The 113,398-nt window shown below is 47.7% G+C and overlaps 2 protein-coding genes across 2 annotated transcripts; both read left to right on the top strand.

The window, feature by feature from the left end:
* Window positions 1-4,556: 4,556 nt before the first annotated feature.
* LOC147670605 (proteasome subunit beta type-9-like) lies at window positions 4,557-65,804 on the top strand. The gene is made up of 6 exons (XM_086948136.1): window positions 4,557-4,802; window positions 13,413-13,480; window positions 18,169-18,300; window positions 29,462-29,591; window positions 34,143-34,284; window positions 65,117-65,804. Exons 1-6 carry the CDS (start codon window positions 4,650-4,652, stop codon window positions 65,242-65,244), a joined length of 753 nt encoding a protein of 250 aa, XP_086804262.1. The 5' UTR covers window positions 4,557-4,649; the 3' UTR covers window positions 65,245-65,804.
* On the top strand, window positions 34,516-43,084 carry LOC147670606 (uncharacterized). The gene is made up of 5 exons (XM_086948134.1): window positions 34,516-34,556; window positions 34,810-34,940; window positions 39,521-39,622; window positions 40,727-40,858; window positions 42,189-43,084. The coding sequence occupies exons 1-5, from the start codon at window positions 34,516-34,518 to the stop codon at window positions 42,623-42,625; spliced, it is 843 nt and encodes a 280-aa protein (XP_086804260.1). The 3' UTR covers window positions 42,626-43,084.
* Window positions 65,805-113,398: the final 47,594 nt, after the last annotated feature.

The raw sequence follows: 113,398 nt of genomic DNA, 5'->3' as shown, positions 1-113,398 counted from the left end.
GGGATTCACCTCACCCCCCACCTGTGAGGGATTCACCTCACCCCCCACCTGTGAGGGATTCACCTCACCCTCCCCCTGTGAGGGATTCACCCTCCACCTGTGAGGGATTCACCCTCCAGCTGTGAGGGCACCTAGGAGCGCCATGCAGCACCCTCCACCTGTGAGGGAGGGATTCATCTTCTCTCTGTGAGGGCTGTGCTGTGTCCTTTCCCTGTGAGGGAACTGACCTTCCCCATGTGAAGGATGTGGTTCGCCATCTCCCTGCAAGGGATGTATCCTTCACCTATAAGGTGTGTGCTGCGCCCTCTCCCCGTGAGGAATGTATCCTTCACCTATAAGGTGTGTGCTGCGCCCTCTCCCGGTGAGGGATGTATCCTTCACCTATAAGGGGTGTGCTGCGCCCTCTCCCAGTGAGGTATGTATCTTTCACCTATAAGCTGTGTGCTGCGCCCTCTCCCAGTGAGAGATGTATCCTTCACCTATAAGGTGTGTGCTGCGCCCTCTCCCTGTGAGGAATGTATCCTTCACCTATAAAGTGTGTGCTGCGCCCTCTCCCCGTGAGGAATGTACCCTTCACCTATAAGGTGTGTGCTGCCCCTCTCCCGGTGAGGGATGTATCCTTCACCTATAAGGTGTGTGCTGCGCCCTCTCCCATTGAGGGATGTATCCTTTACCTATAAGCTGTGTGCTGCGCCCTCTCCCGGTGAGGGATGTATCCTTCACCTATAAGGTGTGTGCTGCGCCCTCTCCTGGTGAGGGATGTATCCTTCACCTATAAGGTGTGTGCTGCGCCCTCTCCCGGTGAGGAATGTATCCTTCACCTATAAGGTGTATGCTGCGCCCTCTCCCGGTGAGGATTGTATCCTTCACCTATAAGGTGTGTGCTGCGCCCTCTCCCTGTGAGGAATGTATCCTTCACCTATTAGCTGTGCACCCTCTCCCAGTGAGGGATGTATCCTTCACCTATAAGGTGTGTGCTACAACCTGTCACTGTGAGGTATTCTATTGGAGTTGGGAGGATAGGTTTTCACACACCAGGCTGGAGTGAAAAAATGTCTAGCTGACGTATTAAATAATTTTCAATTCTATTAAGGACACAGAGGCAAGGATCGTGCTCCCCTATTCTTTACTGCAAAAACACAGCAGCCAATGAAACCGTAACAACATTTCATTAAACAACCAAAAACTACATTTCCCATGAGCTGTTCCATGACATCACCCCCCTTTCACCAATCATATTTCAATACAGAGTATATAATAGGCTGACTCAATTTCCATTCCTCTTTTTTTGTGCGAGTCCAACATCGGTGAACTAGAACATCCAACCAAACTGCCTGGAAAAACTTGGTATCTCCTTTATCCGAAGATCCCTCCTGCATTAACAGACGTGGCCAATCTCTCCAACCACCGACCGATTCCAGACCATTAGACTGTCAACCAGCTCTGCTAGCGGTTTTTCAGGATTCAATCCTGTTTGCCATCAGAGCCTATGGAGAAAAGAAAACATCACGTGATAACCCCCCAAAATACTCCATACATGCAGGGGTCGGCTGTAGCTCATACTTGACATATCAATGAAATCACAATTAAAATCATTGAAGTACACAATAAGACACATAAGGGTGGGATAATCCTCGCCTCCATGTCCTTAATAGCATTGAAAATTATTTGATGAGACGGCTAAAAATCTTTTTACTCCTGCCTGACTTGTGTGAACTGAAAACCCAATCCTCCCAACATGGAGGGAAGAGGTGGATGTGTGTGCAGAACCAGTGAAAAAGTTGAGGCTAGTTGGAAAGATAAAAGGTGAAAGGTAGTGCATGGATGGTAGCGGTAACTATAGGAGAGGCAGAATCAACAGGAGAACTTAAATTGCAGTACACGGGAATGGTGAGAGGTGGATGTAAGAGAGATGGCCACTGAGAGAAGGTAGGAGGCCGGGGGGAGAGGCAGAGGAGAAGTATCTGTTGAAGGGACAGAACCAGTGAGAGATTTGAGGCTGAGGAGATATGAGAGGTAAAGTATGCAGCAACGAAGAGAAAGATAAATTTTAAAAGAGCAGAATCAGTGAGGAAGATCAGGGGTAGGAATGGATTGAAATGTAGAGCTTGGAGGGAGAAGTGGTTGTAAAAGGAGCAGAAACAGTGAGAAGATAGGAGGCTGGGGTTGAAAGAGGAGAGGTGGATGTAAAAGGGACAGACAAGCAAAATGTGTTACAAGGAGGAGGGAGAGGTGAGAGGTAAAGGGTAGCACTTGAATGGGAGCTGGTAAGAGAAACAGAACCAGCAGCAGAATTTAAGTGCAGGGAAGAGAGGTGGAATTGTGAGAGGTGGGTGCAAAAGAAGCAGAATCAATGAGAACTGTAAGAGTTGGGCAGGGAGATGAAGTGAAGTGTAGAGCATAGAGTAGGACGGAATCAACACGAAAATATCTGGTGTTTCAGGAGGGTGAAAGATAGGAGGTGGAGGTAATTTGGAGTAAAAACAAGAAGGAAGTTATGACTCAGGAGGGAGAGATGAAAGGTAAAGGGCAGTGTTAGACCTGGCACCATTGGCGTGGGTCTCCCTTCCATTTTTGTTCCTGTTGCCTCATGTGTTTTGCTGGTGTTAGCTGCTCAGAGCACTGTGCCACTGCCAATCAGTGCCACAGTGCAAGTGCTCCATATGAAAAGTGTATATGTGATTGGTTTCCATGATTGGATTATTTGGTTTACTGTCAGACCCCAGTAAAGTGCATCAGGAGTGCCAGGGCTTGTAAATACAAATGCTGCTGGTGGGCTTGCAGCACTGGTTGTGCCAACCACAGAAGCAGCCTTGTGTAAAGTGTCTAAGGTCTGCCATTGCAGAACCTGCGTGCAGTCTGGTACTGTCATGCTGACTGCGCAAGTGCACCCACTTGCCAGCCTCTAAACCTTCCCTTTACTACATGTGAGTCACCCCTAAGTTAGGCCCAAGGGCAGGGTGCATTGTAAGCATAAGGTAGGACAAGCCCTGTTGTGTGTGGCATGTTCTAATAGTGAATTACAGCCAATTTTGTTTTTCACTATTACAAGGCTACCTAACAACCATTGACAAAACCAATAGTCCTGGCTTGTTGTAGGTACGATGTTACTTGTTGTATCACATATCTGGATGCAATGACAGAAACAGCAAAATACAAGTCGGGGGGGGCACACAATGCAAAGCACAGTTTTTTAGCCTATGTGTTTTAAGCCACACCCCTAAATACATTGGCTACACCCCTTTGAGAGACCCCCAGTTTTTTCATCCCACTTAAAGCCCTGCTTAAAGGCTTAGTGAGAGATGAGTAGATCAGAGAGGAAGAGGTCAATGTAAGAGGCGCAGGACCAGCAAGTAAGGGGCGAGGCTGGGTGGAAAGAACAGAAGTAAAGAGGAGAACAAGAAGCGGAAAGATGAATGTAACACTGACAGAGCCAGATAGAACAGGTAAAGGCTGCAATTCTACCAAACGTCCTGGGGAAAAGGTGGCGTGGAAGCCCAAATACCTTGTAAAGTGATTTAGAAAGCCTAGTAGGTGGAGGCCAATGCACCTGCCCCAGTGTAGCAGTGCATTGTACTAACTGTTCTAGAAACTAGAACTATACATGCCACACTACTAGTGACACTGTCCTAAATCATGCTCTATTCTGGAAACACTTAGTGAACATCAAAATAATTAGATCAGTTTTGGAGAGCTGTAGGCCTAGCTTTACCACCTAGTTTGATTAATTTAAAGTGTTTGCACGTAATTGTGATTTTCAATATATCTACTTATTTTAGTAAGATTGTTATTTATAGCTATGTTACTGATATCCAGATTGTGTAAGTGGCTGCTTGCAAAGTGGCTTCGGTAATCCAAGAGAAATATGATCAATGGATGTCACTCTCTGCTTGGTTACATCGCATGCAAAGTGATAGGGGCCTCCAATGTTCCTGTCCTGCCCAGGGCCCCACAAACCCTAGAACCGCCCTGGGAGGACAAACATTCTGAGGCCGGTGTCTGCACATGCAGGGGGCTGCAGCGCTGGGCACAAGGTGACACCTCTGCATCGTTGTGTATGGATGACACGACACAGTCAGGGGAGTGCACAACTTTATTGTTTCGAGCCATTATGCAGCATAACACTTGCACTCTCCAACATTCAACTCCAGGGTTCCGCCCACCTGCGCGTGCACCAATGGCATGGAAGCTCAGTGCGCGTCACCGGTCGTTAGGCAGACCCTACTCGCCCACCTTGGCTTCCTTCTTCTGGGGTTGCGCTTATACACCAATCGAGTCCAAATTCTGTCGGCGTCACCAGTTGCTAGGGTGAGGTGTTTCTCAGAAGGTTTGCAAGGAGCCTGAAAGGGCCGTGAAAGCGAACCAATGGCGTGAGAGGACGCACCTTACGTCATAAGTTGCCAGGCAGGCGTGCTCCTGTACCGCACTGTCTGGAGCTTTTCGTGCGGTGAAGTCAGCCAATGGCGTGTGAGTGCGTCTGACGCGTCACCAGTCTCTAGGCGGACGAACGGGCTGGCGGTGCGGTTCCGAAAAGGGGATTCCCAGCCCTTCCATGCACAGAGGGTGGAAGGAGATGAGAGCAGCAGATGGAATAAACAATCCTCCGGCGCCCTCTGCCGGCCGCCGCGAGTACTGCACCATGAGCTGTAATGCATTCCATTCAGAAGGTTTCACTTTCACTTTCGCAGTCGAGCTCACTTGGAAGTGCAAGGGACCCGGCGGGACAGACACAGGGAGAGGAGAGCGCGGACATGGAGGGCTCAGCCGACCCCTGGAGCACGGCCTGCGAGATCAAGACTGGGGTAAGAGGGAGGGGAGGGGGGGGGGAGGGGAGGGGGGGGGGGGGATGGGCGGCGGCACCTCTGCCAGTCCGAGGCATCAGCTGCACCGCGAGCCCCCATGACTTGCAAGTATTTAAAATTAAAAAAAATCTATAGATCTGTCAAGTGCTGTAAAGAGCCCTCTACCTTTAAAATGCGGATCCAACTTCAGCTTTTCATGACAATGCATTGTTCTGCATGAACGGATGCCAGCAGGAAACTGATATTTTTAACCACGTCAGATACATGTTACACATTAAATGCATTGCTGCATCTGCAACTTACTTTCTGTTTCATCTTGTCCTGCTTTAATTTCCATCCTTATAATGTTATCAATGAGTTATAATTCCACCCTCCAGCCAGTACTTCATTGTAAAAAGTGCGGGGGTCCCTTGTCGGAGGCCACCGCACACCGCAGTTTGCACAACACATTGTCATGGTACTTACACAACTACTAAGCCTCACACTGCTACAAGTGTGACAATTCAAGCTGTTGGAGGCCGCCAAAGCTTTAACCCCTCACGGCTCGCGGGTGAGCTGTGCTTGTGACGGAACGGTTCCGTCACAAACCCGTCCGCCCATTAAAACCTCAGCCCAGGCGCAGAATTTGCGCCGCGCAGGCACGGCGAGCGGGCCGTGACGGAACCGTTCCGTCACAAGCACAGCTCACCCGAGGCTTGTGACGGAACGGTTCCGTCACAAGCATGCAAGGGGTTAAGAATGGAGAATGGATTTGATGACAGGTATTTTTTTTTTGTTGCAGTTTTATATAGCACAAACTTGACTCGAAGGTATTGGAGCGCTTTACATGAGCACCAGTTACATTACAGATGGACACATTCATTTTTGTAGGCATGGGGGGATTAAGTGATTTACCCAGAATCACGGGATGAAGACCGACGCTGAGGCTCAAACCTCTTTCCCCAGCTCCAATGTTGGCAGCTTTGGCCGTTATGTTGTTAATGTATTTTGAATTACCAAACAACTATTTTTCTGCTCATCTTTAAATTGCACAAACAGCTCCACCATGTGGCAGCTGTCATAAGTGCCGGTTAAAGCAGTTAAGTGCCAGTTCTGACCACCAGCTCAAATTAAGCACTGCCTAAAGCTGAAGGCTACTGTTTCAGAATGCCATAAATTAGCTTATATTTTATTATTATGTGACTTGCTGGTGCGTCAAATTTTTTTGCAGGACTCGGGGTCAAAAACTTCAAGTATGGCACTTCAATCTACGAAGGAGCACATAGGTTAAGTCTGTGTTTCTAAGTTAAACAAGCATTTGGTAGAGTCAATAAGTCCGGCCTTATGCATACCTATTTTACTTCAAGTTATTACTAGATGTTACTCTTGAGTCAGATGCAAAGCCTAAAGTCTTTAATAAGGTTCCACTCCTTCAACCAATCAATCAGTCAGAGTTTTGTAAAGCGCACTACTCACCTGTGAGGGTCTCAAGGCGCTGGGGGTGGGTGTGAGCAGCTGCGTTGGGGTCATACGAAGAGCCAGGTCTTGAGGTCCTTCTTGAATTGGTGCAGTGTCGGGCTCCATCGGAGGTGAAGGGGGAGTCCGTTCCAGGCCTTGGCTGTGAGGTAGGAGAAGGATCTCCGTGGGACGGTGGCTTCAAGACTTTACTAGACAGAAGCAACTGCTTAACAAATCTTTCACGAAGCTACAATACCTGAAGTTGCTACTAGAGACCCTCCTAAGTCAGATCCAACTGCTTGAAATCTTCACGAAGCTGTTGTACCTTAAGTCATTACCACATATCCCTATACATTTTGCTACTATTTTTTACTTCATGCAGGCAAGATGGACTTGAACAACCTCAAGTTGTTCATAGTTGCCCCTCTCAAGTCAGATGCAAAAGCCTGAAAACTCTTTCACAAATCTGTGGTTACTAGACGCCCCTCTCGAGTCTGCTCCAACTGCTTGAAATTTACAAGTTGCAGTATCTCAGGTCGTTACTTGATGTCCCTATCAAATCAAATGCAATTGTTTTAAATGGCCTTCACTAAGCTGCATCATCATATGGTATGTTATTAGTGTTGTAATAGCACGCTTATCACACATGAGGGTATCCAGGCGCTTTGTGGCTGGTATGCAAGGCCATCCATGGAGAGCTTACTGTAAGAACCAGCTATGTAGCTTCTTGCAGAAGTCAATAAGAGAGGAGGCAGAGGCTCTGATGTCTTGTGGGAACTCTTTCCAGGTTTTATGAGCCAGATATAAATAGGCACCACCTCCTCCTCTCAACTCCTCCTCTGCTTTTGTGTACGTGGGCGATGTGCGCTAGTGAGAGTCCGACACAGTGTAAATGTTTATGAAAGATTGGTGGAAATTAATGTGGCTATTCAGGTAGGCTGGGCCTGTGTTGTGGAGTGCTTTGTAGGTGTGGGTGAGGAGGTTGAAGTGTGCACGCTTGTGTATCAGGGAGCAGTGAACTTCCCTAAGGTGTGGTGTGATGTGAGCTCGACGCAGGAGGCCACCAAAGTCATCTGCGGCGTCCCCCAAGGATCCTCGCTGAGCCCCACCCTCTTCAACGTCTACATGAGCCCCCTCGCAGCCATCGCACGCCAGCACAACCTCAACATCATCTCCTATGCTGACGACACCCAGCTGATCCTCTCCCTGACCAACGACCGCCGCCAGAGCCACCCTTCACGAAGGGATGAAAGACGTAGCCGAGTGGATGACGACCAGCCGCCTGAAACTGAACTCAGACAAGACGGAAGTCCTCATCCTGGGCGCCTCGCCCTCCGCCTGGGACGACTCCTGGTGGACCCCCGCCCTGGGCACCGCACCCAAACCGACAGACCACGCACGCAACCTGGGCTTCAGCCTGGACTCCTCCCTCTCCATGACCAGACAAGTCAACGCCGTCTCCTTGTCGTGCTTCAACATCCTGCGCATGCTACGGAAGATCTTCCGGTGGATCCCCACCGAGACCAGGACGACGGTCACCCAGGCCCTCGTCACCAGCCGACTGGACTACGGCAACGGCCTCTACGCCGGAACCACCGCCAAGCTCCAGAAGAGACTCCAGCGGATCCAGAACACCTCAGCCAGACTCATCCTCGACATCCCACGACACAGCCACATCTCCGGACATCTGAGAGACCTGCATTGGCTCCCTGTCAACAAAAGAATCACCTTCCGTCTCCTCACCCACGCACACAAAGCCCTACACGATCAAGGCCCGAGCTACCTCAACAACCGCATCAACTTCTACGCTCCCAAACGCCATCTCCGATCAGCCAGTCACGCCCTTGCCGCCGTCCCCCGCATCCGAAGAACGACAACAGGAGGAAGGTCCTTCTCCTACCTGGCCGCCAAGACCTGGAACTCCCTCCCGACCGACCTGCGCCTGACCCAAGACCACCTCTCTTTCAGGAAGAAGCTCAAGACCTGGCTGTTCGAGCAGTAGCAGCACCCCCCCCCCCAAGCGCCTTGAGACACTCCGGGTAAGTAGTGCGCTCTATAAATGTCTTTGATTGATTGATTGAGATTGAGAGCTAGTCTGGCTGCTGCACTTTGAATGGTCTGCAGTCTTCTTGTGAGCTGGTTGGTTATCCCTGCACACTTGGTGTTCCTGTAGTCTAGTCTGTTAGTGAAGAGGGTTGGGGGATCATTTTCCTGGTGTTGTACAGTAGGCACTTGAAGATTTTTTTCAGTATCCTTAGGGTGTTGAAGCAGGACGAGGCTTCTGTGTTGACTTGGGCGGCCATGTCAAGTTTGTGGGCTCATGATTTTGCGGTTTCTTGCTTGTGGGCTAAGCGTTGTGGTTGGACGGAGGTCTGTGGGCACCCAGGTGGAATCCCATGGTGAGGCGTCTTTCCCAAAGACTACCACTTCGGTCTTTACAAGTGTTTTTTCTGAGAGGGACGGTATCCTTTGCGTGTCGTCTGTGTATGTGGCATGTTTATCTTGTGAGTCCGTTTGATATTAACCAGTGGAGTCACATGGATGTTGAAGTGTTTTGGGCTGAGCGAGGAGCCCTGCGGGACCACAGATGATTCCCCGTGGTTCAGAAGAATATGGGGCATGTTGACAGTTTATGTTCTACCGGTGAGGAAGGAGCAGACCCATTTGAGGGGAGTCCCTGGATATCTGCGCATGAAGTCATAGTTTCAGAATGGGATTGAAGGCGGTGTTGAAGACTGCTGATAGGTTTAGAAGGATGAGGACTGCAGTTGCCCTCCCATCGAGGATCGTCCGGATGTCGTCCTTTGCTTCTGTGAGGGCCGTTTCAGGCTGTGGTTAGGTCTAAATCCTGATCATTTGGCATCCAGAAGCTTCTGATTGGCAATGTGGTTGGGGGGGCGTTTGTTAATGGCTTTTTCCAAGACCTTGGCTGGCTCATAGAGGAGGGATATTGGTCTGTGGTTGGCAAGTTTGGTCGGGTCTGCCAAGGTTTTTTTTAAGAGGGCATTGATGGCTGCATGTTTCCAGGAAGATGGCTGTACTGATGGAGGTGGAAAGGATTGGAGTTAAGGCATCGCTCCTTTGTCGAAGGTGTGTGTGATGGTGGCAGGATGTACATGGGCATAAGTGCTGTTTCCCAGGTGCAAAATTCTTAGGTGCGCAAAATTTTAAAAGACATTTTTTGTGCCAGCAAGTCTTTTGCTGAAAATGTGTTTTCTTTACAAATTTTGCCCACCGTCGTGAGTTAGGGGGCGCAATACTCGCCTTGCGCTGGCAATCCACGCTACGCCGCTGAGTGTAGGATCTTCATGGTTGCGATGCTTTTCTCTGTGCTGATGGTGTCCCAAGTGGTGATTGTGTTGTCTTTGTTCGGCACCAGGAGACTTCTGGTGGGAGTAAGGGGCTCCAGTGGTAGGCAACATTGCTGTACAGGGTTGTGATCTTGCTGCAAAATAAATTTGACAGGTTGTTACACAGATCTTGGTTTGGATTGATGTTGCTGCTGGCAGCTGTGGGTGTGGTGAAATCCTTGTTGATTGTGAAGATTTCTTTGTTGCTGTTGGAGCTTGCATTCACTCGTTTGACTAGGGCCTTCCTCTTAGTCTCTTGGATGAGCTTGTGGTACCTTCTCTGGGCGGCTTTGAAAGCATCTTTCTATACTTTCCTTGGCTGGTTCTCCATTTCCGTTCAAGTTGTTTGCAGTGTCACTTGGTCATTCTGAAGTCTTCCATGTACCAGTTCTCTTATGTTCACGTTTTTACTGTGTTGCTTCATTTCTTGGGGGTCAGAGTGTCGACGCAGTTGGTGATACACTTGAAGTTTTTGAAGGTCAGGTGCTTGTGGATTTAAATATACTGCAAAATCGAACAGTGAGGATAGAGGGCAGACAGATCGTTTATACTCTCTTATGCAGTAGTTAAGCTTCACAGTTCCTTATTGTTTAGGGGATCAGATGACACTCTTAATAGCCAGTACTCTATGTCATTATATTGCTGATGCAATATTTGAGTTGGTAGGTCAGTGATCGTAATGTCCCAGTATTGACAGGACTCCAATGTCCATAATGCCTTGCAACTGTAAATAGACATCATTGCAACCTTACTTTTAGCGCACACAGTCATTGAATGCCTTGTTTTAGTAGTTGTGTTGAATCACCAGGACCCTCTTATGGATTGCTGAGAGACCCCTGCCCCTCAAGATTCCACCTTCCATAAGTCCGGCTCTGTGGTGGGAGTCCATCCAGGTGTCGGCTTTGAATTCCTGGCAGTGATGCTCTACCTCCAGTCCTTTGGCTGTTTGAGGAGCTGCAGCCTCCAAGCAGCTTCCAACGAGGCGCCTCTTCAGTGCCCAGAGGCGGTGGTCCATTGTCACCTTCACTGAACCAGTCCCGCCTCTTCTGTCTTACCTCTCGTCAGTCACATCTGAGGATGCTGCCTGCACCGAACCTTCTCAGACCTCAGGCACCGCAGCATCCATCTTCAGCCACACAACCAGAATGGCCTTATTTAGGAGTGTTAGTGTCCAGTGAGACTGGAGCTTTCTGATCCACATTATTTACCAACCAGTGTGGCCCCATTACCTATCTGAGTTCAAGAGGTCATTAGATTCCAGTTGTGACAGTAATTTGCTACTGGTAACCTCAGCACTGTGCTATCAGACCCCAAAATGGATTACCAGGCACTCCCCTTCAACTCTTGACTCTTGGGCCCATCAGAGGAGGCCATGAAGCTTGGAGACTCAAAACGCTGTGTACTATAGACCTGCCTAATAACAAAATAACTGAATGTCCATACACTGTTTTACTTCTATAAACACACTAGCAGCCCGTCCCGACGTTGTCCGGGTATGAATTGCTGCCGGCCAGTACTATATTGTTTTGTAGGATTTCGTTTTGATAGCATTTCTTATCTGTGACAGGCCTGTGAAATGCTCCGATTCACAGTGCACTGCTGATGCACTTAAGAGTGCGCGTTCAGTAGTGTGTGAACTCGAGTTTCCCTACTTTATTTTTCCTTGCAAGATTATATAGCGCGAACTCGACAACATGGCATGAGCACAATTTACATTACAGAAGAACACATTCATTTGTGGTAGGCATGGGGAGACAAAGCGATTTGCCAGGAATCACAGGATGTTGAGCTGATGCCGAGATTCGAACGTAGCTCCCCAGCTCTAAAGTTCGCAATTCTAGAACTTGTGGCGGGAGGTGTGTCTAAAAGTGTATGTCGGTGCTGGACATCAATGAGAGAGACCTGTGCATTTTTCAAATTGGTGGTGAAAAAATATGAGTATGTTGCCGGAGATGTGGGCCGCCGTGCCACCAATGTACTTACCGGGGGAGGGTAAACTCATTATTTTGCAACTTTCTTTCCGCATACCATCACTCCGCATACTTTCATTACGAAAGTACCATGACTCCGCAATGCCATTATAACGCATGGCATTACATTTTATATGCTTTTACCACTCATACATTTACAACAAAATTCGTTGTAAATGCATGAATGGTAAACGCTTGTATTTTTTTAAATGTTTGAATAAGGTAAGTATGGGTATAGGGGTATATGTTTTGGGGTACTGAGGTATATGTTTTGGGGTATCTGGGTATTTTAAGGGTTCAGATACAGTTTTTGGTTATGGGTAAAAGGGGTAGTTTTAGGGTTCAGGGCTAGGTATGGGTTTTGGGGTACAGGGTTATTTTAAGGGTTTAGGGATAGGCTTGGGTTTTGGGGTACAGGGGTATTTTAGGGTTCAGGGGTAGGTTTGGGGTTTGGGGTACAGGGGTATTTTTAGGGTTCAGGGCTAGGTTTGGGTTTTGGGGTACAGGGGTATTTTCAGGGTTCAGGGATAGGTTTGGGTTTTGAGGTACAGGGGTATTTATAGGGTTCAGGGCTAGGATTGGGTTTTGGGGTACAGGGGTATTTTTATGGTTCAGGGCTAGGCTTGGGTTTTAGGGAACAGGGGTATTTTAAGGGTTTAGGGATAGTTTTGGGTTTTGGGGTACAGGGGTATTTTAGGGTTCAGGGGTAGGTTTGGGGTTTGGGGTACAGGGGTATTTTTAGGGTTCAGGGCTAGGTTTGGGGTTTGGGGTACAGGGGTATTTTTAGGGTTCAGGGCTAGCTTTGGGTTTTGGAGTACAGGGGTATTTTCAGGGTTCAGGGATAGGTTTGGGTTTTGAGGTACAGGGGTATTTATAGGGTTCAGGGCTAGGATTGGGTTTTGGGGTACAGGGGTATTTTTAGGGTTTAGGGATAGTTTTGGGTTTTGGGGTACAGGGTATATTTATAGGGTTAAGATGGGTTAGTGTTTAAGGGTGTTGGGGTATTTTAAGGAGTAAGGGTGGGTTATGATTATGGGGTGCAGGGGTATTTAAAGGGAGCAGGGTGGACACCCGGAGCTGGAATGTACAGAACCTGGGAAGAAAAAACAATGAAATATCGGGCACAACGCTCGCTCTTTTTTCTCCCTAATCCGGCGCCCCGCACACGCCCCCAGCACATGCCCATAGCACACGATATGAGACATGGCATGAAGGGCGGAACGTACCACACGCCCCCAGCGTTTGTCACGCTCCCAGCACACGTCCACAGCACAACGCAGACACGCCCACAAGGGACTACTTTGCTGGCACGGTTCTTTTACCTTTTCAATGTATATGGTGGGCGTCTGCATAGTCTCAAAGGTTTGGGCTCTCTCTTTATTATATTAGTATGGATAGATAAACTAAGTAGCAGGCAGAATATAAGGACACACGAAGAAAGTGAGAGCCATCGCTTCTCTCTAGCCAGACGTCCGCCTCCAAGCGCAGGCGCTGTATTAAGGTTTGAAGCAATGGACTGTCCCTCAATGATGAAGTCTGTGGTCAATGTTAAACTATGAAGATGTTTGTGCCTCGTCCCAGCGTTCACGAGCATAGAACCAAGGTTGGCTTTGCTAACATGAGAGTGGGCTACCAGGTTGTTGAACATTTTCTTCGATGACGTGGTTTCTATCGCGTCCTCTCAAGCACCGCTCCAAATGGTGTGGCAACGCACAATCTCATGGCCTCTCCCTCAATACAGTTCTTTCTCAGGTAGGATTACTGCACTCCAGAGGTGATCTGTGTCCCTTTGTTTGCTGAGATTGTTGCTGCTTCTCTGAGTTGCAATGTTTATTTCTTCCCTCTCTCTGCAGACGACCATCCTCGCCGTGGAGTTTGCCGGGGGCGTTGTGGTGGCCTCAGATTCACGGGTGTCTGGGGGGTAAGTCACATTTACAACTCATATAGAAATCATAGATTTCAGCAATAGCTGCTTAGAATGTAAAGCCTGGTGTGAAATGTTATAAAACAAACCTTCAGAAGCTGTTTGGAAGAAATCTTCTACTACTATAAGTCACAGAAAGCCACCAGTAAAGGCTGGCAACAGAAGTCACGTCAAAACCAGGACGGGGTGCGACATTTTAATATACCATAATTCAACCCTATTTGACACAGACCTCTAGGGAAATCGCCGGTGATTCTAATTAGATGGTGACGTATCAAGCACCATTCCCAAAAGCCTTTTTAGGAATATCAGTGGATGAAGTGTCACTCTGACAGACACCTGCTCACCAGCCTCCTGAAGCCGCTCTCTGAGCTGTGACAGACACCCTCCTCTCCAGCCCTCTGAAGCCGCTCTCTGAGCTGTGACAGACACCCTCCTCTCAGGCCCTCTGAAGCCACTCTCTGAGCTGTGACAGGCACCCTCCTCTCAGCCCCCTGAAGCCGCTCTCTGAGCTGTGACAGACACCCTTCTCTCCAGCCCCCTGAAGCCACTCACTGAGCTGTGACAGGTACCCTCCTCTCCAGCCCCCTGAAGCCGCTCTCTGAGCTGTGACAGACACCCTTCTCTCCAGCCCCCTGAAGCCACTCACTGAGCTGTGACAGGCACCCTCCTCTCCAGCCCTCTGAAGCCACTCACTGAGCTGTGACAGACACCCTTCTCTCCAGCCCCCTGAAGCCACTCTCTGAACTGTGACAGACACCCTCCTATCCAGCTCTCTGAAGCCGCTCTCTGAGCTGTGACAGACACCCTTCTCTCCAGCCCCCTGAAGCCACTCTCTGAACTGTGACAGACACCCTCCTATCCAGCTCTCTGAAGCCACTCTCTGAGCTGTGACAGACACCTCCTCTCCAGCCTCCTGAAGCCACTCACTGAGCTGTGACAGACACCCTCCTCTCCAGCCCCCTGAAGCCACTCACTGAGCTGTGACAGACACCCTCCTCTTCAGCCCTCTGAAGCCACTCTCTGAGCTGTGACAGACACCCTCCTCTCCAGCCCTTGAAGCCACTCTCTGAGCTGTGACAGACACCCTCCTCTCCAGCCCTTGAAGCCACTCTCTGAGCTGTGACAGACACCCTCATCTCCAGCTCTCTGAAGCCACTTTCTGAGCTGCGACAGACACCCTCCTCTCCAGCCTTCTGAAGCCGCTCTCTGAGCTGCGACAGACACCCTCCTCTCCAGCCCTCTGAAGCCACTCTCTGAGCTGTGATAGACACCCTCCTCTCCAGCCCTCTGAAGCCACTATCTGAGCTGCGACAGCCACCCTCCTCTCCAGCCTTCTGAAGCCGCTCTCTGAGCTGCGACAGACACCCTCCTCTCCAGCCCTCTGAAGCCCCTCTGAGCTGTGACAGACACCCTCCTCTCCAGCCCTCCGAAGCCGCTCTCTGAGCTGTGACAGACACCCTCATCTCCAGCTCTCTGAAGCCACTCTCTGAGCTGTGACAGACACCCTCCTCTCTAGCCCTCCGAAGCCGCTCTCTGAGCTGTGACAGACACCCTCATCTCCAGCTCTCTGAAGCCGCTCTCTGAGCTGTGACAGACACCCTCCTCTCCAGCTCTCTGAAGCCACTCTCTGAGCTGTGACAGACACCCTCCTCTCCAGACCTCTGAAGCCACTCTCTGAGCTGTGATAGACACCCACCTCTCCAGCCCTCTGAAGCCTCTCTCAGAGCTGTGATAGACACCCTCCTCTCAGGCCCTCTGAAGCCACTCTCTGAGCTGCGATAGACACCCTCCTCTTCAGCCCTCTGAAGCCACTATCTGAGCTGCGATAGACACCCTCCTCTCCAGCCCTCTGAAGCCACTCTCTGAGCTGTGATAGACACCCTCCTCTCCAGCCCTCTGAAGCCACTCTCTGAGCTGTGATAGACACCCACCTCTCCAGCCCTCTGAAGCCACTCTCAGAGCTGTGATAGACACCCTCCTCTCAGGCCCTCTGAAGCCACTCTCTGAGCTGCGATAGACACCCTCCTCTTCAGCCCTCTGAAGCCACTCTCTGAGCTGCGATAGACACCCTCCTCTCCAGCCCTCTGAAGCCACTCTCTGAGCTGCGATAGACACCCTCCTCTCTAGCCCTCCGAAGCCACTCTCTGAGCTGTGACATACACCCTCCTCTTTGGCCCTCTGAAGCCACTCTCTGAGCTGTGATAGACACCCTCCTCTCCAGCCCTCTGAAGCCCCTCTGAGCTGTGATAGACACCCTCCTCTCCAGCCCTCTGAAGCCCCTCTGAGCTGTGACAGACACCCTCCTCTCAGGCCCTCTGAAGCCACTCTCTGAGCTGCGACATACACCCTCCTCTCTAGCGCTCTGAAGCCACTCTCTGTGCTGTGACAGACACCCTCCTCTCCAGCCCTCTGAATCCACTCTCTGAGCTGTGATAGACACCCTCCTCTCAGCCCCCTGAAGCCGCTCTCTGAGCTGTGACAGACACCCTCCTCTCCAGCCCTCTGAGGCCACTCTCTGAGCTGTGACAGGCACCCTCCTCTCCAGCCCTTGAAGCCACTCTCTGAACTGTGACAGACACCCTCCTCTCCATCTCTCTGAAGCCGCTCTCTGAGCTGTGACAGACACCCTCATCTCCAGCTCTCTGAAGCCACTCTCTGAGCTGTGACATACACCCTCATCTCCAGCTCTCTGAAGCCACTCTCTGAGCTGTGACAGACACCCTCTTCTCCAGCTCTCTGAAGCCACTCTCTGAGCTGTGACAGACACCCTCCTCTCCGTCTCTCTGAAGCCACTCTCTAAGCTGTGACAGTCACCCTCCTCTCCAGCCCTCTGAAGCCACTCTCTGAGCTGTGACAGACACCATCATCTCCAGCTCTCTGAAGCCACTCTCTGAGCTGCGACAGACACCCTCCTCTCCAGCCCTCTGAAGCCACTCTGAGCTGTGACAGACACCCACATCTCCAGCTCTCTGAAGCCACTCTCTGAGCTGTGACAGACACCCTCCTCTCCATCTCTCTGAAGCCACTCTCTAAGCTGTGACAGTCACCCTCCTCTCCAGCCCTCTGAAGCCACTCTCTGAGCTGTGACAGACACCTTCATCTCCAGCTCTCTGAAGCCACTCTCTGAGCTGCGACAGTCACCCTCCTCTCCAGCCCTCTGAATCCACTCTGAGCTGTGACAGACACCCTCATCTCCAGCTCTCTGAAGCCACTCTCTAAACTGTGACAGTCACCCTCCTCTCCAGCCCTCTGAAGCCACTCTCTGAGCTGTGATAGACACCCTCCTCTCCAGCCCCCTGAAGCCACTCTCTGAGCTGTGACAGACACCCTCCTCTCCATCTCTCTGAAGCCACTCTCTGAGCTGTGACAGGCACCTTCCTCTCCAGCCCTTGAAGCCCCTCTGGCAAGCGACAGACACCCTCCTCTCCAGCCCCCTGAAGCCACTCTCTGAGCTGTGACAGACACCCTCATCTCCAGCTCTCTGAAGCCACTCTCTAAGCTGTGACAGTCACCCTCCTCTCCAGCCCTCTGAAGCCACTCTCTGAGCTGTGATAAACACCCTCCTCTCCAGCCCCCTGAAGCCACTCTCTGAGCTGTGACAGGCACCCTCCTCTCCAGCCCCCTGAAGCCCCTCTGAGCTGCGACAGACACCCTCATCTCCAGCTCTCTGAAACCACTCTCTGAGCTGTGACAGACACCCTCATCTCCAGCTCTCTGAAGCCACTCTCTGAGCTGTGACAGACACCCTCATCTCCAGCTCTCTGAAGCCACTCTCTGAACTGTGATAGACACCCTCCTCTCCAGCCCTCTGAAGCCACTGTCTGAGCTGTGACAGGCACCCTCCTCTCCAGCCCTCTGAAGCCGCTCTCTGAGCTGTGACAGGCACCGTCCTCTCCGGCCCTCTGAAGCCACTGTCTGAGCTGTATGAGGCCGCGTGGGTCACCAGCAGGCGAGCAGCTGGGCCCTAACAAACTATAAATACTGCTCAGTTTCAAAAACTTTGAGCAATCATGCAGTCTTTTCTTGACTCACAAAGAGTTTTGAGGAATGCGTTTTCAAATATGCTAATAATATATGTATTTTAAATATGCTAATAATATATGTAAGTATTGTATAAACTGGCGGCAGTGTTGCGGCAGTGTTCTGCCGCTAAACTGGCGATAATTTTAACGCCGTTCTTGATAATATGCCCCTAAGTTGCTATCTTTTGTCCAGGATATACTCTAATGCTGGGTGTAGTAGTAAGCAATAACCGCTGTCTAGAGGTCATTCCTTACTGCCCGTGTATCTTGGATATATGATGCACCCCGTGGCTATGCACAGTTTGTTCCTTTGGGTGATGCAGGACCCTGAGAGCTGGGAAGGGATGGGGGTACCACAGAGGTCAGATCTCAGTTTCTTTTTTTGGGGATGGGTACCCGAAGTCAGATATCACTGTATTTTGGGGTGATACACCAGCCAGAGAGCTGGAGCAGGGATGCCACAGAGGTTGGATCTTCATTTGTATCTTGGGGTGAAATGCCACGTAGGTCAGATCTGAGTTATACTTTGGAGTGAGTGGTACCCTATGAGCCAGAGTTCAGGCCCTTTTGTAGTCACAATGCTGTTAGGTGTTGGAGTGAGGTTCATGCCGACCTTTAAGTGTTAACTAATTAATTCTGTCCCTCTCCCCACCTTTTCAGCGACTCAGTGGTGAACCGAGTGTTTGACAAGCTGGCCCCCCTTCATGAGCGTATTTATTGTGCCCTCTCGGGATCTGCGGCCGATGCACAGGCCGTGGCGGACATGGTGAACTACAGCCTGGAGCTGCACAGGTGAGAGGTTAGGGGGAATTGGGGGTGCAGGAATGCTGATGAGTATCTTCTCTGTCCAATTCCCTTGTCTTTTCCTAGACTTGTCTCCCTAACTAGGCTTCCCGCCCGGTCGCTTCCACTCTGTGTACCCCTACTATTCACATTATAAATGAGTGAGTGTTAGAGAGTTGGTAGTACTTACCTCAAATCGAAGCACCTTTAGGCAGCGTGTGTAATGCTTGGTTTTTCATTTGGGTACTGAGGGGGGAGGTAGAGCCTTACAGAGGGTAGATAATATCATCTGACTCTGGTGATGGGCACATCATTCAGAACTAGTGCTGCAAAGTAATACCGGGCCCAACAATATCTTAACAAACCAAAACATATATCCAAAGCCTGCACATCACCTTCACCCCTCTCCTACATGCAAGAACAGAACGCTCCTAAGACGATACAAAACACAACCACAGAGCTGGACTTCAAAGCCTCAAAGCAACAAAGCACAGAGACCCAATTGAAAAAAAACACGATGTCTCTGAGCGAAGTGGCTAGAACCTCTTAGTACCACCCCTTCCTCTAGGATACAGGCAATCACATGTCTAAGGAGAAATCACACACAAACAAGATCGACTAAGCCACCTGCACACCTCATTAATATTCCATGACCTCCTCACCTCAAGATCCAAAGGCCTGCAGTGAAACCAAGTGCATGCTCCTCAACTGCAGATCTGCAACCCAGCAAGCAACGGAACTAGCAGAAGTCATCCTGAACCACGCATGGATGTAGCATTCACCACAGAAACATGGCTCAATGAATACTTTTACCGGATAATGGACACACCAGTCCAACCGGGACTCTCACTCATCAAGAAAGACAGGAAGGAGCGCCATGGTGAAGGCATTGCCATTATGCGTTCGAGGCATGTGGGCTGCTGAATTCATATCTGTGCATTGATCGCCGCCTAGTGTTGGGTCCGGATGATTGCACATTGTTGTCCTGGAAGAGTCTTCGAAGTATCACAAGATAGGTGGCTCCTCCCCTGGACTACAGTGCGCATGGGCATCGACTACATCCCCAGATTGTTTTTTTCCGCCATTGGGTTCGGATGTCTTTGGTTCCCTCTTGTCGGAATCGATAAGTATTAACTTAACTTTGCTTAAGACCAAAAGGTCTTTAGGACTTGCGTCGGTATTGTCTTGCGTTCGGCTTCGCAACTTTCCTCGGCTCCAAGCCAAGCTTGTACTTCTGCGTGCTTTCGGTGCGGAAGGGCCTAGTCGACGCTCCAGACTCTTCGACCATCCATCATGGAACGAAGTCCATTCAAACGATGTCCAGTGTGTGCCTCGAAGTACCCACATATCGACGTCCACCCGGTGTGCAACAAGTGCCTGTCGCCGGACCACGACGAGGCCAAGTGTATGGCCTGTTCCAGGTTCCGGTCCAAGAAAACACTCAAGCTCCGTCGAGCTGCGCGCCTGGAGGCCCAGCAATCTGCACCGCCACCTACGGACATTTTCGATGCTGGGGAAGTCGAGGATGAAGATATCCAGGACATCTCGGAATCTAACCCCGCGTCGGAGGTCGAGGACGACTACCACGCAGAGACCGAAGATTTCGGTGAAGTCGTCGAGGAGGTAGGGGACGACGACGGGGCCCTTGCCACCGTGGAGGATTGCTCGGACGAGGAGCTTCCTCAGACTGACTCCGGGGCCGTACAAATAAATAAGGCCCAGGTCGAGGGATCGCCTTCGGGCCTTACCCAAAACCTTGTTGTGAGTTCCTCGGCCCCGCCTACTGGCCCGGCCACGGACATTGGTACCAATTCACTCCCGGTAACACAGAAACCGAAAGTGAAATCTACCGTCTCGACGCCAGAGATATCGAAACCGAAAGTGCGCATCGCATTGGTCGGCTCGAAGACTTCGGAGGCCTCGGCGCCGAAGAAATCGAAGATGGCCGTCGAGCCGAAGAGCCACGTCAAAATGGCCGACCCGAAGGCTACTACATCGAAGCCGAAGGTTAAGGGGTCGGACGCAGCCGCATCGGCGCCGAAGACTGTCGACGCCACCAAGGGTCGACTCGATCACAAAACAACGGTCGACGACCCCAAGAAGTCTCTTACCGACACGAAGAAGCGGCCAGACGACCCGAAGTCCCTCTCTGCCCCGCTTCCACACGACAAGGCCAAGGGAGCTGCGCTGAGTGCGTCGACTCCGAAGGGAACCTCGTCGGTCTCCACTCCAAAACCAACCGCTAAGGACTCTGTCGAACCGGCGCGTCCATCCGCCGCGTTGACAAAGAAGGTTACGGAGTCCCTACAGCGCATTAGGGACGGCGCCGCAGCTGTCGAGCCGAAGGACCCTACGCCAGCCAAGCCTCTGGAGAAACCGGCGAAGGCGCCCACGCCGATCCTTTTCACCTTGCCGCCTAAGACAGCGCCGAAGGCTTTCGCTGCTAAACCGGGGGCCGGCGTGCCCGAAAAGGTGTCTTCGACGCCAAAACCGTTGTTGGTGGTCCTCGGGCCACGGCCTCGACAACTGGCAGAGGAGGAGCGTCAGGAGCATTTCATCGATGCCGATACGGGCAGGCTTTCCCTCCTGAAGAGGAAAATCACCCCTGAGCCCCAATTGGAGTCATACAAAATCCCACTCAAACGAAAGATGGACTCTGCTGGTACTCCAGCCTTGGTGGAGCCCATTTCACCACAGGCTCACGAACTCTCGCCCACTCATTCCAATGTCGAAGCTGGTGAGGGAGACGACGAAGATGAGTACAGCTATCCCATCTACACAGACCCAGAGGATGTGGCAGAGCCCTGGTCTGCTGGTGGCGATCCTGGGGACCCGCATTCTGGACAGGACCCTCAGCTTTTCTCAGCAAAAACTTCCCCCTCTGAGGACTCTGCGGCTTTCAATGCCCTCATTGAGCGGGCAGCGGCCAATCACAACGTCGAGCTGCATGCTGACCCTGTGGACGTCGACTTCCTATTTGACACCTTTTCTGTCTCTGAAAAGACTGTAAAAACTCTGCCAATGCTGAAGGGTGTTTTGAAGCACGCTGCTGAGGTCTTCAAAGAACCCACTAGGGCGAGGGTCATCAACCCGAGGATTGACAAAAAGTACAAGGCAGCGCCCACAGATCCAACTTATATTAAGGGACAGTTGCCTCTGGACTCCCTGGTTGTCTCCAATGCCCGGAAGAGGGCCAACTCCCAGACTACGGGTGATGCTCCTCCCCCAGACAAAGAATCAAAAGTCTTTGAGGCTTCGGGGAAGAGGGTGGCAGCGCAGGCATCCAACATATGGCGCATCTCTAACACGCAGGCGCTCCTGGCACGTTATGACAGGGCACACTATGATACCCTAGGGACCCTTTTGCAACATTTACCCGATCAGTATAAGGAAGGGGCTGAAATGTTAATACAGGAGGGGAAGCTAATCTCCAACGCTTCCATAAAGTGCGCTCTGGACGTGGCTGACACCGCCGCACGCGCAATTAACACTAGCGTTATGCTTCGTAGACATGCATGGCTGAGGATATCTGGGTTCAAGCTGGACATTCAAAGCACCATCTTGAACCAAACAGTCAACCCAGATCACCTGTTTGGCCCTGAGGTTGATACCACCCTTGAGAAGATGAAAAAGGTCACCGACACTGCAAAATCTATGGGTGCCTTGCAGTCCCAGCAGTTTCGGAGTGGGTCCTTTCGTCGCTCCAATACTAGAGGCACCTCAAGGGGTCAACTTTCGCAGTCAGCGCAGTTCTACAAAAGCAACACCCAGACTACTTAACCAACAAGGGTCGAGGTGGATACCGCGGCAACAGCGCCAAGGGCAGAGGACGTGGCAACAACAGCTCCATGTCCTCTACCGCCAACAAACAGTGACGCATTGTCACTGCCCCCCGACCACACAACACCGGTCGGGGGGAGACTCCAGCAGTTCCTACCCGTGTGGAAGTCCATCACCACGGACAGGTGGGTCAGAAAACTTATCCAATTTGGTTATTGTCTGGAGCTCACATCCACTCCACCCAACATACCCCCAAGGCACCGTCCTATGTCCGGCGAGCACTTGCACTTATTGCAGCAGGAAGTCACAGTCATGCTGCAAAAAGGGGCAATAGAGCTCGTACCCTTATAGGAAAGAGGCACGGGAGTTTACTCCCTGTACTTTCTGATTCCAAAGAAGGACGGATCCCTCAGGCCCATCCTGGATCTCGGGCCCCTCAACTTTTACATCCTGTCAGAGCATTTCCACATGCTCGCACTGCAGCAAGTTCTCCCACTGCTTCAACAGGGGGACTTCCTGGCAACTCTGGACCTGAAGGATGCGTACTTCCACATTCCGCTACATCCTTCACACAGAAAATACCTCAGGTTCACCATCCAAAACCAGCACTACCAGTTCAAGGTTTTGCCTTTCGGGGTCACCACGGCACCCAGGGTTTTCACAAAGTGCCTGGCGACGGTGGCGGCGCATCTGAGACGTCAAAACATCCACGTCTACCCCTATCTGGACGACTGGCTCATTCAGGCAAAGTCGGCCCAGCAGTGCGCCGACCACGTGTCCCACACCATTCACCTCCTGCACGATCTGGGATTCTCACTGAATTACCCAAAATCCCATCTCCAGCCCGCCCACATACGGCAGTATCTGGGTGCGACCATAGACACTCTGGCGACCACAGCACAGCCGAATTCAGTGAGAGTCGGCAGCATTCAATCGCTGATCCAAAGATTCAGACCTCAACACTCGCTTCCAGCGAGAGTGTTCTTGCAGTTGATAGGCATGATGGCCTCCTGCATCTCCATTGTCCCGCACGCGAGACTACATATGCGTCCGCTTCAGGAGTGCTTGGCACGTCAATGGATTCAGGCTCACAACCAGTTGAAAGACCTAGTGTTGGTGAGCGGTCGGGCATACAACTCTCTGCATTGGTGGAATCCACGAAACCTTTGCAAGGGCCGACCGTTTCAGGAGCCTGTGCCACAGATTATCCTGACAACGGACGCTTCTCTCCAGGGATGGGGAGCGCATGTACTCCAATACACTGTGCAGGGACTATGGACGCAGCAACAGGGGAAGATGCACATCAATGTTCTAAAACTGATGGCGATCTTCATGGCACTGAAGGCTTTCAAAGTGCATCTATGGTCGTGTTGATTCGGACGGACAACATGACAGCGATGTACTACATTCAGAAGCAGGGAGGCACACACTCTCCGCAGCTGCCTCATCTGGCTCAGAGCATGTGGAAGTGGGCCATTCAGAGGAACATCTTCCTCATGGCAGAGCATCTCCCGGGCAAGGATAATCAGATGGCGGACCTGCTCAGCAGGCACAGCCACCAGATGCACGAGTGGGAGATACATCCATCAGTACACCTGCCGTACTTCCAAAGGTGGGGTCATCCAGAGATAGACCTGTTCGCCACAAAGGAGAACCCAAAATGCCAAAGCTTCGCCGCCAGGTTCCCACACCCACAGTCGCAGGGCAATGCGATATGGATGAACTGGTCAGGCATATTTGCGTACGCTTTTCCCCCAGCACCTCTGATACCGCTGGTGGCACGCAAGCTCAGGCAACACTCGATGACTCTCATCCTAGTTGCTCCAACGTGGGCTCGTCAACCATGGTACACCACGTTTCTAGAACTGTCCGTGGTACCGCATCAAAGGCTACATCTCACACCCAGCCTTCTGACGCAGAGCCATGGCGACATTCAGCACCCAGATCCGCAACAGCTCAACCTGGCGATCTGGCTCCTGAAATCCTAGAGTTTGGCTACCTAAACTTACCTCCCGATTGCATGGACATCATTCGGGAGGCGAGGAAGCCCACTACTAGAGCCTGCTACGCGGCAAAATGGAAGCGGTTTGTCATTTATTGTGCGAACCACAACATTAACCCGCTGGACGCTTCTATTCAGAACATCATCTGTTACCTTTTCCATCTGTACAAGTGTAATCTGGCCTATACTTCCATTCGCATTCATCTGTCTGCAATGGCCGCGTATCTCCAAAATAGACAGCACCTTTCACTTTTCAAGGTGCCTGCCATCAAAGCTTTTTGGAAGGCCTCAAACGAGTCATTCCACCACGTACTCCACCAGCCCCTGAGTGGAACCTCAATGTGGTTCTTACCAGCCAGATGGGTCCTCCCTTTGAACCACTGCATTCCTGCGAGATTCAGTTCTTGACATGGAAAGTGGCTTTCCTCGTAGCAATTACATCGCTACGGAGGGTTAGTGAATTACAAGCCCTCACAATCCAAGAGCCATTTTTCCAAATTCATTCCAACAGGGTAGTGCTCTGCACTAATCCTAAATTTCTGCCCAAGGTTATGTCTCAGTTCCACATCAACCAAACTATCGAATTACCTGTTTTCTTTCAAAATCCAGAATCATTGGCGGAGCGGATGCTCCATACCCTTGACGTTAAACGGGCCCTAATGTATTACATTGATAGGACCAAGGATTTTAGGAAAACTAAGCAACTCTTTGTCGCCTTTGCACCACACCACAAAGGTAACCCTATTTCCAAGGCTGGTATTGCTAGATGGATCGTTAAATGTATCCAGATATGCTATATCAAAGCTAAGCGTGCTCTTACCATTCCACCAAGAGCCCACTCCACCAGAAAGTTGGGGGCCTCTATGGCATTCCTTGGTAACATTCCTTTGGAAGACATATGTAGAGCAGCCACATGGTCTACCACACACACATTTACTAAGCATTACTGTGCTGATGTGCACTCCAAACAGCAGGCAGCTGTAGGGCAGGCTGTTCTCAAGACACTTTTTCAAACTGCTGCAGCTGGCACGGGCGGCCGCCGCTAATGGAGGGACTGCTATTTATTCTATGCACAGATATGAATTCAGCAGCCCACATGCCTCGAACCGAATATGCTACTTACCAGTATGCATCTGTTCTTGGCATGTAGGGCTGCTGACATTCATATCGCCCGCCCTCCTCCTCGGCGCCTGTAGCAGCTGCAGTATTCACATATACTCATAGCATGGTCATCATTCACTGAGTTTCACTCCATCTTGGCCGCAATGGCTAAAAACAATCTGGGGATGGAGTCGATGCCCATGCGCACTGTAGTCCAGGGGAGGAGCCACCTATCTCGTGATACTTCGAAGACTCTTCCAGGACAACAATGTGCAATCATCCGGACCCAACACTAGGCGGCGATCTATGCACAGATATGAATGTCAGCAGCCCTACATGCCAAGAACAGATGCATACTGGTAAGTAGCATATTCGACAATCAACGTGGAAGAAAAAGACTCCCTACCCTACAACACATTTCAATATCTCAACACCACCATAAGGATGAAAGACAATACAACTATAAACTCTCACCTACTACTCCACCCACCAGGTAACATACTCTCTTGTGATGAACACCTACCAGATTTGATAACACACTGCTCACTCTCGGACACCAAAACATCTTCCTTGGGGACTTCAACCTTCACTGCAATGACGAAAGCAATTCTCAAATCCAATCCCTAAATGACATCCTAATCAATAAGAACCTCTCCAAACATTGCAGAGGTCAAACCCCACAAAAAAGACTCAACCCTGGATGGCATCATAACCCAGGAAGAAATGCTATCAACAGCATCTTCCCCGTAGATTGGTCAAAACACCACCGCATCGTGTTCCACATCAATAGAGCGCCACACCTCCAAAGGCGCTTGTAAAAAACCCTTCAATAAACAAGAAACATAAGACAAATTCCCATAGCAGACCTCAAAAAAAGAATGAGGTCACTGCTTCCCTTCCCATCAGATAACCTATCAACAACCCTTGTCACCAACCCTTACAACTCAATGATGTCCTCCATACTGGACCAACAGCCCCTCTGACACTGAAAAGGATGAGAAACACACCCTCAAGATCCTGGTTCAACACAGCCCTCAACACTGAAAGACGACAGCGAAGAGCCGCAGACCGACTCTGGCGAACTAACCCATCCACAGCCCACCTTGATCAGCTCAGGCGGGATCGCAGAAACTACGAAAAACATGGCATGAAAGAAAGAACACCTTCTTCCACAACTCTCTAGACCAGGCCAAAGACCGTCCTTAACAGCTTTTCACTATGATCAGACAACAAACCTCCAAACCACAACCAAAGAACCCTCAGATCTCCAAAGAACAGTGTGACAGCTTTGCCGATTTCTTCAATGACAAAATCAGAAAAATGGAGCTCTTCCTTGTAGATCACAACCAGAAACCAGAGCTCCCTCTTGAAGATCGCAGCCAGCCATCCAACAAAAACCCTCCTCCAGAAAGTCAGATATCAACACCCCCTCTCCCTCCATGACCACCCTACCAATGATCACTCAACAGGAAATCAAAAATGAAATCAAAGCCCCCAAAAGCTGGAAGGTGTTCAACCCAATCTCAGAGAAGGACATTTCTGCAGTGTTGGCCAAATCCAAACCCTTGTCCCAAATTGCGGACGCCATCCTTGGCAAAAAACTCATCCACGCTCTATCCCCGTCTGGTCCAAGATCATAAACAACTCCCTGAGAGTGATGCCAAACTGTCTCAAACACGGTCAAGCCACGCCATTCCTCAAAAAACTGGGAGCTGACTCGAACAACCTCAACAACTTCTGACCAGTCTCTAACCTCTGCTTCCTAGCCAAAACCCTAGAATGATATGTTCTCTCACAACTATACCAACACATTGACAACCACAATCTCCTGGACCCTCATCCGTCGGGCTTCAGATAGGGCTGCAGCACAGAAACATCTATTCTCAACATAGTGGATGACCTTCAAACATCTTTGGACACAGATCGATGCGGCCTTCTCATACTCCTAGATCTACCGGCGGCCTTTGACACCGTCGACCACAAGCCTCTCTTGGTTACCCTCCAAAAAAGGATCAGAGCGGAAGGGGTGGTCCTTCACTGATTTACATCTTTTCTTCAAAATACGACACATAAAAATAGGAATCAGACCTCAGACACAATTCCATTCACTCGGGTGTCCCCCTTGGCTCTGTCCTCTCGCCTACACCGTTCCAGATCTCCATGGAGCCCCTCACTCTCATTCTCAACCAAGCAAACATCCCCTTTCACCTATTCACAGATGACACCCAGCTCTATTTGGAAATCTACTCACTAGACGACGTACACAGACTAGACACCACCCTCAAAGAAGTACAACATTGGCTATCCGGCAACCACCTAAAACTTTCAAGATAAGACAGAAATTCTACTCATATCAAAGTCAAAGCAGTCCCCCAAATACGGCAATGGCTACACTCCATAGACTCTATTAACTACAAACTTACCCGAGCCAACTCCGTCAGATCTCTAGGAATCACATTAGACCCCAAACTGAACATGAAAAACCATATAAAGCACAGTGCAAAGAGCGCCATTTACAACCTGAAACTTCTAAACAAAACAATCCCTACCTACTGCCCATTGACCTGAAAAATACCACACAAGCAATAGTGCTGTCAAGACTAGACTATGGTAATGCCACCCTCACAGGCACTGCAAAATCCCACCTTGCACAACTTAGAACCACTCTCAGAGCAGCGGCCAGAATGGTCACAGGAACAAAAAAAATAATCATATCTCTCCCACAGTGAGAGAACTGAATTGGCTCCCGATTGAAGCTAGCTGCATATTCAGCACTACCTGTCTCACGCACGAAGCCCTCCACACCGGTAAACCAGCTTACCTCCCCTCAAAACATAAAATGGCAGGCCTGTCAAGAAATCAAAGACGTTCTAAAACCCTACTCCTTATCCCACCCAAACTCTACAAACAAAACCCCTGGCCTGCTCCTTCTAGAGCAATGCCCCTAAACTCCATCCCAGTTCATATCAGGACAAACCATTCCTTCTTGTGCTTCATGAGACAGTTAAAGGTTCTCCTCCTCAACAGAAACCTTAACTAGCAGGATGGCAACCGACTGCCAAGACATGACCTCAGCCGCTAAGTCTGCCCGTATGCCTCCCCTGCAACCCCTCCTCCCCCTCCCTCAAACTTTGTCTAATTTAGATTTTACCCCTAATGTGTGATCTTACTCGTTATTTGTATTAAACCTGCTCTGATGTAAAGCGCTCTGATACCCTCAGGTCTTGCCTGTGCTATACAAAACTACCTACATTTAATAATACATTAAATAAATAAATAAATAATATGTTGTTTGACCGGTTATCTTTTGGCATGTTTCTCCTGTCTTTTTGCTTTCTTGCCTCCTGTTTTTATGGTATGTCGGACTTCATTTTGCTGGCTCTGCGCACTTTCTAACTGTTGTTCGGTGTTAAAGTGCAAGTGCTCCTGCTGTAAATTGTGTTTATGGATCTTGTGTTTCCATGATTGTCTATTTGATTTACGAGTACATCCCTTCTACAGTGCATTGTGTGTGCCCAGGACCTGTAGATCAAATGCTGCTAGTGGGCTTCAGCACTGAGTGTGCCCCCCAAACAAGCAGTCTTTTCAAGTTGTCTCAGACCTTCTACTGCAGTTTCTGTGTGCAAGTTTTCCTGCCATGTCGACAGGGCAATGCACCCACTTGCCAGGCCATGACATTCCCTTTTCTTGCATATAAGGCACCCCTCAGGTATGCCCAAGGTACCCTCATGGGCAGGGTTAGGTGTATATGAAAGGTTGGACATGCACTGGTGTGTGTGACATGTCCTGATAGTGGAATACTGCCAGTTTTGTTTTTCATGGTTGAAAGGCAATCTGTCTCCATAGGCTAACTTGGGAATTGCTTTGTAACAGCTCACAAATATAACTCTCCATTGAGACACAACAGAGGCATGAAGTTTAGGCTCTCTGAACTCAAAATGTAATAACACAACTTTTATTAAAGATGTTTTTTAAATTGTGTTTGAAAATGCCACTTTTAGAACATGGGATTTTTCTTACTTAACCATCCTGCCTGTTTGTGTATTTACCTTCTGGTTTTGGAGTGCCAGGAGGTAAGGATGTGCATTCGCTCAAGACAGTCACAAGGGGGGTAAGGTGTGTTCTGCCTTTCCTGGGTGACTCACAGTTGGGCTGAATAGGCCTGGTCTGTATTTAGAGTGGTGGGAGGCGATTTCAAAGGCACCTAAATAGGCTGTGTCTGCTCTGCACAAAGCTGTCTCCACCTCCTCCTGTTTTCGGTTGACAGACGCCTTTTCTCTCTCCTAGCCTGGACATGGATGAAGCCCCCTTGGTGGTGGCCGCCGCCAGTCTTGTGAGGGGCGTCTGCTACAAGTACAAGGAGGAGCTGCTGGCACACCTGATAGTGGCGGGCTGGGACCGGCGGCTTGGGGGGCAGGTGAGTGACGCCTAGTGCACGCCTGTGCTGTTGGTTGGGGCAATGGCTATCAGTTTCTCAGTTTCTAGATCTTTCACTGCATCTATCTATCCGTCTGTCTGTCTGTCTGTTTGTCTGTCTCTCTGTCTGTCTGTCTGTCTATCTATCTATCTATCTACATATCCGTCCGTCTCTCTATCTATCTATCTGTCTGTCTGTCTGTCTGTCTGTCTGTCTGTCTGCCTGTTTATCTATCTATCTATCTATCTATCTATCTATCTATCTATCTATCTATCTATCTATCTATCTATCTATCTATCTATCTATCTATCTATCTATCTATCATCTGTCTGTCTCTCACTTTTTCTTCCTAACTGCAGCTGTTATTTCGATGCACAGGGCCTCTATATAAGTCTATTTTCAGACCTGTAGCGTGATTTAGCTGCAAAACGTCACCTTCCGACACCCTTTTGAGGCTGAATGTTTTATTAAAGTCCAACAAATAAAATCAGGACTCTGTGAGCAGCAGTGACTTTGTGTATAAAGGTAATGCATAAACCATGATGCCAAGACTATAAAACAGGGAATGAATGTGAAAAGCCAGGTCATGGGGGATCGGTTCATGTTTAATGAACGGAGGAATATTTTTTGAACTTTATAGCACTAAGGTTTAGCCTCTAGTTTTGTTATTTGGCGCCTGCATAAACTCTGCTGTTATTCGTTTAGAGACATGTTTTGGGGAGGAAGCTGTACTGTGTCATAGCAAGTCTTTTTTTGTCTGAAATCCACAGCAGTAAAAAGAAAGAAAAAGAAATTCGTAATATCATTGCAAACAATAACATAATCTAACTGTTGTTTAAATTACAAGCACCTTAATAATTCACAGGCAGGTCAAGAGTGTGGCAAAAATGAGTCCTGCATTTAAACAGTTACTAAGACACTAAAATGAGGTGGGGCTCCCAGCTCTCCCTGGGTTTGCAAGAAAATCATATTGGTCAGCTCTGGTTCCTTGTGACCCTCCCACTGCTCCCCCCCTGCCGCCCGCCCCCACCGTCACTTCTGTCTAAGCCAAAACACAAAGGACCTTTCCTGTCTTTGGCTCTTGGTGGGCGTTCGTCCGATTAAGCCCCATTTTATCCATAAAACCACCCCACCTCCTAAATTATGTGCATTTTCTGCATCCCTACTTCCCTGCATCCCTCCTTCCCTGCTTCCCTCTTTCCCTGCTTCCTTGCTTCCCTCCTTCCCTGCTTCCCTCATTCCCTGCTTCCCCCCTTCCCTGCTTCCCTCCTTCCCCGCTTCCCTGATTCGCTCCATCCATGCTACCTTCCTTCCCTCCTTCTAATGACAGGGGCGCACCTATAACTCCCAGGAAGTGAGGTGCGGCTGCATTTAGTACCAGGACTGGCTGAAGTTGTCACACATGACACAGAGACACCTGGGACAGTATATAGAATTATAGATGGGTAGCTGTCAACAATTATTTTCCACTTTGGCCTTCCACTGACATCACAGACAACCAGAGTAAAGCTTGACTTCTCCAGATGTTACTTGAGGCCAGAAGTTCCAGCCTCCCTGTGTTGTTTTCTTTCGCAAGGAGTACCTATGGTTTGGTGTTTGCTTTGGTGTCCTCAGGTTCCCATCTGCTCTCACTGTGGAGGTTTCAAAGAGGCGTTTACCAATGGGACAAGGCTTTGAAGCAAAACCCCTGTTATGATGTCCACTGGTTGGTTCTGGGTAGTGCAATTTAGAAAGAGTCAAGTCAAGTCAAGTCAAGTCAGAGAATTTATATAGCGCACTACCTACCCAGAGGGTCTCAAGGCGCTTAGTAAGGGGAGGAGGATTACTTGTCAAATATCCACGTTTTAAGTTGCTTTCTGAATGCTAGGTGGTTCTGGGTGAGGCGAAGGTAAGCGGGGAGTGAGTTCCATGTTTTAGCAGCCAGGTATGAGAAGGATCTGCCTCCCGTGGTGGTCTTGTTGATGCGAGGTACAGTGGCGAGGGCTTGGCTGTAAGAACGTAGTTGGCGGGTGGGGGTGTAGAAGGACAGTCGTGAGTTGAGGCATTCTGGTCCGATGTCGTAGAGTGATTTGTGTGCGTGGGTTAGCAGTCGGAAAGTGATTCTCTTATTGACGGGTAGCCAGTGGAGGTCTTTCAGGTGACCAGAGATGTGTTCGTTGCGCGGGATGTCTAATATGATCCTGGCTGAGGCGTTTTGGATTCGTTGGAGTTTCTTCTGGAGTTTAGCGGTAGTACCTGCGTAGAGGGTGTTTCCGAAGTCCAGTCGGCTCGTGACTAGAGCATGGGTGACTGTTTTCCTTGTTTCGGTGGGGATCCAGCGAAATGTCTTCCTGAGCATGCGAAGAATGTTGAAGCAGGATGAGGATACGGCACTGACTTGTCTGTTCATTGAGAGTGAAGAATGCTGGATGACGCCTAGGTTCCGTGCGTGGTCTGTCGGGATGGGTGCTTTTCCAAGGGCTTCCGGCCACCAAGAGTCGTTCCATGCAGAGGGGGATGTACCTAAGATGAGGACTTCTGTTTTGTCTGAGTTCAGTTTCAGACGGCTTTGTTTCATCCATTCGGCAACTTCTTTCATTCCTTCGTGTAGGTTAGTTTTGGCGGTGCTGGGGTCATTGGTGAGAGAAAGGATTAGTTGAGTGTCATCCGCGTAAGAGATGATGTTGAGGTTGTGTTGGCGGGCGATGGCCGCGAGGGGGCTCATGTATACGTTGAAGAGGGTGGGGCTGAGTGAGGATCCTTGTGGTACGCCACAGATGACTTCAGTGGCCTCGGACTTGAATGGTGGGAGGCGGACTCTCTGGGTTCTTCCGGTGAGGAACGAGGTGATCCATTCAAGTGCTTTTCCTTGTATTCCGATGTTATTGAGGCGTTGTAACAGGGTGCTGTGGCAGACTGTGTCGAATGCTGCAGAGAGGTCGAGGAGGAGGAGGGCGACTGTGTCTCCATTGTCCAGTAGAGTTCGAATGTCGTCTGTTGCTGCGATGAGGGCGGTCTCAGTGCTGTGTTTTGCTCGGAAGCCAGATTGTGAGGGGTCGAGGGATTTGTTGGCTTCGAGGAAAGCGGCGAGCTGGTTGTTGACGGCTTTCTCGATGACTTTGGCCGGGAATGGAAGGAGCGAAATGGGGCGGTAATTTTTGAGTTCGGTGGGGTCCGCTGTGGGTTTTTTCAGAAGGGCGGTGAGTTCAGCGTGTTTCCAGTCTTCCGGGAAGGTGGCAGAGTTGAAGGAGCAGTTGATGACGTCTCGGAGGTGCGGTGCTATGACGGAGTCTGCTTTGTTGAAGATGTGATGAGGACATGGGTCTGTGGGGGATCCTGAGTGGATGGAATTCATCAGGCGGATTGTGTCCTCAGTGGAGATTGGGTTCCAGTCGTTAAGGGTGTTCACGGGGGGAGAATGTTCAGCAAATGGTTGGGTGGGTTGGTCTTCGGGTTGGTTGTCGAAGCTGTTGTGGATGTCTGCAATCTTGTTGTGGAAGAATGAGGCTAGGGAGTCGCAGAGGGCTTGAGAGGGGGTGATGTCGTTGGAGTTGGCCGAGGGGTTGGAAAATTCCTTGACGATGTTGAAAAGTTCCTTGCTGTTGTGGGCGTTGTTGTCAAGTCGATCCTTGAATGCTGTTTTCTTGGCCTTTCGGATTAGTTGGTGGTGAGTGCGGGTGGCGTTTTTAAAGGCGTCCTTGGTGCTAGTGGTTGGGTCTTTTTTCCAGGCCTTTTCAAGGGATCGGCAGAGTTTCTTGGACTTCTTAAGATCATCGTTGAACCATGAGGCCTTCTTGCTGCCAGGTTTGCTTTGACGTTTTCTCAGTGGTGCTAAGGTGTCGGCGGTGTTGGATAACCATAGGGTGAGGTTGGCGGCGGCTTGGTTTGGGTTAGAAGAGTGGGCTAGGGTGTTTAGAAGGAGCGATGCGGAGATCTGGTCGGTGGTGATTTTGTTCCAGTTTCTTTGCAGAGTTGGTTGGAGGTGGTTGGTGGGTTTTGGCTTGTTGTAGGTGAAGTGAACGTAGCTGTGGTCAGTCCAGAGGAGATCCGTAGTGTGGCTGAAGGAGACATGATTGCTGGAGGTGAAGATGGGGTCGAGTGTGTGACCTGCGATGTGGGTGGGGGTTGTGACTAGTTGTTTAAGTCCGAGATTGGCGAGGTTGTACAAGAGGGTGGTGGTGTTGCGGTCGTTGATCTTTTCAAGGTGAAAGTTGAGGTCTCCCAGAAGGATGTAGTCTTTGGAGGGGAGCGCGTGTGGAGTGATGAAGTCCGTGATGTCTTCACTGAATGAAAAGAGAAATGTTTAATATTGTTTGATGTATCCTGCCTTGTTATAAAATGTGATTTTATCTGCAGGAGTTAGGGAACCCCCGTCAGTGCCCTTGTGCAGTGTGATGGAAATAATGTCCTGTAAAGAGCAGATACAATTATGGTCTCAATGCCCGCCCTTGGAGGTAAAGGAGGCACCTGCAGAATGTTTGCGGGCAGTTGACCTAGTGCGTAGATCGGCTCTGTGGTGCATTTCCTTGGCGGGCTTCACCAGCTCTGACATGTCTCTGTTTCCTTGCCCAGGTGTACGGGACGCTGGGGGGGATGCTCGTCCGCCAGCCCTTCTCCATTGGTGGATCCGGGAGCTCGTACATTTATGGCTACGTAGACTCCGCCTTCAAACCGGGGATGTCCAGAGAGGACTGTGTTCAGTTTGCAACTAACGGTAAGGTTTATGCATTGCTGAAGCTTAATAAATGTAATCTCCGGAGCAGAGAACCCCGTTCAGAGGGCCATGGAGCAAGCAGGGGTTACTGAGCCCAATTGTGGTGGTTGAGGCCTTTTACCCTGATGTCCCGGGGCCGACCTACTACCAGGCCAAGTATCCCTTTATCACCAGATTCTCAGTTGTAGTGCGGGTCGATCAGTCCAAGGCTTCTCAGTGGAAGGCCGTCACATGGCAGTGAACCCAGACTTGCCACTGAAAATGCAGCAGTAGTAAAGATTACTGATTGTCCAGTCAAATATTTGCTTTTAAGTAAAAAAGGAGTATTTATATACGACCACAACTTAACATTCGACATTCACAAACAATACACACAATCCCATGACGTCAGGGCTCGAGTGTCTTATAGTTGGGTCCCTGAGTCCCACTCCCATCCAGCCATGGTTATTCCTCATTCACTATAAGTGACATTCAGGTTAGCCCTACTGGTATCCTTTTTTTTTTTTTTTTTGGTGTTCAAACCAGCTTTATTGAGAAAGATGCAGTAGGATACACAGCTTGGTTCGCCTACAACCCGGAGGCCGGCAGCAATAGAGGATTCATCCATACACAGCCTGGTAGCCGGCATCCCGGGGGCCCGGCGGCATATTACAAAGGTATGTAGCGTCACAGTGGTGGTCGGTGAAGCAGTCCAAGTAAGGATGAGCAGCAGTCGAACAGGTTTTTTTTGAGCGAGAGAAGAGTCTCACTGCTGTTTTGTAGTACGTAAAACAAGAAACAAAGAACATCCCAACGAGGTTACAACAAAGAGGTAGTGCATGACTGTGTGGTGATAATGTATGGCAATGGTGTAGCGTGTTGGCCCTAACAGGTGGCGTCATGTGGGGAGGTGACTATCTCTGGCTCAATCTCTAGTACAATTGCAGTTCGTGGGGGTGTCAGTGCCAGAATCTGCGGTGTATGAGGGATACTACTCCCGACAAGGGGGGGACCCTTCGTCTATATAGCAGGGAGGGAGCATAGGCACAAAAAAAGGGTGTGAGGGGGTAGCGCTGCTCAGGCAGGGGGCATTTGCTCTTCGAGGAAACAGCAGAGGCAGGGAGGCCCGTCAAGTGGAGGAGGGCAGCACGCTCCCTCCAAGGTCACGGATCAAAATGTAGAAAACATGTCATTGTGGTTGGGAGGTGGCAGGCTCGTCGCCTGACTGCGTATCGTCATTTGAGCGTTTAAGCAAGTAGTGTACCAGTGGATCCCAAATGTTCCTAGGTCTACATGAGAGAGGTAACAGTTCAGAAAAGGTAGTGTGTTGGTCTTGGCAATATGTCAAGTCAGTTAGCCAATCTTTGAACTTGGGCGCTCTGCCCCTACTCCAACGGCAAGCAACCCGTCGCTTGGCCAAGAGTAATGCTATGTCGGCGAATTTTCTGCAGCCCTTAGGTAAGTGCTTGGTATATCCAAGGATGGCAACCAGAGGGTCCGCAGGAATCTCTTCATCCAGCATTTCTGCAACGGCCTCGATGACCTGTCGCCAGTAGTCAGCGATCTGGGGGCAGGACCATGCCAAGTGGAGGAAGTCAGCATGTTCGGCTCGACAGCGTTCACAGCGGTCATTATCGGCCAGCCCGAATCTGTATTTTCGGACCGGGGTGTAGTAGATCCGCTGCAGAAATTTATAATGTATAATTTTCAATCTGCAGCTAGCAGAGATGTAGGAAGTCAATGTGCAGCAGTGCTTCCACTGGTCGTCCGAAATATCAGTACCGAGTTCCGCTGACCATTGCGATCGAGCAGCAGAGATTGGTAAGGGGGCAGCTCCACGATACTGTCGGTAGAGCCCAGAGACCAAATGTGTCCCATCCTTTGACTCCAAAAGGTAGTGTAGCGGGGGCAGGATGGCAGGCTCTTCAGGGTAGTCGGGAAGGATATCCCGCATCCCGGCGCGCAGTCGAAGATAGTAAAAGAGTTCAAGGGGCGTGTATGCATGTGTTTTAAAAAATAGATCAGCCGATTTGAAAAGCCTGTCGTGAAACAGATCCCCCCAGCAGGTGATATGGAGCTTGTCACAGAGTTGTCGGAACCCCTGTTCCGATAATAAGGCAAGCTGCGGGTGATAGGTGAGAGGCAGCCTGGGGGAGTATGGCAGTGTGCAGAGCAGCCGCCGTGCGATGCGCCGCCATGCGTCCAGTGTGCAGGAGACCGAGGTATTCGAAGTGGTGATGGAAGCCTCGGGACAGTGTATCAGGCCGTTCAACGGGAGCGGGTGTACTATCCAGTCCTCCACCGCTATGTGTGGCATAAAGGGAGTAGGAGCCATCCAGTGGTAGGCAAAATGCGCCTATGCGCACAGATAGTATGTCTCAAAATCAGGGATGTCGAACCCGCCTTGGTCATAGTAAGCATGGGCGAATTTTGCGAATCTCGCGTTCGCGAATTTGCGGATTTGCGAACTCGCAATCCGCAAAATCCGCGAATTCTTGCGAATTTGCGGATTTTTTTTTTTTTGTGTTCGCAAGGATTTCTGCCAGTTCGCGAGGGTTTCGTACCAGTTCGCAATTGCGAACTTACATTTCGTCGCGCAACGGTCGCGAATTATGTTGTTTCTACGTCTGGTTCATCATCACAGGTTCCCAGCACCCTCTGTTTCACCACTGCAACCCTCTGTTACATCAATGCCACCCTCTGGTTCATCATTACTGTAGATTATGGGGGGGAAAAGCAAGCACACCAGCCCTGCTTCAACTGAGATGAATTAATTTGGGGTTAGTTTATTAATGTGTCACTGTCTGGCACCTGCTTCCTTATCTGTAATTTTGCTTTCTGTTGCAGTGCATTTTTTTGTCCCCAGGACCTTCTTTGTGGCCTACTTGTAGCTATTGTATGAGCCTGCTGTGAGGGTCAGAGCAGGGTCATACAATTGTTGCAACTAGCAACTGAATTCTGGAGGGGCCCCAGTCAGGAAGCACTACCGGGAATTGTTACTAATGATGAGTTTGAACTCTTGCCCCTGCCGAGTGCTTTCACTTTTGAAAAACTCGTTTTTCTGCAATTTCGCGGGGTTCGCGGGGTGCGAACACTCGCAAGATCGGATTCGGAAGCCGCAAATTCGTGCGAATATGCTATTTGTTTTTTTTGCGGCGTGTTAGTTGGCAAGGTTTTGTGCGTTTTTGCGAGCCGCTCGTAGCGCAAGACGCGAAGTTACCCTCGCGGTCGTTCAAGGGCGCAGCCATCTTGTTTGCCTGACGTATTTCCGTTTCCGGGCGCGAAGTGTAATCTCGCAAAGTTTGCGGCTTGCCAGTACAGTCTCGCGCGTGTTCGCAAGGAAAATCTCGCGCGAACTTACCTGCGCGGTCGTGAACGGGCGCGGCCATCTTGTTTCTCATTCATTGCTATGGTTCTGGGCATGGTCTTTGTATCCTCTGTCAATCTCTGCCATCCTTTGCTTGTTTGAAGTTTTTTTTAATCTATTTTACTTATTATCTATCCCTCTATTTTTCTAGCCCTATATTTTTGTGTTTACTGCTACTTTTGGTTAATTTTAAACTACTTTTGTAAACTCTTTTCTTTTCTTCTCTTCCCTATTCTATTTTCTTTATTCCTTTCCGCCCAGACCATGGTGAAGGGAGCCGGGAAGCATCCCGAGAAGGGGAAGGGTCCCGCACCCCGTGTCCGGCTCCCGTGCGGGCGTTTGAGGGGGGAGCTAGTGATGCCACGGGAGATCTTTACCCCGGAGGAGGTGGCCCAACTCATTTTTTATGTTCAGCGCCGCCTCCCCAGGACCATCATGGGAGGCGGCAAGATCAGTGCCGGGTACGGGGCCCGGGAGCGCCGGAAGCGGTGGGAGAAGGTGTGCCAGGCCATTTACCACCACTCTCGGGTCTGGCGCACCTACAACCAGGCCACCCACCGCTGGACGGATGTCCTGACCCGTGAGCGAGATCTGCTCGACCTCCTTGGCCTTGAGATCCCCGGGCTTGGTGAGTAGTAGTAGCTATGTCTTTACTACTATGTTTTCTCCTGCTGTGTTATTATATTGCAAATTTTTGTTTTTTACCAAGAGCAATAATGCTGCTCATTACATTGTAGGTACATTTTATTTCAAAATCTTCTGTGCATTTCAGGTACACTGCTCTCCTTCTCAGTAGTGTTGCTACTATGCTTATTTGTTTTAGATTTTGTGTTCATTTCATTGGCCTGTGAAATTATGTATGAGTGTAGTTGAAAGAACTGCGCAATGCTACACACTAAGGTTCAGATTTTTAATTACCGGCGCATCCCTGCAAAGTTGCAGGGATGCGCCAGTAATTGTGCGTCACGCCACCATCACCCATGGTGCGCCGTATTTACAATGCGGCGCGCCATGGGCCAGAAACGTCACCAAAGCGTTACGCATCTGTGCCGTAAAGGTGGCGCATTGCTGGAGTTGCGTCGCAACGATGGTGCAGCTCCATCAATTCTCTGGGGTGCCCTATCTCCCCAATGCTGCGTCAAGCCGTACGTCTGCTTCAAGCAGGCGCAGGGTTTGAGTCACGCATCATTGTCCTCAAAGTGACTGATTGAAATCTTGTAGATTTCCCTCAGCCACTTTTAGGATGCGTTCCTGCTCAGGAACGCCCTCCCTTGCGCCGGAACACCCCTATTGGCGCAGGGCTTTACAACGTGATGCATCTCCCAGATGCGTCACGTTGTTAATATACGCCGCACCATTGCGCCTCTTTTGTGCTGTCGCTGCGTCACAAAAGTCACGCAACAATGGAGCAAAAGAGCCGCAAGGGCCTTATAAATCAGCCCCTACAGACTCAAGTCCAGTCCTTCCTTTGTACACATGGCGATAAGAAGAAATAGTGGTGGTGGATTAATAGTTTGAGTATTTTAATGACTGGTGAATGTAGTAGGAAACTTTAGTGTTGTCGCTGATCTTCAATCACGATGGACTTTGGCTGTCACTTTGCGTGCTGCGGACTGCTGCCTGCCAATCCTAGGCAAACCTTTTTAGTACTTTGTTTAGTGAGTTACATAGGGTAGTTTCCAATTCGACGGTCCGCAAATCAAGCAATACTAAAGTAATGACGTAGTCGACCACATGAGATTGGTCAATAATATATCCCGTGGAGTCGTTCCCTATTTGCTATTTCGCAAAAATATTTTGTTACTTTGTTAGTTCTTTTTTAAATGTTTGATTTGGTTGAGAAATATCATCCATGTTTTCTGTTTTTCTTTCTTTCATGTTGTACATCAGCTTCCCCCAGGGGCAAGAGGAGGACACAGGAGGAGGAGGAGGAGGGTGCTGTTGTCGATGCAGGCCAGGACCGGGCAGTCGAGGGCTCCTTTGCTGGCCCCAGTAAGTTTTAATTTTAATATAGAGTACTTATTTTTTCCTAGCGTTCCTCATTCGATTTTTTCTAAATCGTCTTTGATCTTCTTGTAGACAGGATCTAAATTCTTATCCTGCCTCGACTATGACTCCGTGTGGTATTACTAGATTATTCTTATTAGTCTGTCTGTGTAGCTAACTAAGATTGCACATTTGGCATTTCCATTGGACTCCCATTCTAGTCAGCAATAGCTCTATGCACTGAGTGTAGTCCTCTGGGATTGTCCATAATGTCTTTTCAAGTATTCTAAATGTTTATGCTTTGACCATTGCCAACAATAAAAAGGTGAATGACCACCACCAAGAAATAATAAGATACTACTTTACTTTTGGTTTGGATAGGAGGACAATCCATTCGACTACTGTTGCAGGGACAAATCTGCACAAACAGAACTATGGACACTAAATAATGCATCGCTTAGCTTATCAATTATAATAGGTGCTGTAACTGTTAGACTTTCCACATACCTCAGTGATAACAGACTTTGTAGTTGAACCCCCAATCTCCTTACTGACTAGATAGTGTGGCAGAGTCATTTAGCTCCCAAAGTCACCGATGGCAGAGGCACGGACTCATGCTTGCAAAAATTCGAAAACCTTTAGCTCATCCACTCTAGTCTGGAAGACCAAAAACCACAGAGTCTATTTAAGTTTAAAAGCTTTATTAAAAGTAAACACATTTATTAAATTCAAGTTTGTCATAAAAGTGAACGTGTAACTGAAAATGGAAAAGTGCTTAGTGCTGACGATTAATTGGACACATTTCTTGTGGTCGAGCCGAGCTCTCACCTGGTTTGAACTTGATCCTGCTCGTGTTCTTAGAAGTCAAGGTTCTGTCTGTTAGGAGAAAAAGTGGTGCGTGTTAAAAAGTAAAAAGCAAACATTCATCAGTTGTGCCAAAAAGTGCAGCAAGACAACAGCCTTCCCTGGAAAAAGGGACATTTTTACTCTAGAGTACACAGTCAAAAATTATTAAATTGTACACTTTTTTCACATTTCTTTCTTCCTCCTAGACCAAATATTATATAGTAGTGAGTGGTGTATTCTAACATTATTAAATGTACTTTGTAGGTGGAACATCTGGAGACGGGGCCAGCGCGGAGGTGGTGGCATTGGACGAGGAGGACAACTCTGGGGAGGAGGCGGTGCAAGTGCCGGAAAAGGACATGCCTGTGAGGGTTCAAACGGTGGTGGCGGGCAGAGGTAAGCTATACATTCCTTAGTCATTGAGATTGAAGACTGCAGAGTGTGCTTTCTGCACGGGTGTATTATAAAAAAAGCAGGTAGTAGCCTCCTCTAAATGTACTTCGACTTAGCTGTGAAGTTTTTGGCGAGAAGAATCCCAATCAGATCTGAGGTGAACTTGATGGATGGGATGAACGAAAAGCGAAAGAAGGGTGTAAGTAAGTGTGGAAGCACGAGAAATGTAATGATGACTGGCAAAGAAGAATGATATGTGTTTGCTTGGTCCCCGAGGTGGCTGGGAAGGTAAGAAAATGGTATGGTGCATGGCTGGGTGAATGATGAAGCAAGGATGGGTGGAAGGAGAACAGCCTGGGTGGGTGAGACAGAAACTGTATGTGTGCAATATACTTTGAATGGATGGATGCCTGGATCATTCATGGTACTATCTGACTCTTAGATAGCATATGTGAATCTAGAGAGAGTAGACGGTCACTGGATGAACTAAGTGTTACTTTGAAGAGCATGTAACACCGCACCCGCACGTCCGTTCCAGTGTAGGAAAGGCAAGGAAAAGAAGTTGTAACGTTGTCCAAAGACTACCATGAATAGTAGCAGTAGTTTGTATTGCAACTGCAAGCACAGCATATATCCAGTTATTACGGTGGACACTCCCTACCTCCCTTAATAACTTTAGTTTAGTAGTAGTACGTCATTCATGTGTGGGGGTATCACTGTTCACTCAATAATAAGCAAAGCACCTAAAGTCATCCCATATGTCATCAAATACATCCCATGTGAAGTGATAGATAATCAGATAATTTAGCTTCTTCATTTTCCTTTTCTAATACTCATTTGCACTGTAGGGTGAAAGCTAAATTAATTAAGCAGTAGCCCTTTTAACAGAGTATTCTCAGTGCCACCCGTAATAGAAAAGTAAGAGCTTCACCACCTGCATGTACTGGACCGGTACAGTAACGCAAGTCTGTCTCACTCACCATGGTGTGCGTCTGTTTTTCTCGGGTGCAAGTTCACTGCGCTGGCATTATGCCGGCTTGCATAAGATAACGTACCAATTTTCCTAAACAAGAGAGAAGAAGAAGAATAAGAGTGGTGTACTGTCATAGTCGACTGTAATAGAAGTCCATAGTGCTCGTAGAATTTGTTCCTTAAACTCCCACTAATGTTAGAGCAAGGATGAAGAAGTCGGAGGTTACATAGATACTGTCCTCAATAGTTATGCACTGTGCTTTCAATTTGCTACTTGCACTGTGACAACTTTCTGCTCAATCATTTTGTGTTAATCTTAAGGAGCATTGGTTACAGACTATGTCTTTCTTTTTTCATGTAGTTGCTCCTTCCAAATCCAAGACACCATCAAGGAGGAAGGAGCTGGCTCGAATGGCCCGGCAACGGAGGCTGGATGCCACTGTTGCTGAATATCGGCGGCTGGTGGCCCTGGAGGAGGAGGAGACACAGTCTGGAACAACAACAACGTCCACTGGGACAGCTGCATCCTCCTCCGTGCGGGCTGCCAGCCAGCGCAGTGCTCCAGCGGTACGGAGCCGGGCTACCAAAGCCAAACACCACCGCCCAGCAGCAAAGAAAGCAGCTGCCCCTCACAGGATTTGCAAGGCACACCGGCGCCGCTTATCCCTCAGACTGTCCTACCTGGAGCAGGAGGTCCATAATTATAAGAACGTGGTGGAGGGCCTCCGCTTCGAACTTGCCACCCTCCGCAAGGAGCATGATGCCCTGGCTGCTAATTCCAACAGCACCCTGCCATAGTGTCCCTTGCCCCTTTTTTAGAGACTTTTGGGGGGTGGGAATTGGGAGTTGTGATTTTTGGGGACTTTTGAAGGACAATCGTTGGGGTTAGGGAGGGTCTTGCGGGAGATTCTTTTGTTAGGGCTATAAAAATATACTTTTTGAAACTTTATCTGACCATACCTGTTTTTTACTGCTTTTGAGTCTGGTGGGTGGGGGTTTAACATAACAGTAAGTTTGTTTTCCTGAATAGTCCTAGGACTTTAGTAGTACTACCGTCAATCAAATCTCTCGTCTCTCCTAATACTCCATTATACTACCTCCAACCAAACGCCTATCTTACCTGTAATTTCTGTTTGCAAGTAGGGCTAGGCCCAGGGCTGGCTCCACGGGAAACAGCAAATAAGGTTGGCAATCCTGGGCGGATAAAATTTCCTCATAGCGGTGGTACTAGTGGTGTGACACAGTGGCAGTTGCTTGCCTATGAAAAAAAAGAAAATGAAATCTGGTTTGTCCTCCTGAGCAATACAAAGGTACAATACAGAATATAGCAGGTGACAGAAGTACACTAGAACAGTGCCACGTTGTAGCCTAACAAATGTTAAAGTATAACTAATTCGGTTGAAGTTCTTTGACATTAGCCATGGGTCTTTGTCAAGCAGAGTAAGAATATATCCTCGGATTTCTTCACCAGCCTGTTGCTATCACCTTATCCTCCCCAGCAAGTGTGTGGATTTATTGCTGTAATTTAGTCACACATCAATCAAAACCACACAGCCCGGGGGAAGAGGGTTAGGGTTTGAAAAATGGATGGGTACGGGGGTTTTTGGGAAAGGTTTTGGGAGACAAGAAAAAGTAGCACAGCATGGACGAACAATTGTGAACATAAACAAATCTTTGGGTACAAACCTATCCATCAATCTTTGAAAGTGCATACACTACTGCATGCATGTCAGTTAAAAGTAAGTAGTACTTTCGACAACTGTGGAAGAAAGAATGCGACAGTACAGGGCGTGGGTGGAAATATTGATAACTATATTCAACATAAGGTCTCTGTAGCCAGATACCCGAGAGCCTTGCTGGTCACTATAAATCCATTTACAACAACACTCAATGGGGTTGGTCTGGAAGGTGTCAGGTTTACTCCCCGTGATCCAGTCGATGCAAATATGGTTCCACCTCCAAATGTCACCAACACCCAGAAGTGTAAACACAGGGTGTTCGAGGCATTAGGCGGGGGAGAAAAATAACAAACTAAAATAAAAAATGTGGGATGGGTAAAGGTAGGGTCAGCAGGGAAAGGATACCTGTAACAGAAGACAAGACAGGCATCAGTGAAGTGCTGTCCTAACATACAAGGGTACTCTCATATAGTCTCACTAAATAGTCTGCAAGTCTCCCGCCTACTCATGGGAAATGTAGTTTCATAGTACGGTAGGCGCTTAGGGGCTGCGTAACCTGACAGAAGGTATAGTAGATAGAAAAGGAGAAATTGCTTTTTTTCTAGGTGTCCCCTCACTCACCAGGGTTGCCCCTTGGTGACATGCTTCATCATTGGGGCCATCCCAGTCCTCTACGGGCTGGGGCGTGCTGCGACTTGCGAATTACATAGGAGCACTTACAAATGACTATGTGTGGTGCAGATGTGATAGTGGAGTGAACTAAGTGATGTGTTAAGGGATCAATGTAGAAGCCGAGAGAGAGGCAAGAAATGCAGTCACAGTCAGAGAAAAAGGCAAGGGATACTGTATCTATGTGGTTGTAGTGGTCCTGCTGGAAGTGGTAAGTAAGTTGCCCGCAGAAAAAAAATCCTCCTATTAGCGGCACTCCTCCATTGCAGCCGACGCTTCGTCCATCGATGTTGGTCACCAGAAGACACCCTGTCCACTGCCTGCCTGATGCTGAATTGTGGCTCGCTACTGTGAAGCCTGACTCCATCCTTTTTTCCCCATTGCAGAGACTGAAACCCGGCCTGTAATTATTCAACGAAAAACAGGAAGTGATATAATATTACAACACCACTGATAAATAAATATAAGGTATGTAGGCTGTGGAGTGCAAAAAGTCACAATTTGTTTTTCCTAGTAGACAGTACAATGTTTTTGAAAGTGCGTACTCTGAGTCACCTTTTGAAGGATAAATAAGTATGGGCAAATTAATGTAGCGGATCTTGCCCCTCAAGCTAGGTGTACTGTAAACTGTGTTTTAGAACAAAATTAGATCTTCCTAGCAGTGCTCCCACCCAGACCCTTACTAAAGCCAGTCGCAAAAATGTAGAAGACCCCCAATCAAATCTCAAAAAACGAGGCCTAGCAGAAAACTGGTGACAAAACTTACTTTGAAAGTAAAAGTAGGCCGAAGTACCCTAATTACCCATTACCCACCGTGGATTGCATTCAAACCACTTGCAAGCAACCAAGCAAAAGTAGCCATAGCCAGCATCGCTCCAAGACTCGAAATCCCCCCCACTCAAACACATGCAATAGAAATACTGCTAACCCTAACGAACCCTAAGTTAAGAATAGTGGCAAAGGCTTTCTTTAACTATGCCAAATCCCCCCTTTCCCACCATGGATTTTCTTCAAATGACTTGCAACCAAAATTACACATTCTCACGAGTGCTCTAAGACCCCAGAACTCAGTTTGAAAAATCTAGAACACCCCGAAACACATGCAATCCTGCTGCTAGGGCTAACCCTAACGAACCCTAAGTTACAAAAAGTGCCAAAACTAAAGGCTTTTCCGCGCGGATTTTGTCCCAACCACTTCTACCCGGTATTAGACCTTCCCAGGAATGCCCCAAGACCCGGCAACCCACCCGCCAAGAAGCGTAACACCCCCAAACAGGCCAAAAGCAAAATCTCATATTTGCAATATTTCTGGGCCTTCGGTCCAAACGCGCTGCGTAGCTAGGCCATAAGTCGGGGTTGGCACGACGGATTTCCTGAAAAGCAAATGCAATCATGATTAGAGTGTCCCAGCAGTGCTCCCAGACCACGAAACTCACCCGCAAACACCAGGAAGCCCCCCAAACAGGCCCCCGAAAACGCTACATAGAGCAAAATGTCAGAAATAGCCAAAAAAAAAATCGGCCTGGATTTTGTCCCAACCACTTCTACCCGGTATTAGACCTTCCCAGGAATGCCCCAAGACCCGTCAACCCACCCGCCAAGAAGCATAACACCCCCAAACAGGCCAAAAGCAAAATCTCATACTTGCAATATTTCTGGGCCTTCGGTCCAAACGCGCTGCGTAGCTAGGCCATAAGTCGGGGTTGGCACGACGGATTTCCTGAAAAGCAAATGCAATCAAGATTAGAGTGTCCCAGCAGTGCTCCCAGACCACGAAACTCACCCGCAAACACCAGGAAGCCCCCCTAAGAGCACCTCAAAGGCAAGCAAGTCATCAAAAACACAAAAAAAATTCCGCCTGGGATTTGGTCCAAAACACTTTTATCCGGTATTAGAGCTTCCCAGCAATGGCCCCAGAGCCGTCAACCCAGGAGAAGACGAGTAGAAGACCCCCAAACAGCCAAAGAGCAAAAGTACAAAAATGGGGACTTAGTCAATTTTTCACAAATTTCCCAAATCACTCCGCGCGCGCTCTGCAGCTAGGCCCTAAGTCCCCTCTGCCACCATGGATTTGCTTCAAACCTCTTGCAAAGTAAAGTATATATAGCCAGCAGTGCTCCCAGACCACGAAACTCACCCACAAATACCAGGAAGCCCCCCAAACAGGCCCCCGAAAACGCTACATAGAGCAAAATGTCAGAAATAGCCAAAAAAAAAAATCGGCCTGGATTTTGTCCCAACCACTTCTACCCGGTATTAGACCTTCCCAGGAATGCCCCAAGACCCGTCAACCCACCCGCCAAGAAGCATAACACCCCCAAACAGGCCAAAAGCAAAATCTCATACTTGCAACATTTCTGGGCCTTCGGTCCAAACGCGCTGCGTAGCTAGGCCATAAGTCGGGGTTGGCACGACGGATTTCCTGAAAAGCAAATGCAATCAAGATTAGAGTGTCCCAGCAGTGCTCCCAGACCACGAAACTCACCCGCAAACACCAGGAAGCCCCCCTAAGAGCACCTCAAAGGCAAGCAAGTCATCAAAAACACAAAAAAAATTCCGCCTGGGATTTGGTCCAAAACACTTTTATCCGGTATTAGAGCTTCCCAGCAATGGCCCCAGAGCCGTCAACCCAGGAGAAGACGAGTAGAAGACCCCCAAACAGCCAAAGAGCAAAAGTACAAAAATGGGGACTTAGTCAATTTTTCACAAATTTCCCAAATCACTCCGCGCGCGCTCTGCAGCTAGGCCCTAAGTCCCCTCTGCCACCATGGATTTGCTTCAAACCTCTTGCAAAGTAAAGTATATATAGCCAGCAGTGCTCCCAGACCACGAAACTCACCCACAAACACCAGGAAGCCCCCCAAACAGGCCCCCGAAAACGCTACATAGAGCAAAATGTCAGAAATAGCCAAAAAAAAAATCGGCCTGGATTTTGTCCCAACCACTTCTACCCGGTATTAGACCTTCCCAGGAATGCCCCAAGACCCGTCAACCCACCCGCCAAGAAGCATAACACCCCCAAACAGGCCAAAAGCAAAATCTCATACTTGCAACATTTCTGGGCCTTCGGTCCAAACGCGCTGCGTAGCTAGGCCATAAGTCGGGGTTGGCACGACGGATTTCCTGAAAAGCAAATGCAATCAAGATTAGAGTGTCCCAGCAGTGCTCCCAGACCACGAAACTCACCCACAAACACCAGGAAGCCCCCCAAACAGGCCCCCGAAAACGCTACATAGAGCAAAATGTCAGAAATAGCCAAAAAAAAAATCGGCCTGGATTTTGTCCCAACCACTTCTACCCGGTATTAGACCTTCCCAGGAATGCCCCAAGACCCGTCAACCCACCCGCCAAGAAGCATAACACCCCCAAACAGGCCAAAAGCAAAATCTCATACTTGCAACATTTCTGGGCCTTCGGTCCAAACGCGCTGCGTAGCTAGGCCATAAGTCGGGGTTGGCACGACGGATTTCCTGAAAAGCAAATGCAATCAAGATTAGAGTGTCCCAGCAGTGCTCCCAGACCACGAAACTCACCCACAAACACCAGGAAGCCCCCCAAACAGGCCCCCGAAAACGCTACATAGAGCAAAATGTCAGAAATAGCCCAAAAAAAAATCGGCCTGGATTCTGTCCCAACCACTTCTACCCGGTATTAGACCTTCCCAGGAATGCCCCAAGACCCGCCAACCCACCCGCCAAGAAGCATAACACCCCCAAACAGGCCAAAAGCAAAATCTCATACTTGCAATATTTCTGGGCCTTCGGTCCAAACGCGCTGCGTAGCTAGGCCATAAGTCGGGGTTGGCACGACGGATTTCCTGAAAAGCAAATGCAATCAAGATTAGAGTGTCCCAGCAATGCTCTCAGACCACGAAACGCACCCACAAACAGACGGAACCCCCCCTAAGAGCACCTCAAAGGCAAGCAAGTCATCAAAAACACAAAAAATTTTTTCCGCCTCGGATTTGGCACAAACCACTTTTAGTGCTTCCCAGCAATGGCCCCAGACCCGTCAACTCACCTGCAAAGAGGTAGAACAACACCCCCACAAGTGCTGAGTCTTTCTTCATTGGGCGTAAACCAGCCCTCTGCTTTGATGGAAATAGGAGTCTGGAGGAGGAGGATAGAGGAGCATGTTCTTCTGAACTTGTGAACCTGAGGAATGCAGACTGCGGCACCTTCAAATAAATTAGCAAACAAGTGAAGACAGTTCTGCTGATGGGCTTGTTTTTGTGATTATCTGATTAAAGTTTGAATTATATTAACTGTGCACAACAAAGAAAGACAGACACACAGGAATAAAAGTGAATAAGGATGAAAAAGAAAGTTATTGATTCGTTGTCTCATTTTCAGGGCTCGAAGTCGGTATCACGGTCCAGGAATAAGAATAAGGCTTCGTCATCATACTCTGCGAATTCAGCCTGGGTGAGGTCAGTGCCACCTGACAGAGTAGAAATTCCCTCATCTATGGTGCTGGCCACCTCCTCTTCATCCGGCACGCTCTCTCGTACTCTTATATCTGGTGGTATGAGGTGCTGATTCATCTTGATCATTGTTAACCTCTCCACATTTTTGGGCGAGAGGCGGCTCCGTTTGGGAGTTACAATCCCACCAGCCGCACTGAAAACCCGTTCAGAAGACACACTTGCGAGTGGGCAAGACAAGTAGTTTAAAGCCAGGTTGGTGAGCTGTGGCCACAATTCTTTTTTCCCATGCCAATACGCCAATGGGTCAGAATTAACATAGACCTCTGTGGAGTCATTCAGATAGTCCTTCACCATCGACTCAAGGTCCTCCTCCAAGGTTCCTCCACTTTGCGTAGCTCTTGCTGTGCCTCTGACCTTTTGAGAACCAAACCCACGCAGAGCTAGCCAATCCTCTTCAGCCTCCAATGTTTCTGTTGTCTTTCGTGCAGATGATCCGGTTGCCGGTGTCTTTAACGGCTGAGAGGTCACTTGTGCCACAGCCACAGGTGCAGAAGTGGATTGTTTTGACTGGGGATGGCCTGCTGATGTACTGCCATTTCCTTCAATTTCCAGCCGTTCTGTTTCAAACTTCTTGGCTGACAAGGCTAGCCAACGTTTGTACTTTGTAACATCTTCATCACCAAAAGGAAAGAATGCTCTGCCTGCCAGCGCCTTTTTGTAGCGTGGATCCAGAATAGTAGCACAAATGTAATGCTGTTCTGAGTGGATCTTTTTAAGACGTTCATCACCTTGTAGGAGCTCTAATAATTGCTCAGCCAGAAGCAAAGAGTCTTTCTTTTTGTCATCTTTTCCAAACACAGAACACACCTCCTTCAGTTGGTCCTCCAGCATGTACAACAATGGGATAGCTTTTCCCAAATTAGAGTCCTCCTTGCTGACTGCACGCGTGAAGACCTCAAAAGGACGAAGCATGCGTGTTAGGCTTTCAACTATGTTCCATTGCGGCCCACCCATCCTCAGCTCCTCTATACCCTCTTTCAAGAAATATTGATCGAGTTGCGTATACTGCTCATACAGACGCTCAAGCATGTAGAAGGTTGAGTTCCAACGTGTTACCACCTCCTGGATGAGTGCTTTCACTGGCATTTGACATTGATATAGCATGCTCCTCAGCTGCTTGCGGGCCTTAAAAGAATGCCTGAAATGCTTGCAAATTTTTCGGCAGTTCTCCAATACACTGTACGCTGCACTGCGTTTATTACCCAAGAATTTTTGGACAACCAGGTTTATACAGTGCGCCAAACACGGCACTCTGAAATAGTAACCGTCCCTCATGGCCTTAACTATATTGGAGCCATTGTCCGTGGAAACATAACCAACCTTGCGTTTTAGTGGGGACAGACAGTTAAGGACCTTTGTGTTAAAGACATCCAAAATGTTTTCTGCTGTGTGACGTTTCTCCAAACCAAACATGGCTAGTGTTGCATGTTTCTGAGCACCTTTAAAAACAATGTTAGTGTCAACACCTGAGTTTAGCTTTGCTTTAGCCCCTGAAAAAGAGACCCAGTGTGCAGTGATGCACATGTAATCAGCGCCTGCGCCACTGGTCCACATGTCTGTTGTCAGATGTATAGTGTGAACAGCACTCTTCTGCAAAGCTGCCCCAATCACCTTCAGAACATCTTCATGTAGTGCTGGAACCGCAACTCGGGCAAAATAGAACCGGCTAGGAACCTTCCATTTAGGGCAGAGCGCTGTCACTAATTCTAGAAAACCAACCCCTTCTACAAAAGAAAAAGGGAGAAGGTCCAGAGCTAGCATTTTAGCCAGCTTAGTGTTATACAGACGGGTCATTGGGTGGTTGCGTTCATATTGCGCTTCTGTAAACAACATCTTTTTAATGTTGCCCTGGACCAATGATTTACGGGATGATGATGATCTCTTCGACCCAGTTACGCTCGCTGATGAACTTTTCCGCATTGATGTCTCACTCTCTCCCACACTCTTAGTGTGGCTCCCATGGGGTGTGCTGCTGACATGGGAACTGGGTGTAAGTGAAGTGTTTGAATCGTCTTCTTCTACCTCCTCGTCATCAGCAGATGACAAATCAACGTTTTCATTACGTGCAATTCCGGCTTTCTTGACCGCCTCTAGGTGCGGAAACCATTCGACAGCGTGCCTTCTCTCAAGATGACCTCTCTGGCCTCCGGTACCATAGTTAGAACCAAGCTTACCACGACTAAATCGAAGCTTACAAAGGCTACAAATGGCTACGTTTTCCTTTTTTGGGCAAACACTAAAGAAGTCCCAAACTGGAGACTTGAAATGTCTTCGGGGGCCGGAGGAGGCGGCGATACTGGTGGTGGTGGTCCTGCTGCTAATGACAGATGAAGTGGAGGATGTGGATTGCCGAACTTCAGTACGTTTTGCACTTTCACCACCACGAATTGAGGTCGAGGACGAGGTGGGTACCTTCTTGCGAAGAAATATGGAAGCGGTAGGTTTTGGTGTACTACTTAACTCCAAATCTAATGATTCCATTTCCATTGCCTCCTCGCCGACATCATCATCACGCTCAGCAGCTTCTCGGGATAGGGTCAAAATGTCTCTTTGCTGCATGCCCGGTGGGGCTGCAGTGACCTTTGTGATGACTGGCTCGTCGTCATCGTGAGAGGCTTCATCACCAGCAGTATCTGTCACTTCTTGTTGAGCCTCATCACACTCCATAGGTTTGAGTTTTTGGACGACCTTCCTTTTACGCTTAGGTTCCGGTGTCAGATCATGGTGTGCCTCACTGTCAGACCGCAGTTGTGGTTCCCAAGCTGGATCTGTATCATCAGAAGGAGGTGGGCTTGAAGAAGATGTAGACACCCCCCTTGATCTTTTCCTTGCTAGGGATGTGGAAGACAATGAATGATCATCAGGAGGAGTGGCTTCCAATGATACCTCGGCTTCATTGTCGATTTCCTGATGTGCCCCTACTTCGGGAGGAACAACTATTGTGGGCACTTGTGAACCTCCATGCACCTTTGCTTGCGCATCTCCTTTTGCTGCCTCTCCTTCCACATGTACTTGGGCGTGTACTTGCACATGGTGTTGTTGTTGCGGCTGTGTTGATTCAGGGACATTGCTGCTACTTTCTTGCGATGAGCCAACATCACTGGTCGATGGTGATTGGAGAAGTACACTGACTGCCTCTGAAACACTCAAGGGCTTTGACTTAAGTTGGCGTGGTGGTGGAGGCACTGAACCCAATGGAGCAGGGGTGCTGCTCCCAGCTTGGTCCCCAGCAGAACCTGCTGCAGCAGGCGTACTTTTTTTTTTTGCTCCCAAAAAACGTGGCGGGTGGCACACCAGCCTCCTTGGTACCTTGCTTCTTCTGCTCCTTACTAGCAACTTTCTTGCTAGAGGAGCTACGGAGAACTTTCTTTGGGGGCGGGGCCATCTTCTTCAGAGCAGGTCAGAGAGCAGGCCGCAGTTGCACGAATTGTAGAGTTGTCTGAGGCCAGACGTGACGTCGCGTGACGTTATGCTGCACACACACACCGCTGCAGGACTTCTTCCTGGCACTGGTGGTTCTCTTGAGTCTTGTGCACCTAAAAAAAATGGAAGACAGAGGAACATCAGTTCAGTTATAGAGCACAAAAAAAAAATCGAAAAACACTGCAAAATCAGCACAATCCCAATCCATCCATGCTCTCCATAATGTTTAAATTCAAGACAACCCACAGAAAGACTAGGCCCATGCAAGACTCACTAGTACCCCTGGGCATAAATAAAGGTTGAAAAGTAGGCAAAATGGTTGGAGGCCTAACAACAAAGCCTGCATTCAAAATGGCCACTTGCCTGCCAGCACATGGCCAGTGCCTGTAGCTGCACTCAAAATGGCCACCAGCCACATGGCATGTCCCTCCCCATGAACACCCCCAAAAATCGAAAAACACTGCAAAATCAGCACAATCCCATTCCATCCATGGCCTCCATGATGTTTAAATTCAAGACAGCCCACAGAAAGACTAGGCCCATGCTAGACTCAAATACCCCTGGTGAAAAGGCCACAAGTACAGGCCCAAAAATCGAAAAACACTGCAAAATCAGCACAATCCCATTCCATCCATGGCCTCCATGATGTTTAAATTCAAGACAGCCCACAGAAAGACTAGGCCCATGCTAGACTCAAATACCCCTGGTGAAAAGGCCACAAGTACAGGCCCAAAAATCGAAAAACACTGCAAAATCAGCACAATCCCATTCAATCCATGGCCTCCATGATGTTTAAATTCAAGACAACCCACAGAAATACTAGGCCCATGCAAGACTCACTACCCCTGGGCATAAATAAAGGTTGAAAAGTAGGCAAAATGGTTGGAGGCCTAACAACAAAGCCTGCATTCAAAATGGCCACTTGCCTGCCAGCACATGGCCAGTGCCTGTAGCTGCACTCAAAATGGCCACCAGCCACATGGCATGTCCCTCCCCATGAACACACCCAAAAATCGAAAAACACTGCAAAATCAGCACAATCCCATTCCATCCATGGCCTCCATGATGTTTAAATTCAAGACAGCCCACAGAAAGACTAGGCCCATGCTAGACTCAAATACCCCTGGTGAAAAGGCCACAAGTACAGGCCCAAAAATCGAAAAACACTGCAAAATCAGCACAATCCCATTCCATCCATGGCCTCCATGATGTTTAAATTCAAGACAGCCCACAGAAAGACTAGGCCCATGCTAGACTCAAATACCCCTGGTGAAAAGGCCACAAGTACAGGCCCAAAAATCGAAAAACACTGCAAAATCAGCACAATCCCATTCAATCCATGGCCTCCATGATGTTTAAATTCAAGACAACCCACAGAAATACTAGGCCCATGCAAGACTCACTACCCCTGGGCATAAATAAAGGTTGAAAAGTAGGCAAAATGGTTGGAGGCCTAACAACAAAGCCTGCATTCAAAATGGCCACTTGCCTGCCAGCACATGGCCAGTGCCTGTACCTGCACTCAAAATGGCCACCAGCCACATGGCATGTCCCTCCCCATGAACACCCCCAAAAATCGAAAAACACTGCAAAATCAGCACAATCCCATTCCATCCATGGCCTCCATGATGTTTAAATTCAAGACAGCCCACAGAAAGACTAGGCCCATGCTAGACTCAAATACCCCTGGTGAAAAGGCCACAAGTACAGGCCCAAAAATCGAAAAACACTGCAAAATCAGCACAATCCCATTCCATCCATGGCCTCCATGATGTTTAAATTCAAGACAGCCCACAGAAAGACTAGGCCCATGCACCACTCACTACCCCTGGTCAAGGCCCCAACAACAGGTCAAAAATCGAAAAACACAAAATTTTACAACAAAAAAAAAATCGAAAAACACAGAAAAATCAGCACAATCCCAATTCATCTATGGCCTCCATGATGTTTAAGTTCAAGACAACCCACAGAAAGAATCAGTCCACCCACCACTGGGCAAAAGGCCCCAAAACAGCCCAAAAATCGAAAATCCCAAAATTTTAGTTGCAGCAACTGTAATGCCCCAAACAAACTTACTTGTAAAATTTCTAATCCAACAGTGATCCAAAGAAAGTCAAAAAGGCCTCAAATCCAAAGATCCAGCAGCATCCACAAAAAGTAATCCTTCCAGGTCCACATCCAAATGAAAAGTGACCAGGAGATGGACAAAGCACTGGGAGGAGCCTGCTGAACAGGAACAGGAAGTTGAAGACTATGGGGCACTTCCTTCCTCCCACCCCCCTGCCCCCCTCCCCAAAATGGACTCCTCGCTAAAAAAGTGCAGGCAAATGTCAAACTAAGGAGTTATTCACATAAAAATCATCATTTCTAGAAGGTTTATGCTGCTTGCTGGTGGATTTCTTGCGCAGAATTGCAAATTTATATTTTCGCTCGCCGCATCTCAAATCTCGCAATTGCGAAGTACCGCGAGACGTGATCTCGCCGTACTCGCGTTGACAAGCTATCGCTGGCAAGCCGCGATGACGTAATCGCGCTCGCCAATTCCCGCGGGATCACACAGCAAGATCCAAAATGGCGCAGCACTCGCAAACTATCGAAAAAAACAACTCGGCAAACGATGATAAACGCCGCGCGCCGCAAAAATTGTATCACCAACGCCGCGCGCCGCCAAAAAAATCCGCTGCGTGCGAATTTGCGGATTTTGCGGGAAATCCGCAAATCTCGCGGATTGCGGATTTCCCGAAAATCCGCAAAATCCGCGAGCGGAACGGATTTTCCGCCCACGCTTAGGTCATAGGGAAGGGTCAGTGTGGTCCATTTTAAACGGGGAGATTTGCCGCCCCAAAAAAGTCTGCGCAGCTCCGTGCGGAGTGTCTTGAAAAAGAAAGCACCAGCGTAGTAGGGAATATTAAGGAAAAGGTACAGGAAACGGGGCAATATCACCATTTTTATGAGGGAGGCCCTGCCAGCCATGGAGAGAGGCAACGTGACCCATCTATCAACGGAGGCAGTCAACTTGGTCATGGCTACTCCATAATTGGAGCGGAGTGTCTCGTCCTTATCTCGAGCAATCCGGATACCCAGGTATCGAAGATCATCTCGACACCATTCCAATGGGTAATCTAGTGGGAAGTCACTTACCGCATCCGTAAGGGGAAAAAATTGCGATTTAGACCAGTTAATGTGAACACCTGACATTCCTCCAAAAAGGACGAACTCACGCAGCAGGGGATTCAGGTGCAGTTCCGGGAATTTTACGTACAGTGTGATGTCATCCGCATAGAGGGACACATCGATTTGCCGCTGCAGGCATTGTACTGCTCCCGCACGGTGTAATTGGCGCAGGCGGCATGCTAGTGGCTCGACCGCAATAGCGAATAATAGAGGTGATAGCGAGCATCCCTGGCGGGTACCCCTCGTAAGGTTGATGGGTGGTGACAGTTTACCATTTATCAGTACTCTTGCCGTGGGATCCGTGTAGAGGAGGCGTACCCAGGCCAAGAACAGTTTAGGGAAGCCCATGCTGGCTAGGACCGAGAAAAGGTAGGGCCATTCGACTGAGTCGAACGCCTTGGTAGCGTCCAGGAATACCGCCGCCACCGGGACATCAGGATGAACCGTGCGAAGCAGGGAGAAAAGGGTGCGGAGATTGTGGGATGTAGACCTACCCGCCACGAAGCCAGATTGGTCGGGTAGGACAATTCTGGTCATGAGCAGCGAGAGTCGCGTGGCTAGTATCTTGGCAAGGATCTTTACATCGCAGTTCAGAAGGGAGAGTGGGCGGTAAGAGTCACAAGAGGTGCGTTCCTTACCTGGCTTCAGGAGAGAGGTGATAACCACCTCACGCATGGAGCGGGGCAGTATCCCATCAGCTAATGATTCGGTGAAGACTTCGCTAAGCACGGGCGCCATGATATCTATATAAGTTTTGTAGAACTCGGCTGGGATGCCATCGAGTCCCGGGGCCTTCCCGTTTTTGAGGGACATAATGGCCTCGCGAACTTCGTCAAGTTCGAAAGGCGCCGCAAGGAACTCCCTATCGCCATCGCTAAGCCAGCAGAGCGCCACTTCGTTCAAATAGTCAGTGTATGAAGCGTCCGTCTCCGCCTTGGATGTGTATAGTGCCGAGTAGTGGGTCGTGAAGGTAGTGAGTATCGTATCCGATTCTCTAGTGATAGCACCAGTCTCGTCAGTGAGCTCCAATATGATGTTATGTTCTCGTGGTGTACGCGTGAGTGTTGCCAGCACTTTCCCAGGCCTATCCCCTTCGCAGTATCTTCTAGCCACCCAGTGTTTGCCTCGGTATTTCGCCTCTCTGGCAGCTTCCTCCTCATATTTGGATAGTGTGTCTCTGAAGGCTACCTGTAGGTGTGGGTCATTACTCGCCGCCATTTGGATTTCTAGCGTCCGCAGCTCCCCCTCTAGTGTGGTGATGGTGCGCAGAATATCTTGTAGGACCCCATGGCTTTTGGAAATGCAGAACCCCCTTATAGTGACCTTGAAAGCTTCCCATATGTGTTCCACTGATTCTACTGAGCCTTTGTTCCTAGGGAAGAACTCTCTGATCTCGTCGCCTAGCTCTGTACGAAAGAGCTCGTCAAGGAGCATATCGGGGCCTAGCCTCCACTGTGGTCGCGGACTATCCCACCCGGGAGTCCGGAACTGCAGTCTAACGGGGCTGTGATCTGAAAAGGTTCTGGGCAAGTGGTCAACTCCCATTAACTCCTTAGTGATGTCTCGGGTTACCAAGAAGTAATCCAGGCGCGCCCATGTCCCGGTGTGAGGCGTAAAGTGTGTGCCCTCCCGTCCGAGGGGATGTAGTTGTCTCCAGGCATCGAACAAACCACCCTCCTCCATCACTCCCTCCAAAACCTCTCTGGCCCGGGGTTTGTAGGAGCCAACACCATCCGCCCTGTCAAGGGGGGGCGCCAGCGCCAGATTAAAGTCCCCACCCCAAATGACATGTCGTGCTCCAACGGAAACAATTCTACCCCACAGTGTGGAAAAAAAAACAGGTGAGTCAATATTCGGTGCATACATTGATACAAATAGATAGGTGTCATGTCCCACCCTGCCCCACAGCAATACATACCGCCCCTCCCTGTCAACCTCCTCTCCGAGGCGGTGGAACGGCACGCCACGGGCAACAAGAATCGCTACACCCCTAGCATATGATGAATAGGAGGAGAATGCGCGGGTGCCTGCCCACTTCAGTCCAAATGGGGTGTCACTACGTATGGGCATGTGTGTCTCTTGCAGCAAGGCAACTTGTATATGATGTCTATTTAAATATGCAATAACATTCCTGCATTTCCTAGCATCGTTCAGCCCCCGAATATTCCATGAAAGGCACGTCAGCCGCGCAGCCGTGTTAACAGCAGCCATAGATACAGCGATAGTAAAACGAAGGTGCCCAAGAGGGCCAAATCATGACTCCACATTCGCCTCCGAAGGGCCAGTTCACACACCAGGCTAGTAAACATATATACAGTCTATGCAATGGAAACCTCTTGAAATCAACCCTCCCCCCACCCACCCCAGCATCCCAAACATGCCAGCAGCCATGAGTCCCCCTAAAACGAAACCCTCCCTTATCCCTCCCCCCCAACCTCAGAGAGGCAAACATCCAAACAAACATTAAGTCAGTGGGGAACACCCGACAGGGGTACATTTGAGAGTGCGCGCTGCCACTATCCGGCCAGTAGCTCCAATCTGTACCGCCCTTGGTGGAGTCTAGGGCCGAGAGAGTGGTCCTTGGTATACGTTACCACTGGGGTGCAATGTCCAGAAAGGTCGTCACTCGGGTATTTCTCCAGATCGCAAATGATGAGTCGACGCCAGCCAGTGAGTAGGTACGATGCAGTCTGAGTTCCAAGCATGTGGGGGGCATTAGTCTCCGTGGCGCTCCGGAGGTAGGTCATCGTTCTCTAGGTCATCTGCAGGTGCATGGTCGTCCCTGCGCGCCCTTCGGATCGACTTAAGGAAATCCTCGGCCTTCTGTGGGTTGGTAAAAAAGCGTTGTTTGCCCTGGTGGGTAACTCTAAGCTTCGCAGGGTACAATAGGGCATAGTCTATTTGAGCCTCTCGTAGTTTTTTCTTCACTGGGAGGAATTTGCGCCGCTCGTCCTGAACCATCGGCGTGAAGTCAGGATAGATGGAGAATGTGATGCCCTCAAACCTAAGTGATCTCTGCGTCCGGGCAGCCTGGAGGGCCGTGTCCCGATCACGATAATTCAGGAGGCGAGCAATAATAGGTCTCGGTGGCAGGCCAGGTTGGGGCATAGGCGCCAGGGAGCGATGGGCCCTCTCCACGATGAACTGGGACGAAAAAGCCTCCTCTCCGATTGAGCCCTTGAGCAATTTCTCCACATAGAGTTCCATCCGGCCCGTGGCAGTGGACTCCGGCACGTTCGTAATGCGAATGTTGTTTCGGCGGCTTCGTGCTTCCAAGTCCTCCTTCTTTGCCGCAATAATGCGGAGCAGGTTATCCATTCTCGCCAGCTGTATGGCATGGGACGCGGTGGCGTCGGTATTGTCGTAGATTCTTTGTTCCGCCGTTGTGAGGCGTTCTTCATGGCGATCCACTTTATGGACCAGGGCGTCCAGCCGGGCTGTGACACCGTCCACCTTCTCCACCACGGTGGCGAATCCCTGTCGCATCTCCTGTAGCAGGTTGGTGATGTCCGCAGCAGGAGCGATAGGCGGGGCAGGCTGTGGAGGCGGCACGCTGGGTCCCGGGTTCATCTGTGCCGATGTAGTGCCCTTGCGAGAGTTGTCGAAGCTTAGCTTAGGCTGGCGAGTATCAGGTCGTCCCATGGTGGTGACCAGTGGTAAGGGAGAGTTCAAAAACAGAGTAAGGAAGGTTGGAAGAGCAACGCGGGTGAGAAACAGCCAGCCACAGGGCAGAAGGGCCTCAAGCTCAGGAGCGCTGCAATGCCTCACAATATGGCCGGCGCCACCAGTAGCGCTACGTGATTACCAACTGCTTAATGGTAGTGGCCTTCTATCCAGTCTAGGGCGCCCAGGCCGCAGCATCGGGCATCTTCCATGCAGTACCCAGGGAATGTGAAAAAATCAAGTCCCCGGCCGCTTCAACAGGCCGCAGGGTCAAATCCAGGGAAGCAGGTCCCTCCAGACACTACCGGGTGGGACGTGACTCACCAGACGGCGTTTGCAAGCATGGCAGCCAATCTCCCCGAGGGTAGCCTCCAGTGCACCCAGTGCCCAGTGTCGTGCAGTGCGCTGCAGGCGAGCAGAGCGGGAAGCGGCAGGGGGATCATGCAAAATGGGGCAGTCCCGTTCCCCTGCCGATGCACCCGGTGGATAGCGCCACGCAAGCCCGGGCCTGCCACGCTAGTAATGTCAGGTACGGCGATCTGGCAGGGCTGTGGTAGCAGGCGTTTCGTCAGGCGCAGCCCTCCCTCCGTGTCAGCGGTGCGCCGGGTGGGGAGAGACCTTTGGCGAGTTTGCAGCCGTCTCCTACCTGCACCGTCCCCGCCGTCCGCCGTCTCAGTAGGTTTAGGGAGGCGAGGTCTCAGTGCGGCCCGGGCACCTCGTGGCAGTCCCCTGGGTCGCGTAGGCGCAGCAGCCGATCGCCCGCCTCCTGTAGGTCCAGAGCAGGCGCCGGGCAGATTTCAGGAGCCCGTATCTCCGGCTCCGATGGTCGCAGCCACCTCAAACTGGGGTCGAGTGCAGGGAGCACCCCCCGGATGCGGGATCCGGTCTCCTGGGGGCAATGCAGCACCCCGTGGCAAGGGATTAAGGCAGGATTAATGTCCAAGGAGCGGGAGCTGCAGGTCTAGGCAGCCATTCCGCAAGCGCGCCCTCTAGCGCCCCCCAGCCCTACTAGTATCCTTGATTAAAGCCAAAAGTTTTCTGGGCCCGTCTGGTCTGAGCATCAGCCAGAACTGTGACACAATACTGAAGAGGAGCTGCAGAACTGACTTGTATGGAGGCTGAAGGAGGCCAATCCACCTAGCGCATCTCTCCCTTATCTTCTCCGATGCATCCAAGCACAAATCGTGCACTCATTTAGTCATCCCATCCTAGATACTTCCAAACACCTGTGTGCGGATCTTAGAGTTTCCTCTTTTAACCTCCTTATAAGACACTCCTTTATATTGAGTGCTGCCCAGACTACCCACACTCAAGATCGTTCCTGGGCATACCTTCAAGAAATTGAGACCTAGCAGGCAGACAGCTGCTGCCTCCAGCAACCATCTGTCCCCGGCAAGCTGATTGCTCGGAACAGTATTTCTAGTGTAATGTTCTTGCTGCTCACTAAATACATAAACACAAGAAAAAATAACAGAGCTCTGTAATCTGTCCCTTGTCACCACCACATTGGTGTACTTGACCAACATATGTGCCTGCTCACGCACACCCTTCATGCTCGCCACCCCCTCTGTTGCTATCTCTTGCCCTTTCTCTTCCTCTAGCTCTCTGTTTTTAGGTATTACCTGAGAGAGTGGATGTGTTGTCACTTGCAAGACATTTTGTTTACTTACATGGGGCTTAGAGCCCGCACGTTGCTTACCATTGGTTGGCTTCATCATCACTCTCATTTCCTTGTTTCTCTTTGGTCTGTGCATGCGAGGTTCACTTCCTATTTGTGTTTTACTCACTCCTCTGGAGCATGGCCCAAGTACTTCTTCCTTGCCTAGTGTTCTTCCACTGCGCTTTCGGGGCTACATTTTTCTTTTTGTTGCAGCACTCCATAAGAGTGTAAATGTTTCCAGGCTGCCTTTCCCCCACGTCGCCTCCTGTATTGAATCTATCTGCCCTTTCCTGCATTGTTGCTCTTACCCATCATTGTTGCTGGAATCTCCCACGTTGCTGATTATCCCATCATTGTATTCCCTATCCCATTGGCCCCCTATCCCCTTCCATGTTGTCTTGCTTGCCTTGTCCCTCTCGCACTCTCCATCTTTGTGTTGCTTCCCTCTCCCTCATTGTGTGACTTGCCCCGCCCCTCCTGCCCCCTTCTATGTTGTGTTGCCTGCCCCCTCCCTCGATGTATTGCTTGCCCCATCCTTCCGACGTTGTTTTGTGTGGCTTGCCCCACACCTCCTGCCCCCCCCCCCCCCACCCAAAATGCTCTGCTAGGCTGCTGTACAACACGGTGTAGGAAACTGGCTCTGTGTATACTATACCAAAGTAAGGTATAGTGTGCACAGAGTCCAGTGGATCCCCAGAGGCTTAAGTAGATAATACTAAAAGCTCTGTGCCTCATTTATGGAAAACTTTGGATCACTGCATGAAAACAGCAATACAACACTTTTCAGTGCGCCCTCCTTGCAACACCATGGATGCACCGTATTTTCTGTACACTCCATGTTGCAAGGATTTACAGATGTTATTATTCCTGATGCATCTGTAGGCGCAAAAGTGGTGCATTGCTGGAGTGTGTCTGAAAACAAACGCAACTCCACCAACGTGTCCTTTCACATGGGGCAAGCCCCATGAAAAGGGCCTGCGTCAGTCTTACGCCTGCTGTGAGGCAGGCGTCAGGATTTGAGGCAGTGGCGTCCTCGAAGTGTCACAGTGAAATCGCATGGATTTCACTGCAACACTTCTAAGAGCCTTTTGTGGGGAACACCCACCCTGCATACATTTTACCTGACGCAGGTATAATGTAGTGCAGGGTTTTACAAAGTGACCCATATGCCTAGATGTGTCACTTTGTAAATATGGCGCAGAGTGGTGCATATTTTACGCCGCCAGTGTGTCACAAAACGCAGTGTGACGCCCTGGCAGCGCATGGGGCTCATAAATAAGGCCCTCTGTTTGTGGTAGTGTGGCGGAGCAGTCAGGCTTATCAGGCTGTGGTGTTAAGCATTTATTGTACACACACAGGCAAGAAATGATAGCACAGACTCAAAGACCGAACTCAGACCAATTGTTTGTATAAAAGGTTATACTTTGTTGTTTTATTTCTAGAACCAAGTGTAACTCAGATGCAGGGAAGTAACAGTTTCAAAAAGCAGTAATACTTATCAAATGCTGCGAGACCGTAAACAATGCTTTACCTTTAATGAAAGTACTTTTGTATTGAATTGGAAACAATAGACTGTGCAATAGTACAAGTTAGACTTCGGTATGTAAGAGGATAAGAAGTGCAATGCAAGCCTATGGAAGGAAAACAAGGGTATGTGTTAGCAGGTAAGTACTTAACTTACAGTTCCAGTCTCCAGGGGTTTAGATCAACACTGGGCAAGGTTCACTTTCAGGTATGTACTGCACCACCAGCGACAGTGGGACGGCCGGGTGCAGGGGTCCCTGGGCTTAATCTAAATCAATGGAGGCTGGAGGCACCTCGGAGAGGTACAGTTTGCAGGTAAGTACCCGCAGTTTCAGAGCACAAGCCCCAGTGTTTAAGATCAGCATAGGTGGCACAAGGCAGCACCGAAGCTACACCACCAGCGGCACAGGGGCAGCTGGATGCAGGGTGCAAATCATTGTTGGGCGCCCAATGCGTTTCAATGGGGAATCTTGGTCACAGAAAGAGGCTGCAGGCGCAAACCAGGAGGCTGGTTGAAGGTGACCACCGGCTCAGCAGGTAAGTTGGAGAGATAGGGGAGCTTGAGGCAGTGTTGGTTGGGCTTCCAAGGCCAGAGGGCTGAAGATGCAGGGGTGACTTTTTGTGTTGGGTTTCTTTGTTGGGGTCAGGGGGACCCTTCGAGTTAAGGGTGCAGGCGACTTTGTGGGGTCCAGGAGAGCTCAGCCACTGATGGAGATGAGGTCAGGATCACTGGGGAGGTGTCACTGGACAGGTAAGCCACTCAGACTCAGGCCGTGGGTGTAGAGTGCAGAGCGGGTAGGGGTCCCGGATCCAGAGTCCTTGAAGATGGAGGTTTTTCTGGACAGGGCCGCTGTCCTCAGGAGATCTTGGTCTTTATTGAAGAGCGGCACTCTTCCTGGGGTTCTTGGAAGTTCCTGGCCACGGGACAGGCGTCGTATTCTTTGCAGCTCAGGCAGTTGGATACAGGCCAGTAGGGCTGGGGCCAAAGCAGTAGTAGTCTTCTTGCTGGGCTGCACAGCGTCTTCTTCGTCCATCTTCTTAGGTTGCAGGAATCTGAGGATCAATATTTAGGGTTGATCATAAATACTGAATTTAGGGGCGTTACAGGTACTGGCAGCAGGCAGCCAATGGGCTACTTGCCTTTAGGGTGGGTACACCCTTCGAATGTCCCCTAACCTGATTGGGTAGGATCCTTCCATCCAAGATGAAGGATTTTCTAAGGAGGGGTTCCCCTCGGTCCAGGGCTCCTTACAGGTGGTCCTGTCAGAGAGGGGACACACCTCTCCTGATGACTAATTTCCCACCTACCTTGCTGCCAAAAGTGGGGCTTGGTCATGGGGACGGGCAGCTCATCTGGCTGGAGAGGCCCTGGTCAGCATATTGAAGGGCTGGAAGCGTTTGAGGCTCACCACTCTAATTGCTGTTCCTGCTAGGGGGTAGGTGATAGCATCTCCACCAAGGCAGACCCACAAGAGCACAAGGGCTCTCACCTCAGGGGTCAGAAAAATATCTGTGTGTGGCAGGCTGGTGCAGACCAGTTAGCTAGACACAAGGGAGTTGGCCGTATTTCAAGGGGCATCTCTAAGATGTCCTCTGAGTGCATTTTTCAATACATTCAACACTGGCATCAGTGTGGGTTTATTGAGGTGAGAAGTTTGCTACCAAACGTCCCAGCTTTCAGTAAAGCCATCATGGAGCTGTGGAGTTCGTAATGACAAACTCCCAGACCATGTACTCAATATGGCTTCAATGCTCTTATAATGTCTGTGAATGACACAGACCCTGTAGGGGCATATTGCTTGCACAGCTGTGCCCTCACCTGTGGTATAGTGCACCCTGCCTTAGTACTGTGAGGCCTGCTAAAGGGGTGACTTACCTATGCCACAGGCAGTGGTTGTGGGTAGGCACACAGGGATGTGTGCCATGTCAACTGTTTGATTTTATCTGCACTAAAACACGGAGCCCTCGATGGCAGTGTTTGTGTGATAAGGTGAGGGGTCTCTGAGAGTGTCACAATCCATGCTTCAGCCCTCAGGGGCCCTCTCAGGTCACAAGGCCCTTGGTACCAATGGCCCCTTTTACAAGGGACTTATTTGTGGGCCAGTGGTGTGCCAATTGTGAATATAAAGTTACAGTTTGGAGAAATAACACAGGGCTTGGGAACCTGATTTGCAGGGACTCAGGACACACTCAAGCAAAGTGCACCAGATATCAGGCAAAAAGTGGGGGTAACCATGCAAAACGTGGCACTTTCCTAAACATGGCTAAAAGGCATTGAAAAGCCAATAGCTCTTGCATAGGCCTATTAGCTTAGTTAATGCTTGTTATCTGTCCCATCTCCTACTTACCTCCAGCCTTCTTATTGCTCTCATTCTCTTCTATCTTGCTCAATCTCTGTTGCTTTGTCTTGCAAACTTATATCTTTTTTTTCTTTATTTGTCTCTATCACATTCTCTGTTGTGTTTTGTCTCTTTTTGCCTCTATCTCACTTCCCTTCCATGGTAGATGAATTATTTTCCACATATGTAAAGCGCGAACAATCACCCGTAAGGGTCTCTAGGCGCTGGGGGCCGTCAGGAAAATTAAGCAAGCTATTGCCCAGAGTCACATGGTGCTGGGCTACTCTGCCGCCGACGCCGGGGATCGAACCGTGATCTCCAGATTCCAGCATCAGTCACCCTGGCCGCGGCGCCACACCTCTCCCTGCAATGAAGTAGTTTGCTCCGGCCTGCGGGGTGCACTGCAGAGCCTACTGAACCCCCACTGCTAATTTACAAAGCCCCAGGTGTCCAATCACTTCATGAATGCCTCTTCCTATACACTCTTTACCAGTGGGACTCGCTCTGTAGCAGCATAAGCTTCAAGCACGGTCAGTGTTGCCGTCAAACCAGCAGACATGTCCTAAAATTCCAACCATAGACGTTTTTTACTCAACAGCCACAAGCCTCTCTGAATTGCTGATGGCCCTCTCTGGGAAGTGCTAACACGTGTCCTCTCTGGTTTCTCCACAGCTGTAGCGCTGGCGATGGCACGTGATGGCTCCAGCGGAGGCGTGATCTACATGGTTACTATCACCAAGGCAGGAAGTGAACACAAGATCATTGCTGGTGCTGACCTGCCACAGTTCTATGATGAGTGATATTCAACCCGGAAGTAGATGCAGTTTACCCAGAAACATTACAGAAGAGAAGCATTTTTAATAAACATTCCATTGAATGGAGCACATGAGGAGTCCTTGTATTAGTTGTTCCTTTTTTAGTTTCATAAATTGTTATCGTATTAAGAATTAACAGTACAGTACATAAAACATAACTATAATGGCAATCAAATAAAAGACAAGCATCATAAAAACAAGAACATTTAGGGAGTTTTACCCCTCTTTCTTTAGGTCATTTCAATTTATACAGAAAATTTGTAGGCTGTCTATTTTGCTGTAAAAATTAGATAACAAAATATTGATCTAAAGGAAAGACTTCAGTAAATTAACAGGTAACATTGAAAGAAAATATGAAATGATTGGTGAAATCATAATTTTAATAGAATCCAATCTACCCCACCAAGATAGGTAGAAGGAGACTCCTTTGTTTTCAAGAATTTTTTTAAATTATATTTTAAAGTCGGATTAACTGACCTGGAGAACCAGGCTTCTAAATATTTCATTTTTCCTTAAACCAAATAAAGCATCATTTTTTAAAGGTCTTTGAAACAAAATTTTCAACGGGAGAAGCTCTAAATTTGTTTGAATTAAGTTTATAACAATAAACATAAGGAAGGGTTTCAACTGCCACATAAAAATCTATTAAAGAATGCTCAGGACTGTTCCTGTAAAGCTGGAAACCCTTCAATATATGAATTTTGCCAGATTCTAGCTAGAAAAGGTTTAAGAGATAAAATATAGAGTGGAGGAACCAAAGGACAGCCTTGCCTAGTGCCTCTTTCAGTGTAGAAATTAGATGAAATAAAACTATTAATAAAAATAGAGGCACGAGGGGCTTTATATAATAAAGCATCAATATTTAAAAGATTAAGGCCTAAACCATGCCAATTCAAGGCATTTATCATAATATCCTGGTGGAGACGGGTTCAAGAACGCTGCTACAGGACACTTCAACAGATTTGCTTTTCAGATAAAACTTAGGAAAACTCTAGCATTGTCTGAGGCAATCCTTCCATTTAGACAAACCCCACATGTACTGGTTTAAGGAGATCAGGAACAAAACTCTCTGGTCGACTGGCTAATATTTTAGCAAATAGTTTGCAATCCTTATTCATTAATGGTATTAGATGGTAGTTTTCACAATCAGAAGTGTCTTTTCCTTGTTTATAAATGAGGCATGCTGTAGCTTGCAAAACAAGTGCCTGCGGATAATTTGTAAAACAAAAATGCCCACGAAGGAACAATAATTTAGGAGCCAACAAGTCGGAACAATCAGAATAAAAGTCTAAGGATAAACCATCAGGCCCAGGAGCTTTCCCTTTTTTACTTAATTATTTTGCATTCTGTACTTTGCCTAATATCAAATTATTCTTTAAAGGCGAGAGATCTAAATTAGGTTATTTATCTCTTGATAGGTCAGATAAATATTCATCAATTGCGTTTTAAGAAGGAGGGGACTCAGGTGTATACCTTTTGGAGTAAATATTAATAAAAATATCTGCAGTGTTCCTATGAGCTGTCTTAATATGACTGGTATTTTCCTCAATGTTTGAATCAATAATAGATCTCTCTTTTTAACTTTTAGATATTTAGCCAATAATTTACTCATCTTGTTTATAGCTCCTTAATACCTAGTTTTGAATCTGAATAAAGTATCACTTGTTTGTTCTGCAGTAAACCTGTTAAAGTCTATCTTGGCCTTAATCAGATTTTATTGGGCATCCTAAGATTTAGATAAGTAATATAAATGTTCCAAATTCTTAATGTTGTTAAAGATTTCATTTATCTTTCTCCCTGTTTTCACTTGCCTTGCTTTTTAATAGGAAATCGTAAACATTCTCTCAATGACAACAATGCTATGGAGATGGGCAATGTATACAGACGTTGAGTTAAACTGTATATCCCAAGGGAAAGCTTAAAAACACAAAATACTCAGAATCCATCCCAATGGAAACGGTACAGGTAACTTACTCCAGAGTAAGTAGTCTTGGAACCCACTCAGCACCATGGAAGAAAGTGAGTGAAGCCACAGCTGGGAGTAGCTGTATACCTTTTCAACCCCCCTGTCAAGGGCAGGCAGGCAGCCAATCAGCTCCACAGTAGGAAGTGAGTGAAGTAACACCTCTAACCATCAGTAATAACAACACTTTTTTTTATACAGCACTTCATATGTGTTTTTGCAGCTTCTATGAGCTGCAACCACCAAGTGTTATTGTTACCCAATTTGAAGATAGTCAGCACACATCCTCCAACCCTTGTGGATATGGATACCAAAAGTATCCTTTTCCACTGATCAACGCCATCGCCTCCACCTGCTTCAACACCCTCTGCATCCTTCGCAAGACCTTCAAATTGATCCCCCTCGAATCAAGAAAGGCTATCACCCACGCACTCATAACCAGCAGATTGGACTACGGAAACACCCTCTACGCCGGGATCAACAAATATCTGCTCTGCTAGCTCCAGACCATACATAACACCGCAGCCAGACTCATCCTCGGCATCCCCGACACTAACACATCTCCACACATCTGCAAAACCTCCACGGGCTTCCCGTTGAGAAGAGGGTAACCTTCAAGCTACTCACCCACGCATACAAACGCCTCCATAACATCGGACCCCAATATCTCAACGAAAGAATTGCCTACCACATACCCAAGAGAAACCTCTGATCCACCGCCCTCGCCCTCACTGAAACCCTGTGCGTCCGCAGAGCAAGAACAGGTAGAAGAGCCTTTTTCTACGTCGTAGTAAACACCTGGAACGAGCTCCCGATCAACACCAGACACGCACCCACTCTGCACATCTTCAGGAAGACCCTCAAGACTTAGCTCTTCAACAGACCAGAGCTGTTTCCCCCCCTCCAGCGCCTTGAAACCTTCACGGGGGAGTAGCGCACTTCACAATTTCCTGAATGATTGATTGATTGAAAGTAACAAACACCTTCCCTTCCAGCCTCTGAGGCAAGGGACATATTCAGAATGCTTCCTTCACTCGCTCGGGTAGGGATAATAGAACACCTCCCCAGCAAATAAAATGTTAAGAAAAACTCCACCTTGCCATCCATTTGTTATATTGCATTGAGATGTTGTATGGCAGTCTCAGTAGATAAATACCATGGTATATGGGTCCCTGCGGCTGCTGTTCAAGCACAGCGGGGGAGGGGGGTGTCAGTGGCTGCATTGGGGACTTAGGTCAGACTTGGAGTCTGAAGTGTCGGACCCCAGCCAGCCGCCAGCAGGGAGCAGGAAGGGAGCCCTGCTTGTGTCTGCTGCAACCCCAGCATGCCCCCTGACTACGAAGCATCTTCTGTGGAGGGCGATGTTCATTGGGCGAAGCAGCAGGCTGCAGACACGGGTCAAGCAGTGCTTAATTTGTAAAAACAAAAAGTGTCAGGGACTCCAGAGGAGACCACCGCAGCTTGTACCACCCATTGCCCCTGCCAGCGTGGCCAGTGACAGCACCAACACAACTACTAACCATCGCACTCAACAACAGTGATAACAGGGACTGCTCAAGGCCCCCAAAGCAATGGGGATGGTCTGGTGGCAGGTATGTGTTGTTTTAAATGAATATTAAAATAATAATTAACTGTTGTTGTGCTGAGCTCTAAATTAGATAAACAGCGGCATCATGTGGCAGATGTCATAAGTGCAGTTGCTGACGATTAAGTGCCGGTACCAAGCATTGGAAACCACTGGCTCAAATTAGGGCCCGCTCAGGTGCACACTCTGAAACCAGAAAAACAAGCCCCAAAACTACCCTGAGCCCTATCATTACTTCTCATGTTTGACGCTTCTACTGCAGAGTGTTCCTCTAATCAGTGACAGCCATTCCCGCATGGACCGGAGCGCTCAGAGCAGTGACCTGAATTAAGAAGATGCTTGGGGTATGTATGCCCCTCCCCATCCGTCCCCCAGAAAACTGCCGCTAAAACGGCGATAATGGGCTTGATAATATGCTCTATGGAATTCCAATCAAAGCCCATGTTAAATGTGAAGGACATCTAACATGGGCTTCAATTGGAATTCCATAGAGTATATTATCAAGCCCATTATCGCAGTTTTAGTAGCAGTTTTCTGTCGCTAAAACAGCGATAATTTTATTGTCTGTCTTGATAATATGCCCCATGTTCTTCTCAGTGCTCGCAAGACTGCAGAGGAGGATTTGGGGTTGACGTCAGCTTTCATCTCACTTTCAGAACTAAAACAATTTAAAGGTGAAGATGGAGTTGTTTCTTGATGGCCAGCAACATTAAGATAACATTTTAAGGGGGACCAGGTGGAGGGACCTCTGTAAATGAAAGATGTTGAAAGAGTACACTATGTCCAGGTTCATTTACCTCCTTTATTTTCATTCACCACAGGATCAGTACAGCCAGCACATCATAACCGTCTCATCATCCGCCTGCTGCCAAGGCAAAGTGACAACATCCACAGTGAAAAACAGACCATAACACATCACCCTCCCAATAATATAAACCTAGGGAAACCTTTCTGCACAAAAACAATCACAAGAGACCTTTTCCTCTTTCTATGTTTACAGAATGCAGCACACATAGAAAAAGGAAAAACTAGAAGAAATAAACATATTTCTCCTCGTTGTGCCTCATTTACGCCTCCCCTAAGTTTTTGGAGCTGCCTCAGAGTTACGATTTCTCGTAAATCTGGGGCAGTATCAAAAAGCCCTGGATTTTAGTGGTAATGTCCCCAGTAACACCCATTGCACGCCCCTTTAATGCTGAACACTGCATTAAAGGGAACAATATTTACGAGGCTGCATTAAGCCAAAAAAGTGGCTTAATGCAGCCTCGTAAATACGGAGCCGGCTCCTGCTCCACGGAAGAAGTGACCTTCCGGCGGTGCAAGGAGCCTCATAAATGAAGCCCGTAGTCATTATTATTTGTGGGTTTTCTCCTGTCACGTGTGCTCTGGAGAGGATCAACCACAATTGTGAACCCAGGATCAGTACTAGCACCTCCCATGAGTGATTCACCAGCACTAGAACTGGGATCATCATCCTGCAAACCCACACTCACAACACCACCACCACACCCCCTCGAGAGCAAAGTGCTTCTTGCAAGAAGTGACATCATCCATACTTCACCCATCTCAGGCTTCAGCACGCTCCTCGTGACTTCAACAATACGCAAAGGCCCTAGGAACCTGGGGGCATATTATCAAGGGGGTTTATCTCCGCTTTTTTGGCTTTAAAAGCCAAGAAAGCGGAGATAAAATTATCTCCCTATTACCAAGCTGTCGCTAACACCAGTTAGTGACAGCTAATAGGAGATAGCGACCATCTTGGGCCCCGCTTTGCATGTCAGTGATATTTATCACTAATGACATGCAAAGTGGGCGTGCCAAGATGTTAGCGACTGGAAACAGTCCCTAACATCGTTATCTCCTATTACCAACTTTTGGAGATATTCGCGCTAAGCTGACTTTTCAGCAATATTCATGCATTGCGGCCGTTTTTTATCACATTTGCGATAAACCTTGCTAATAGCAAGGTTTATCTGCGATAAAAATCGCCGATGTGCGGCGATAATTTTTGTCTCTAAACAAGTTAGAGACACAAATTATCGCTAGTTGTTGGTAATATGTCCCGTGGACCCTCCCTTGACAACAAACGTGGCCTTTTCACAAACACATATCCCCCCCACCTTCCACACCCTGGGAGGAGCTCCACATTTGGTATCAAATTGTTCTCTATGCCTTTGTTGATAACGTAACAATTTGCCCCAGCTAGGGCTCTTCACAATCCTCTTCCACTCGAGCCACCTGGGATTGAGCTTCGAACCAGCTACTCAACCTTTCAACCACTTAAAAGGTGACATTCCGGTGAGTGTGTTGGGAGTAGTACGGTGGGTGTGCCCACAAATTCTCTCTTAATAGTCGTCTGAGGGATCCTCCCCTTCAGCACAATCTCCAACCAAAACCCCTGTCTGCCTATCAAGCCCTGGCCACCGATACCTCTCCCTCACCCTTGCCTTGGTGAGATTGCGACCCAAACGACCTTCCTGGTCCAAATTCATTATTTTATCTCTCAGAGCCACCGGAGGAACTAAATGGTCCCCTTTGAACAATTTTCAATCCATGATGCTCATCTCCTTCACACCCAAAAATGTCTACACCTCTTCCATCAAGAATTTATGCTCCATCCAACCCTCAACTACGAGTCTTTTCAGCTCTGTGCAAACTACATCCTCACCACAAGCTTCATCCCATTCCAGTTTATCCAGTGTGGATTCCTTCACCCACAACACGGGGTCTAAAGATCGAGAAAAGTTTTATCTTCTAAAGGCAGCCTGGAAAGGCAATCTGCAGCAGGGTTGTTTTATTAATTTGCTGAGTTTTATATAGCGCTGACTAGAACCGGAGGTATCAGAGCGCTTTACATGAGGATCAGCGAGTTACAAGTTACAAAATTACATCAGTTACAGGAGCCAAGCATCACATAGGAAAAAAACTGTGTTACCCAATAACATGAGTTGCTAGCACATAACATAACCAAGACACACGTGCTATGGGGCATAGAAGGAAGAGGGGGGGGTAAAAAGGGGTAAGGAATGCAGATCAGGTCAGGCAGACCGGCAAGTGGGAAAGTACTTCAGGGGGACAACACAGTCAAAGTGAAAGACAAACAAACCGGCTGGGGACCAGCAATCCCAAACATCCCCTGTCTCGGTGACTGTCCAAGGTGAGAGGGGTGCAGGAGACCCAAGGGGGGGGGGGGGGAATCGACCCAAGGAAATGTCAGTCAGGCAAACAGGGAGCAGTCCAGCATTAATGAGGATCGGTCGAAACCGCCAAGATGGAGGATCTAGATCACGGGCACCGACAGCATCATCTCAAAATGGCAGGACATACAAAAATCCAAACCAAAGAAACCACAAGTGAGCTGACTCCACGGCTCCATGCAGGGCTAGATGGGGGAGGCAGCCACATGATCACGGAGGCAGGAGGGCCAAACATTGCCGATCATAATTGGGTCGTCAACGTGCACACGCTTGAGGCCACAGGGGCAGCAGTGTCGTCGTTCAGCATGCCGCAAAGTCAGGAAAGAGTCAGTCAGGTTGCCAAGGCAGCAGCCCCGGAGACGTGAGGCAGCAGCCGGGACTAGGAGGGTGCGCCTCCCCAAAACCCAAAAAGCAAAACAAGCTATGGGGCATAGGTCAGCAGTGCTGCAGTACAAACCGTCGCTGCACCCCGCTGGGGGGGGGGAGCAAGACTTGTGAGTCTCAGTCGTCGCTAAGGAGACAATGCAGAAGGTCAAGCAACTATGGTCAAGCCCGGAGGACAGGAGACGGCCAGGAAGGGTGATCCCCAGCCCATCCCCTTCAACAGGCATCTCCACCGGCACCGTTGGCAGATCCTCAGCGATTCGTCGGAAGGCAGGGGAGGAAAGGAGACACAGCAGAGAGACGAGAAAAACCATGTCCAATGTCCGGCTGGATGGGTGAAGGCCAAGGGGGAGAACCAGAACCAATCTCCTCCACAGTTGTCTAAACAGCTCCACCGGGCATCAGCCATGTTGCTCGGGCTCCGTGGACGCACATTACACACAGATTCATCAGAAGATCTCAAACCAAATCGCGGGATTTGGAGAGTTGAAGGGCCTCAGTCCACATAACCTCAGGTGCTCACAAAGGTCCAAGGAGGGCGTAGACTCCAGGGGACCAGGGCCAAAAAGGCAATCCCTAGCTAGGGAGCTCCTGGCAGGAGCTCCTCACCTGTCAGCTATCTTGGGGTGTTGAACCCCAGGAAGATACTCCCACCTCCTGAGCAACCCGGCTCCCGACGTAGGAGCATTCGCCTAGTTGAACTAAGGGGGGCCTCCATTTGATGGTTGACCCCGAGGTTGGTGAGACATATTAACCCAGTCCACAGTTTGACTTGGCAGCGTGGTCCTGGGTGCCTTATTTTATCCTCCAGATGAGCGCCCGCCCTGCTCTCTCATCAGACCTTCCTCCCCAAGGGCGTGGTCGGCTAACCCTGTCCTGGGTGGCAAACAGCAGTTGCCCCAGGCCCCTGCGGGCACTCGGATGGTGAACTCTAGTGCGGATTTCCAGTCAACATATTATGTCATCCTAAAGGCTGGCTATGAAGGCAGTGGAAGCGGTATGAAAGGGATCGGTCATACTGGGCGATCGGTTTGGACTAACGGCGTCTTTGAACCTTGTGATCGTGTTCGGGCATTGCAACCCCAGACAGCGACTCATCCTTGGTGCAGCTATGGCCATGGTCCCAGCTGGACTGAGTTCCCTGTCTGTTGCAGCGGCTGCCCTGTGTTCGGCCAACCACCCGGCCCCTGTGGCAGTGAGGTGGCTCCAGCCAGATTACCTTGTAGCTGCTTGTGCATGCATTTGCATTATTCTGAGCATGGTTTTGGGAGTGGATGCTCTGTGGGGGCTGTCCCGTGACTATTTCATTCTGTTCATGGTGAATTTTTAGACCGCATCGTTTAGCCATGTTGCTCACTCTGTAACAGTAGTGGCACTCTGAGGCTGGTTTGGACTCAGACTCCCTGACCTCAGCCACTAGGACTGGGCGGATACCCTCTAGGGTCCATAAGTGGAGCTCCCTTTCAGACTGGTGCAATCTGAATTTTCACGGCTGACACAACTCCCTCAAGGGCGGTCTTATTCAACTTATGTTGGACCAGTTTGGCAAAGTCTCCCCGGGCCTGCTCCTGCTTCTTCCTGTCTTTTCCAGTAATAGTGTAACATGTGGGCCTGTATTTCCTGCCAGGATTTGGTGTCTAGCCATACTGCGCCATCTAGTTCGTTCTGGATCTCAGTGGGTAGTCCTGTTTTGAGGATGTTGTAGAAGAATGCAAGCTGGAAACCTATGTCTGTCCAGGGCTGTACCGCCTCCTGCCCCCATCGTTCTCTCATTCTATCTAGGAAATCAGTCACGGTCTCCCCAGGCTTCATGCTCTCTGCTATCAAAGTTCAAGTTCAAAAGACCTTTATTCGAATTTCATAAAATTCATAAAAGTACCGCAATTAAAAAACAACAATTCATATACTTTATACATTATTACAAAGATTTCATAATTAAAATGTCAATTAAAACATAATACAGTTCAACTCTATTAAGACTAATTTCAAGCATTTTCCATCATTTTGCGCACTCGTGTTATCAGTCTCAGAAAAGTGCTTGTGCGGAAAATTAGTTCATCAGAATCCAGGGAAACCAACATTCTACAAGACTCATTAAGAGAAAGTGGTCTAAATTTCTTAAAATAAGGGGTTAAAAACCATTTAATATATCTAAGATAAAATTTACAAAAGAATAGGAAGTGCAAATCATCCTGTGAGCTGACACCATCGCATGGGCAAGGGTTATAGTCAATACTATATTGGTAACCCAGTGGGAAAGACAACAGAAATTTCACTGAACCCGCTCTTAAACGGAACAAAAGTGATCTCCCCCAGCTGGTCATGGGTAGGGAGAGGTAGGGCGGGAGGGGTTGTCTACACAATTCATTTCCCAAGTATTTTGCGACAGTTGATTTCGATGATTCTTTTCCCATCCGTTCAAAACTATAAAGTGCATACAGTGCATTTTTAACCTCAGCATTATCCTTGGGTTCGATCCTAGTAGGGTCTGAGAATAGATTGCCTCTGTCCACGGCGCTCAGTGTTTTAAAAACACCTGAGAGCCATGGAATCGCCATACCATGATCACAGTTTAAGCAGTCTTTTATAATATTTTGTGTGAGGGTAGCAGCGTTGTTCCTCCAAACTCCAATCCAGAAAAGTGCTGGTCTGGCTCTAATAAAGTTGCTTACATATGGGAGGTGTAATTCACTATGGCAAATATAATCAGAGGATGAGATTGGGGCGCCCAATATTTTCCTACAAAAACGGCTTTCTTCCCGATGAATGCATGGGCTACTTCCCAACCCCCAGACCTCAGCTCCATATGAGGCAAAAGGTAAGCACTGTAGTCTAAAACATTTTAAAATAGCTTTAGTGGCACCTATTTTCTTCGGGCAGGGCAGGCTCAAAATAGAATTGGTGGCTTTCGAGAACTTGCTCGTGGCGTGGGCCAAGTGCCCACTCCACGAGCCGTTCGCAGCGAAAACCAATCCTAAATAGGGAAATGTGGGAACAGATTTGAGTTTATCTGTGCCTATCTGTATGGTATTGAGCTTCCTTTTCCCGGGGCCACATGACATAATGAAAGATTTTTTAAAATGTACCCGCAGATCTAATCCCTCCATAAAGTGAACAAAACTGTGAACAAGTAGACGAAGGGCATTTGGTGTGCGGGCCATAAGCACCGCATCATCTGCATATAAAAGCACTGGTAAAGGTTTCCCTAGGATTGTCGGGACATCGCTAGTGACTTTTTTCAAACTATTGGATAGACCATTAATATAAATAATGAACAACAGGGGTGCTAAAACGCACCCCTGTCTCATCCCCCTGCCTATATCAATAGCTCCAGAAACTTCACCGCCCATCCCAATTCTGACCCGTGCTTTCAGATCAGTGTGGAGATAGGCCAGGAACCCAACAAGGGCATCATCTAACCCGTTGTTTAGTAGGATTGTCCAGAGTTTGGATCTATTCACTAAATCAAAAGCGGATGAAAGATCCATAAAAGCAAGGTAGGTGGGGGACGATCGAGCAATACTATACTTATTGATTATCAATTTAAGATTCAAGCATTGCTCCACTGTTCCCACTCCACTCCGGAATCCCATTTGGCACGGGTCCAGTAAGTCTGTGTCTTCAGTCCATTCAAGTACTCTGTTATAAATTACTCGTCCCAAAATTTTTAGGTTGTTGTCCAGAAGGGAGATCGGACGGTAGTTAGCTGGTTCCGACCTGTCTCCCTTTTTGACGATTGGGACTATAATGCTAGTTGCCCAAGTAACGGGCATAGCTGCTGTAGGTAAACTGTTGAAGACATTAAGAAGAATTGGTGCCCATAAGTCTGAATTATACTTAATAATATCAATGGGCAGGCCATCAGGACCAGGCGGCTTGTTTCCAAGGCTCTCTTTTATAGCTATTTCTCATTCGTGGGCTTCAATCTGTAGGCCGCGCAATTGTCCTGGGGTTGGAGTCAGCAACTCCTCAGGCGCTGCTGCATAGATTTTTGAGAATGGGTCTCCCATACACTGCTGGTTATATTGCAGCTAATTGGAGTAGGCTTCCTACCCATTTCCCTTGTTTTCCTGACTGCGGACCAAAAAGGTCCGCTGCCACCCAGATTTGCGCTGGTCACCAGCGATTCCCACTGTTCAGAAAGTAGTGTAGCCTTTCTTTCTGCTATTTTAGTTTTATACTGTTTCCTGGCTATCTGGACGGTCATTTTGCACCTAGGTTTAGTATTAAGTGCCCTTCTTAATTCCTTATTTGCTAATGAGCAGGCTGAGTCAAACCACCTTGATTCTTTGCCTTCCTTGGGTAGCGGGACTGACAAAAGAGTTTTTATAGTTGAACACAGTTTTTCAAAATCTGCAATTATCCTATGTTGATTGCCGTTTGTGGATGAGCAAGACTTAATCAGATGCGGGTGTATAATTTGTACACTATCCAAAATTGCCCCGCTATCAACCCCCCTCCATTTTAATCGCAGTTCGGCAATCGAGGGTGTGATATCCCTTGCACGATTTAAATTCGAATAAACCGGACTGGGTGCAAGATTCAAGGTTACTATGAGTGGGCTATGGTCACCAAATGATGTCACCGTCACTGTAGACTTTACTATACAATCTATTAGATGAGGCGACATACAAATGTTTTCAATAGTAGAACTGCTGTCCCTACTTGTGAACGTGGAGGCATGGGGGGCACTAGGACTATAACCTGTTCTCATAGCGTCGCCAAGGGCAAATTCAGTTAGTATATTAGCTAGTTCTGTACCCCTTCGTTCCGCTTGGTCAAGATAAGTCCTATCCTCAATCCCATGATTCTTTGTTAACTTTGCGTTAAAATCGCCCCCAATTAAAATCTCTGACTCTACATCAGTTAATGAGCTGAATTCCAGGTTATGTAGAGCCTTTGACAATGCCTGAAAATTCTTATTCAGTACACAATAAAAATCATTGTTATAAAAGTTAATTAAATAAATCCTGGTCTTTGACTTTAACTTATCTTCAAGAATTTGAATATTCGGATTCCCACTGGACAAATCTCTGATTGAACCACCAGCCAAAATCTTAGTCCCAATGAACAAACCACCCACTGCTCGACCAAAACTGGGTTTAGGTGATGTTATACTAAAACAGTGGTAACCCTCTATGTGCAAATTCCCAACATCCCTGGTTTCCTGAAACATAACAATGTCTATGCCATCAATTATCTTAGCCCATAAGGGGTCTGAAAGCCTAGATTCCAACCCGCCACATTCCAACTGAGAATTGATAACCCGCAATTACTACGATATCTAGTGGGGTTGCTCCCAGCACTCCTTGCTGTGTCCTCAGTGGTGTTGACAGCTACTGGGGGGCCGCTATTGGCATACATTTCATCAGCTGGTCTATTCTGATTTGTTCTTACTTCAGCTAATGGTGGATATCCCTTATTTTCATTACTTATAGCTAAGCTTCTAGTGTTACTATCAACCATTTTATCCAGTCAGTCCTGCTCATCTAGATTGGAAAAATATTCAAACCGATTATGAGTTGGAATATTAAATAGTGGCCTGACTTCATTCAACAGCATATATTGATTTGGAGTGAATGCTGGATATGAACTTTCCCTATGGTGATGGTGGGACATTGTTGGGAATTGGGGATAGTGAGGAGGGTGTGCTGGCATTGGGGCCTGATGACGCCAGGCAGGGCCGTTCAGGTAATTGAAATCTTGGTTCTGGGAAAAAAGTGGAGACTTGATGCTAGCACCAAAATTTAAATCCTGATGTGATACGGCGAAATTGTTTGCCATATTTGGCTTAGGGGATATCAAATGGCTATAAAAATAGCCCAGTGAGAGGAGGGTGGTGTTGAATTCCCATGGCGAGGGTAATGGAGCACTAGCCAATGTTTTTTCTGCCCATTGGGGGTTCTTAAAATGTATTGTTATACAGTCCCCCTCAAACTTTTTTCTCAGTGGGCCTATCCAGCCCACTCTCTGGGTATGAATAATCTCCCTTGCCCCTTCCATAGGGAAATTGCAATTTGCAATCAACCATTGTAAAGTTTTGTTTTTGAGGGATATAGGGGTTTCTTCTTGGTCCTTCCTAAGTTTAGAAACATTAACTTGGACCAACACGTACGCCCCACATTCAGGCGGCAGGTTAATACGTGGTGGAATCTGCCTCATATTAGTAGTCGTGTTTTGGGCGGGCTGGACCATAGGAAAATTTTTCGCAGGGTTATAAGTTTGACTCGTAGGAATCCCCTTGCTCTGTTCTGTGTTTTGGCCCTTCCCTGGCTCTGATATTACTTTGGTAGTGTGAGGGGTAACCGTGTGGTTAGTGCTAGAATTTGCTGTCAAGTGATTGGCAGTAATCCCTTTATCTGAAACCTGTGGGGTATTGGGCTTTGTGGTTATAATCGGAGCTGGGGGGTTCTTAGGTTTAGTGCATATGGGTTTTGAGGAGCTTAGTTTAGGTCCCACGCCAGGAGGCGCACCATCTCTAGAAATATTCCTAATGGGGATGCTTAATTCAGCTAGTTGCTTTTCAATGCGAGTAAGTCTACATTCTATGGGTGACAAATAGATGCTGAGAAGTTCGCCCATTCTTTCCAACAGGTGATCATTTGCGATATTAGCATCAAGTTTGTCCTCAGTGCCTAGCAGCCTCCCCTAGGACTCCTTGCTATCTATCTCAGCGGTTGCCTTTGTCCCGCCTGTGCCTAAGTGTGGATTGGGATTGGCGCCTTTCCTAGGCTTTCGTTTGGGCGCACTATATTTCCTAACCGTAGGCATACAATGCTTTGATGTGTGTTTAGCTTGTTTTTGTATGGTGCCCTCCCGCCTGCCTCTTAATCGCCTCGTGCTGTCTGTAGATGTTTCTTCTGGTGTAGGATTGATGGATAGATTAGGAGTTTTTTCCAGATCCATGGTAGGTTCTGAGTCGGAGTCTATCAGGGGAATTGATGCAGATAAATTTACCTCATTTGGTATGCTGTGAATATCGGCACGTACATCAACTAAGGGTCTGGTGTTGCTAATTCTAGCCTGAATAGGTGTGGTTGCCGATGCAATAAGTCCAAGGGATGATTGTTTAGCTAGGGCTAGGTCTTGCGAGACCCTTCGCTCCAGGAGTAGAATGCCCTGATCTATGGCATCATTGGCCCTTGTTATAAAATTATCTATAGGGCCTATCACTGGAGCTCCCCCAGCAGCTGTTTTGCTGCGAGTACCCCTAGTAGACATGGTGAAGATATTAATATGTTTTTCAAATCACAATATATATAATACTTTGATCAGTCAGGACAAAAGACAATGGATGCAGAATAATAAGCTGTACACCGTGTAATACAGTAGAGTTCGTAGGTAGGTGCAAGGCGGCGTTTTGTCCCTCTCATAGAATGTAGGAAATAAGAATGCCCCGTAGTCCATCCAAATGTATCATACAGTCATTAATAGGTGAAAGGCAACATACCTTAGGACACTTAGAGTATTGATGTTAAGGGGGTGCGCCCGGCCTGGCCTCCTCTACCCCTTTGCCCAGGCTTAGCACGGCGGCGTCCGCGCGCGTCCCGCGGGACGAGGGACTGACGCTGCCTTTATGCGCCTCCTGGCGCTGCTGAGGGCGTCACTGGTGGTGGGAGGGACCCGGCGGAGCGAAGCCCGGCCGGGGAACAGGCGGAGCAAGGCCCGGCCCTTAGCTGCTGGTGCTGCGGCGCTATGGTGGAGCGGAGCCCGGCCACGAAGAATGCTGGAATCGTTGGTTACTCAACCCCCTCTGCTATCATTCCCCCTACATCTAGGCAGAGAGGGAATATCTCCCTCAGGGCCGCCCAGATCTGGTGTCTGAGGGGCATATTACCAACGTGTAGCGATATTTATCGCTAACTAGGTTTTGCAATGATTTTTTTATCGCGAAGCATCACCGGAAATTATCGCTGAGATAACTTGCTATTAGCAACGTTTATCTCTGAAGTGATAAAAATCCTCATGCTAACTGCCAAATGAGAGATTATCGCTGGAAAACCAATGATAATCTCTCGAAGTTTGACGTTAGCTTGATGATAGAGGCTCACAAACTTAGCCATGATATCCACCTTCCATAGGATATATGGCTAAGTCAGGAAAATACCAGGTGTAAAAAGAGCAGCGCTAACCGCGGTTAGCGCTGCTTTTCTATCACTAACTGGGTTAGCGATATCCTTGATAATAGGAGAAATGTCGCTTAACAACATTTCTCCTATTATTTTTCTCTGGAACGCCCCCTATGCAAAATGCAAGGGGAAGCATAGAGAAAAAGGGTGCTAACATGCGAATTTGCGTACCCTGCTGCTGATAGGGAGATCATTTTATCTCCACTTTCTTGGCTTTTAAAGCCAAAAAAGCAGAGATGAATCCCTTGATAATATGCCCCTGAATTAGTTAAATGCAGCCTGTCATGCTTGGTGTTGATAAGAGTGACTGTGTGGATGCGGGCTCGGGAGAACACCGTGTCAGCCTGCCCTGATAAGGCTGTTGAGCTAAGTTTATACCAGTAGTGTTCTTCTCAAAGCATGAGATCCATTTTTCTGCCCTGTCCATCAATGGGGGCAGTTTGTTCCTGAGCCCCATCTTTATCCATCTGGGCCCACGGCACGTGGATGGTTTCTGAAATAGGGTACAAATTCTGGGTTTCTCCTCTGATGTAGGGCTCCCATAGTCTCAGGCATTCCTGCATGTAGGGGGAATGTATGACGTTACAACGCATACATTCACAACACATACCATTACAACAAAACTTTTACAACGCCGGATCCATTACAATGCATGCCATTACAACGCATGCTATTACAACGCAGATGCTATTACAACGCATGCCATTACAACGCAAGTATGGGTAATAATTTTTTTTAATTTTAATTCATGGGAATCTAATAGTAGTGTAAATGTTGGATAGTGTACGGGTTAAAATTACTATTCTAACTCCAGGGGGGTGTAATAGTAGGGTAAGTGTTGGATAGTGTAGGGGTTAAAATTACTATTCTAACTCCAGGGGATGTAATAGTAGGGTAAGTGTTGGATAGTGTATGGGTTAAAATTACTATTCCCACTCCAGGGGGGTGTAATAGTAGGGTAAGTGTTGGATAGTGTAGGGGTTAAAATGACTATTCTAACTCCAGGGGGGTGTAATAGTAGGGTAAGTGTTGGATAGTGTAGGGGTTAAAATTACTATTCTAACTCCAGGGGGGTGTAATAGTAGGGTAAGTGTTGGATAGTGTAGGGGTTAAAATTACTATTCTAACTCCAGGGGGGTGTAATAGTAGGGTAAGTGTTGGATAGTGTAGGGGTTAAAATTAATATTCTAACTCCAGGGGGTGTGATAGTAGGGTAAGTGTTGGATAGTGTAGGAGTTAAAATTAAATTAAATACTTACCCATACTTACGTTGTAATGGCATGCGTTGTAATGGCATGTGTTGTAATGGAATGCATTGTAATGGATCCTGCGTTGTAAAAGTTTTGTTGTAATGGTAGTGCGTTGTGAAAGTTGCGTTGTAATGGTAGTGCGTTGTGAAAGTTGCGTTGTAATGGCTGTTTCCTATGTAGGGTTAGTTGCATCTCAGATCCCCCTCCATGTTGAATGCAGTCCTCCACAACAGCCATGTCCTCAGGTTCAAAGGATACCTCCTCCGGCCAGGGACGATAATAATGGCCCTTCCTTTCGGTCCAGTAGGCCAGTAGATGGAAGAAAGGGCACACGAAGGCCTCGCCCTCCTCTCTGGACACCATGTTTCTAGGGGTTGGTTTGCCTGACCAGCATGTTAAGGGGGAACGGCAGACGTTCTCGTCGTTGCTCTCCTCGGGCGTGCTCAAAGGTGCCCTGCTGCTCCTTCTGTGTCTGAATTGAGATCCCGTCAGGCTTTCTTGACTACTTATTTCCTGGTCAGCCCCTCTCCTTCGCCGATGATGAGGTGATGTGTGTGATCCTGCTATGGGCCTTCCCTCTGACTCATCATTGACCTCGTCCCTATGTGGGTCCTGAGGCTTAGCCACGGGAGAGGGGGAGTTGTCCCTCTCCCGCTCGCTCTCTTTCTCGCCTTAACTCACACCTTTCCTTACCTCTCACCTGGGTTGCCTCCTTCGCTCAGTGCTGCATGCTATTCTTCTAGACAATGTCTTGGCCTCAGACTCATTCCCTGATGCTTCTTTCAAACCATACGCATGCCTTGTGGAAGTATAGCCCTCAGATCCCCCTTCAGAGTCAGATTTTGAAGGACTGGGGCCCTTATCTTCGCCTTCACTAGTGGAATCATTTCACAGGAGGGTCACAAACACCCCTCTGATCTTAGGGCGCAGTGTGGGGCAGTCAGGAGCATGTGCTCCCCATTCGGCTCGGACCTGATGGGCCCCGACTGATGGGTGGAGGGAGCTTGGCACTGCACTGAGCCGGGGCTGATTGCGTCTATGCTGGATGGTCCCTCTCCCTTTGGGACCGGTGTATTGGTGTAACCCAGTGCAGGAACGGCTGGAATGGCCGGCATCAGCGAGAGAACATCCCTGCTGGTGTATGGTGGGGGAGGTGCAGATGCCTCGCTTACGGACACAGGGATAGTCTTGTAGGACAGGGCCACCTCGAAGATGGGCCATTGTTCTGGTAGGGCCTCTCATTTAGCCTTTTTCTGTCCTGCATAACTGGGGCCTCATTTATGAAAGTCTTGCGCCACCGATGCGTCATTTTTTCCCATGTTAAAAGTGACGCACCGGCGGCGCAAGGCCTTCATAAATAAGGCCCCTGGTCTGTATGTGAGTGTTTGTTACTTCTATGATTTTGGTATCTAATGTTCCCCCTTCAGGCCAGGGACATGCATGTGCTTTGGTGTGGCCGTGCCAATGGCAGCAGTATTTCTCTAGTTTCCAATCCTGGGTGGTAAACCTCACTTGCACATGACCTAGTGTAGCCTTTGGGGAATGTCTGATCTGTGGTTGAATTCCACCAATGGGATCTTCAGGAAACTGGGACAAGAGTTCAAGTGGCAAAATAAATAGGAGGCAATAAAGAGGAGCCCTGAAGAGAACCTCTCTGAAGTTAGAAACAAGAAGAAATCACAGGGGATTTAGTATTAAATATGATAAAGATATCATTTGCAAAAAAGCTGATTCCTACCCATGCCATTCTAATTATAAAAATCTCTTCCAAGCTTTCTCCAAATCTAGTGACAGTGGCAAAAGGTGATTTAAGCACAGAGTCTTTACCTATGAAATTTAGGAATACTCCTATATTGTAAGAAGGTTTTCTTTTCACAAAATCAGTCTACTCAATTTTGATAATATTAGGTAAAAAGAATTTAAGTTTCATTGACAGTATCTTGGCAAACATTTTAATATGAGCGTTGATAACTTGAATGGGGAGAATGGGTTTGGGCGTGGAGGGATTAAATGGGCACAGCTTTTGTACGCCAGCCTGTCAGCGAGGGTCAACACTGGTAGGGGTTTCTCTGGGTCCTACACCTAGAGACATGCGCCTGGTCTGCCCTCCACTGTTTGTTATTACAATAGAACCGTTAGCGGAGCTTTGCCGTTTGGAGGGCCCGTAGTCAGTGTAGAGGGGCGTGGACATCTCGTTGTATGCCGATGAACAGCGGCGGACTATGGGGCACTCTCGGGCTGCAAGTCCCCAAATCCGGCAATCTTTTGCCTGAACTTAGATGGGAATCAGTGACTTTCCGATACTTGGGTCTCCAAATTTACCATAGACTGGAGGACGTACGGGAGGGTAATCTCAGAGAGTGCTGAGATCTCGTTCTAGGGATCGGTGCGGCTCTCCATCATGGCAAGGGTGGCATTGCCTACAACGATAATGCTCCCGAGGTTGCTTTACTGTTTTGCTAATCTTTAAGTGGTCCCTCCGGAATGCCTCTCTCTAGGGAGTCTCAAGCAGTGAAAATGGTTACCCACCCCGACTCACGTCTGTGTTGCGCATGCTTCATAAACTAATGCCCCTCTCGACCCTCCGTCAGATAGACAACACCAATAAGGCCTTCATCTGGGGTTCAGCGAGACCTCACCAGGCAACTCAGAAGCTTATCTCCCATAGATCAGCAGGAAAACTGGACCTGCCCTCTGTGGAGCATTATTGTTTAACATTACACTCGCACAGATGTCATACATGCATCCTCGGGTCAAATACCCCCTGTGATGGGTTGCGATCGAACGCCGACTCCAAGTGGCATTGTTGGGACTACAGGCTCTCTATCTTCCCGGTGTATCCGGTGGATCCCCACACTATGCTGAAATCCATATACTCCACCTGGATACAGGCTCACAAGCTCTTCTTGGTTGATCCGTATCTCCATGACCAGGCTCTCCTCTGGAACAATACTGGTATTCACATGGGAGGGCCACGCTTGCCTGGGGCCCCTGGCGCAGAGCTGGGATTTTAACCCTCATGCACCTGATTTCTGGCGGTGTTCTCTTACCTTAACACTTGGGGTCATTATAAACGTGTGATGTCCATGTTCTACAATGTTCGGATTTGCCACCTCAACTCCCAGCCACAATTTGCGAGCCTCAGGATGACCTGGCAGACTCGCCTGTAGGTGGAATATGATGAGGAGGACTGTGTAGAACTCTTGGCGGTCGGGGAAGCACGGATGAAGTTCAGTCTATTTAACATTCCTCAGGACTGGCGCTGGACCCCAGAATGGCCTCAGTTTGCAGGGTTGCTCTCTCATATTGGACTGTCCTGCCATTCATCCCTTCCCGACAGCAGTGGAGTCTACGCTCTGGGAATCCATGGATTTGCCCTTGCCACTTCCGGACTCCCTGATTCTCCTCCATGACTTATCGCACCTTTCTCAGCTGACCCGCCCTGTCCGATGCCTGCTCGTCACTGCCCTTGCAGCTGCCAAGATCTTTATTCTACGAAATTAGGATTCTCCACAAATGCTGTCACATGAGGAACGACTTGTAGAAATGTACAAGACCATGTCCTTTGCAAAGGTGATTTACAACTTAATGAACAAAGCAGATATTTTTCTTCTCACGCAGTCTCCCTTTCTGCAGATGCCCCCAGTTTGCCATGACTCTTGATTCTATCTAGTCATTGTCACTGCACCCCTCCCTTCCCCCCCCCCCCAGGGTTACCATACTTGGGCTTTGTCGGAATGATCCATTTCCCTGCCTGCTCTACCCTGCTTTGTAGTTTTGTTTCGTCTCTCCACCTCCTTTTTCCTTCTGTCCTTTATCCTTTCTTTTCTTCTCTCCATCTATGGCTTATTTTCTCACTCTTTTCCATCATTTTCTTCCTTTCTTAAAGTCTAGTAACGTTTGGTTTTGGCACATGTATCGCAAACAGCATTTGTATCTTACTATGGATTTATGCTGGACTTGCATGCCATTGAATTTGCTGATATTTCTTGTTTGGTACTTACTTTATGCCAATAAAATAATTGACAAAAAAAAGACCTTCCACTATGGATGCTGTTGGCCTGGTTTGGTCAGCTGGACATCTTAGTGTTTGAGCTGGTGTTGCAGGGGGGCAGTCATAGGATGCCAGTGGGCATTCTTGGCTAAATTGTTAGGTCGAAGGGTTGGGCGGGCTACCCTACTGCATAGTACGGCTCTCCATTGATGGTCCCGATACGTACAGCAAACAGCTGGGTGCCCATTATATGCCCCACGGGGTGACCCTCTGTCCTTTTTTACTGCCCCTCAGATGGCACTCTGGACGGAAGGGGGCCTGGTGACAGAAGGGTACTATTCCACCTTGGCGACGCTGATGCCAATGGAGGACTTGATGTTGCAACTGAACTGATCCCTTGCTCAGACCTTTGAGGAGCAGGACTGGCCGAGCCTTGAACGCGTGCTGTTACAGTTGTTGCTGATCATGGGATCGGGTAGGCATCTGGTGAAATGGCTCTATGGGCACTGAATAGGATGGCACGGAGATCACTGGACAAACTAAGGGGGAAGTGGGAGGCAATTCTGGGGCTGGTCATCTCACAGGAGGAATGGACTAGGATGCTGGCTTACCAGCGGAAAGTGTCTAGAAACATGCAACTGAAACATATCTAGTTTAACTATCTGCATCAGACATACCTCACCCCATGCAAAATTGGATATTTATGGAGAGAAGAAGGAGGGTGCCCCCGTTGTGCACCAAAACGTGGACTTGGTTGTGTGCGCATATGGAAGACTACTGGACTGCGGTCTTCCAGAGGGGGAGTCCCACACTGGGCCAGATAGTGAGGTGCACCCTTGAGGTCTGCTTGCTTGGTGCGCCTCAGAGGCCAAAGCTTAAGAAAGTTGGGAATCAATTCCTGGACTGGGCGCTGGCCCTGGTCAGACGCTGAGTTGCATTAGCTTGGAAATCCAGTACTGGCCCTGCTATTCGGCAATGGGAAAGCGATGTGACCATATGGGCGCGGGCTGAGGAGAGAGTGTTGATGTATAAGGAGGTTGGTTGATTACACCGGAAACCAATAACAGATTTCCGGACACAGATCATTCGGGCATTTGAAAGTCCTCCAGACCGGTCGCCAGCAGCCTTGGAGCCTCCTGGCTCGGATACAGACTCAGCGAGCCTCTCATAGGGAATTTGTCTGGTCTCAATTGCTATTTGGTACCCAACACATGGGTGTTTACCATAGTGCTGTGCTGACTGGCCTGCTACGCCCTGTTCCTTCGCTATAACATTGTACACTATGGCGCTGTGGAAGCCCTAGCCGGGTGCCTTCCCGTTTGTGCCCATAGTAGCTATTGGCTCCTGATCTGTGTGGTACCATGCCATGAACCAGTTTTCTTTTTTTTGTAGTTACTATTAAAGTTAGTTATGGCCGGGATGGGACACTGATGCCTAAAGCGTGACCACTTAGCTTGCATTTCATTGTACATTTCTGCATAGAAGGGCTTATGTAACTACTCATCAGCCCAATCCTGGCATAAACATGCACATGTTGAATATATATGTGTCCCTTGGGCATATTTAAAATACAATGTTATCTCCTGTTGCATCCTGTGCCCCAGTGCAAACCTGAAATACTTAATAAAGTTGTAAAAATAAAAAAAGAATCGACGTTGATAACTGAAGTAGAGTAATTGTTTTTGCACAGAGTAGTGTCATGACCAAATTTGGGAAATCTTTTTTTATACAAGTCAAAATGTTTGGATTCAAGGACATTAGAAAAATGTGAATGACACTGGCTGGAAAACAATCCAAACCAGGGACTTTTCTACATTTCAAAGATGCATTGGCCGAGATTATTTTCCCTTAAGCATACCATCTTCTAAACAAGTCAATCATGGGATAATTGGGTATATCTGGTGTTTCTGAGGTAAAACACTCATACTTTAATGTCTTAATACTTTTGGCCTAATTTTAGATTTTTTCATCTGACCTTTCCTTTCTTCAAAATTGATAACATCCCCAGAGAAAGCTTTGTTGGTTCACCAAATATATGTGACTGAAGAACCCACGGCTCAATTTAATGTCCATAAATTGTCAGGAAAACAACTGCAATTCCATAAAAAAAACAACAGCGTGTCATATAAAAGGGAATTGTTAAACCTCCATCTGTTACTACCGGTCATAAGAGGCAAAATACCAGAAAACACTGGTTTGCAATCTGAAGTAAGGATTGAACCGTAGATATTTTTTGAAGGCAAATAAAATAGCTATCTTAAATATTTCTGATGGGGTCTGCTTTAAGAGATGTCAGGAGGAGTGAGGGTAGAAGAACTGAGAAGACATCAGTATCTGCCAACATGCGCGGAGGGACAAGATAGTCAGGGGTGGCCGGCACAGCTCACGGGTGAGGAGGAGCACATTGGGCGGGGGGAGGTGAAAGGAGCTTGCTCGTGCACTGCTTAAAAAAAAAAAGTACCTTGATGCCACCGGGTCCCGAATCTTCTCTCCTGTTCACCTGTGTCAGACTCCAGGTCGGAACAGGAATCAGGCAGCCAGGCTCTCACCCTTAAGCCAATCACAACTGTTCAATAGAGTGCTGTGATTGGTCTCAGTGCCATGACACTGTGCTCAGCCAGGGGCTACTGGGGTGGGTATATTCCCCATGCAGGCGGTAATGCAGCCTGCATGGAGAACAGGGGGGTGCGCATGACTGTTTGCGGCAGCCCGAGAAGGCCAACTAAACAGTTAAGTCAAAAGTAAAAAGACCTTTTTTTCAGTGCAGAATATACAACCATAAAAGCATACTAATCAAAAAATACAGTTGTTATTTCTTCCTAAAACATAACATTATTCAGATAAGACATTTTTAAAACCATACAAATTCATAAACATATTTTAAAATAGTGAGTAAACATCACTTAAAGTGCAATATGTTAGCAAGGTAGATAAAGTGCAATAGCCTACGTCATAAAAATATATAACGTGCAAAATATTAGCTGAAAGATGATTAAGTGCCGTCATCATGTTTTTCGTATGTTTGTTCATCCAAATGCGAATAATCCCTTCTTCTCCTAATTGCCCTTTCTATAAAACAGATGACAGAATTCATAATTTTTACATTATCCAAACCTCATATAAAATTAAAAGCAGGTTTATTAGAAAAAAAGGATATTAGATAAAAAGAGTGGTTTTAAAACTTATTTCCGCATATCCCTATAAAAATTACAAAAAAGTATAACTGGGGGGACTTTCCATCACCTCGACAGTTTGGAAGATTATAAAACCACTTTTCCATTCTGGGGAATGCTATTATGTAATGTAGAGTACCAAGCCTAAGTCTGGTTAGGTAAAACCTATGTTGAGTGTTTCTTACCAAAGTTAGATTTGTTTGTGTGCCCATCACAAATGGGCATTCACATTAGGTGATAACACTTTTTACACCTAGCATCAGCCACTCTTTCACCTTCCCTGGCAGTAGTATATCTAAGCTTCAGATCACTTTTAATATAGTCCAAAATGGACGCAGGATTCTTTCTATCAAAACTTACCTTACAGCTTGTTAAAAGGGTATGGATATGTTCTAGCCAGGGGATTTTCCTACTGTGATCGAGGGCCAAGCAATCCATAATTAAATCCTCAGTAAATTTGGTCTCTTCTTTTGCCCATATCCCTCGCCAAAAAGTCCCGATGTGTAAATAAGGTCACTTAAATATGGTACCAACACTTCCTTATGTACTGTAAAGTTAGCTGTGGAGCTTGGGACTGCAAGAACTCTTATTGCAAATTAATTTTCTTGAGTTTACAGGGAGACGATGTTATCTCTCCCCTATATGGCTGCCCCATAGCAAACACCTGTGACAGGATTCTACGTGAGTGTTCCAAGAATCTTTTCTATTAAAAAGCAATCCCAAATATGAAAAAGTTGAGACTCTATTTATAACATCTCCTCCCACAAGATGCTGTCTATTTTTTAGCCTATTGCTCCCGCAAGTCATGACAAATGTTTTTTCAGATGGAACTGAAGGTCTTTTTCTGACCTGTACAGTGCAAATTTTTCTATTAGGCATTGTAATCCGTTCGCTGTCCTTGATAGCAGGACAGCCTCATCCGTGTATAAAAGTACCGGGGTGGAATGAGCTCCAATTTTTTGCACATCAGCCGTTTGCTTTTGTTAAAAGGAATCCACATTGTTAATATATAAAGAAAAAAGGAGGGGCACTAAAACACATCCTTGTCGAATTCCCCGCGTAACCCTAAAATCCAGGGTACATTCGCCCATTGCACCAAACCGTACTCTTGAGGTTAAAAAAGTGTAAATCTGGGATAAATATGTTCTAATGTCAACTGGAGCTCCTAGCTCTTTCATTGTTTGCCCTAGTTTAGCGTGATTAACAAGATCAAACACGCTGTAGAAGCCCTTCCTTGGCCAGGGTATATTTCCCTATCAATAACTCCAAATTTACACATTGTTCCACTATTCCAATACCCCTTCTGAAACCGTACTGGACCTCTATTAAAATGTTATTCTCATTGACCCCGTTTTCTAACCTCCCCAACATGATTCTTCCCATCAGTTTGGAGGTTGAGTCAAGGAGGGATATTGGACGGTAGCAATTAGCCTACCCTCTATCTCCTTTTTTAAAAATGGGTACATTAATGCTTTCTACCCAGGATGCGGGCAGCACCCCTCCTAAAGTAGCATTAAAAACATTTAATAAAATGGGGATCCAGAAATCTATATTATGTTTGAAAACGTCAATGAGTATCCCATCCGGTTCGACTGCCTTCCCATTGGCGCTTTTTAGTAGGGCAGTTTTAATTTTATCTGCTACTATTGGGGGTGAGTTTACACGTTCTACCATTATGATACTACCATTAATGCGTTTTATTACTTTAACAGCATCTGGATTGAAAATACATTGAAAATGTGTTATCCAATCTTCTGGGGGAACAACAATATCAATTTTCACCGCAGTAGACGCCTTAAAATATGGGCGATCAATTGTCTTCCAATGCAAGGTTGCATCTCGGGTCTCAGCTGCCTGAACTAAGCTTTCCCAAGCCTTCTCACGGATTTCAATTTTCTTTTGATTCAAAGTATTTTTATAACCTTTCCTCAGGGAACTAATTTTGGCACTATTCCTTGGTTTTTGTGTCAACACTGTTTTTAATTCCCTGTTTAGCTTTGAGCAATTCTGATTAAACCATCTGGAGTTATGTCAAAGAAATTTTTCCTTTTTTTAGGTGTTAGATCATCAGCTTTTTTGGTTGTGATGTTACCAAAGGCACTTATAATTGCCGAGTCTATAGAGGAACTATCCAAACAAATGTTAATATAATTTTGTCTATTCTCTTTAAGTTTCCTAATAAAGGTTGTTGGATTCACGCCTGATCATTTTATGGAAACTCTATATTGACTTGAGTCTTTATATTTATATCTGCAGCCTTATCTCTATCTTGTCTAGTCAGGCTAAGCATCAAAGACATAATTAGCGAGTGGTGATCACTAAGCAGATTTGCCCAGATTAAACATTTTCCTACCAAACCCCTGCAGTTGATTGACACAATAAAGTGATCAATAATTGAGGATGATCTGGCCCCTACATATGTATAAATGGCAATCTCTCCGTCTGTATTATCGGGTTCCATAACTACCAAATTATATTTAGGGATGGCGCTATTAATAGCCTTCCCATAAAAGTCGTGTGGAAAGTGAGAGATTTTCACAATTAAAATTACCCGCCCAGAAAAGTATATACTCACCTCTCACTGCATTTAAAAAACAATCCAGAGCTTCTTCTCATAACTTGATAAACCTGGCTCTTGTGCTATCAAAATGTTATTATAAACATTTATTAAAACTATATTCTGTTCCTGCTCCGAATAAAAATATAGAAACTAATAATACATGTACAATTTCGCTGTCGAGCAGCACCACAGCAGTTTTTAAATACGTAGCAATCGGTGTGTTATCAGTATGTAGCCTCCCTGTGGGTGGTTGTTTCCTTTTACTCATACTCCCACAGAGGAGATGATCACAGGTAGGTGCAAAATAAAATATTATATCTCCGTACCAGTATATGTGTTCTACTGTGCTTGCGGGATCAAGGGGGTGGCTTAGCCCTGCCTCGTCCTGCTGCGGACAGGCACAGACAGGCCCGCCCTTGGCCCGGGCTTCGCCCGCGCTGCAGGAGCCCTGGCCTGGCTTTAAGCGCCTCCGTGCACGCTGGAACCGCGTTGGTGCCTCCTGGCGAGAAGACTGCTGGGGAATGGAGTCCCCTAGGCGAGGTGTGGCGTGTTGTACAAATGTGGAAAGTGCGGCGTGTTAGAACGGACTAGACAGTCATTGCGCACAGTAGTGTCTACCACTCCTTCCCTGCAGCTCTGCCCCGCACCCTCGTGCACCGCAGAAGGAGGAAAGAATAAAATGATAATAACATTCCGTTAGAAAACATTTTTTCCCTTTCTTTGCTGCTTCTGGCAGTGGGGTAATGCCCTCTGCCTTAGCGGAGGAGCCGCCACTGAAGATAGTCTGAATATGTGACCGACCTACAGGAATCGCTAGGGTTTAACTTGGCGCTGGCTCCATGAGGATCCACTAGTATCTAACTGAACCCCTCCTGCCCTTCATCTTCAATGACCTCTCGAAGCCCCAGCATCCCTGTCTATAGTAATAACCACAAGCCTCTTACCAGGTGTGTGCACGTCAACACGTTCAGCCCCAGTGACTATCACTGAAAAATGAAACTGTGGCTTTGGAAAGTCCTTCCAGGGAAGGCCACGAGGTTTGATAAAGATGGAGAAATAAATGCAAAGCACGCCAAGATAGCAAGATAAATAGTTACTGAATTACTTTTATTTATTTGTCTCAAATACACTCACTGGTTGATTCCTAGAGACACCAACATTCCACTAAAACCCCCATTAAAGAACAGCAGAGATACACATCGAGAAGTCAGTAGATCACAAGCTTGATTTAATGCAAGGGTATTGAACATTCCACATTAATTTACTGCTCAAAATATAATACAAAGACACACAAACCAATTATCTAATCACAAAATGATAAGCAACAGACAAACCCATTCAGTGTGACACACCCCTCCCCCATTTCCCTTTCCGATGGCACCTGAACCAGGGGCTCAGATCTACAACAACAAAAGACATGTCTCATATATTGATATCATCCACTATCAACTCAGTATACGGATGCATGGTCCTAGCTCTATTCCCTCATTAGGAAGTATACTTCCGCTCCATCCACTCTGCATACGCGATGCACGGTTCCAATACTATCCCCTCTACGTACGGATGTGCGGTTCCCATATGATTGCACAGTCCCTACAACACCCGATCGAAATACAGCTCTACCTCTATCCATGCTGTATATGGTGCACGCGCCGAACACCAGCCACTCAACATAGATGTACAGCTCCAACACTGTCCACTCTGCACAGAGATGTCTGGATCTGACACTATCCACTGTGCATAAAGACGTATACCTCCAGCATTATCGAAATATAGAATTGAATGTATGGCTTCAACATCACAGATGTAAAGTTCTGACACTATCAACTGTGCATGAAGATGTATGGCTCAGGCACCATCGAAGCATGGAAACGTATGCATGGCTTCAAAACTATCCACCCTGCAGGCAGATGCATAGGCTCTGACCATATGTACCGTGCAGATGGTTGACCATGCACGAGTGACCATCCCCCATGTTTAGGCTGGATCTGTACACGGAGTGCAAAAACAAACGGAACAACTGACACAAATGTTTCAAGCGTTGTGATGTGTTTGCCCCCATTTGTACCTAATGTGGTAAAATATCCCCATAAGAGAGAGCATTTAGGGAAAACTGCACCAGTACCAAGAGACCCTTCTAATTCTACAAAGCGCTACATGAACAATGTGGGCCAGATTCACAAAGGTAAACTTACACTGTTTAGCTACACTCAGACGATGAGGGTACTCCTGTTGTGTGCACAGTGGGAAATCACTATAAAAATTCTTAATGTCTGATATATCTCTTTCTAGAAGTTGACGCTCACTTGTAATAGCCCATCGTCACCAAAGCTACTAAAATACAATAAATCAACAACACCCCAAGGAGCATCCGCGTATAATTACACCCAATCAAACGCATTCAAATATGCAAGTTATTTAAACGCCCAGAACTGGTTTCCGAACAGGTTTCTTTCAGCAATACATCCAGTTCTTTTTAATTTCTTCAGTAACATGTGATGAAACAATGTCCATAGTACAGATATTTCACAAGATCTTCACGAAAAAGAGGTTCCTTGACTTTATACACAGTTCATTGAGTACAGCCAACGCGTTTCGTCCCATCCGGGACATCATCAGGGCTTCAAATCTATGTAGATGCAAACAAATAATACTCCCAAAATACAGTAAATTCTCTTGTTGACTTCTAAAAGTCCACACAATTCAGCAATCTCTAATAATATCAGAAAGTGCCTAGTAGTCCATCAGACACTCCCAAATCCATCGACAAGCTTTATTACCATCAAATATTTTCATTCCAGTCGGGAAAGACTAGTCCTTATCTACATTGTTTAGGAAGGCCACACGCATTTAAAAGTTCAAATATTTCAATATCTTGCTGCCTGCCTCAATTTCTGTATATTTTGGGATTTATCGGACCGGCCGGCATCGACTAATGGTTGTTCGGTGGAGGCAAGAACACAGGGAAGGTTACTGTCATGAGCTACTTTGGACATATATTTTTTGGTGGCATAATACATTATAAGAAAACGGATTGGTTGGTCAAACTATATAGAAATTGAGACAGGCAGCAAGATATTGAAATATTTGAACTTTTAAACGCATGTGGCCGTCAGTGTAAATTATGTATTCAAACTGATCTACAGGTATTATTTCATTTGGGAGAGGATATCCCTGTTCGTACTAAAGGAATGTTTGAGTTTTTAATGTAGAATCAAATTTGTAGTCTACATCTATTGCAGTGAGAGAATAAGCCCATTATATCCATCGTGGCTGTAGTACTTTTGTGTTCGGAATGCTAGCTTTTGTAACAGCCTCTCGGGTCACTCCTGGAGTCAGGACAATTATTAGTTTCCCCTGTGCCAGTGCTTTTTCTCTCAGTACAGCAGTCTGTACTGCTGTTAGAATATTTTCAGTGGATGAAAAACGCACTTCAGCGTTTGTGTACAAATGTAACTTATATGCAATGGGTACAGTTTCGCCTTCATTGAAGGTTAGGTATGTTCACCCTAATTGACCTGCGACTACATGGATCACAAAAATCTGTGGTGTATATAGGTGTGTGTAAGTGTTTAGAAGCTCTCATGCCAGCTTGTAAGGAACATAGGATTTCTATATGCTCCTGTGTCCAATGAAAAACTGAATAATCAGGTCTGATTATGTCATAGAAAGGTTTTACTTTTTCAGCGTATTCTAAAATGTAAGTTCTGCCAAAATTTAGGAATCCTAAAATGGATTGTTAATTTTTCTTTGGCGGTTGGAGCAGTGTACCATTTTCTAAAAAGTTAGCTGCTAGGCTTTTCCCTTCACCTGATCACTCATATCCAAAAACCAATACATAGAGTGGACTATTTCAGATTTTGTAAGTTGAATTTGAAGCCCTCAGAGGCAAACCCCTAAATGATATTGTTCACCCTGGTCAAGTGATCCAGTAATTCATCATCCACCAGATAAATATCATCTACATAGGACAATGCCTCTTCAACAAAAGTTTGAAGCAACTCTGTTACCCTTGCTGAGAACAGCCCAGGGCTATTCTTATACCCTTAGGGCAGTCTAAAAAATTGATCTGAGAGCCTAGGGCTGAGAATGCTGTCAAATAACTGTACTCAGGTGTTATATTTTGGCAGAAGAATACATTTGAGATATCTAGTGTAGTTTTATATTTTTTCCGCACAATGTTATTCATGAATGTGGCACTGTGTGCATTTGTACTGCAAAAGTCTTTGTGCAAGTGTTCAAATGGCTGTGGTCTAAAACTAGACAGTATGAATTATGAGGTTTTATTATGGGAAACCAGTGATTGTTCATTGAAGAGGTGCAATTCTCTATTACACCCTGGTATTCAAGTTGATCTAAGATCTCCCTGACTTGTTTGTTCGCATCTTGCATTATTGGGTACTGTCTCTGTGGAGTTGGAGTAGTTTTAACTGGAATTACATGGTGATGTGACTCAGCATACCACCCTACATGGTTGCAATATAATGCAGGAGCAAGTGCTACCACCCACTTCTGCACGTATGAATATTTTAAAGATTCTGGAATGAGGTAAGAGAAAGCCAGTAAAATTACTGTTTCTCCTTTTGGGCAGTCCATGATGAACTCAGGAGGCCAATATTTTTCAGCTAAAAGTGTGTTGCATCCATAAGTCAGGTCCTCCCATAAGAACCTTTAACCTTCCTGGGTTTGTCCTCCTCCATTTGGAGTGTTATTTAATATAATGTATGTGGGACACTTACCCTTGTAGCAGGTGTCTCCACCGTGATATGTTAATTCAACGCTGCGGTCACCAGAAATTTCATCAGGTTCTGGTGAGCTATTGTTACTTCTGCTGCGCCGTCTAGGATCGTCAGAGCCCATTCCCTGTTCAGAAGTTGAGTCCTCAGCAGCCTGGGCATTTCTTACTTCAAGGCCAGCTACTATCTTCTTTTTAGATTGAGGTTTTGATTTTGGTTTATCTTCTTTTTGATATTATAGTCCGAAGTACGATGTACGATGTGTATCTCTGGACTTTGTTCGTTCTTCTGTTCTGTGTTCTGACCGTCCTTCCCTCTCAGAGTTTTTTGATGAACCCTGAAAGGACCAAGAGGAACATGTATCAGTATCCTGATACCTGTCAGATTTTTTAATGTTATCAGGATTTCTATGGTTATACCTCCTGTTGAGGAGATTGTGATCTATTCTTTTCATTTTTTTGTGTATCATCCCATTTATTTTGAGAAGAATCAGTTGTTTGCTTGGTGCTCTCTTTTTCAGGACTACCTTTTACTTGCGATTTTGTAGCTCTAGTTCCCAAATTATCTCTACCTAATTCTGCATATGTGTCTTTGATAATTTTAGGTAATTCTTGCTCCTGTTGTGCAGGAGTGCATTCCCTCAAGCGTTGCCGTATAGCCACAGCTGCTGTCTCCCCTTTTATGTTTGCTAATTGTAGATACCTGGGCAAAATTTCCTAACAATATCATCCCTAAGTTCAGAGCAGGTTCTGCTCCATACTCATTCTGCATTTGTCTTAATACTTCTGGTATCACTGCAATTGAACGGATAACATGAGTTTTGGTATAGATGGCAGCAAAAACTGTACTCCAAGAGGTACGGTCCTCTATTGGGGGAGCTATCCCCATTGGCAAGCAAATTGTCAGTATTCTGTGTTTTTCTTGTGGGCCTTTGTGTGGAAACATTGGACCTGAAGTCACAGAAGTAATCCGAGATGAAACGCTAACTTTACGACTTTATGTTCACAGAGGGCATTTATGAATAGTAAAGTTAGACTTTTGGTCTAAGTCTGACTCTTGGTTTAAACTTAGGCCAAAAGTCGAACTTTACTACTCATAAATGGCTGTCACAATTTCTTTGAACATTTATCAATTCTCTCCAAAATCCAAGCACTGTGTTAGTGCGGAGATGGCTTTGGCTGGGTTATGCTTTTTCAGCTTTATACATTCAATCTTATGATTTACACAATATTGTACCGTAACATTATTTCCAGTAACATTGTGGGAGAGTTACCTCACTGGTTTCACAAGCCTTCTAGTCGCCATACATTAATATACTAAGCTAGGTACTTTATGCCACTATGAAAACTACTTCAACCTGCAGAATTAAAACAGGAATTTCTAAAAGAAATGTTTTTTTCTGAAAGAGGTTTTTTGTCTTCTTGGCATAATCAATCAATCAATCAATCAATCAATCAGAACACTTGTAGAGCGCGCTACTTACCCGTGAGGGTCTCAAGGCGCTGAAGGGGGTGAGGGGGGTGCTGCTACTGCTCGAAGAGCCATGTCTTGAGGAGTCTTCTGTAGACGAGTAGTTCTTGGGTCTGGTGTATGTGGGTAGGGAGGGTGTTCCAGGTCTTGGTGGCGAGGAAGGAGATAGATCGGCCGCCGGTGGTTGTTCGTTGGATGCGGGGGACAGCGGCGAGGGCGAGGCTGGCGGAGCGGAGCTGGCGGGTGGGAGTGTAGAAGCTGAGTCTGCTGTTCAGGTAGGCTGGTCCGGCGTTGTGGAGTGCTTTGTGCGCGTGGGTGAGGAGCTTGAAGGTGATCCTCTTGTCGACGGGGAGACAGTGTAGGTCTCTCAGGTGGGGGGTGATGTGGCTGCGGCGGGGAATGTTGACGATCAGTCGGGCAGAGGCGTTTTGGATGTGTTGAAGTTGTCGTAGGTGTTTGGCTGGGATTCCTGCATATAGTGCGTTGCCTTAGTCAAGCCTGCTGCTGACGAGGGCCTGTGTCACCGTTTTCCTAGTTTCGGTCGGGATCCATTTGTAGATCCTGCGGAGCATGCAGAGGGTGTGGTAGCAGGAGGAGGAGACTGCATTGACCTGTGAGTGAAACTCTGGGGCATAGATACAATATTTTGGCGTAGGGCAGCACTACAGGCGTTCTAGCTGTGCTGCTGGCACACAAACTACAGCGAGTGCCAATGCAGGCACCCTTGCACCATGGTGCAATGGTGCTGTGTTGTTGCCATGATTGTGTTCACCTTCCTGCACAAAAACAATCAAAGGAGGCATTTTCCTCATTCTATGTGTGCTGCAGAATGCAGCACACGTGGAAAGAGAAAAAAACGAGGACTAATGTAACAATTTCTCCTCATTATACGAGTTTGTTTTGGCGCTGCCCCAGATTCAAGCTATGCTGTAAATTTGTGGCAATGTAAAAAATGATGGGTGTTGCGTGGGTACACCCACAGCAACACCCATGGAACAGCTCTTCCACACAGAGTAAGGCAACAAAGCGACTTGCACTGCTTTGCCTTGTTTATACGTACAAGGCCATGAAAGGTAAAGCAGGGTGGCTTTGCATGGCCTTATAAATATGGGAAGGCACATTGCGCTGCCGGTGCGTTAAAAAAAGTGCCGCTTCATTAGTGTAAAAGTGCTGCAGGGGCATTGTAAATATGCCTGTATGTTTTCTGGCTGGAGTGATTCCATAAAGTGGGGATTGCTAATCACCATTCCATGATTTACCATCCTCAGACTGATGGGCACTCTGAGCAACTTAGACCCTTCAGCATTGCCTAAGATACTTTGTGATGTCTCATTGGGGGAATGGTTTCACCAGCTGCTGCTGGCAGAATATTCAAAGAACTCCTTCTATAGGTTATTCATGTATTCGCTTTCCTCTGTTCATGTGGTTTTCATCCACGCCTGCTTCCATTTTAGTTTTTCTGATTCATTTGCTCCTTCGGTTAAGGTTCTGCTAGAACACATAGCAAAGTTCAGAAGCAAGCAGGGCATTGTCTTATTCAAGACTGTCAAAGCTGCATAAGGACATTTGCAGATCGGACCTGTTCCTACATAAAACCAGAGAGATCCAGTATGACCATCAACGCATTATCTCTTGAATTCTGGATTTCCAACTTGCACTCTGCTAAGTGGGTCCTTTCACTGTTTGGGCAGCAGATGTGACAGCAGCGGCATGGTTGGACCCTGCACCCCACTCAGTGGACGATTCATGATGTTGTGAAGGTCTCTGGGGTGAAGCCACTTAAAGGGAACACATCTTTACCTTTTTCTTTATCCTAGTAGGTCATCCGTGGCAGTTCAATGCTTGGGGGATGCAGGGGCGGCTCTAAGCTCATGGTGGCCCTGGGCAAGAAGCGTAGGTAGGGGGCACCGGTAGAGGGGTTCTGGGCGGGGCAGAGCACGGAGGACAGTGAAGAGGAGAGGGTCAGGGTGTTTGGAAGTGGAACGGAGCCGGAGGCCGCCAAATCCCTGCCAGGGTCCGCCACGCAAATATGTATCCATCCTCAGAGGATTAATATATTAAGGATATATATTGGCGTGGAGGCCCCTGGGGTTTGGCGGCCCTGTGCAGGTGCACAGCTTGCACATGCCTAAGGCCGCCCCTGGGGGATGTTAGGTTTCAGATGCGACACGCACGTTACAAAGAGTGTGCACGAATATTTAACAACTGGCACAAATGGGAATAGAGCAAACAAACAGAGGCAAACATCACACAAATAACACAGGCCTGGGACATAATGTGTTTAGTGAATGGGGAGGTGGTGCAGAGTCAAATCTATTCCAAGGAGGAAGCACTTCAGATAACGGTGATTTTCTTAATACTTTAGTTCAATTGCAATTACAGATCGAAGGGGGCAGTAAGAGCCTAATAACGCACGTGTATAGATGCATTCAATTGCAACCAGTTACAGAACTCTTGTACGCCTTGGCTGGATGTTCTCTGGGGCTGGATGTCTTTTTTTTTTATTAAGAAACAAATATCCGCATGGATGCAAAATAAAGAAACATTTAAATATATATTTGAAGCATACATTGGATTTCCATGGACTGTAATCCTCCCTGGGTGCACCTTTCCATTCCCAATTACATGTTGTTCTCCTTTTGACAGTGGTACCAAACAACGGCCGGTACCGGGAAAGAAGTGCACAGGACCACAGTCTCTTGGAACTTTGAGTAAGGCGAGATCTTGCTAGACCACCGTTGGGTCATCTTCTCTTAATGTTTATAATTAACTCCTTCCACGGGTTGTCTTTGGGATAGTAGTTGTAACACAATCCTTTATTCCTGGTGATGTGAACTCCCTGCCAGAACCAGACTCCACCCGCTGACATCCGAAGAGACCATTTATTTCCCTGACTTGTGTTCTCCCATCTTTGCCCCCAAATCTGCCCAAAAGCATCATTCTTACCCTCAAGAGTAGAATCGCCTGTTGGCGCTGGGATTTCATCTGATCCGTGGTTGAATTCCACCAGCAGTGGGAACAGGTTGGGAAACTGGGCTAACAAGGGTTCAAGTGTCAAATTAAATAAAAGAGGCGATAAAGAGCCGCCCTGAAGAGAACCTCTCGGAAGTTAGAAATGAGAAGAAATCACAGAGGCTTTACGATCAGAATATAATAAAGAAATCATTACCAAAAAAGTTTATTCCTACACCAGATTTTAATGATAAAAATCCCATCCAATCATTCTCAAAATCTAAATTGAGAGTGGCAAAAGGTGGTTTAAGCACAAAGGCTTAAATGATGACATTTAAAAATACTCCTATATTGTAAGAAAGTCTGCCCTTCACAAGTTTCATTGGCAGTACCTTTGCAAATATTTTACTAACAGCATTGATAACTGAAGTAGGATAAACATTTTCGCAAATAATACGCCAATCTTTCTTTATACAAGTCAAAAAGTTTTATTTCAAGGACTTTAGAAACAGAGCAGATGGTTTTCTACATTTCGAAGATACACTGGCCAAGATAATTTTCTCTGAATTAATGGCATGATCAAAAACAAGTCAACGCTGGGATAATTAAGTTAATTTGGTATTTCTGCGGTAAAAAAAATGTATACTTTAATTTCATAATACTATTAATCCTCCATCAGATTTTTTTCTCAGACCTTTTCTTCAAAATTGATAACATCTCCAAAGAAAGCTTTATTAGTTCAACAAATATTTGTAACTGAAACCCACGGATCAATTCAATGTCCAAACATTCTGAAGAAAACAATGGTTAGTCAATAAAAAAACAAGCATTTGCAATGCAAATTGGTGTCTCATGTGTGAGAGTTAGAGGCATTGGCGGTGTAAATGACAATGTCTTTTACCTACCAAATAAATGAAATAGGAAAGAATATGGAATCAGAAAGGATGGTAGAGAAAGGAGGAAAATGAAACGGAGATGGAACGAATATGTGGAAGGAGAACAACTGGAGTGAAAATAAAATAAAGGTGAAAATGGAGATGACACAATAAAGACAGAATGATGAAAAAGAGAGTTAAAGAAAGCAAAAATGCCCAAAGATTAACACGCAGCCAGAGCTCACTGTTTGTCTATTAGAAAGAGATGGTAACAGACATGCCGGTCCTAAAAACAGCCTTTCCTGCCGGAGGCAGCACGCTGCGCATTACAGACCTACTTTTCACATTATAATGGTCTCTCAAACCATGTAGGCACCTTTTAATTTCTCTAGGGACCTTTGTCTCACCAAGAAAGGTGAAATTATCAATATGAGCTTGTAATTGTTATGTACAAACAAGACAAAAAGAATCCAAAAGTATATATTAATTTGTAATTAACCCAAGTATTACTGATGCTTATAACCTTAAACTAATGATATCATTTGTGTCCTATGAGTCGCATTATGAGTGACGTGAAAAACCCATCATTATCAGTGAATGATTTTAAATCAGAAGGAAGGTTTATTGTTAAAATATACTCTAACACCCAGGACTCGGTGAACTTTGTTTTAGATATTAATATAATGGGTCACTCCCAGCTGAGAACGGCGTCCACTTATGATGGAAGGCCAAACTGTCAAGGTTTAGTGGGATGAGCTCTAAAAAGAAAGGCTATTTTATAAAATTTATAGAGCTGGCTCTGAACGACATTGCATCTGTTACGAAAATAATTTGAAGTTATTGACGTCGATTCACCAAAATGCTTTAGATAGTGGGAGTGCCAACACATGTCCTTTGACCCTCCCCCTGTGACATCGCAGGAAGTGACGTCACATAACCTGTGACCTTAGAGACATCAAAATAAGAGATGTGTGTGATATTTATTTATTTATTTTTATTTACTAGAGTTTTATATAGCGCTCGCTAGACCCGGAGGTTTCAGAGCGCTTTACAAGAGTAACCACAGAAGTACAATAAATTACATAAAGTTACACATTTTAAAAAAAAAGTTACACATTTGAAAACGGGGGGTAGGGAAATGAGAATACTCGAGGAAGGCAGCAACGAAGGCGCTGGGTGAGGTAACGAAAAGCAGTGGGATAGTTGTAAAAGCGTCATAGAGTAAGAGACCAGAAGAATCTATGGGGTAGCCAGGGGTGGAAAGAGTGGGGGAGAGAGAGAAAGGAGAAGTAAGGCAGAGAAGGGCAGGAAAGTGAGACAAACGAGAGAGGGAAGCAGATAATAACAAGTAAGACAGCTAGGAGTGTGTCAGAGGCAATGGGAGAGACAATAGAAAGGTCACTAGGAGGAAGGGGGAGGTCAGAGAGAACTTGTTGGTGTTGCAGTAAAGTATATCACTAACGTTTTGGAAAATGCACAATAACTGATATTCGAAATCAGAAAATTAGTTAAAATACCTTTTAGATATCATCCATATAGACTGTCATGAAAGGCCAGTGGCGCAACCACAAAAAGTGAGGACCACAGTCATCATGCGCCAGGGGAAAAGACATCACAGGTCAACTACAGTCATCATATTCCGAAACAGCTTCAAAATCCTAAACACTGCCTCAAAATCAAAGACAGAATGCCCACATGCCAAGACAAATCTAAAACATGTCCAGGCATCCCCAGGCTAAATGAAGACTCCGAACAGCCTCATCATTAAACAGAAGTTACCCTTGGATAGAACAGGTGTAAGGTCACCTTATCACAGCCAGTCTGCTCCCAGGCTCAACACACCCAGACCCAGGTGAAAATGGCCCAACTAAATATGCATATACTCATCTCGCACACAATTCTGAATTATTTCCCTTTCTCCTGTCATCACTGCCTGTGTACACAGAAAACCTAAATGCCAATTCCGGGAGGAGAATGTATAGTTTATTAATTGATTTGTGTGGCATATATTTATCCTGTCAATGGTAATAATGTATACTGCTTTATTTTATATACATCAGGAATAGCCATCATAGCTCCACGAGGCCTTGCTTTATGCCGGATCTTCAGATTAATCACCGACTGAGTAACTCAGCAAGCTGGGCCGACGACGGCTGAAATGCCAGAAACCGGTCCCCGGAAGCTTGTCTCCTTTCCAGTGAAGAATTGGCTTGGTAGTTTGGTCTGCCCTGTTCCCATGAGGCACTGGGTCAGACTAATTTGCATATAGCCAGGTTCTGAACTGGGGGGATGCAGTGAGCTAAATAACGGTGATGGATCAAGCCCTGATCTTTTGACTGGGTAAGATTGGTCTGCTTAATTCAGACACTCTGTTCATCACCCCCCCCTTTTTGAATCGCACAGAAAACATAGACAGTAAGGGCAGAGATCACTATTCGATATAGGATAAACATATGATGTCTAGGCGAAACTCCAGAACCCAGATAATTATCTAACGACATGAGATATGTGCCCTTATTCTCCCACAAACCGGACTTGGTACAGACCTTCAATAGAGCACTACATGCCGGATATCCGTTTAGAGACGCGATCTGCAACCCACTGATAAAACAGTAGTGTTACTATGTTTATAGGAATTAAATATCGTAATGGATTCCTTTGTCTCCAGGTACAACATTGGCTGTGTCTGGTGGATTAATATGTTCACGGTAGTGGCTGACCTGTGTTCAACCTTATGGTCACAGGTTCAAATCCCGGCAGGTGCATTAATCCATCTGAGGTTGATAAAATGAGTACCGTCGGGTAACAAACATCTGTTATTCAGCACTAAGGTTGGGTGAATATGCGCTTTACTAATATACATCATGCTATGCAACTTTAGTTGACACCGTTTACATAGCAAGTCTGGCTCCTTCTTCTGCTCCTCCAATACATTTCTGAACAAGTCTGAATTGTAAAACTATAAATTATCAAACTGACAATAATATCTGACATAAAATGAACTCTGACTCCCACACAAGCTGGTCTTTATGAACTCAAAGCATAGCGTACAATAGCGCCCTTATATTTCGTCTGGTATTGAAAACAGTAATATAACGAGGGTAGCAGAAGTTGCGAAAGCAGTTCACCGGGAATTTTTATTTTTTTATTTTTTTTAACATCATTTTTATTGCATCACCAATATAATTGTACAGACAATATAATCAGTAATATACATGCGCCACGTACAAGATTAGTATGATCCAGTCCTTCTTTATCCGGGAGGTTCACCCTTTCCTCTGGTGTGGGTGGCCTTATCCATGGATGCTTCTCGTATCACCTTACAACGTCTGACAGTAGCATTAGGCAAGTATTGCTGGGTTGCTTTTGTGATTTTCACCCCTCCCCCTCCCCCAATTTCGGTACCCCAACCGCCCGCCAAATCTAGCTTCCTACCCACCCTCCCCCGTGGTCGCTCTGCGTCGAATCAACAGTGTAAAAGTGTCTGGTGCGTTGCAGGAGGAACAGATATTCGCTAAGGTGTGTTCTCCTGTATAGTGACAGGGCCTGCCCCATCCAGCTCACCCTCGCCCTCCAGCTCCTCAGCATCCATGTCACGGAGCGCCTGCACCATCATTTCCCATGCAGTTGCCCTCTCCAGAGCCTTCTCGTCATTCATCCTCCAGGCCACCTGGTACCTCAGAGTACTTTCACATGCGGCCCACCTCAGGCATTCCCCATACCATCTTTTATATGTGGGCCCCACTCTCGACTTCCAGTTCCTCGTAATCTCCCGCTTGGCCAGAATAAGTCCCAAGTCTATAAATTTACTAGTAGTCTTGTTCCTGGGCGTGTGAGGGAACCAATGAAGGATGCCAACCGCTTTAGTGTACTGGATATCCCTGTCTGTCGCGCTGTTAAGGGCCCGCCCAACTTCCTGCCAGTAGTCGCCCAGAGAGGGGCAATCCCATAGCATATGACCCAGGTCCGCCCCGACTGTATTACATCTGGGGCAAGCAGCGTTGTCCACCCCAAAACACTGTTGGATTTTCCCCGGTGTGAGGTATGCCCTGTGAATGACATAGAAGTGGATTAATTGAAACCTGGCGTTTCTCGAGCTCTTCCGTGCTCGCCTTAGTAACTGGCCCCAGGTCGTGTCAGGTATCTCCACTTGAAGGTCCAGCTCCCACTTGGCCTTCAGGGTCGTCAATGGCTGCAAGGCCTCCCGCTGCATCCTAGAGTACAAGCACGTGACAGCCTTAAAGGTCCCCGCTGCCATCATCGTGTACTGGCAGGCCATAGAGGTGCCCGGCTCCTGCAACCCTTCCCCCCAGTGGGCTTGCATATTCACCGGGAACATACAGTCGTGTAGGATAAGCGCCATGAAACCGCTTGGTGTAAGTTCGCTCAACAAATGATTTTAACATAACATAAGGCGTTACTTTTTAGGACAGGCATCTTTTGGCACAAAAGGCCAACCCAATGCGCATTCATTAGTTAGATATACAATCTAAACGGTTATGTATTTAAAACATTAAGGTAAGCTGTTTTACGTCGCACCGGCGGGTATGCACGGTTTATCTTTACTGCACTATGCTTTTTTTGTTGGACTTGTATATAGCGCAAACTCGACCATAAAGTATCAGAGCACTTTACATGAGCATAAGTGGAATTACAGATTTACAGCTTCATTTTGTAAGGTAAAGGGGATATTAGGTGATTTGCCCAGAATCACAGGGTGCTTGAGCAGACGCCGAGACTCGTACCTGGTTGATTCCTCAACTTCAAAGTTGGCCGCTCTAGCCACATCTGTCCTTGACCTACAATGTAATTTTACCATTGCCAGCGACAATTATTAAACTCGGAGCCTACAGTAGTCCTCTCTGTGCTACCCCCTAAGAAGTAAGGGGAGCCCGCCTTTCAACATCCTGTGCAGCCTTTCGTGCCGGTGGTATATTCTGCAACACGCAAGCAGCACATCACCCGGCCCGCCCCTCTTATGCCTGCACTTCTGTGTCTACAACTAGAACAGAACGCCTTCTCTCCAATTCCATCCGCGTTGTCATTAGCGCCGCCTGCCAATCACGGTGTTCTGTAGACGCCCTTGCCCCATCCATTCACGGAACCCTCTGCCTTTAAAAGGCAATATCAATCAGAAAAAATATATTAAAAGAATTAATTAATAAACGCGGTACCCTGTGGACACATTTGGATATGATCTGAGAGATACAAAATAGGCAGAGTGAGACTAAGGCACCCGCTCTTTCACAGTTCGTTTTTCAGAGGCTTTCGACGCGCCGTTAGAAGGATCACAACCTTGAAAGAGTGAACGCCCTATTTTACCACCTCAATCCGCTACAGTTTAGTTTTGTATTTAAATAAACACATTCTGCTGTATCACACGAGCGGGCTAAACAACACCAGCACTTGATTAGGCATTTCAACTGGTTAAGACGCCTGTCCCAACATTCACCTAAAGTACCCAAGGCTACTGATACTGCGAGGGGGAGGGCCTGAAGCTGCGTTTGACGTGCGGGTGCCATTGCGAGCCTTGCATTTTCAGCAGAAGACACGAGGGTGCCATTATGGTTGTCCTGTGCTGTGAAAAAAAAAAAAGCAAGACACATTAAAAAAATTAGAACCCCAAAATACAAGAGATGGACTAACACCAGTAAAGGGTCCAATAGCCATAGGCGTGCCCAAAACGGAAAAAGGAGGGACATAAAGCACGCTTAGCCAATAGCAAGTAGTAGACTTTGAAAGACACACTCAATAACAAATAGGCCACTCGTGGAGAAAGACTTACTGCCAAAGGACTCTCTCTTTGCTCCAGCCGCTGATTCCCGCTACAGGAGTAGCCCAGCCTACCATCTGAAGCCCCGCTGCGTGACCGGGAGCGTGAGGCCGCAGAGGAGGACGAGGCGCCGGCCCCAGGACTGCGAGGACCAGCATTCACCATCTTCAGCTGGTCCTCTTCCTGCGAGAGCCGCGCCCCCTTCCAGTGCCCCGCCCCCAGCGAAGCGCTATAACTTCTCGCGGCACCCGCTGCGCGGGTGCCACTCGTGGAAAAAGACTTACTGCCAAAGGACTCTCTCTTTGCTCCAGCCGCTGATTCCCGCTACAGGAGTAGCCCAGCCTACCATCTGAAGCCCCGCTGCGTGACCGGGAGCGTGAGACCGCAGAGGAGGACGAGGCGCCGGCCCCAGGACTGCGAGGACCAGCATTCACCATCTTCAGCTGGTCCTCTTCCTGCGAGAGCCGCGCCCCCTTCCAGTGCCCCGCCCCCAGCGAAGCGCTATAACTTCTCGCGGCACCCGCTGCGCGGGTGCCACTCGTGGAGAAAGACTTACTGCCAAAGGACTCTCTCTTTGCTCCAGCCGCTGATTCCCGCTACAGGAGTAGCCCAGCCTACCATCTGAAGCCCCGCTGCGTGACCGGGAGCGTGAGGCCGCAGAGGAGGACGAGGCGCCGGCCCCAGGACTGCGAGGACCAGCATTCACCATCTTCAGCTGGTCCTCTTCCTGCGAGAGCCGCGCCCCCTTCCAGTGCCCCGCCCCCAGCGAAGCGCTATAACTTCTCGCGGCACCCGCTGCGCGGGTGCCACTCGTGGAGAAAGACTTACTGCCAAAGGACTCTCTCTTTGCTCCAGCCGCTGATTCCCGCTACAGGAGTAGCCCAGCCTACCATCTGAAGCCCCGCTGCGTGACCGGGAGCATGAGGCCGCAGAGGAGGACGAGGCGCCGGCCCCAGGACTGCGAGGACCAGCATTCACCATCTTCAGCTGGTCCTCTTCCTGCGAGAGCCACGCCCCCTTCCAGTGCCCCGCCCCCAGCGAAGCGCTATAACTTCTCGCGGCACCCGCTGCGCGGGTGCCACTCGTGGAGAAAGACTTACTGCCAAAGGACTCTCTCTTTGCTCCAGCCGCTGATTCCCGCTACAGGAGTAGCCCAGCCTACCATCTGAAGCCCCGCTGCGTGACCGGGAGCGTGAGGCCGCAGAGGAGGACGAGGCGCCGGCCCCAGGACTGCGAGGACCAGCATTCACCATCTTCAGCTGGTCCTCTTCCTGCGAGAGCCGCGCCCCCTTCCAGTGCCCCGCCCCCAGCGAAGCGCTATAACTTCTCGCGGCACTCACTGCGCGGGACGCGCGCGGGACGCAGCCCGGGGCGAAGCCCGGGCCAAGGGCGGGCCCGTTGTTGCCCGTTAGTGCCTGATAGAGACCGGACCGGGCCATTCCTCTTTCATCGACGACCCAGCAATAAACAAGCATGCCGCCAAAAACTAGAAGTGCCTCCAAACCTAAATCCAAACATGCGCAGGAGGTAGCGCAAGTAACAGGCCCCATCGACCTTTTTATATCGCGGGTTAACGAAACAATAAACCAAAGCATAGCCTTAATGGAAAAGAGAGTCTCAATGGATCTTATGAGCGCAAACGCCAAGCGCTCATCACTCGGTGCCATAGCGAACGCTGCTTCCCCAATCAATCTGACCTCCCAAAACAGCTCACTTCCAGTGCCTCTTCCAACTACAGAACTCAACACCGTTCCTTCAGTAGTCGATCTGTCAGTCACGCATTCTGAGTCGGATCCCTCAATAACATCAGAAGATCTGGAAGCAACCCCCGACCTAGCTGGATGTCAAACCCAAGGAGATATCCAAACCTTCGACAACCTCCCCCAGCATGGCGAGAGGGAAAGGGCAACATCGGAGACCCGACTATTACTCAGTGAAAAAACACAAAGCTCACCCATGACCCATTCAAACTCCCCATGCTCCAATAGCATATTGCACATTCCCGACTCCACTCTTCCACATAAGGCAATATCCAATAATAATACATCTGAGCAATGTAAGACCTGCAGAATTACATCACAAGTGCTCACCACCACCAAAGACCTACTCTACCAATACCTAAAGCCTATTCAGCTGAGCATTAGAAACCTCGAAGCTCAACTAACAATAATATCAGCCACTCTCCTAGATACAAATACCAGGATAGACGTAAAGGGTCAGCGAAACACCTCACACCCATCAAAAAAGCAAAACCAAAAACACATTCAGAAAACAGTCAATCCTTCAAACGCAACATCTACAACACAGAAGAACCCAAACCCATCGTCTATCACACCCAAACCCACAGCAAACACGCCCCATCCCCAGCAGGAGAAACCACCACAACAAAAAGCACAGCAGGCAGCCACCAAAGGCAAGGTCACGGCACACACTCCATGCCCAGCACAAATCCCAGACTCCAGCAGAATCCCCACGGAGAAACCCGACTCCCAGCCTACGAATCCCCTACCTCCCCAAAAAATACCCAAGAACACATCGGAAACCACCCCGAAAAAATTCCCTGCAGTTAGACGTCCTGCCCACTTGCCCCCTGAAGCTACTCCCTACACAATAGTTTTAACAGGAGTACCCGAGTTAGCAGAAGACACCCCAGAAACTGCATGGTCACTTAAAAACAAGGCCATGCAGTGGCTCAGCATAAACAGACCTCTCGAATCACACCTATCAGGAGGGATTACGTCAGCACGTAGGGTAGCCTGGATAGGCAAAACCAAGAAAACAATACGCGGTGATTGCATCATTGTAACATGCAGAGATCCCGCAACGGTAGACTATATATGTGCCTGGCCACAACTCGAGAAAAAAGGGGGAATAGACGCCCGCCACCTTTCTCTTTTTTACCCCCCAATGAAACAACACAACCTACCACCCTGGGAATGGCACCATCATCCCAAAGACCCGCGGAACCAGGACCCATGGCGTCAAACACCATGGAACCGGAGGGATTACCCACGCGAGTACCTAGACAGGGGGGGGCCAAGAGAAAGGTACGTCGATGGCCAAGTTCCATATTGGCAGGACAGACCCTACCCAGCATACGAAGGTTGGCAGGGTTTCCCGACCCAAAATCGATACGAGTGCCTCGACATGGTCGATTGACCACCCACGGTCGACCTTAGCCAACCCACAGTTGCCGTCTTACACACAGTTGCCGTCTCACATCACCCAGTCTCTGACAAGCACCAGACAGTCCCACCAAAACTGCCTGAAACATCAGAGACCCCAATGATCCAACTAAACACCCTTTTGACCCTCCCTCCCCTAGAGAAACCGGACACGAGCGTAAGATCATTCACTGAACAAGTTTTAGCCACTGAAATCCCTACCAACTGCAAAACAGTACTCGCCACCTCGACAGACAATGAGGCCATGAGTATAGGCATAGCTTTCTGGAACGTCGCTGGTCTAACCGGAAAAATAACATGCCCTCAATGGCTGGAAATAGCAGGAAGCCACCAAATCTTGTGCCTACAAGAGACCTGGCGTTCATCCCCCCTTCACCTAGCGGGATATAAGACATTCTTCACCAAAGCAACGCCAAGCACAATGGGAAGACCAAAAGGTGGTCTCATGATCTATTTCTCCAACACCTTAGCAGTCACGGTAAAACTAACGAAAGAAACACCTACCTTTCAAGTCATCCAAATTACACACCATACCACCGCATCGAGGAACATATACATACTCATAAATTATTATAATAACATAGGTACTCTGGACTGCTGTACAAATCTTGACGAAATGGTGGCTCACATATCTACACTTCAAAACGCGAATCTTAACGCGACAATAAAATACATCTGGGGAGGCGATTTCAACCATTCATTATGCCCAAACCATAAGATCGGGATTTGTGGCTTACAATCTGAATCCGGAAACCCTATCCCTCATTTCGCACACACTCAAAGCGGAAATAAGCTAAATGAAATATTATTTACCCTGGACCTAGACTTCGTAAACGAGCTAGTGGACCCGGCCCAGGAATTTCTACCCACCTTCCATGGGCGAGGCTGCACGTCCACCATCGACTTTATCTTAGCCTCTAATACTTGTAAGAGATCGCTAAAAAACTATAAAGTAGGGTCCAGTCCGATTAGCGATCACTATCCCCTGAGTGTGGAGCTCACAATGGAGAAAGTAGGTCCTTCCACAATAAAAATCAGTTCTCTTGACCAACAAACAATAACAATAAAGAAGAAGAACGGGTACGCCATCAAATGGGCAAAAGTCGACCCTGAAGTGACCTCGCAAAGGATACTTGAAAAAACGCACCCCTGGCTAAGGGACTGTCTGTCCGCAGAGGCCTCCCCCGAACTAATCATTACCTCTTTCCATAACATTCAAGGGGCAATAAGAGACGAGTTATTCAAACACAGGGCAAACAAACCAACACCCCAAACTAAAAGATGGTTTAACTCAGACTGCAGAAAGGCCCTCTCGTCTTTAAAAGAAGCCCTCCGGCAGGAACCAAGAGACGCTCAATTAATTTCATTTCGGAGGAAAACGTACAACGAAGCTAGGAAAACTCGAAGGCGCCAGATAAAGAGAGACCTCTGGTGCCAATTACACGAGAGCGCACTAAAAAAGGACAGCATTACATTTTGGCAGACCATCAGATCACCCTTTTTAGATAACAATACTGATCCATACCACCTCGACGTAGCAGTAACCGAGAATGACTGGGTTCACCATTTTACAAAAATCTTTGGCTCGCCATCTGACATACCTCAAATAGAACGCGAGGACGAAGCAGAGAAAAATTTTCTTCCCATCGATTTACGCTTCACCGTCGCTGAGGTCAGAAAAGCAATCAAAGCGTCAAAAACTGGCAAGGCTCCCGGCCCAGACGGGGTACCTATGGACTTGTTTTTACACAACAGTGACTATTGGTCGCTAATAATAACCCGGGTAATGACTGCAGTCGCTGAAATCGGTCTCCTTCCATCATGGTCATTATCAACCCTCTTGCCAATATTTAAGAAAGGGGACCGCAACGATCCCGCGTGCTACCGGCCGATCTCCCTTCTGGACTCCACAGGCAAAATTGCAGGCCGACTACTCCTGGACCGATTACAATCTTGGGCCCAGGCAAACAACATCTTCACAGACCTGCAATATGGCTTCCAGAAGGGGCTCGGAACGGTGGAGCAGGCCCTAAACCTGACCCTCCTGGCCGGAAAATACGCTCATGCAAAAGAAAGAAAAATCTACCTGGTCTACGTAGACTTGAGCGCGGCTTTTGACTGCGTTCAGCATGCAAAGCTATGGGAAATTATGTCCAACCTTGGAGTAGACCCAGCGATATTGGCCTTTCTTAGGGGTCTATATACCAAGGCAGAAGGCCGAGTGCGCTACGGCATCGGCGGCGAACTATCACGTCCTTTTAAAATCACGCGAGGAGTAAGGCAAGGGTGTGTACTGGCTCCCTTCCTATTCAATCTATATACCAACGGGATTGAAAAAGCTATGTTGGCAGGGAGCCAGGACTTCCCGCAGATAGCACGCCGCCCTATACCCATCCTCCTTTATGCCGACGACTCGGTCATCCTGGCCCGAACAGCTAACCAACTCCAACGACAGCTGAACAAATATGTGACGTTTATGGACTCTCTGGGTCTAAAAGTAAATACAAAGAAAACATTTACAATGACCATAGGACCCAAACCCGGAACCTCAAAATCCATATACATAAATAACACCAAGCTGGAAAAAACAACAGTATATCCCTACCTGGGTATACTCGTGGACGATTCAATGACCTGGCGTAAAGCCATTGAAGCCAGAAACCTCAACTTCCGCCGAGCAACATCAGCACTTTGTGCCTTCTCCAGGAAACTAGGCAAACCAGCTCCGTCGGAACTGTTAACGCTATACTATGCAAAATGCCACAGCGTGGCCAGTTATGGAGCAGGCATCTGGGGTCACGGAAGCATTAAACAACTACAGGTAACGGAGAACGCCTTTATTAAGTATGTTCTGGCCCTTCCCCAAAGCTCTCCGATTCTAGCATCACATCGAGAGCTAGGGATGGAATTTGT

This window comes from Lissotriton vulgaris, unplaced genomic scaffold (genome assembly GCF_964263255.1).
Source record: "Lissotriton vulgaris unplaced genomic scaffold, aLisVul1.2 SCAFFOLD_1178, whole genome shotgun sequence".
Lineage (NCBI taxonomy): Eukaryota > Metazoa > Chordata > Amphibia > Caudata > Salamandridae > Lissotriton > Lissotriton vulgaris.
Note: the sequence above shows the minus strand (reverse complement) of the source record. Positions and strands in the feature narration are given on the sequence as shown.

Bases quoted from the DNA above. Each gene is read 5' to 3' on its own strand.
- LOC147670606 (XM_086948134.1), top strand. From the start codon at position 34,516: ATGGCAGTGAACCCAGACTTGCCACTGAAAATGCAGCAGTA. The intron at 34,557-34,809 runs GTAAAGATTACT...TGTTCAAACCAG, and splicing joins CCACTGAAAATGCAGCAGTA to CTTTATTGAGAAAGATGCAG. The intron at 34,941-39,520 runs GTATGTAGCGTC...GTTGTACATCAG, and splicing joins CCCGGCGGCATATTACAAAG to CTTCCCCCAGGGGCAAGAGG.
- LOC147670605 (XM_086948136.1), top strand. From the start codon at position 4,650: ATGCATTCCATTCAGAAGGTTTCACTTTCACTTTCGCAGTCGAGCTCA. The intron at 4,803-13,412 runs GTAAGAGGGAGG...CTCTCTCTGCAG, and splicing joins CCTGCGAGATCAAGACTGGG to ACGACCATCCTCGCCGTGGA. The intron at 18,301-29,461 runs GTGAGAGGTTAG...TCTCTCTCCTAG, and splicing joins TACAGCCTGGAGCTGCACAG to CCTGGACATGGATGAAGCCC.